The sequence below is a fragment of the Candoia aspera genome, chromosome 1 (genome assembly GCF_035149785.1).
Source record: "Candoia aspera isolate rCanAsp1 chromosome 1, rCanAsp1.hap2, whole genome shotgun sequence".
NCBI classification, from domain to species: Eukaryota; Metazoa; Chordata; class Lepidosauria; order Squamata; family Boidae; genus Candoia; species Candoia aspera.
This window is the reverse complement of record NC_086153.1, coordinates 289,772,633-289,901,543: the sequence shown is the minus strand read 5'-3', so window position 1 is coordinate 289,901,543 and position 128,911 is coordinate 289,772,633. Positions and strand designations below refer to the sequence as shown.

Below are 128,911 nucleotides of genomic sequence, written 5' to 3'. Positions count from 1 at the left end.
CTAGAGGAAATGGGCCCCTTTTAACAAGGGTTCAGGACTGGTTATGTGACAGAAACAGCACTGATCTCTCCAGTCAATGATCATTGTTGGGACCTGGATGGGGCGGGGTGCATCCTCTTGCTCCTTGTGGACATCTTGGTGGCTTTTGATACTATCAATCATGTAAACTTTTGGGTCACCTGCAAAGGATGGAGGCAGGGAGAACATTGCAGGGTACCATACAGCTAAATCCTTTCCCCCATATTAAACATCTGTATGAAGCTGTTGGAAGGAGTTGGTTGGGAGTGAAATTTCATCAACATGCTGATGATACCAAGCTGTACATTCCAAGTTGAGCTGGAGGTGACGTAGCTGTCCTGAAATGTTGTCTGGAGACTATCATGTTCTGGATGGATAGAATAAAGCTCAATTTAAGGGAAGGCAGAATTGTACATTTGTAAACACCAGAGCCATCAGTTAACAACTGCCCCTGCAGGATCAGAAACTGTGGTCAGAGGTCCTTTGCCCACCTTCAGCTGGTGTGCCAGTTGCCACCCTACTGGGACTATGATATTCTAGCAATAGTAATTTATGTGCTGGAGTGACTACTGTGACTATTGCAGTCTATGCCTTAGGGGGACTGTTGGATAATTGCAGTATGTGCTACGTGGGGCTGCCTTTGAAGGGAACTGCAACTGGAACAGATTGTAATGGCCAGACTACTAGTCAGGGAGACCTACTATTGTAGAATAAAATCTATTTTGCAGCAATTGCAATGGTTGCCACTAAGCTTCTGGGCCTAATTCAAAGTGCTGGTTATTACCTATAAAGCCCTATATAGCTTTATATTTATATATAATTTATATTTATATAAATAATAGGGGCCACCTTGACAAATACGATACCACTATCTGGTCTGGACTTCGAGGGAGGACCTGCTGTGTGTTCCACACTTACAGGTAATCAAGGAGTATGGACTAGAACAGTGTTTCTCAACATTGGCAATTTTAAGCTGTCTGGACTTCAACTCCCAGAATTCCCCAACCAGCCTGCTGGCTGGGGAATTCTGGGAGTTGAAGTCCAGACAGCTTAAGGTTGCTAAGCTTGAGAAATACTGGACTAGGAGAGAGGCTTTTTCAACAGCAGCCTTCACGTTAGGGAATATGCTCCTACCTCGTTATGTCTGCAAAGGTCCTCCACGCCATTCTGTTCCAGCAGGCCTTTGGGCCCTGGAGTGATATGTGGCGCTTATCTGGTTTGGTTCTTTCCTTTGCTTTCTTTTGGTTTGTCCTTTGGTTATTAGCATGAGTATGGTAACAGATTTACTGTTTGGGTTATCTGCTTTTTATGTTGCTCATAAATGCTGTAAAAGAAAAAAGCAAGCAAATAATTATGCAACAAGCATTGTTAATGAAATCTTTTTCCAGTCATTTTTCTGGGCTGGAAAAACAAGGAGATAATTTTAGACTTAAAAAGTTTCAGGCAGTATAAAGGATAGCAGAAACACATTGTATGGAACAATACCAAGTAATTCTTCAGGAGAAAGAACAGTATTTGGTTATTTCCATGCAGTCATTCGTTTCCTGAAATCAGGGACTGAGGGTTTTTTTGGCAGCTTCTATGCCAAACCATAAGACGCCCTTCTAAAATATTCAGAATAAAAAACCAACTTATTCTGTTGGAACAGCCCAAATTACCTAATTCTTAGATTTGAAGGGAAATGAAAAACAAATGGCAATATACAACAAGATGCTTTGAGGCAAACAAACTTTGGCCTTGAAAGCCAAATCTATCTTGGTGAGGCCAAAATCCTTTGATATATTTGATATATTTAAAAGACATGATGGTTCTCAGGCTATTGTTACTGAGTAAATGGAAAGAGGAGTAAAAATTCCTCAACCTGATAAATGAGGAATGGCAGCAACAAAACTAGGAGGAGAAAAAGGAAGATGTAACCATCTTATTCAAATTTCTAGCTTTCTATGCGATCTAGAACATATCCCATATACAGCATAACTCAGATATTCAGATTTAATTTTTATCATCCCTAATTGTACACAGTGCAGAGGGATGAGTCCACCATCTGGTAACTTCTTGAACATCAGCAAATAAAAGAAACAAAATTTTATTCTTTAAAAGCCTTCTCTGTTTGCCAGGGGCATGGAGCCATGCTTGACCATCAGGCTACATGGTCTCCAGGGAAAAGATGCCATGCGATGCATAGCAACTGTGGATAGGACAGTTCTCCAGACATACATACACTTGTACACATGAACATGAACACACACACACATAGTTACATCAATTTCTATTTTTGCACTGTTATAAAACTAAAGAGAATAATGAACTGATTCTTCAAAATGGTGTTGTCATGTTCACCGTTCCAATGTTACCGTTACATCGTAACATTTCGCATGTCATTTGGCTGATGCGTGTTTCGTCTGGGAGGGGATGAGGATTCCATCTCGTGGGATTGTTATGTGTTAGCAGCTGGATTGGAATGTGTTTGGGTTATCTCGTGTGTTCAAGGTTCCTTTCCCAGGACATCAGCGGAAACGGTTACCAGCACTGGGGGGGGGGGGGAGTTTGCAATGGCAGGGCGAGGGGAGGGATTACGTTTGAGCCAAGGATTTTTAGTTTGTATTTGGCGCGCTTTTGCTCATTCTCAGCTTTCTCTGTATTTGCATACTCTTCTTTAATAAATCAGATATCATTAAGTTCCTGCTTGTGAGTCTGAGTCTATTAGGGTAGGCAATCCTTACATAAAGCTGAGAATCTCAAAAAAAATTCCGTTAGCCCCTTTCCAGATTTATTTTGTGAGGGAGAAGTGCTAGTGATGTGCAAACCAAATCCCCAAACCACAGAAAGTGAGGAATTGAGCGAGGGGGAACCCGACTCCACGGTGATAAGAACAGAGAGGGTCCCTACTCGGGAGCTCTCAGAAATTTGGGAGGTGTCGAGCTCCAGCCTGGGAGAAGAGGAGGTTGGAGGTGAAAGAGCCCCTGAACCGACCGGCGAGTCACCAGGCGAACTGGTCACCTGGGATGAAACACAGGGACCCCTACCAGGGACGTCCAAAATGTCTTGGAAACAGCGGTACCCGAGTTCCCCAACTGTGGTGAGGCAGGAGGGAAAGGAGGATTCCCAAACTCCTGACCATATAAGACTGGTGGAGGCCAAATTGGAGTCACTAGAATTTATGTTTCAGAAAATGTCAATGGACTGGGGTCCCCGGGAGAGGAGGAGAGAGGAGTCTAGTAATAGGCATTCGTCTCCTTCTTTGCCCCCACCTTCTTCGGAGGAAAGGAGTAGGACCCGGCGCAGAGAGGAGGCAAGGGCGCCGAGGGTGAGAATTTCAAGGTCCCCTCCTCGAGAGCGGAGATCCCTGGGAGCTAAAAGAAAGTCTGACCGCCCAGCTGTGGCGAAGGGACCACCCGGAGTGGGGGTTAAGGACTTTACAGTTAAATTTGATGGAGATCCAACTAAGCTATCGTTCTTCCTTACCAATGCAAGGAGTTATATGGATGAATGGGAACCGTATTTTCGTTCAGAAAGAGCCAAGATTAATGCCATTGCCACTAAGCTCAAGGGGCGGGCTGCTGATTGGTATGTGCAGTTATGTCAATTGGATGCCCCTGAGCTGGAGGAGTTCGAATAATTCCTGTGGGTGTTGAAGCTACACTTTGAAGACCCGTTAGCTAAAGAAAGGGCAAAACAGGCGCTGAGGGAGCTTAGCCAGGGGCCACGATCGGTAGCAGACTATGCTCTGGAATTTAAGGCTCTGGCTGGGAAGGTTGAGGATTGGTCCCAATCTACCTTAATAGAACTTTTTAAGGACGGTCTGAACACGGAGGTCCTGAGGTGGTCGCTCGGTAGGGACGACCCAGATACCCTGTATGAATGGATACAGTTGGCAGGGAAGGCTGAGCATGCCCATGAAACCTTCGCTCACAGGAAGGTGATGAGATATTCTGGGCTCAGCAAGGGTTCCCGCCCTGCTGCACCTACTGGAAAGTCCAGTCAACGTGCCTGGGAGGAGGAGAGGGAGCGCCACTATGCAAAAGGGCAGTGCCTCCGATGTGGAAAGGAAGGTCACCGAGCGGCAGCATGCCCGAAGGGCAAGACCGATGATCGTTCAGGGAAGCCGATGGGGAAATCTCCCTCCCTACCCAGGAAAATGAAGGCAGCCATGGCTGAAACTGAAGTGGAGGAGGTTCCTTACTTCGGGGGCGAGGGGGAGCCCGATCTACACCAGCCAGCGGGAAACGCCAGCCACCTGCTCTAAGGAGCGCCTGTGGGCAGGTGGTGGAGGATGGGTGTGAACATGTTTCGGTGAGTGCCAACTATCCCAATCTGAACGTGAAAGTGAAGTTAGGCTCCCGCACAAGAACCGTTGAAGTTTGGGCATTGATCGATTCGGGGTGTTCGGTTTGCTTGATGCACCCTGACATGGTGGCTGCTTTGGAGTTACCCAGCTTTCCACTGCAACGTCCCATGATTTTCACCCAGCTGGATGGTTCTATGGCAGGGGGGAAACCGGTCACCCATTACACGGGCATGGTGGCGTTGCAAATGGGCAGCCACTGTGAGGGGCTGCCATTTGTGGTGGCGCCTGTGAGGCATCCCTTAGTCATTCTGGGGATTCCTTGGTTGGTCCAACAAAACCCCTATATAAATTGGGTACATAGGACTTTGACTTTTGGGGATGGTTTCTATCAAGCCCCTGGGGAGGATGATGCTCCGGAGGCTGCAGTGGGGAGGGCGGCGGCAGCAACCCCGCATTTCGCTGTCACACCACTGGAGGGCTTGCTGGGGCAATACCAAGGCTTTGCGGATGTGTTTGGTGAGAATGAAGTGGACCAACTCCCACCCCATCGAAAAACTGACTGTGTGATAGAGTTGGTCCCCGACGCTCAACTGCCCAAACCAAAAATTTATGCCATGACTCAAAAGGAACTGGCGGCGTTGAGGGAGTTTGTGGACAAAAACTTGGCCAGCGGTTTTATTGAACCAGCAAATTCACCAGTGGGTGCCCCCGTCTTGTTTTGAGCGAAGAAGGATGGGACATTGAGACTTTGTACAGATTACCGTGGATTAAATGTGGTCTCGATATTAAACAAATATCCTCTGCTGTTAATAAAAGACATGTTAGCACATCTGGCTAAAGGGAGAATCTTCTCTAAGCTGGATTTGCGGGAAGCCTATTTCCACATCCGCATACGGGAGGGGGATGAATGGAAGACTGCTTTCAATTGTCCACTGGGTTCTTTTCAGTATAAAATTTTGCCTTTTGGGTTGGTGGGGGCACCAGGGGTGTTCATGCAATTGATCAATGAAGTGTTACATGAACATTTGTTCAAGGGTGTACTGGTCTATTTGGATGATGTTTTGATTTATACTGAAACGGAAGAGGAACATGAGTGCTTGGTGAAACAGGTGCTTAGCAAACTGAGAAAGGCTGAGCTCTATGCTAAGCTTTCTAAGTGTGAATTTCATCAGACTCAGCTTGACTACCTGGGGTACAGGATCTCTGACAAAGGCATTGAGATGGATCCTGCGAAGATTCAAGCTATTTTGGGGTGGGAGCACCCGCGCACCCGCAGGCAGCTCCAGAGTTTTCTTGAGTTTTCCAACTATTACCGCCAATTCATCCAGGGGTTCGCCGAAATTGTGTTGCCTCTCACTGACTTGTTACGTATGAAGGGGTTGGGGGACACACGCAAGGTAAAGAACCTGGGGGCATTGCTCAATTGGACACCTGACTGCCAGTTGGCTTTTGACAAACTCAAAAGCCTGTTCACTGCTGAACCCATTCTTCAACACCCTGATCCCACTAAACCCTTTGTGGTTCAAGTGGATGCTTCCGATTTCTCAATTGGAGCGCTCTTGCTGCAAGCGGATGCTGACAACCACCTGAAGCCGTGTGCGTATCTGTCCTGGAAATTTTCCGAGATGGAAAGGCGGTGGCATGTTTGGGAAAAGGAAGCTTTTGCTGTCAAGGCGGCTTTGGAGGCATGGCACCACCTTTTAGAGGGGGCTAAATGTCCTTTTGAGGTTTGGACTGACCATAAAAATTTGGAAGCGCTCAGCGCACCCCGGAAGCTTAGTCCTAAACAGATCCGCTGGGCTCAATTTTTTAGTCGCTTTGACTTTAAATTGAAATTCATTCCAGGCAAGAAAAACTTCCTGGCTGATGCGCTTTCCCGCCTACCCTAGGATGCGGTCCAGGTATCTGACATTGTGGGTACAGTGTGGACAGAACCCCAATTGGGTTTGCAGGCTGTCACATGCAGTCAAACTCGTGCGCAGCTGCCTCCTGCTTCAGTTTCACCGGCTGGGGGGAGGACTCCAGTGCCCTCTCAATTGCAACAACAGTTTCTGCAAGAGGTGAAATCTGATACTTGGTTGTAGGCGAATAGAGACGTTACATGATGACAAAGGGTTAGCTTGGAAGCAAAACTGCCTCTATGTGCCTGACACTTTGCAAAGGGAAATTTTAAATAGATCTCATGATGATAAGGTGGCTGGTCATTTCGGGTTTGTCAAAACGTTGCACCTGGTATGGTGCCAGTTTTGGTGGCCCACCTTACAACGTGATGTAAAAAGTTATTGCTTCTTGTCCTGTCTGTGCCATGTCAAAACGGAAGGGGGGGAAGCCGCATGGGCTGCTGCAGCCGGTTGCCAGCCCCTCCCGGCCTTGGGAGGAGGTTTCTATGGACTTCATTGTGGATTTGCCTCCTAGTCAGAGAAAGACTGTGATTTGGGTGGTAAAGGACTACTTTTCCAAGCAAGCCCATTTCATTCCATGTGCTTCTATTCTGTCTGCTCAGCAATTGGCCCGCCTTTTTCTAATCCACATCTACCAGATTCACGGTAGCCCCTCCCGCTTGGTCACGGACCGCAGGACACAGTTCACTTCCCACTTTTGGAAGGCATTTTTGAAGCTGGTGGGCACCAAGCAGGCGTTGTCCACTGCATCGCATCCAGAGACTGACGGATCTACGGAGGTTCTTAATTCCACCCTGGAACAATTTTTGAGGGCATTTGTCAACTATTAGCAGGATAATTGGGTTGATCTGCTACCTTTTGCTGAGGTGGCTTATAACAACGCCGTCCATCAGAGCACAGGGCACACCCCTTTCCATATTGTTTTTGGATGGGATTTTGTTCCCATTCCTGAGTTGCCTCAACCCCCCGCGCAGCCCTGCGCTGCTTCTGATTGGGCTGCTCAACTGGCTGATTCGTGGCCAGTGATTCAGCAGGCGTTGGCTGATGCCCAATCTGCCTATAAACTGCACGCCGATAAGCGACGAGCCCTTCAACCTGCTTTTAAAGTTGGTGATAAGGTCTACCTTTCCACCAAGTTCATTAAATCCCCTCAGCCCTCAAAGAAGTTGGCTCCTAAGTTTGTTGGTCCTTTTCCCATTGTGGGAGTTGTGAAGCCTGTCACATTTAAACTGGATTTGCCACACAATCTGAAACATTTACATCTTTTTCACTGCAGTTTGCTCAAGCCTGTCAACCACTCCCACCATTGGCATCCGCAACCCCCACCTCCTGCTCCGATCATGATTGACGGACAGCAACATTTTGAGGTAAAGGAGGTCGATTCTCGCCGACTTTGTGGCACCCTGCAGTACCTCATTCGGTGGAAACACTTTCCCCACCCTGAGTGGGTGTCTGCCCATGATGTTCACTCTCCTGTTTTAGTTAGACGCTTTCATCTAGCTTATCCTGAAACCTGCTCCTTATTGTTTTTGGGGGGGCGGTATGTCACGTTCACCATTCCAATGTTACCATTACATCGTAACATTTCGCATGTCATTTGGCTGATGCGTGTTTCGCCTGGGAGGGGAGGAGAATTCCATCTCGTGGGATTGTTATATGTTAGCAGCTGGATTGGAATGTGTTTGGGTTATCTCGTGTGTTCAAGGTTCCTTTCCCAGGACATCAGCAGAAACGGTTACCAGCACCTGGGGGGGGGGGGGGGTTTTGCAACGGCAGGGTGAGGGGAGGGATTACGTTTGAGCCGAGGGTTTTTAGTTTGTATTTGGCGCACTTTTGCTCATTCTCAGCTTTCTCTGTATTTGCATACTCTTCTTTAATAAATCAGATATCATTAAGTTCCTGCTTGTGAGTCTGAGTCTATTAGGGTAGGCAATCCTTACAGCTGTAGTTTTTGGTGCTCTTGCAGTTCTTGACAGCTGGTTTTGCTCACCATTCACATTTTCCCATGGATGCCCTTACAAGTGCACAGACTTTAGAAGTGTATGTTCATACACCGTGTGTATCCTTTCCTGTGTGCTCTACAGTGAACCTAGCACTATGTGGCTTGACTCTATGATCCAGATATTAGACAAATGCATACTTACCATATCTTTGCTGCACTTTGGAGCACGTATTACACAATCTCAGTCTGCTTTGGCTTTATTGAACAACTATTAACTCCTTGTGCTACATGGTTTTAAAGTTTATTTCTGGCTTTTTATTGCAATGCTTAATTTGAAAAGCATGAAAAATAATAAGTTTTAAAAATAAAATTATTGGGAAAATAAAATTATTGGCCAAATGGAAATCACAAGAAACCTGCTGCCCTCGCCTACTCTCCTACCTTCCCTCTCTTGCCCTCTTAGCCTGGAGACAAAATTGGCTGAAATGGCACTATAGAAAAGGACTTTGTTTCCCTGCAGCACAAGTTTGCCAGATTCCTATGTTATGTGCTGGAAGAAGGGCAAGCTAACTCTGATACATGGAGAGCACTGTATCTTCCTAATCATCACCTTGCAACTCAAAGAGAAATAATGAAGTGTATGACTAGATGAGAGAAGTGGCTGTAAGGACTGGTGGACAGGACCCAACCCCTTGGTCATGAGTTCATTACTTCAAGATTAAATGAATGAATGCAATCCAAAAGAATTGAAATATTATGTTACCATGGACAATTTCTACTTGGAGACAGTTTTTGAAGGGCAGACCATTTATATAATATGCACCCCAACATGATTAGCTGTGCTGCTAATCATTAGGCATACAATTTCCTGCATTGCAAGATCAAAAGAAAAGATGACAACATAGATAAATTTGTATTATATAATATTGATAGCTAGTCAGATCAGTCACAATCTCATTCAGTTAAGAAGTCTATTTGCCAGTTCCACAACAGTGAGATAAAATGACCTGCCAATATCAAAAGCTTGTGAGAATATAAGTGGAATATGAACCAAAAAACACTTTGAATATAACAAGTGAAAAGTGAATAAAGTTGGGTGGCCTCTAAACTGCATAAACAAACAAAGAAATAAAATCTTTGCCCCAATTACTGGATCCCTTTAGCTAGTAGAAACTTGGCTAAGATAAAATTATTTGTGGGTGTATGTGCTCTCTGTTAATGTAAATAAGTTAAATTAAATATATATATTTAAATATATTTAGTGCATTTATGCACAAGTCTAAAGTCAGAAAGGCTCTATAGTAGTTTAGAGAAAAAATAATCACATCCTCAGGATATCAAGTTACATTCCAAATGCAACAGCATACAAATGAACATAAGAAACAGACATGAACTATTACAGCAAGCACAACTCTAGTTTTGTAATTTATTTGAAGTATATGTTTTGCACATGGAATGCATTATATATAAGTACAGAGTATTATTTCATAAAAATTATGAATAAATGAGTTGAAATGTAAGTATATGCACAGGTGAAGATGTTATCGGCTACCATGATCTCTTCTTCGAACTTTGTCAAAATGCTATTTTTCTGTCCTATTTCTGTCCAAGTTGGGAAAGCTAAATATAAAAATATAAGAATAATATTAGTTTGCTGATTATTTTCTAATGTACATTTGACTACACCCCAGTGATTGATTATTACCAAAAAGGAACACACAGAAACTATTAAAATTTAAGACAACTGATTTTCTCAAGCAGTAAATATCCTTCTCCATGGGAGAAAAGAGCATGAGGAAAGATACTGACACAAAACTTAACAGCTTCCACTTTATCCATTTACTCAGTGTGCACCTAGGGAGCAAAATCTGTTCTACAGTTTCCTGCAGTAGTCCAATCTGACAATTTCTATTTCTTCCACCTGGTCAAACTACCTGGGACACACCTTCCATTTCCTGGACTAACCAGGCATACTGCATTCATGGCATACCCCCTGTGATAAATAGGATTCTGTCAAATCCTATGGGATGCCTCTTTACATATACGTAAAACCACACAGAAAAGGACCTACCCCCCCAACAATTAAATAGAATATGTAAGAATTATACCACATATTCATGTGTTTGCAAAATAATTATTGAATCTACATATAAACGAATCACTGTGCTATGATACTACTGTACACAGATTTAATGTACATCAGAAATAATAGGTTCAAAATATTAAGCAAGTTGAGCAGCTCAGCATTCTGGGCAACAGGAAAAGAAATTATTCTACTGCTGCTACTAATTTATATGTACTACCGGTGATGGTAAGGTCACTTTGACAACTTCATCAGAATTAGATTTAGATATACTAAGATGTTCCACTTTGTCAAGGGCCTTCCCTATTGCACTGAATGCTGTAATGAAAGCAAACAGAAGCAGTATGAGTGAAAGGAAGCCTCAGAGACTTCTGTGCTGAATGACCAGTTTCCTGAATAGAAACTGACAAGGGATTAATTACACATTTAAACACAGTGACACATTGGCCTATATAAAACAGGAACACACCTCCTGTCTCCTTTATATCTGTCAATACTGATCCCCTTGTCAAGTCAATCTTGAATCTTTTAGGAGTGAGGCTAAGATAAAACATATTAAATGCTAGAATACATTGACTAACATGTTTCGCATGACTGCATACCAATGTATTTTAAAATTATGTTCTAATTTAAATCCTTACCTGTTTTAAAAATTGTGCGGCATTAAAGAGTTCACTGCAGCCATATAAGACACGTTTACCTTGTTTGCCCTATGAAAAACATATATTTTCATTAAGATATTGTTAATTGTTTTAAACTCAGAGAGCATGATATACACTATCAATTCAGCAACTTCGGCAAACATGCCATTGGAGAACTGCAGTGTAGAATCAACAGGTCCAGCTTATTGTCAGCAAAATTTAGATACAATCTGTAATCTCACCTGTTTCAGACACAACAAGCAGTAAGGCAGTGTGGGGGGTGAGTTAATGTGCCTATGTAAGAGAAATATGTCTACTCTTTATACAGCATACAGCTCATCACATTATCCACAGTACTGTTGGATAACATATGGATTTCACAAAATTAATGTAAAGCAGAAACAAATGAACACACATACACACACACTTTATAATTCATTGAGCACCTGCGTAAGTGAAGAGGAAAGTTCTAGCAGTGAGAAATAAGTTTTCAGAGGGAAAATAACTAACAGTGGAATGCTTTGGGAATCAGTTTTTGAGCCAATTGCATTTAAGTTTTAATTACAGTTCAATTAAATACTATACAATTCAATGCTACAATTACAGAGGGGCTGAGTACAGATAAAAATAAATTATTTGAACTTTAGGAACAGGAATTAAAAAATGAACACTAATATAATACAACAAAGTGTTTGGCTGTACGTGTTTTGAAAACACCTCCCCTGTACCTGTGGGTTGCCGTATTGGTTTATATTATCAATAGAATTATTGATATTGCATCAATACGATACAATTATTATATATATTATTAAATTATAAGGTGGTTATTACCAACAGTATAACGATAAAAAATACCTTGAACATTAAATTATCTTTAAGTAATGATGAAATCAAACGCAGAACATCAGTTCTGATCATCCATGAAGTATAGAAAGGGGAAAGAAGAACTGAAGTAATTACAAAAAAGCAGAGGTGTCATAAATGTTAAATGCCTGGCTATTTTAGAATAAATAGAGTTTCAATGATATGCAGTATTCTGCAAATTTATAAGGGAAAATAAATGTTAGGCCTAGTATGGAAATATTAAGGAGGCTTGAGGGTAAAAAAACTTGCCATATGTAAAAACAATTTCCTAATTAAATTTATTTTAACTTCACTTGCTTAATATGATCTTATCCTTCAGAAACAGCGAGGGTGGATAAAACAATCAATGATATTTCTATGGGCAGATTTTATTTGCCTATTTGCAGATTACTACTTAATACAGGAAAATATATCAAGTATATTCCAGACCATAGCAAGCCGATAAATGAATGTTTTGATGGAAAAGTTAAAGGATGAGATTAGAAGTCTGAAAACTGTATAACTACTGTACACCATTATTTCTATCTGCATGTATCAATGTGCACATTTAAAATTTTTGTTCAGTTCAATAAAGGGAAAAGCTTTGTACATATTTTTTACATCTTCAGTTGAAAAAAATGGGGCTTCACAGAGCCTACCTACTACTGGAGGCAATGTGTCAAGAAAAAGAAAAACAGATGTAATCATGAGCAACTATTTGGAGAAAAGGCACATACCTTTATGTAATCAACAAGGTTTTGGTATTCAATGTAATTGCCACCTCCAACTACGAATACAATCGCCTAAGATTCAAAGGAAAAAAACCCACTTTCTATAGGTATTAGTACACACAGAGTTTAGAACATATGTAAGATGCAAAATAGTTTATTCTAAACTAATGGAAGAAAGGTTTTTGATACTTGGATAAATTCCAGGCTATTAGAGAACACAAGATTATTTGTTTGGCAGTAACGTTAAGGTAGTTTTTTGTAATGGTACGTGGGGATGACCTTGGGAGACAGGAGGGAGAGCCGCAGAGGGGACAACAAGCATGTAAAAGATGTCTCAGCCCACAGAAGGGGGGATGGCATGGGAAACATTTCAATTTCAGAAGGGTCCCTCCTTAGTTTTCTGGAGAGTAAAAGGAAAGGAGGAAAGAAAGACTCTGTTAATGTAACCTTACAAATAAAGATATAGCTACTACTCCTGGGTGTGCTTCTTGTCTGGAATACCTGACAGGGCTAATACTTTTGGGAGATATCTTTTAACTATATCTCAAAAGTTTTCTGCCAACATTAATTATTACAATGTACTTCATTGAGATACAAAACTCCTTGATGAATAGCAGACAATGAAAAAAATGTTTTGGTATTTTTGGCTTCCTATCTTCAACCTCTGGTAACTTCGTGATTAATATTATCTACACATGGGCATTATATTAGAACTGAGTTGAAGTTAGGAGAAATGTATAAACTTGCAGTTTGAATATTTTAAGGGGTCACCTACTTGTCTGGAAAGTAATGGTGAAAACTTTGGTAGTTATTATTTATATTACTCATTAGGCATATTTGTTCAGAATCACATTTCTGAAGAATAAGTGAGTCTTAAGTAAATAAATTTAAGAACAGGGTGTTATGTTAAGACTTTGTCATGAAGTCCTTACGTTTTATCAAAGGGTATTGAAAAGGGTTAAGGCATACTTATTCAACTCTTTGAAGTTGAAAGGTTTACACATTCTTAGGTATCTAAGAAAACTGTAATCAAATTAATTATTTCAAATAATGGGGTCTGATTTTCTCTTAAAAATAACTATCATTTATTATATTTAAAAGCAATTTTTTGTCACCGATCATGTGAAAACGTATGAGCAAGTCTTACCTCCTGAAATGGATTTTTGTTTCTTGGAACTGAACTGTGATTTAAAACCAAATTAAATAAAGCATTTATAAACAACAACAGAAAAAACATAAATCACATCAAGCATACAAAGTCCATGTGACCCAAGACTCCTCCCTTGGTGCCCTTCAAGGCTATCTGCCCAACTTAAAAAAAAAATCATTGTAATAATTAAATAAATAAGTAGGAAGCTGAAATTCTGCAAAGCAAACTACCAGCATTCAGTGTCATGTGAACATCACACTGCAACGTCAGAGAACATCCTAGGAGTTAGTTTGTCTTTTGGTAAATGTGAATTTGCTGACCAGGCATGTCTTAACATGCACACAGCATTCCAAATGTGCTCGCCACCCAAGTATGTACGTTATTTACCCGTTTTACCAGGTAAATTCTGTATCTATCTGTACACGTTCATCTTCTTTCTGTTTCTTCCTTTACGTCCCTTTCTAAACATATACTAAGTTTAAATTAACTGCTCTTGGTCAAGTTCTCAAATATTAAAACTACGTAATTTTTAAAATTACTTTTTTTGGGGGGGTTGCCTTTGTGTCCAATTTCTCCTGGTCACTGCCTCAACAAGTCCATGCAGGTTTCTTGGCAGTATTTTTGGATGTGGTTTGCCACGGCTTCTCCCTATGGCTGAGCGAGAATGACTGACCCAAGGTCACCCAGCTGGCTTCATGCATGTGGCAGAACTAGATCTCTCACGGCCTTCTGGTTTCTAGCCTAGTGCCTTTACTGCTACACCAAACTGGCTCTCAAATTACTTGAGATAAAATTACTTTTCATATTAGAACACCATAAGGTGGTTGAACTAACGCACCACTTCACCTGTTTTATACTCTGATGCCCTGGAATCTACATGTAAAAACTGCATAAGCTAATTAGTAGGACCCAGAATTATCATAGTACATTCAGTAGCCAATTATTTTCGATATTTAGCACTGTTCAACAAGGGCAGCAACAAAAAGAACAAATAAGTAAACTAGGTAAAATATACCTAAAGAACTGACATTCAAATATTTAAACTGTGAAAGGGAACATCACATCTTTATGTTATTACATATTTTTTACACTAATTAGTGCCTGCACATTACCATTTTTCAAACTGCAAATAATTTAATAGCAAACTCACCTGTCACTACCTCGCAACATTTTAGGGTCAAAATACCTATAGTCATCTGTCTCCTATTAAAAGAGAAAATTGGTTGGAACACATTTTCATTATCTTATTTTCATTTCCCAAAATATTTACATTTCACTGAAATACTTTGGAAATATTTATTCAGTCAAAGAACTAAAATATCTATTCTACCTGCCACTGAAGGTGAGACATGACATTTCTAGTTGCTAAATCTTTCAGAGTATACTATTCATATATTTATTTGAAGGAATATAAAAACAAAAATGGTCTTAGTTTTAAAGCTTCACATTACTGGGCTCTGCCCAAAATATATTTTGTAGTCATAATCTATTCCATTTGAAGAACATATTCATAGCTAATGCTCAAATGATACAGCAATCAAAATCTTTCTTATTTCATTTGGTGTTTAAAACAAAATGAAGCTTGTTTATAAGATGTAAGATACTGTATTACTATATTAGGACACTTTTAAATTTAACATTGTTATGTGGAAAATATTTCCCTTTTTTAAAAATATCAGTTCAATATTATCACTGACAAATACAATCAGTTTTTCTGCTTCTTTTCTTAGTATATTATAAAGCAAGATAAAAAAGAAATAGATCCATTTTGTCTGTGGCCTTTTAAGAATAAAAAATTAATTTTACTGCATTCCATATTTTTTAAAAAATATTTATCATGTGCATAAAAAGCTAAACGATCTTTTCGGGATTCATCTTTGATTTCAAATCCTCTATCAAATGCATGTGGGCATTACTAAACATTATGAACCCCTATTTGGTATCTAAATAATTCAACCATCTTGGATGGATATTGGTATTTTTAAAGTCCGAACACGTAAACCAAGAAGGGAATTCAAATTGTTTTGGAGAGCAATGGATTGCTGAAGGTTACCAATTATTTATCATTTTGCATCTGTTACTCTGTGACAGTCTGAAGTGGTTCATATAGGAACTTCCATAATTTTTTTTCTATTGTATTACATGGATAGTATTTGAAAAAGCACCATAATTTTGTGGAATATTTCAGTTCAATCTATTGTTATTTGTTCATTACTTATACTTACAGGATTTGACTTCATCTCCATAAGGTTATCTAAAATGCGGGTAGCTGGAAGATTCTATAGAAAAGATACCTCAATTTAAGTGAATTGAAAAAGCTGTAGTTTAGAACAGAAATACATACTCAGATCATTGTTCAGCTCTATAATCATTACATAATTGTTCCTGAATCATTACATGTGGTTTGGATGCAATTCCCTCATGCTTGCTCCCGAGGAAAGAGGCGGGAGAGCATTTGACCACTTCAGACATTGTGATGGAACAAATATAAAAGATAATAGAGATGTACTCTTATGTACAGTATACTGTAAAAAGGACATTGCTTTTTAAAATTATACCTAGTGGATAATATTGAAATTAAGAATTGTATGAAATTATGCAACATCTTGGGTTACTAATGAAGCAGAATATGAGAGATATAGGACAAATAAAAGGAAGTACTTTTTTATAGAGTGCATAATTCAAGTATGCTATTTACCACCAAAATAGCCACAAATTTCTAATCTTTCTTTATGGATACAGCCATCTGTGCTTCAACAAATGCAGCTTCAGGTAGTCCAAACTTCATGATTGCTGCTTTAGCCTCTTGTGCAGTCACTGGTGCTCATGAAACCAAAGCGTATCCTGTAATCTATAGAAACTATTTGCTGTTCCATAGATAAAATATGTATAATCTTTAAGTGATATTCTGCTTCTAATTCGAAGATAGGATAACACTCCTTTGCTTCTCTTTTTCCCCACATCTTGTTGTAAAATATGACCATGCATTAGCTTTAATGAAGAAAATTTCTGGAATGATGCGAAATCTGCCCTGTTACTCTGCTTTGATATTCTGCATGCTTTCAGAGCAGCAGCAAAATGAAAAAGTGGAAATCATGAGTTACATAATTTGGATAACATTTCTTGATGGAAAAATTATTTCCCTTTTTATTTTCTTATTAACATAATTACAACCTGCCTATTTTAATCAAGTCTCCCAGGCATTTTGTGATAATACAAAAATATATTTTAAGAAACTCTTTTACATATTAGTAGCAATATCAACTGGAGAAGCAGAAATATGAAAAAAGAGAAAATCAGGGCAATCCAAAAGTGGAACTGCCTGCTTGAATGAAGAAGCAGCAAACCAAACTTCTCTAGAAAAACTAGTTGGAGTTTCTGAAAGCATGCAATGAATCTATCATACATTAACATCCATATTATGTCGGAAAGCCAGGGAAAGCCACGCAAAGCATAGAGCTGAGATGGAACCTTTTTGGCACAGTGGTAGTTCAGTTCAGTTCCGTTCTCATCGCTTTGTTAAGCAAGCTAGGAAGCACAGACCAACTGGGTCACATGCAAATTATGAAATGCTGAAGTGGTTATTCCTCAGTCTGAGAAGATTGCAGTCTTAGGTATAAGCTTCTTCAAAAATAATGAATATGCTTAACGTAAAAACACACCTGCTGCTTTAGTACCAAATTTTTGACTCCTTCCATCACAAACTGGGATCCAGTATTCATAACACGTGAGAAAAGGCTGAAACAAAATGCACACCATAAAGATTTTGTGTCCACATATTTATGTAACAAACCTTGAGCACTGAATCTGCATGTCAAAATATAAAGAATTCTTGTCTATACATTGCTTTCAATGTGTTATTTTTTGATTGATTTGACAATATTTGTAAACTACCCCAGTCAACTAAGACTCTGGACAGTTAACAGATAAGAATAAAACAATAGGTCAGTAACAAAATAATGAAAAATAGTAGCATCAATGCATATCCAAGGTGAACACCCATCATCAATTTGGGGCAAAGGCACAGTGAAAAAAGACCTCTTTTCACCAAGTTACAAAATTCTCATAGGGAAGGGACCAAACATACTTCAGAGGAAAGAGTGTTTCAAAACAAAGGGCTGCTACAGAGAAGCTGTGTTGGATAGCTCACCCCCAAGAACATACCAGAGGGGGTTCTCAGCAGACCCTCTTAAGACGTTTAGATTGGATGGGCTAATTTAATGTTGGCAAGGTGGTATCTAATATATCCCAGTGCTATACCATGTAGGAGTTTATAGGAGGCAACCAGCTCTTTGAATTGGGCCTGGAAACCTATTGGTAACCAGTGCAGTGACTCTAGGTTTTATTTTGCAGTGAAAGGACTGTCCTGCTGGGAACCTGGCTGTGCATTCTAGACCATTTGCAGCACCCACATTGTCTCCAAAGGCAGCCCCATGTAGAATGTGTTGCAGCAGTCCATTTGTGTGGCCATCATGTTAATAGTTTATAAAAAATTATCATAATGTTCTATTAACCAAGCATGTACATAATCGGAATATCAGTCAGCTTCCTTTTATTGTTTTATTGCATTTTCTTCCTATTTCACCTGTGTAGAGAACTTTTTAGATTGAAACCACAGCACAGGATGCCAATAGCGACAAAATATATTTGGAACTCACCCCAATGACTTTGCTGCACTATTTCCATACATAGCTGGACCTGAAGCCATCTTGGCAAAAGCTCTGTAAAATGTAAAAAAATAATATTTATATACTTAATTCATTTTCAGAGATAAAACAGCAAATTATCTCATACCATGAATAAATCGCTCAGTAACAAAACACTTCCTAGTCATTTGAGGATGAAAATTGCTTTTTTTTAACATACAGGACAATACTACCATCAATTAATAATCACACAGACATACTATAAAACTATAGTATATATTATTGAAATAATAAAGGGAGAGTTATGTTCTAAGTTTATTTGTATAAGTAACTCTAATTTCTATAGAGAGGTGCCAAATGGCATAGGCAGAACATCTTTGCCACATTTGAGACAATATTTAGCAATGAGGTTAGAGGTGAAAGATTAAAGAGGTAAAAGAATAGCAGAACACTGTTCTTGTTAAGTAATAATACATTGGGCAGATGAGTTTATTACACAGAACAGAGTTTCCCTGTTCCAGGTAAAGATAAAGGTAAAGGTAAAGGTTTCCCTTGACGTAAAGTCCAGTCGTGTCCGACTCTAGGGGGCGGTGCTCATCTCCGTTTCTAAGCCTTGGAACCGGCGTTGTCCGTAAGGACCCGTCCGTGGTCATGTGGCCAGCATGACGACACGGAATGCCGTTACCTTCCCGCCGAAGCGGTACCTATTGATCTACTCACATTTGCATGTTTTCGAACTGCTAGGTGAGCAGGAGCTGGGACTAGCAACGGGAGCTCACCCCGCTGCGCGGTTTCGAATCGCCGACCTTCCGATCAGCAGCTCAGCGGTTTAACCCGCAGCGCCACCGCGTCCCTACAGGTAAAGATAATGGCAGTCAAAAATACCATCTTTCATCTTTGGTCACATATGACTACGCATTCAATCTGGAGATCACTTGTTAGATCATGGATATATCATTACAGATTTGAAAAAGCCTATTATGATCTTATTTGTGTTTGGGTGAAAATAAGTTCTAATAATTTAGTCATCCAGATCCACACATGCCCCAATAAATGAAGTAGAAACTTCATCCGAAGACAATGAAGGCAAATTTTATTGGCAGTCTGTTGGATGTGAAGGGTGGTGGTGGTAGTGGCTAGCAAGACCCCTGAATATTTAGTAGATACAGTGGTAGATGCTATTGATAAGGAGAGAAATACAAATTGTGATAGAATGTAGGTAGCTGTGGATGAGAAGTACTTACGTTTGTTCAAGAAAGTGTATTACTATTGTTTGTATCTTTCCATGTATAACCACTTGCCCCCCAATATGTTGTTCCACAGAATTGGGGAACACTTTAAACTAGCATGCAACATGATACAGGGAGGAAGGGAAGAACTCTAGCAAGGATAAGAAGTAAAATTTCCCAAATCTTGCAAAAATGAACACAGTTTTAGATCCCAGCCATTTTAAAAACAGTGTGAATGAAGAATTAAAACCATTCATTCATTATACTCTCAGGTTAAGTCTTTTCCTAACAGCTGACAGCAATTAGTGCTCTATTTTATTTTTGATGAACGCATGGCGGTAAATCCACAGATGGCTGTTCTAACAACGATGATGCCAGAATGAAATGTATGTTGTGACATCAAGATGCAAGCTCTGCCCTTGGACTTGTGCTGTGATGTTGCATGAAAGTACAAGAGTGGCAGAGTTTGCATCTGAATATTGCAACCCATGTTTCATCACTTGACCACTCTGTTTTCTCTCCCACAGATACCTTTGAGTAAAACCACCTCTCCTTACAGTACTGGATGGGTTCTGGGTTCAGTCTGAAGCAAAATTCTGCTCTACATTTTAGCAGTATACTACTTTATTATATTAGGGAAGCAAAATTTACTTACTTCCATTGTTTAATGTAGTTTAAAGGGTTAAGGTTACATCCAGCATCTGTCAGTGCTTTTTTGTACTGTTCCAAATCTGCCTGGAATGAAATGGAGATTTGAAATTTGTGACATTTGTATGATAGAAAATAAGCTAATATTCATATTCTAAATAAATATAAACCTAAAACTGATCTACTATACCTAAAGGCAAATGTATTAACCCCCCAACTACTGCTATGAAACTGCTAATCAAGAAAATAAGATCACTGCAGCAAATAATTAAAAGCAGTCAATTTTGTTTCTTTTTGAAGAAGAGTCTGAGAAATCAAAAGGAAGCACTCCTATAAAATGAAATTATTTTATTAAGCATTTTAGTATGAGTGATGGTTCATGACCATCATCATATCAGACTGGTTGCCATGCTGGCTGGGTGTGAAGAAAGTTATAGTCCAAAATATAAGGAGGACATCAGATTGACTATAACATAGATCAACTTTCCCAAGTTCAAATTTTAAGGATTAAGATACATGTACATTTACAGATAAATTATTTGTACCGTTCTCCTTAAATTGCATATCTATTTATAAAACTCCTACATTTGCTTTTATTTATTTATTTAGGGCAGAAAAAAAAATGTTGGAAAAAGCTGCCTGCAAGTAAAAACTAGAGCACGTTGAGGGAAAAGCTAGACCAACGTATTGCTCTTCTTTGAAAAACTGCTTTTTAAACACAGAACAGAATTCAACCCTGGATCACCACACTTATGGCCTGAAATTGCGCATTTTAAAGATTTCAATACACAATTTCTCTACGTGTGAAAATCAGCTCTCAAGAAAAATGAAAAGATTTCATATACAGACCAGGATGCAAAGCCTTCTTGAACATGCAGAATTGCGAAGACCAACAATGGTAATGGATCTGGACTACAGCATCCAGATTTTTGATTCCAATAGGCCAGAGGAATGAATATTAGTCATTTTTCTTTTATAAAGATGTTTATTCATTTTACATACAGGAAGTCCTCCTCCTTCACATTGGGGCTGAAGTAGAGAGAGATGGCAGCTCCAAGAGATGAGGACCCCATCATTTGGCATAACTTATTTTCATTTTTTAAAAATTCTATTTGCAACACTGTAATTAGGTTTTTGCCGTATGTCTAGGAGAATATTGGCAAAAATAGTGGGAAATCCTTTTCTTATTAAAAAAAATCACTAAGGAATGGAATGGAAACTATTACACTATACACAATCCCTAAAAACAGGATTGATATATTAAAGAGAGCTACTGGACTGCCATTTAATTTTTGAAGGAATCATGTTCTAGGAAATGAAAGGTTACATCAGGAAAAACTAAGTGGGTGAGTGCTCCTAGTTGGTTATTTTAGGATTACTCATAGAATGTTATGTATTAAAAATACAGGTTCAGTGTAAGTTCAGGCAAAACTGCGATGATGCTGAATGAGTGGTACTTTTGACTGGTCCTCATACTTATGATGGTCGCAGCTTCCCTGCAGGCACATGATTGTCATTTGTGACCTTCTTTGCCAGATTCCTCCAAGCAAAGTCAATGGGGAAGCTGGCAGGAGGTCGCAAGTGGTGACTACATGACATCCGCACTAGATGACCTGCGGTGATTCACTTAACAACAGCAATCAAAGGGCCAGAATTTCCACTGACAAACAGCACAGTCATGTGACATTGTGCTTTACGGCTGCATCATTTAGTGATGGAAATTCCAGTCTCAATTACCGTTGTTAAATGAGGACTACCTGTCCTAACAGTCAGGAATCATGCTGAGACGAGGGGTAGGTCTCTAGTGTTTATTACTGCTACATAAGACAGAATCCTAACAAACTGAAGAAGCATGGGAAAACACAGGCAGATAAACCCCAAAAGTTAAGGCGGGTCTGATCTGTGTCTTTTTGAATGGCTGCTTAATTCCTCAGCACTACGCATGTGTTTTCACCCCTGGATAGAGGCACCCTCCTGCTCGCCATCAGTACTCATGACACTACCTGTCATATTTTCTGACTTTGTAGTCTATAAATACTATTCTTTGCATTTCCTGGTTACTGAACTTCAATTTTGTATCAAGCAAGTAGTATTTACACTGATTTAGGTACCTAACATTTGAAGACCTGAAAAGCCAGGTTAGGGACAGATTGTCATGGAGAAAACCAATCTATGTAGTTGCTAAGAGTCGACAATGACTTGATCAATCAATCATCTTTAATAAAGCATCTTTAATAAATCAGAATTTTTAGAATTAATAACTCAAACGTGATTATAATGTAAATTATAAACTAAACAATAATAAGCTCTGTTAAGCTCAATGGGATTTATGTTTTATTAAAGATGCTTAGGAAAGCTAACTTTTGTAGTTAACCTGTACAGCTTTTTTGCTGGTATAAAAACTGTTCCTTTGTTCCCTGACATCCACAGGTATTTCTGATCTTTTAAACATGATCACATAATAAATACTAAAATAGTTCACATATTGCTAAATCATGGCTCGGCCTGTTTGGTTATGGCTTAGCACATTATGTGAATTCAAACATAATGGTTAAATAGGGCTAAAGCTAGACCCATATTTTTACTCAATAAATAAAAAAAGTTTAATGCAACATAAATGATCCATTATGTCTGCCTGGATCTATGTGTCTTTATATTGTTCATGGATTTGAAACAAAGTGTCTAGAGTGCAAAAGGAACTCTATGATTTAACATTATTGACAAAAACTAAACTATAAACTCACCTATGTTACTGACAAAAATTAAATTAGGAATCAAACTATGTAGTTGTTTGTTTTAAACATACCTCAGAAGGCAACTGTACAGAACTTATGAAATAGATAAGAAAGAGTCGCATCTTGTCTTCTGCAGTTCCCGCTGGGCAGAGAAAAGGTTTACTTAAAAAAAATAATCTTCTTAACACTATCATAAAATACATTTCACTAAAAATCAACATAATAAAAGTTTACCAGTTAACCTTTGGCATTTACATCAGTAGGAAAAGTGCTGTCAAATCAGCAGCCACCAATGTACAACAAGAATCAGTCTGGTGACTACTAATTCAGCATCTGCTCACCTTGAACCAGCTCCATCTGTGATTCTCCTGAAATACTTGCTTCAGAGTGGAGGTAACCCTATCCCTCAATTTGCATAAATGCTGCATGATGGAGCGTGTGTGTGTGTGTGTGTGTGTGTGTGTGTGTGTGGAGCGACACCAATTGAGAAAAGCCCATTCATATAGCAAAATGGGTAGTAAGAAAAGCAATGGGAAAAAACATTTGGGGATAGGGGATATGCAATGGCATGGCTATTAGACATCACTTATCTCTATTCAGAATATAACTGGCTGTACTTTTGAATGTGGAGGATTTTGACATTTGATATGGGACTGCTGAGGCAAAAATAAATCAATATACAGAACTGGTTTGCTAGAAAGCAACAGACCTCCCCGCAAGAAGTATTGAATTTCTTAAAATAAACTCTTTGTACCAGTTCTAAACGCTGTTTTTTAGCACCAAATTGAGTCCTGTAATCTCTTCGACAAAATTAATGAGATTTCTCTGTTCACAGGGATAGCTGAAAGAGTTATGAAGCAGAAAATTTCTCAATGTAATAGTCAAGGTTGGAAATGCATAGCTTATAAGCATAAAGCTCACAAGCAACAGTCTGTAACACTCACACTCTATAAGCTTACAAATGCAGATGAGAACCTACTTTATATAATACCAGACCTTTGGTTCTTCTAGCTCTGCTATTTTACTCGTGACAACAGTAGTTTTCAGGCATAAGTTCTTGTTGCTTACAAGCAAATTAATTAAGTCAATCTTCAGAAAGGAACATTGCAATAAATCCAAATTATACACTTACCATCAGGATCAGAAATCATATCCAAAAGCGATTTATCCAATGTGGACTTGCTCATAATTTTTTCTTCATATTCAAAATACACATCTAGTTTCCGAGTCTGAATGAAATGAAATTGTCATTGGAAAGTTACAAACACGCACACCCCTTTCCACTAGAAAATAAAAAAGTTTCCATACTTTTCATTCATTTTTCCATTGTAAAAAACTAAAAACAATTATATAGGTTCTATGATAGGTTCTACATAGAATATATGTATTCTAATAATGCATATAATAACATTATTATACTTATGAATAATATATATTCTCATAGAATACATAAACTATCATAGTTTTCTTCCATGATACCTTAAACCCAAAGGGGTTACAGATCTCTCACCTAGGGTTTAATCAGATTCAGAACTGACATTAATGCATGGTTGCTATATCCCTTGCCTTCAAAGCAGCTGTAGCACCCTCACAAAGTCTTCTCTTACTACTGTATTACATACCTTAAAATTATTTAATGAATAATATTGTTTACCGATTGAATTATTAGGTAAAAAAACGCAAAGATTTTAAGCAGAGGATAACTATTTGCCTATCCAGAAATGGTCAATATCAATTAGGTAACAGCTAAATCATTCAAAAATATACTTAAAATGACTTTAAATGATGATATTCAAAGAAACTATAATTAGGCTTTTTTTTCCTGTTCAATCGTGTCCAGTTTTCGGAGACTGTCTGGACAAGTCCCTGCAGTTTCCTTGGCAAGGTTTTTCAGAAGTGGCTTGCCATTGCTTCCTTCCTACGGCTGATAAAGAGTGACTGGCCCAAGGTCACCCAGCTGGCTTTGTGCCTAAGTCGGGACTAGAACTCACGGTCTCCCGGTTTCTAGCCTGATGCCTTAACCACTACACCGAACCGGTTCTTTATAATTAGGCTTAAGTAACCTAAATTAACCCATTTATTCATAAATAATTTTTGGATGTCACTTCTAGAGCTATTTCTACCACTTATAAATTAGCTATATGTGCCTTTCATTGGGACATACTGTATATGATAAAAATTTTAACCAAGATTCATCAGAAGGATATCAAACATCACCAGTATGTTATAGGATGTTAGGTACAAAACAGCTCTTCAAATATTCATTTCAATATGCATATAAAGGAAATTGCATTTAGGACTATGCAAGATTTAAAACAACAAAAAAATTAAGAAGAGCTCAATGTAGCCATATCAAACAAAACAAAGATAATGGGCAGAGAATATGGAAAAGTACTAACTGTTTTGCAAGCATTTCAGGGCAACAGCAAACTAACTTGTTCAATGTGTGTGGTAAAACTATATTATATCCTAAATCAATGATTCTATTGAGTGGGAGGGGGAGGTACATACTTAAGGCCTTTTTTATTTTCTAATGCAATAAAGAAAGTTAGAGAGCTTTCTATAGAATAATCTATAGTATTTTAGTATCTTTACATGATGTTTAAATGCAAAAGTCTAACACGTAGAACTTTTTTCTATTTCTTAAATATAACTTCATAAAATGTAACTTGCAAAATTAAGGCAATAATTTACATTATTGTTACTGGAAATTATTATTAATCCATGAAAAAAAAAATCCAACAAAAACCAGAGACCCATAGAGGAAAAAAGAAACAATCTGAAACTACAATTGCTCTTTTTCTGATGTTTAAGTCATACTGAAACCAATGAAAAGAAAAATGCATAAAGATGTCCAAAATAGCAATATAAAAATGCTTCCAATAAAAGTGGATATTTTCCTTGCATCTATCAAACTCTGGCAACTCTTTCTGAGTTGCCAAAATCTTACTAGGTTAAACAACCTAAAACAAGGTTCCTCTTCTTCTAAGCTTTTCCAATAAATATTTGCTAATCCATCTTGGGAAATGCTGATGTTTCTTTCCAGCTTCTTGCTCAACACTGAAGTATGCCAAAAAACTGCCAGAATTTCTGAAAGGTGATTAATCAGAGTTCCTTTTGCTGTGCCTTCAAAAATAATCTAAGGCAATCTGGAAATCAGCTGCAAAATGAATTACTACAAAAGTATAATTTAAGACTTATTATAGAAAATATAAATTAGCGTATCAGCTACCTTGGTAAATTAAACTGTAATTATACACCCATAAAGTTTTATTAAATTACTCTCAAGTCAAAAGATATATGGTGTGGATAGTTCTCAATTTTTTACCTCCATAAATAGCAAGGTCTAGATTCTGTGATGGGAGGCTTCTTTGGGTAGAAATGGGAGGGGGGCAATTTTCACTTATTTCACCTTTTTTCTGTGCCAGAACAGAAGAAAAGAGAATCTGCAAGAATCACGTTTCACTGTAGAGGTAGCTTGGGTTTTCCACTCATAGGAGACTTCACTGGATCAAACAGTCTTCCAGGGTATAAGGCCATAAAAGGGTACAGCACATCTGAGTCTATATGCAGATGTGTGTATATACACTGACACATCCTCCCATACATGTGTGCATGTACATGAGCATGCATTTTCTTAAATGCAGATTTAGGAGCTGACAGTGTACTCCAAAATAGATTCTTAAAAAAAATAATGGTAAAAGGTTAAAAATAAACCACTATCTATTACTGTAGTACAAATAATGGGGAGATGAGATACTAATTAAGGATCCTTGAAAACTGCTTAGGATGATTCAAACACTCAATAATCAATAATCAGATTGTGATCATGTGCCCCATTCTTTTGCCTCACTGGCATATTTTCCCCCCATTTAGACTTCAACTGAGAAAACTTACAGGAAAGTTAGTAAACTTTTCTCTCCTCTTATTTTTCTCTAAGAAACTTCCTGAAGCAGAAAGGAAGCATGCTAATAATTTATTCCACCTCTGCAATTTCAAAAGCATCTAATTCAGTAAGGCCATCTATTTCTATGCCTTGGGAGGAAAAGACAGTCTGCTATGGAAGTATTTCCAAACCACATCCTGCCTTGGATTTTGACAGAGGTCCAATGTAAAACGCTGAAGAAAAAAAATGTTATTTTCTACATTACTGTCTATGGAAACAGATTGTCAGTGGATTAAGCTTCAGTTATCTAAGAAAATTGTGAAAAATATTTTATGTAAAAAATTGTAGAAAAAAAGGTTACACTTTTAAATGCAGAGGGGGAAACACCCTCAATAACTGGCAAATCTAAAAACACCGATAATTAAAATTCAGTATCATCACATTAAACTCATTAGAATTTCAGCTGTACCTTTTATTTCTGGCCTTTGGCTGTAACAAAGATTCATTCATACTCATTAAAGAAAGCAATGCATAATATTATTTTTAGTTATATAAATTAGACCGTTGGTTTGATCATCAATTTCCAAAATTTATTTCTTATTCAATACTTCTCAATAGACTGTGGCCAGAAAAGCTGTGGAAGAAAAATGACTGGATTGTTTACTTTTCTTTTATGAACTGATTTTTTCACAGCAGCCGGAGATAGTAGCCTGGACTTCTGCCTAAGCCTTTTTTTTTTTTTAACAGATGGAAAATGAGAATCTAATCTGGCAGAACAGCAGCTTGAGGATAAAATCTATGGAATAGATGAAAACTGCAATAGTGTTTCATTCATTTTAAACAATGATCAAAATACAGGACCAGTAAAAAACACCCCTACAATCATTTTATCTGTCACTGTGGACCCCAGAAAAATACATAAATTCTGCATTATATCTATGCTTTGTACTAGGGAGAAGCAGAAATCACTGAATCTGAACTCTGGAAATGGCTTGATCTGATCCAGGTCACTCTAGAGGTAGCTTGGTTTGACTCAGCTTTTTGAAAAACGAAACTGTAAGTATAGCAAAAGTACAAAGGGAAGCAACTTTTTTGTTTTTCTCAGAATGAAATGAAAATTTCAGGCAAGCTAAACTGTTCTGATGGGACAAATTATGCCAAATCACTTCTTAAATTTTTAAAAAAACTATGCTCATTTAAAACCAGTTATCTTATTTGGCCTAGTAATTAACACAATCACAAAACACCACCACTTAATCACACATGACAAGAATAGTTTGATTGCAAGTATCACTCTTGAGTTGAGAGTAACTATATTTGCATAGAATCTAATATTCCACTTATCTAACCCATTATGGTATTCTTTGAATGATGAAAGGGATTTATTTCTTTTTTTGGCATGGCTGACACAAGGTAATATTCTGTAATTTACTGGAGCTCTGAAGAAAGAGGTCAGAATCAGAACTTTCAAGCATGGAGGCTAGAATTCCATATATATGTTGACTGTACTTTAAATCATGTTGTCTACTCTTCACATGGAACTGTTGGCTCCCTCAAGGGACCTGAGACTCTTTCATTTTTAAGTGATTACTTTAGCCTAAAAAAAAAAAAAAGTATCTAAGTCCCATAGAAACTTTTGGGACTCAAAGAATCGTTAAAAGTTCACAAATCAGGGTGAGCAGATTAAAGTCTGAGTAATCAGGAATTGGGACTATTTTACTAAGCATATGATGGAATGTAATTTTTATTTCTATGGATTTAAAAAAACACTATTTTCTCTTCTGCTCTACAAAAGCCCCAAAATGATAAGAAAGTATAAATCAATACTGTCCTAAATGGTAGCCTAACTTCATAGAACAGATCTGGGAGAGGAATGAAAAGGTCTGTGAGAGAAGGCTCAAGAGACTAGTACAGGGAAAATTAGGAACAGCTGAAAATTACAGCCTTTTATTATCTGATTAATGGAAGCTAACTGACAGTGCCGATTATATTTAAACCAATACATATAAGCATAATGCAACCAATTGTTCATTATAACTACTGCTGCATACTCTCTTGCCAAAAAACTGTGCCCTCTCCATTTCCTCTGCACTGATTCAGTCAGAGTTAAAACCTGGAATCAAATCCCATTGTACACAGTATCTCTGTGTTTTTTGTTGTATACTATTTTTAAAACCAATAAAAAATTATAGCTGAGCATTCCTTTTAGTATGCTCAATTAAAAGGACTGATTAGCTATAAATCTGATAAAGCTTTAAAATGTAAATGTTTTATACCTTTATATGTTCCAGAATGGCTGTTGCTACATTTGTATGAAGATCTATGAGTCTTTTCTTTTCTAGAAGCTCTGGAAGAGAGCTGAAAAAGATTTCATACAAACTAACTTGTCTGTTTATTCCATTTTAATTACATAATTAATGTTACAAATACAAACATGCAATTTGGGAATCAATCTCAACTATTACAAACATGCAGATATAGGAGGGAACAGGAGAATCCTTGAAGCCACATCTCAGTACTGAGCCTCAGGAAACTATTAAAAGTCTTCTGAGCTGATACTTAGATCCTGTCTTGTCCTCATTCGCTAGCTATGGAATGCATTTCTCAAGAAGAAAATATGAACCTGGGTCATATACTGTCCAAATATTTATCTATATGCTCTGAAATCTCTGACCTACAGCTGTTTAGGAGACAAGCTATTAAGACGTTTGACCCCCTCTTCTTTAACCAGTATGATTTTGCAGATTTAGGTGGACAGTTCATTGAAAACTAAAGCTAACTGTAGATAACACACCTGGCTAGTTTTCTTGTAAACTAGCTATTCTATCCCACCATGATTCTTTGTTGCCATAATGTACTGTCCAGAGAACAGCTCTTGATTCAAATCCTTCCTAATAACTTGATGCGTCCATGATGGCAGATGAGGCTACAATGCAAGGACCCAAATCAATTCTGCAACACATAATAATCCATAAAGTTGTTTTCAATCATCAAGAATTCCTACTTCTCCTAAAATATGGATTTGACACATACGGTTTTATATTATTATACTACTTTAATATTTCATTAGATATTTAATGAACAGCATTGCACTATTAGTATGAAATACAGAAATACAATAACATCTGAATAAGGAAGAAAGCTGATTAAATGGTGAACTTCTTGCCCATTAAAAGTGTTTCACTGATATACTTACCTAACAGCTGAAGTTAGTTTAGCTGTATTATCAGATAGCATACATATTGCTCCTTCGTCTTCACCTTCCAGCCCCTGGAAAAATTTGTATTTTTATTTATTGTTATTCATATATGTATACTTAAAAACTAAATGAGGTATTTAATTTACACAGAAAGGAACTCTAGTTTTACATAACTTTGAAGAGACAGTTAAAGCTATTCAGAAAATTCATGATGAAGTCTCATTGATTGTATGCTTCCAACATATTTGTAGACCTGATTTGCAGCTTATCAGAAAAATGGTTCTCTAAATAATCTTGTTAGAAATACAATGAGAAATCCATGTCACATGTTATTTGTATATCATAAGAGGCAGGGCAATGGTGGCTTGCAAACAGGACTCTTCTCTTGCTCCACTCTGAAGTTCCTGGTATTTTTAGTAACTCCTAGCCATCACTACAAGTTAAGCTAAGAAAGTGCAGCTAGGGGATTTCTGGTCTCCCCCAGGTCATTTTTGCCATCTAGCACCCACACAGACATGGTTTCTCAAAGCCAGTCACCCAACAGTTAATGCTGCCAACTCCACACACACACAAAAGGCAAAAGGATTTAAAGATTATTAAGCAAACAAATTAGATGCAGATGGAGAATCCCATTTGCATTGGAAGTTTATCTGGAAACAAAAAGAACATCAGGACAACCAGAGGCTTCCTCTTTATATGACATACTAATTGCTCAGGACACAACAGATAATGAACTTTTTGGCACAGGGAAGGAAACTGGAGATAAAGTAGATGGGAAACTAAGTATAGCTTAGATTGGCCCCAACCCTGCTGGACTTCTGGAAGGCCCTCAAAATTTGAATGTGCCATTGGGCTTGGGGATCCCATGTAAGTGTGTAACCCATTAAATGGTTGCACTGTGTATAAGTTTAGACAGCACTCCCCCATGTATTTTTGTCATTGTAGTTGTTAACCATAGTTATTAACTGTTTTTAATTGGTTTTAATGGTTGAATTTTGTGATTGTTGGTTCATGTTTTAATTGTGTACACTGCTCAGAGCCACATGCAAGTGAGATGGGTGGCTGTATAAATTCAATAAATAAATAAATAAATAATAGCTGCAGCATTAAATTGAAATTAAACTGCAACCAAACTGGGGGGAAAAACCCGTTAACCTCATTAAATGTAAATGGATTTAATTTATCTAGCAAAAGAAGGATAATTTTCAACAGGTTCTAATCATATAAAGATGATATTGTTTGATTACAAGATACACACATGAAACAAGACCATGTCAATTTGTTAAAACAGAAAGAGTTAGATATAGCATCTGGAAAAAAAATAGAATAGTAATTTATTTTAAATCAACTTCCTGAGTATAAAAGTAAAAACAGCGAGCAAAAATCTTAACACTGACATCCATTTATGCCCCAACCAAAGAACAATTCTATGAAGAAAGGATTTCATACTCTAATAGAAACTGCAGAGGGAGAAATAATCATTGTAGGAGACATAAATGGAGTGATAGATTCATATTTAGACAAATCAACTGAAAAAAAAAAAAGGAAGAAAGCTTCCAAGAAAGGTTTTCCAGTATATGAATACATTGGCTTTGATGGATGAACCTAAGCAGAGAGCATATATCAATGGCAAACAATGAAGGTTACAGTGAATGGAACACTCTCTGTAGGCTTCTCAATATGTAAAGGTACGAGGCAAGAGTTGTTACAGAATGCTGGGAAAGCCTTTAGCCCAGGAGAGGTCAAAAAAAGTCACACACCAAGCATTTCTATAAAAATAATTTATTTACAGAAAACAAAAACAAAAGCAAAACATTTAAAGGACCTAGCTCCCTTTTTGGAGCAAGCCTTGCTGAGCTACATTTCCAGCAGAGGGAAAAAGAAGTAGTGAAGAACAAGTCCGGGCAGGTCCTCCCCCCAGGCTATTTTGCATGAAGCACGTGAGAGGAGACAATCAAATGCAACCCCTTCACCTGGCCAAATGATTAGGTATAATAGTAGCTTAATCTGTTAGTAGGAAAACCTTAACACTCCCCTTTTTACACTACAGATTAAGATGCAAACCAATCTTCTCTGACTTTATATGTCTTTCCATTCACATTACCATTATCTCCCCTTTGGTTTAACAGAAAGCTACCATTCTTCTTCCTGTGTTTTTCCAAACCTAGGTAATTGGTCACAACTCCAAGGCTTTTTAATATGAAATGGCTTTTCATGCAGGCTTCAAAATCAAGCCTTTGTTTTTCTGTTGATGTGAACAGCAGCAAATCATCAACATAAATGCACAGATACATACAGCCTTGTTTGTCCTTCTTCATATATACACAGGGATCTGCTTTTCCTTTTTCAAAACCAAAATTCTGCAGTTTTTCATCTACTTTTTGGTTCCAGGATCTAGCAGCTTGTTTTAACCCATAGACTGACTTCTGCAGTTCACAGACTAAATTCTCCCCTTTTTCATAGCCAGGGGGTTGCTGCATGTATAATCTGTGGTCTAAATCACCATAGAGAAATGCAGTTTGAATGTCATAGTGGTTAACTGACATTCCCTTGAGTGCAGCAACTTTTAACAGTAATCTAATTGATTCACCTTTAGTAACTGGTGCAAAAGTCTTGTCAAAGTCTAAATCTTTCCTTTGAGTGAACCCTTTTGCAACCAACCTTGCTTTATATTTTTGGATTTTGCCATCAGCATCCCTTTTCAGTTTGAAAACCCACCTACAACCCAGACAGCGTTCATTGGGAGGTAGATTGACCAGTTTCCATGTTTTATTTTCTTTCAAGGATGCTAATTCCTGTTGCATGGCAGAATGCCAATTTTGTGCAATCTCAGGTGGTAAAGCATTCACTTGTTCTAAAGACTCAGGTTCTGTGAATATGTGAAAAGCCTTTACTGTTTCAGCCTGAAAACGTGATGGAGGAACGCCTTTATTACTCCTCTGAGATCTGCGAGGTAATACAGGGCTTAAATTTTGACTCCTATCACTTTCCTGAGAAGCATCTGTCTCATCAGACAGATCTTCAGTTTGCTTTTCTGATTTAATGTCATCAGGCAAAAGATCACCATCAGCAAGTCCTTGCTGTTCTCTTGTGGTGGTCAGTTCAACTGGAGAGCTAGAATTTAATCTCCCCCAGTTTTGTTCAGCAAAAGAAGCGCTTTTGCTAATTATTAATTTCTCTCCCATTATGAACCTGTAGCTCCTCTGGCTTTGTTCATAGCCAACAAAGATGGCTTTCTTTGTTGTGGGGCCTCCTTTCCTTCTCTGTTGTTTTGGAATGTGAACCCATGCAGTGCTACCAAACACTCTAAGATGGCTTACCTTTGGTTTCACACCATAAAACAAATGGAATGGAGTGTCCTGAATCATAGAGTTATACAACCTGTTCTGAACATAACAAGCAGTCGATAAAGCTTCTCCCCAGAACTTAAAACATAATCGTGAATCTTTTAACATGCATTCCATCGCATTTTGCAAGGTTCTGCCCTTTCTTTCAGCAACACCATTTTGCTGAGGGGTGTACGGGTTAGAAAGAATTTGTTCTATCCCTTTTTCCACTAGGAACCTTCTGAATTTGTGAGAAAGGTATTCTCCTCCTCTATCACATTGGAGTGCAGATACAGGCCTAGGGAATTTTCCATTTGCCCATGTCACAAAACTTTTAAATTTCTCAAATGCCTCATCTTTATGTTTTAAGATGTAGATAAATGTGTATCTTGAGAAATCATCAATGATGGTCATTGCATACCTTGCTTGTCCAAGACTTGGAGCAAAAGGACCAATAATATCAGAGTGTACAATTTCCAAAGGTCTAGTTGTAACTCTGTCACTGTGCTTACTCACAGGAGCTTTTAGTGTTTTGCATTCTTTGCAAACTACACAGTCTAAGTACTTATTACAGGGTTTTATCTTTAGGTCAGCACACAGCTGTGGCATTTGTTCTATATACTTGATATTAGCATGACCAAATCTCCTGTGCATCAGGTGTACACATTGGTCATGATATGGAGTGTTACCAACTGCAGCCTTGCAGCTTGGCTTCCTTGCATTTTGCACAATGTACAAGGAGTCTTTTAACATACCAGTAGCACACAATTTCCCATTTTTTCGTATCTCACAACCATTTTTCTTAAATGTTATGATATACCCTGTTGCAGCCAATTGTGCCACAGATAAAAGGTTTGATTGTAAATTTGGCACATACAACACACCTTTTACAGTTTCTCCTAAGCAGGATAAATACAAGTCACCTTGTCCCATAATTTTGGTGACAGACCCATCAGCCAAAGATACACTTTGTCTTTCAGTTTTAGACAGTGACACAAAAGAGCTTTTACAATTACATAAATGACAACTGGCCCCAGAATCTAACACCCATACATCAGAATTACCCTTCTCAGCAACCTGTGCAATTTGGGTTGTCTGAAGAGCCTTCTTCTGTGTTGCCCTTGTGTTCTTCTGCTTTTTCTTTCTACTCTTGGGTCTCATGGCACAGTCTCTTTGCAAATGTCCAGCTGAACCACAAGTGAAGCATCGCTGGCTTGCTAGCGCTGTGGCCTCAGGTTCCTTTCCCTTCTTTTCCCTCATTTTCTGGTCTTGCAGCTTTCCAGAAGAGATGGGGGGGGATCTTTCCTCTCTCTTCTCCCATTCAGCGAGTAAGCGCTGTGTAACATACGATGGGGTGAGGTCTGCTTCAGGCATAGCCTCCAGGGTACAAATCAGCGTGTCCCACGTTTCATTTAGTGAGGACAGGAGGATATAGGATTTTGTGAGAGGTGTAAATTCCATTCCTCTCTCCTGCAACTCAACAAACAGCTGCTGAATATAATGCAGGTGCTCAGGAAGGCTTTCTCCTTCTGCAAGGTAGGCTCTGTACAGCTTTTTCGTCAGAGTAACTTTACTCCCTGCTGTTGCCTTTACATATAAGTCTCTCAAAGCGTCCCAAAGTTGCTTTGCAGACTGCATGCCTCGCACGTGGACTAGCTGATTGTCCTCAACTCCCAAGATAATGGTGGCTCTAGCCCGCTCATCCTGTCTCAGCCATTCAGCATTGGGATTTTGGGGGGTTTGCTCACCAATTGGCAGCCAAAGATTCTCTCTGCGAAGATACATCTCCATCTTCAGGGCCCAATTCAAATAGTTGGTCTCTGATAGGCGCTCCAGAGGCATCGCTGAGGGCTGGGAGGTAGCCATGGCTTCTTCCTTCTTTTGCAAGTCACCTCAGCTAGCTTCTAAGTCCTGCAGACCGGCAGTTGCTGGAAAATCTCCAGGTGGCTCCAAAGAAAATCTTCACAGGTCTTTGCTACCTGCCTTTAAATTGTGCACGAGGTGTGGAGCTGACCTCTCTTTTCTCTCTGGGTTTTACTGCGTTGTTTACTGGGCCCATAACCTGTTACAGAATGCTGGGAAAGCCTTTAGCCCAGGAGAGGTCAAAAAAAGTCACACACCAAGCATTTCTATAAAAATAATTTATTTACAGAAAACAAAAACAAAAGCAAAACATTTAAAGGACCTAGCTCCCTTTTTGGAGCAAGCCTTGCTGAGCTACATTTCCAGCAGAGGGAAAAAGAAGTAGTGAAGAACAAGTCCGGGCAGGTCCTCCCCCCAGGCTATTTTGCATGAAGCACGTGAGAGGAGACAATCAAATGCAACCCCTTCACCTGGCCAAATGATTAGGTATAATAGTAGCTTAATCTGTTAGTAGGAAAACCTTAACAAGAGTGTCCACTTTCTCCTTTACTATTTGTAATCATTTTGGAAGCAAGTAAGATCCAATGAGATGAATAAATAATCTGGATCAAAATTCAAGGAGAAGAATAAAAGATAAAATGCTATGCAGATGATACAGCATTAACTATTATGCATCAACAAAGCTCCATACAACAGTAATAGATTAAAGACTTTGACTACCTTTCTGGATATAAAATCCTCTGAGGAAGAGGATTTTGTCAAGTAACAGATACAACAAAACATTCAGTGAATACCTATGACTCCACTTGACAGGATGTAATAAAAATATATTTCATAACAATTACAACCATTTATGGAAAGAAATAAAACAAGATATTGAAAGGTAGAAAAATTTCCTGGTTAGGACTTATTGTGGTATGCCATCCAAGATTAATTTTCTATTCCAAATGGCATTGAATCCAATTTCAGATAAAAATCTGCAGGTCTGGCAAAGAACAATCAACAGATTTATATGGAACAAGGGAAAACCAAGAGTAAGAATCAAAATTTTGCAAGATTCAAAAGAAAGAGGCGAATTAGCATTTTCCAGCTTAGACTGTATTATCTTAGACTCTGGAATAAGCTCTATCTTTTTGTCTCTGTGGAAGTTCGATGGCCTTTAAAAGGGCTTTAGGTGTAAAATCTGATTGTTTCACCCTAGCAGACAGTTTAGCTGAAAGCTTCATGTTACCTGTTTCAAATTATTATGTATGTAATTACACTTGGTCCTATCCCAGAGTATTGTTTTAAATATACAGGGGTAGGGAGATAAACAAACAAACATTTAAAAACAAACTTCTAAACTTTTCTTCATCCATTCTTTTTCTGTAGCAGTTTGTCATCTCTAGTTTTTCTTTTTACAAGCTGCAAAGATTCAGGTTTGCTCCACTAGAACAGTAAAGACCATTCCTAGCCCTCACATATATTCAAAACAACAGAGCCAATCAGTATCAGAGGGCTCTTTGCCATAAATGTATACAATACAGATTATAAAATTGCATACAAGGTTGTGGAATTGATTTAAAAATCTTTTTTAATTTTAGAATTCTAAAGCAACCAGCATTATACTTCCAGTGTATTTTAAAAATATAAATATATTTAAAGCACTCTATAAAGTCCAAAAAGAGTATTTTTGATTGTATCAATAAATCTTACCATTATACTTTTAAGCCGCTTGACTTCATCTTCTTGAGTTCTGTAGGATTCTAACTCTTGCTGAACAGATTCTGCTACCTCTGGAAAAGGGCTAAATAAATGTTGTGTAAACTATTTTTTAATTTATAATCTGTATTTTAAACATACATTTAAAAAATGTTCCTTGCAGCCCTTTCTTCATACTACATTTTACACTTTCTTTAAATTACAACAGAAAACAGTAATATAAATTGAAGCATAAGTAGTTAACTGGTAATTAGGCTGACCATATTTCCTTGAGAAAAAATGGGACATTGGGATGGCAAAACGGGATGGGGTTAAATTTACATAATTTTCCATATTCATGAAAAAGATGATGAAAAAAGTTATCAACAGTAAGCTGGGAAGGTGCAGGACGGGGAGGTGCAGCAATGGTTGGGTCCAGAGACGCTGGTGCAGGGGTGGCATTGGGTGGAAAGGTTGCAGGAGGGCTAAAGGCGGCGGTGGGCTGAGGGCAGCTGCGAGCTGGGATGGGAGGACAGGAATGAGGCGGCAGGAGGCTGGAGAAGCGGTGGGCTGAGGGCAGCTGCGAGCTGGGACAGGAGGACAGGAACGGAGGAGTCTAGTGAATGGTTGTCCCTGACAACCTGATCCTCTCTGATGAGCCCTTTTATTTTCTTCCTGCTGTTTTGGCCTGAGAGCCAATCTGCTTCTTTTCTGCTGGGTGCGCTTTTTCAACTGTCTTCCACTGCACTGATTGGCAGCAGCGACTCTTCCTCTTGCTCACCGCTGATCAGCTGTTCCTGTGGTTCCGCTCTAGGTTTCCCACCAGACTGAGAACTATTGCCAAGTCAGCCTCCTTTTCAATTTCAATTTTATCCCGCTTTTCCCAATAACGGCTCCGATTTTAAAAATGGCACAAAATTGACATTTATATTAAAATGACGGGATGGTTGGGAAATGTTAAAAACCGGACTGTTCTGTTCAAAACAGGACGTATAGTCAGCCTACTGGTAATATAAAATATTTAACTTACCTTCCTTTGTGTTTTTGCCAAAATTTATCAGCTGCAGTTAAATCATATGATTTTTTATTTTTTTTCTTTGGTCTAGCACCTGCTAGAGAATTTTCTGTTCCTGAAGATTCTTCCAAAACAACTCTGTTCAAATGAAAATCCTATAAAAGATTACCTCAATTAGGTATTGCCTACTATCTAATATTTGAATAGTGTTTTAAATTCAAAATGAGTTAGTAAAAAGACCAGATTGATATGTTACGATTTGCTTTTGTAAATAAAACAAGAGAGTCCTTGTTAAAGATAACATTTGAATTGTTCTGTTAAATTCCTCTATTTTGTATATATTGTATTCAAATAAGAACATATATTATTGTTTTTTTCTGCTGAATATATGCCACAACACATTGTCTCAAAATATTACAGTATTTCTGACTTTCTGTTAGTTTATTTTATAGTCTGGAAAAAAGATTTTTTTAAATTGGTATATTATTACACTAATGTTGACTGCTAAAACTGGTAATTCATATTCAAAAACTGCTGGAAATGCCATAATCAGGTTTGATAGTTTTTTCATACCTAGTAGCAATGTCATAAGGCTCAATAACTCTGGAAGATGATTCACCATAGAATGATACAAATTTAAAATATCAGTTTTAATTCTTACCTACTGTTTTCCTGTTAAGCATTATGAAGCCTTATACTAACGCTGCAAAGTATATGGAGTTGATTTTGTTAATGGTAACAGCTGGTAGAATACCATATGGTTTTTCTTGAAGATTGCACATAATCCCTTTTTTAGAAGAATGGCAGACTATGCTATGGGAATGTGTGTAAATAAAAATAATAACTTCATATTTAAAGTACACATCTGATACTGAATTTAATTTAGCCTCTAAACCATATCTGGAGCATAATTCTGCACATGTATCTGTATCACATCTGAAGTTTGGGTTTCTCTTAACATATGTGTTTAATTAATTTTTCCCAGTTATAATAAGGACAAGCATTCTCAGATTAAATAGAAACTCCTATGAATTGTTTATTCTGATTGATGATTCTTATATATTATATAATATTACATATATAAGCATATATAATTAAATATTGTAATTATATAATATTAGAGGCTCTTATTATATTGAGTCTTTGCTCATTACTGATTGATTTGATTTTGAGAATGGTTTTAAAGTGTTAACTGATATAAAATCACCTTTATATGCAGTATTAATCTAATGCTACTTTGAAAATTCTCAATTTTATACAGCTTATTAATTACTTTCTATTTCTTTTTTGTTCTCTTATTTTTTTGCCCTCTTCATTGCACTTTTAAATATCTGTGAAAATTAAGTTAACTTTAATTAAAACAAAAAACAAAAACAACTAGGAACAGTTAGTTTCCTAGTTAGTTTCCTAACTAGGAAAAGTTAGTTTCCTAGTTAGTTTCCTAACTAGGAAAAGTTAGTTGTGAAAGACCAACTTGTTCCATCAGCTACAATAGGATTTAAGTGTGACTAACATTCTAATATTGGGTCATTTACTTTTGAGCAAGATTAATGAGTTTTTTCTGAAAGAAACCTCCTGGGAGTCAGTGAAACTCATGTAGCATTGGTGTTACAGGGGCATATTGTGGTGCACCCACAATTGCACATATAGTTGCACTCTGGACCAGCTGAAGCTTTCAAATGCTCTTCACAGTCAGTCCTCTGTAAAGTGCATTGCATATTCCAATCAAGAAGTGACTAAGACATGAGTAACTGTGAGTAGTGCCTCCTAATGCAGGAATGGGTGCAACTGGCACACAAGATGTATTTGTATAATCCTGTTTGGAGTAAATAATGGAAAATCACTAGATATGGGGGAGAGGAGCCCTAAAACCCATAGCCACTCAGTCTTGTCAGGGTTGAACTTAAGACAGTTCTTCCCCATCCATGCCTGTATAGCCTCCAGGCACTGGGAAAGTACCTTGGCAGCATTACTTGGATGGTCCAGGGCAGAGATGTATAACTGAACATCATCAGCATAAGGATGATAATTAATCTCTTGCTCTCGGATAACTTCACCCAGCAGTTTCATGTAGATGTTAAACAGGAGTGAGGAGAGAGTACAGCCTTCGGTACTCTGAGATGTAGAGGCCTAGGGCCAGAGCTATCTTCCCCTATCAACAGTGTCTAGAACTGGCCTTAGAGGAAAGTGGTTAAATACTGAAGAAGACTGCCTTCCAGTCCCAACTCCCTCAACTGGCCCAGAAGAGTAACATGACTGATGGTACTGAAAGCCACTGAGAAATCAAGGAAGTGACTTTTGTTGAGACTGACAACACCCACTATGGCAGCTCTTTTGTGACTGGGCTACCTACCACCCCCCTGGCAGCTCTTTTCTTTGAGCACCCAATCATGCTCTGAAAATGTAAGATGTACACACTGACTCAAAAAGATTGGGGATTCCTGTTCTACAGAAATTAATTTTAAATACTGTTTTAAATTTATTTTTATTGTAACAGAAAACTGAAGATTACAAAATAGCATTTTTGTTTAATAATATAAGCTATCTTTTCATGCTTTTAAAAGAAGTGCTTCCTTTACTGTTTAATAAAACATTACAGAAGGTTTGATAATATGTATTCTAGAAAGTTTGGTACTATTGAATAATAAATCTAAAATTTAGGAATCAATTAAAAGATTATTTAATCAATGATGATACTCCTGATTATATAATATGCATTTACTGGACAAATACTTCATCAATTTACTGAAATGAAATAGATTTACAGAATGTTGTAGATGTATGCAGCATTTCCTTATCACTGAGAAATATAAAGCTAACAATAATGAATAAATTAGTCATTCTGCTATGGTTCTCAGAGTATCTTTATATAGTTTTCATTGCAAATCAATACTAGTGTTTTTGGTAACTGCTAATTTTATATGGCTCCTATTTAGGCAGCAGATGGGCCCAGTAGTAAAACAGGAATTATCTAAGTTGGGCCAGAGTTCGGGAAAGTCGCCTTGCACCAAAGGCCTTCTTTATGAACCACTATGTAGCCAACTGCATAGACCACAAAATACATACTTATTTTGATAAGTCAAGTAATTAATACAATGAAATGCTGAGGTTTCATAATCTTTATTGATTATAAATTCAAATTTAATTCAGTTGCTTGTAACAACTTTCTATAAAATTGCACATTTTAGATTTTTTAAATTAGATAACATTCATAACCCCCAAAAACCTGCTTTCTCTTTGAGGTTCTTAATATGTAACACCTACACCATCTTGTGGTGATTAATGATATTTTAATATTTAATGTGTAGTTGTCTGTGAAATAAGTAAACACTGAAGAGGACAAAATATTATTTATGGACACACTTCAACAAAAATCTAAATAACAGTCAAAATTCTTATTACCAAGTAAAATATGTTTTATATTCTGGTAGAAGGACACAATCAAGAAAATCTGTGAAACAGGATTTTAGAAAAATGCCACAGCAATGGATTAGTAATAGTAAAATGTCCCAGACAGGACAGCATCATTTTAAAGAAACATTGTCCATATTGTTTGGGACTGGCAGTAGTTCCACTTTAAGCAATTAAAGGCAAGTACCTTGCAGCCAGTTTATCTTTTCTCTAGACCTTCTACATAATTGATCTTCTAAACTTCTATTTGTGGAGTCCTTGGTGCTCTCTGAGCCTTGTTGTTTTCTTGCAGACATTTCATTGCCAGACTAGGCAACATCTTCAGTGCAAAGAGGGAGTGGGCCTCCATGGACAGACTCAACCATAGTTTCAACTGGGAAACTGTAAGCATCCTAAACCAAGCCAGATCCAAAAATGCCAGAGAATTCCTGGAAGCCTGCCACTCAGACAAAGCAGCCATCAACAGACACATAGAGGTAAACAACATTTACACACCATTCAAAAGAGACAACAGAAAAGCCAAAAGACCAGTACACCTCCTCGCCAGCAGTCAACACCCAGATATGCAAAAATAAAAAAATCAACACTAGGATTCACACCAGATGAACCATCAAACAGCACAATACACCCTAATCAAGGAACTATTAACTCAGTCAATCAACCAAGCAGCTACCAACAGCCCAATGAAAGAATTCCCAAGGAGAGAACAACATCCCTACCAACACAAGCCACGGTGTATAAACTGAGAGCAAGGCCCACTCCCTCTTTGCACTGAAGATGTTGCCTAGTCTGGCAATGAAACATCTGCAAGAAAACAACAAGGCTCAGAGAGCACCAAGGACTCCACAGTTCAATCCTGAGCTACAAATATTTGCTTCGATTGAAACTTCTATTTCCTTTTATTAATTCTAATGTGAAGATACAAAACCATGTCTTCCTTCCAAGAACAACTTTGACCTACATGGATCGCTTTGACATATGAATCCTTTATGTCCTATTTTCAATTCATTTTCCACAATTCTTTCCAACTTCAGAAAGTAACCCTTTACTATACCAACAATATATGAAACAATGGTGACTGTTCTCACATATTACCATTATTCTGCCATATTCTGATGATTAGTACAGTAAACCTCTATCATAGGCCACTGAAAGAATAAGATTTCAAGAAGTTTTGAAAGCAAACAGGGAGACAAAGAATATCCCCCTGGCATCAGACTGCATATACCTTGGATTACTTACATTTCTAAGTCTATAAAGGAAAAGTAAAGCTGGCATTAACTGATAGATTTGCATATCTCTCAGGATATCTGCTATTTGGGAAGAAACTGATTTTTAACTTATCTTTGTCAAGTAAGAATAGTGGGTGAGGTGCATTGCATTAAATTTTGTATTATGGAGCTGGGAGTAAAAAGAAGATTAAAAAAGATAATACACATGGTACTTACCAGTACATCATGCACTAAGGCTTGGTAGGTCCAAGTATGGTGTAGAGGAGTTGCCAAATCTATGTTTCTGTCTACAAGTATTAAAAGAGGTCTCTGAAAACTATAAACAAACATATTTGTTTAGTATCTCCATTACTACCTGCATACTTAGAAAATTTCTAATGAGTACAACTATATTGGACACTGTAAGAGTTATAATGAATATGAAGCATTTTCCCACTGAATGCAAGAGTATTTAATTAAATGAAATGTTTGTCTCAATGTATGAAATTACAAGAAGAACCAACACGTTTCTGTCTAAAACGATCTGGTTAAACCATAAATTTTCTTCTAGAAACATCTTAAAAATGCTACTCTTATATTACCACAACAATAAGTAAGCTGTGGAAAAGCAGTGATATACTTTAATTCTACAAAGTACTAATAAAATCATGTTTTTAAAAAATGTTGCCAAAAATTTAATGAAATGTTACCTGAATTGCCCAGCCCCAAGCGTGTCACCAGTGAAAAGGCTGTTTCTGGCATCTCTAAGATTCTCTCGGAGCTTCTTATCCAATTTCTGTTGAAACAAAGTACAATTTTCATAAACCTATAACACTTGTAAAATATTGGGGGGGGGAATGCACCTGTAGATTTCTTGCAAAACTGGGACAATGACAGAAAAATAATTAGGAAGATGGGTCATGAATTTCTCAATAAGATATACCTCAAACCATCACCTCATTCCTTTTTTTCCTAGATACCACTAATAACAGATACATAATCCTCTCTATGAAAATGCTTTTTTTCCCCTCCAGAGCAATCCTGTATCATATCAGAACCTTTTCTTTGCGACCAACTTCTGGGGAAGAAATGGCAAACTGAAAACAGCTCTGTGAAACGCAGAGCCAACAACTGTGGCAGAATGAAGAGCTGGTGAGTAGACCAGCTCTTCGTAATTCCTCTCCAGACAAGGAAAGGACCTGATATTGCTCACAAGTGCTCCAGACAGTTGCTCCTCACAAGGAGACTGCAAGACAGTGGTTTCTGGTGGGTTTAGAGCTCTGGGAGACAAGGAATAGCCATCTTGCTCAAACCATGGTCAGTGCCATTAAAAGAACACTGGGTTCTTATACTTCCCTTTCTAATCACTTTTGGAAATTATTTGTTAACTGCTTTTCAGCTATTAGGAACCGTTGGATTGACAAGTTTGACAGCACTGGGTGAGTTTCCTTCAATCCTTAGCTAAAGAAGTTTTAAATACAAGCTTAAGGACTTAAAAAAAATTGTTGTGGAAAAAACAGCAAAAGGGTGATTTAAACTTTGACTTTAGAAAGTTACAAACAGAGTAAGGGTCCAGGTAAATTTGAAATAAGATTTTGGAATTAATTTCCAAAATCTTATTTCAAATTTACTTTTTTGGGGGAGGTGGGCGGTGATAGAAATTGGAACAATAAATAAACAAATAAATAAATTATAAGAATCCTTCCTGTGGCAAAATGCTTTTGTTTTGAATTCTTCTAAAAAACAAAACATAGTAAGATAAGACTTTAAAAATTGGACACTAGAGGGAACTAGAAGGAACTAAAGATTACAATTAAAGGAGAAGAACACTTAAATTTGACTTACAAGTTCAGAATGAAGCAAAATATTTTAACACTGAACATACCGAAGGATATTTTTGAACAAAGGACCCAGAAGTTAATTTTAAGACTGTCTACCTCTATAGATATATTGTGTTTAAAAGAAGAGGAACCAATGTACCTGACAAGACTGAGACTAATTTGAAAGTGGATTTAAAAATGACAGGCTACAAAAATGACATGGAAAAAGATGTTACACTGGATATACAAAAGAAACAGGCTGATGTCTTAATAATTAAAAGGGATATACAAATAACAAACCAAGAAAGTGACCTGGATAATTTCCTATATTGGATTTACAAAAGAGGCTTGTTAAAGCTTTGAAGAATTTTGTGAGAAGGAACAAAGAAAAAATGAAAAGAAATGAAGTTCTAGGACATTATTTGAAGGTAGTTAAATATTAAGATTGTTAGAAGTAAAAGGAAGGAATATAAAGTTGGTTTGATCAAGGTTAAAATAGAAATCTTGCTATCTCTGGTAACCTGTAATGATTGCCTATTCTAGAACACCATCAGACTCATGAGCAGGATCACAAAGATATCTGATTTATTAAAGAATAGTATGCAGGATCACAAAGAAAGCTGAGAATGAAAAAAGCGTGCCAAATGCAAACTAAAAATCCTCGGTACAAATGAGATCCCTCCCCCCATAGAATCTTCCCAAGCTCACAATCCTAGGTGCTCCTAACGGCTTCTGATGGTCCGTGGGAAAAGTCCTTGAACAAAGCACATAACCCAAACACATTCCATTGAAATGAACATAGATACAGAGCTTGGCACAAGGTTTCACAGCAGCTCCCTCTCAAACAGAAACGCGCGTCAGTGCCATGGCATATGAAACGTTACAATGTACAGTGCACATTGAAACAGTGAACATGACATACTGCCCCCCACAAAAGAAAGAAAACACTAAGCAGCAGGCTTCAAAGGGTAAGCCAAGTGGAAACGGTTTACTAAATCAGGAGCATTAATGTGGCGAGCAGACACCCATTCAGGATGAGGAAAGTGTTTCCAGCGGATCAGATACTGGAGGGTGCCTTGAAGCTTGCGAGAATCAACAACCTCCTTGACCTCAAAGTGCTGTTGGCTATCAATCATGATCGGAGCAGGAGGAGGAGGTTGGCGATGCCAGCAGGAAGAGTGGTGGACAGGCTTGAGCAGGCTGCAATGGAAAACAGGGTGCAAGCGTTTTAGATTGTGAGGCAGGTCCAACTTAACAGTAACTGGATTGATAAGACCAACAATAGGGAAAGGACCAATGAACTTGGGAGCAAGGTTTTTAGAGGGTTGTGGGGACTTGATGAATTTGGTAGATAGATATACTTGATCCCCAATTTTGAAATTGTGTTGCAAAGAACGACGTTTATCGGCTTGAAACTTGTAAGCAGCCTGGGCATCAGCCAAAGCCTGTTGAATCACCAGCCAGGAATCAGCAAGCTTAACAGCCCAGTCAGAGGCAGAACAGGATTGGGGAGGGGGTTGTGGCAGCTCAGGGATGGGAACAAAGTCGTGACCAGAAACCACACGAAAAGGGGTTTGCCCGGTACTCTGACGGACAGCATTGTTGTAAGCCACTTCAGCAAAAGGCAGCAAGTCCACCCAATTGTCCTGATGGTAGTTAATGTATGCTCTAAGGAACTGTTCAAGGGCGGAGTTCAAAATCTCAGTAGATCCATCAGTCTCAGGATGGGACGACATGGACAGCGCCTGTTTGGTGCCAATCAATTTTAAAAATTATTTCCAAAACTGGGAAGTAAACTGTGTCCCGCGGTCTCTGACCAAACGGGAGGGGCTACCGTGGAGATGGTAGATGTGAATGAGAAATAGGCGGGCCAATTGTGGGGCCGACGGGATGGACACACGTGGAATGAAATGGGCTTGTTTGGAGAAAAAATCTTTTACAACCGAAATGACAGTTTTCTTCTGACTGGGAAGTAGGTCCACAATAAAATCCATAGAAATCTCATCCCAGGGATGGGATGGGCTGGCCACTGGCTGTAGAAGCCCCTGTGGTTTCCCTCCTTTTCACTTTGACATGGCACAAACAGGACAGGAAGCAACATAGTCTTTTACATCACGCCTTAAGGTTGGCCACCAAAATTGACGGTGAACCAAATGCAAAACCAAAGTGTCCAGCAAGTTTATCATCATGGGAACGCTGCAAAACATCAGCTCTTAAAGTTTCAGGCACATAAAGGCGGTGTTCCACCCACGCCAGACCATTTTCAAAAGAAACATTGTCTCTATTAGCTAGCAACCAAGTGTCAGATTTCAGTGCCTGGAGAAAGTCCTTCTGTAACTGTCAAGGAACTTGCACTTTCCGCTTCGCAGACTGGGCTGGGGGCAGGGTTGCCTGCGCATGGGTCTGGCTCCGAGTGACGGCAACCAAGCCCAGTTGTGGTTCAGTGAGAACAGTCCCAACTATATCTGCCATGTGGTCAAGGTCCTGAGGCAAACGTGACAAAGCATCTGCCAGAAAGTTTTTCTTTCCTGGAATAAATTTTAACTGGAAGTTAAAGCTGAAAAATTGAGCCCAGCGAATTTGCTTAGGACTGAGATGCCGGGGGGTGCGGAGGGCTTCCAAATTCCTGTGATCAGTCCAAACCTCGAAAGGGCATTTAGCGCCTTCCAGGAGGTGACGCCAGGCTTCCAAAGTGTCTTTTACAGCAAAATCCTCTTTTTCCCAAACATGCCACCAGCGTTCAGTTTCAGAAAATTTTCTGGACAAATAAGCGCAGGGTTTTAAATGATTTTCAGAATCTCTCTGTAACAATATAGCCCCAACTGAGGAGTCAGAAGCATCAACTTGGACCACAAAGGGGCGTTCAGGATCGGGGTGCTGTAAAATAGGCTCAGCGGTGAAGAGGGTTTTTAACTTCTCGAATGCTGCCTGGCATTCAGGCGTCCAATTCAGCACTGCCCCAGGGTTTTTTACTTTGTGTGTCTCCCCCAAACCCTTGGTACGGAGTAAATCAGTAAGGGGCAAAGCAATCTCAGCGAACCCCTGGATAAATTGGCGATTGTAATTACTGAACCCGAGGAAACTTTGCAATTGCCTCCGGGTGCGGGGACGTTCCCAACTTAAAATCGCCTGAATTTTTGCAGGGTCCATTTCAATGCCCTTGTCAGATACCCTATAGCCTAGATAGTCAAGCTGGGTCTTGTGAAACTCACATTTGGAAAGCTTGGCATAAAGCTTGGCATCTCTAAACTTACTTAACATCTGTTTGAGAAGGCTTTCGTGTTCCTCCTCGGTTTCAGTGTAAATGAGGACATCGTCCAAATAAACCAGGACCCCTTTAAACAAATGATCATGTAATACTTCATTAATCAATTGCATGAAGACTCCGGGTGCCCCTGTTAACCCAAAAGGGAGGACTTTGTACTGAAATGAACCCAGTGGACAATTAAAAGTGGTTTTCCACTCATCTCCAGCTCATATGTGGATGAGGAAATAGGCTTCACGAAGATCGAGCTTGGAGAAAATCTTGCCCTTAGACAAGTGAGCTAACATGTCCTTCATGAGTGGCAGAGGGTATTTGTTGCAAATTGAGACGGAATTTAACCGATAGTCTGTACAGAGTCGAAGCGTGCCATCTTCCTTTTCCCGGAAGAGCACAGGTGCCCCAACTGGGGAATTTGCAGGTTCAATAAACTCCCTTGACAGATTTTTGTCAATAAAGTCCTGTAATGCCTCAAGCTCCTTCTGAGTCATTGGATAAATTTTCGGCTTGGGCAATTGAGCGTTGGGAACCAACTCTATTGCACAATCAGTTTTCCGATGGGGGGGGGGGTAGCTGATCTGCTTCCATTTCCCCGAAGACGTCTGAAAAGTCTTGGTATCGATCGGGCAAGCCTTCTAAACGTGCCAAACTAGGGCGCGGTGTGGCAATTGCAGCCCTTCCAATCCCCGTACTTGAAGCTCTCTCCGCGGTAGGGTCTTGGTAAAACCCATCCTTAAAAGTCAGAGTTCTGTGTTCCCAATTTATATGTGGGCTTCGATAGGTCAACCAGGGAATCTCCAGAATTACCAAGGGGTTGCCAACAGGTGCCACTACAAATTTTAAAGTCTCACGGTGGCTGCCCATTTGCATTGCCACAATTCCAGTGAGATGGGTTGCCGCCCCCCCCCCCCCCCGCCGTTGAACCATCCGTGTGAAGATCAAAGGCTGCTGGAGGGGGAAGCTAGGCAGGTCCAAAGCAGCAACCAGATCAGGGTGAATCAGACACCTGGAACACCCAGAGTCAACTAAAGCCCAGACCTCTGTAGTCTTTGTGTGGGAGCCCAATTTCACTTTTACTGCTAAAGTGGGACAGTCAGCACTCACCATAGCATCCTCGCGCCCATCCTCCTCCACCTGCCCGCAGGTGCTCTTCATGGCAGGTGGCTGGTGTTTCCCGCCGGCTCCTTAGAGTCATCTTCAGCCTCTCCCGAGAAGTAGAATACTTCCTCAGCATAGGCTGCATCCTTGGCTGCTGTCATCCGCCGCGAGGGGGGCGGCGATTTGGCCGGCAGCTTGCCCACTCGATCTCCAGCCTTGGCTTTTGGGCAATCAGCTGCTCGATGCCCTTCCTTTCCGCATCGTAGACACTGACCCCTCGCATAGCGCCGATCTCTCTCCACTTCCCAGGCTCTATAACCTGGCCGGGCAGCAGTTGCAGCACTTCGGAGTCCCCTCATGGTGGCTGGTTGTTTTTCAGGTTGTTTGGTTTGCATGAAGGTATGCTGGGCGTGCTCAGCCTTGCCGGCCAGACAGATCCATTCATACAATGTCTCTGGGTCGTCTTTACACAACGCCCACCGTAGGACGTCCCGGTTGAGTCCCTCTTTAAACCGTTCTATTAAGGTTGACTGAGACCAGTCGGGGATTTTCCCAGCTAAAGCCTTAAACTCCAGGGCGTAATCAGCTACAGACAGTTGGCCCTGGGTAAGATCCTTCAGCGCCTTTTTAGCTCTTGCCTTGGCTAGAGGATCCTCAAAATGCAGCTTTAACGCCCACATGAAGTCCTCAAAATACTCAAGCTCAGGGGAGTCAGCCTCACTTAATTGAACATACCAGTCAGCCGCTCGTCCCTTCAACTTGGTGGCAATGGCAGTTATTTTAGCCTCTTCGGAAGGGAAGTATGGTCCAAACTGCCTCATGTAACTTTTAGCATTAGTGAGAAAGAAAGATAACTTGGTTGGATCCCCATCAAACTTGACAGAAAAGTCTTTCACCTCCACTCCTGTTGGAGCTGAATCAGCGGCTGCTTGAGTGGTTGGGCCCCAGGTTACAGTAGTTCTCCCTCCTTGGGGTGGGGACACTGGTGGTCGAACTCTGCGAGGTGGAGATTCATCCCGGCGCCGTCTCCGGCCCCGCTCCGCCGGCGGTCCGGGTGGGGGGGATGGGGGATGATTGCGTGGAGCTGGAATCTCCTTCGCGCCTCGGCTGCCCCCCCCCCCATGATAGAGACAAGTTTCTTAATATGTACTCCATCGATTCTATTTTGGCCTCCACCACTCTTAGCCTTTCAGGGGTTTGAGATTCCTCCTTCTCTCGCGTGTTAGGCTGTCTCCCTGTTGATACCGTGGTAGATTCTATGTTTGAGGTCAGCGGGAACTGATACTTCCAGGATGCCTGGGACGTCCCTGGCTGGGGTTCTCCCATTTCATCCCAGGTGATCAACTCTGCGGGCGATTCGCTGGGTGCCGGTTGCTCTGGTTCTCTCCCATCGTCAGATTCCTCTACCTCAGGGCTGAAACTCGAATCCTGCCGGAAACCTGAAGGTTCTGGGGTGAGGCTCAGTTCTCCGCTCTTGACCATTGACTCGGGCATCAAGCCAGTCGGTTCCTCAAGTCCCTTGGTTGTGAGCTTGGACTCGCCCATCGTTAACTATTTTCCCTCACAAGAAACTAATCTTGGTAGGAGCCAACGGTACAACTTTGGTGATTCTCAGCTTTATGTAATGATTGCCTATTCTAGAACACCATCAGACCCATGAGCAGGATCACAAAGATATCTGATTTATTAAAGAATAGTATGCAGGATCACAAAGAAAGCTGAGAATGAAAAAAGCGCGCCAAATGCAAACTAAAAACCCTCGGTACAAATGAGATCTCTTCCCCCGTAGAATCTTCCCAAGCTCACAATCCCAGGTGCTCCTAACGGCTTCTGATGGTCCGCGGGAAAAGTCCTTGAACGAAGCACATAACCCAAACACATTCCATTGAAATGAACATAGATACAGAGCTTGGCACAAGGTTTCACAGCAGCTCCCTCCCAAACAGAAACGCATGTCAGTGCCATGGTATGTGAAACATTACGATGTACAGTGCACACTGAAACAGTGAACATGACAGTAACCCTTAATGGACTTTTGCTGACATCAGGATTGAAATGACAAGGTTTTAAGAACTATGTTCCTATAAGAGATGGGATATGGGGAGATCATTTGTGTATTTTAAGAGAAGGTGGTAAGTTACTAAAATTGTTTATACTTGTGATGAAGGGGGAAGTCATTTCTTTATATATATTTTTTTCTTTACTATATGGCTGCATCATGTGTTACAGAATCTTAATGTTGAAACAGGCTATTAAGCCATTAAGTCTAACCCTCTGCTTGGTGCAGGAATCCAAATCCTGTCTAGGCTCTGCATGAGCATATCCAATGTTTAAAGTAGTTCCTTTCTCCTGTGGCCATCCTGTTCCCTCAAAAGCTTGTCAGAAGCACTGGAGGTTTTTCTAAATCACATGGGAGATGCTGCATGGAGAATTAGTTAGAATTACTTCCCTCCTTATTTTTTCAAATAAGAACCTATGTTGATCCCAAGGAGCACTTTCTTTTAGAGGAGGTTCAAATCTGGATATAATTCATTGTCTTAGCATATAAACCAGTGAAATACTGTAGCAAGTTGCTTTGTCACTGAAGCCTAAGCTGAAATGAGATAATTCTAACCATGGGTAAGCAAGTCATGACTTAGCATGATATATGAACCTTATCTTCATGCAGTCCTGAGAGGAGTAGGGTTTGTATAATGTAGATAATATTATTTAGAAAAATAAAGGGAAGGGAGGAAGAGAAATACAGGCTTAAATCAGATATAACAGCAGAGGATATAACCACAAACCTATCTCTTTGCCTTCTCTGAAAAGGCCAAAAAGAACTGGATCATTTTTATCCAATTCCTGTATCTGAATTAGGCATCAGATTTAACTATGAATTATTTGAAGAAGCCAGAATTCTAAATTATCTCCAAGTTGGATGGAAGGATTGACAATTAACTGAAAATGGAAGAAAATCTCATTGCAACTGCACCAGAAGAGATTGGAGAGAGAAGTATATACTCCTAAAACCTATTTATTCTGCAATAAAACATTAGAAAGTTTAAGATTTGATGAAATAAGATGAATTGGGGAAATTGTTCAGATGTGCTTGGTTTGATACATGCATATGAATTTACTATCAAGAAAATGCCAAATCTCTTCTGCAATACAAATATACAAATAAAAACATGTCACTGACCCACTGTAAGACTAGGTAAAAAAGTCCAAGACAAAGTAGTCTGTTAATACTTATGCATTCTGTTATTAGCATTGCGCACACTGCAATGGAACAGTATGCATGGCCAGTAAGCAAGACCTACTGATACTTTTGTTAGTCCAAAAGTTGGTACAAACAGAATCAAAGGTCTGACTGGGTACTTGAAAAAGGATGAAATTTGTTTCTGCGAGCTACAGAAACTCTGCACTGGCTACTGTATAAAATCCATTCCATGTTTTCTATTAAACACCTACCATGTTTATTTCAATAATTAATTCAGTTGTGGTATTTCGTAACTCACCACTGCCACCATTTCTGCTGCTGTTCCTCTTGAACATCTAATTATTGGAATTGCTCCTATAAAAATAATGTTGAATAAATGTCTTTTGATCCAAGTGCAGCATATATTTAAGGTAGATGACATACTGTTCGCGATGCTGCGGGTTGCACTTTTTATTAAAGAAATAGGTGGCTCACAACTTTGATAAAACATAAAAATGTTTTTTTTTTAAAAAGCAGACAAACCCTACAGCACCTTTCAGAAAATGAACAGCAGTTTGATAAAGCAACAAGAAGATTAAATATCCAAGGCTCTGCTAAAAAGGAAGGCCTTCATGAACTTCCAGAATGACCTTAGTAAGTGAGATGGGCCTCCCCTGGAAGAGACTTCCAGAATACTGGCAAAGCCACCCAAAACCCATCCTCCTAGTCCCAGTGAGATGGATCCAAAAGTTTATTATGATGCACAAGACAGCCTTCAAAGTTAATTTTAATCAGGGGGCCAGTATATACCGGAAAAGGAAGTTCTTCAAATATCCTGTTTTTAATCATTCAGGCATTTAAAGGCTAACATTAGGACAGCATCCAGAAATAAACCAGAGGCTAGTGCGGCCTGTTCAATAACTGATCTTAAGCTCACTATATGCAGTCCCTCTTAACATGGGTTTCAAGATTCTGGACCAATTGTATTTCCAATACAGAACACACTGTAATAATCCTGACATGATCTAAAACTTCATATTAATTGTAAAATGATTAAAAAGAAGTAATAATTTCAAATTTCATACACATGAACAATCTCAATTCCACCAAACGTCCCTTTTCAGTCTTTTACAATGTTATACTTACCTCTGTGAAAATAGGAAACATGAGGAATGTTAGAAAAAGTTTGAATTCAGGGTTCAAGCTGATTAGGAATCTTTGGGAAAATGTTACTCTGGATAGGATAAACTGTAACACTACAACACAGCTAATGAGAAAATGAGAAGAGAATATGGAAATGCAGATAGAGGATGGTAAGTCCTGCTTTTCTCATTATTTACTGCATATAGTACACTAAATCTTAAGTAGAAGTAATCATCTTTTCCAATAATAGTACAACAAAGGAAAAAAAAAACCCTTCACACTTACCAAGCGTAACAAAAAAACAGAAAAGGCTGTCAACAATTGTATCCATAATGGTCTCCATTTCTGTATCTGTTACGTCTGGTCTGTTAATGGCTATAATACCAAGAAGGAAGAAAAATCATTAAAGTCATCAACAGAGTGACTATTTCTAGCAAAGAATTCTACATAACAAATCCTACACTAAAAGATAAAACACATACACATGCAATACATACAACTTGAAAAGCACTATTTATTCTTCTTTCCATAATGAACAAGACACATTTAGTATTTTGATACTATTAATATAGACAGCACCAGATAAGGGAAGGCTAGATAAAACTAGTCTACTTGTAGGGAGGCGCGTGGAAGGAGGAAGATTTAATGAAGTTGAAGTTTTTCTTTCTCATTTCCTTGATTTGGATCAGACAATCCCTCCCCCTGCCTCCCAACCTGAGTTTTACTATTATTATTTCTTTTTATCTATTCCACAGGAGAAAAAGTATATATGCCATCTCAAGGGCTGACATATTTTCCCCAATTCTGAGGACGACCCAACCAAGAAATGCTAACATCCTTCTTTTGCCCTTTGAAAGAAAGATCCAAAATACCTAAGATCCTGGGGCACTCTTTCAGAAATTAAAAGACTGCAGGGTTTTTTCTTTTCATCATTTGTCTCATTAAGACCCATTTTCATCTTTATAATAAATGCACATGTTTAATGAATGTAGGTCTTAAAAAAATAAGAGCCTGAGTGTTTAGTGGTAAAACTCTGTATTAGCAATAGAAAATATGCATGCATGCAAAGAATTACAGCATTAAGATCTTATACAGTTTAATAGTACTGTATCCTCAATAATTTAAGATAAAGGGTAAGCTGAAAAAAGTCTAATAAATAAATATTGATTTAAAATACCACAAATTGCATTAAATAAATGTTTTTAGAATAATCACCTACCACGATATGAAACAAGCTCCTTATTCTGATTGCATAATACAAACATGTCATCTTCCAAAGTAATGAAATTTAGGTATTGGTCAAAAACCTATACATCAAGACAAAATGATCATCACTAAAGAAACATCTTCGTACATCTTATAGATAGGTAATGGACTGATTTGAGAAATATCACATGGAATAAGAATAGTGAAATAATAAATTCAGTAGCCAGGCAGTTCCAGGAAAAGATATGTGTTTGGATTAAGGAGTACTAAGGAGGACACAATGACAGGGTAGTAACATATATTTTCCTGGTTACTATGTGAGCTCAGGAAAAAGTATGATTTCTCTAAGGAGCACAGGCACAGTGAGTGCTGGATCCAAAGACTTTACCTCCTTTGCATCCAAATACTGCACACTTCTACAGAAAGCATTCTGTAAAGCAATTTTTTCTCATTTTTACTTTTCTTTAGCAATCTCACAAAAAGATATGATGCAGAGGATTATAGTAGTTAAGAAAGATTCACAAAGATATAGGGGTCTCAATTTGTGCAAAGGATTGCCACTAAAGCAAAACCATCACAGGATATAACTGAATTAATGCCTACATGTATTATTAGAAAATGATAAAATGTGATAGTTACCTCAACTAATCTTGCAATTGGCTATACATCTTTAAAAACACCTAGATAATCTGAGACTCTTTAGTAAACATTTATTTCAGATATACTGCAATATGTATCTTAAACATATGTTCCTATAAAAGTACATGTCTTTATACAAAAATATGACATAGCAAACCAAAGAGATGTAAAAGTAGGAAGCTTGAAGACTATTGCTATAGTAATTTAAAAACAGTCACAAATTATACTGAGAATCGATGCAAAATTATTTAGAACTCTACGCAATCATAGGCCATGTATCTACCTCATTAGAACTGCACAGTGCATCAAAGGGTTTGAACAAGATTTGTTATGAAATCCATAGCATATTATTAATGTGGAATAGGAATCTGATTAATTCAGAACTGCTGAAACTACTTTTTGAATTAAAGCTATACAGTGCCAGTCACTCCACAAGCAATGTATCTTCAAAGATGTGATTTTTAGACTGATCATAGATTTGTGCCAAATACATTCTTTGGAGACAAGCATGTATGTCATGTTCACCTGTATCAATATAAGTCAAATTATACTTTGTACCTTAGCAACTTGTGTAACTGCACTGGCACCCAGAGCAGCATTTGCTATATCTTCCAGTTTACTTCTTGAAATGGCAGAAATAAAATTTAAATAATACGACTCATAAAGTTGATTTCTAAGATCCTGAAAGAAAAAAAGACCAAACCAAATAATGTCAAATAAGTGGACTTTTAGTGAACAAGAATGCTTTAAGATTAAAATATTTAGTAAACAAAAGGATAGTAAAAATGTAATTATTCTATGAGACTCTGCATCATACCTGGACCAATTTACCGTCAAGAACCCTGCCTTATTTAGGAGTACAATTCTAATTTCTCATGTATTTAAACATATACAGATTATCTTTAACATATGCCATGAGAAGTGGAAACTGGATGCATAAAACTGAGCAGCTGGCCAGATGTGGCTGTATGGAGTTCCATAAAAAAGCACCCTGGAGGTAAGCTTAATTTAATTGGGATGTCCTACATCACTGATTGGATGCATATTTCTAGTAGGTTGCTGAGTCATCTGTTAATGTTGATATTTCAGTTGGGATGCAGTATTTTTAGTTACTTATTGGCAAGGATAGCCTGCATTAATATATATTTTAAAAAATGCTTCTAAGTGAAAAAGTGCTTTATCTTAAAAGGAACATCACCTGGTTATAGAAATGTAAGATATGGGACAATCTGTCAAAATTTTGTGAAGTGGATAGTTCTTTAAAACATGGATATACTAAACCACCTCATCTGCTGATTGAGGAATTGGTATCATGACCAGGAAGCAATGTCCCTTTTCTACAGAAGAGATATTCTACAGTGGATATTTCCCTCCCATTTGCTCCAAAGGCAGGTAGAAGATTCAGTCAGTTCCTCAATACAACAGCTCCATCCTCAGTTTCTGAATAAAAAGCTACTTGAAGAGCTCAAAGGAAGCACACCTGAGAAATGTAGAAATCAATAGGATACTTGATAGTGCCTATTTTCTGGGATCTATTCTCCTCCTTCTACAACGTTCAGTTTAAAACTCTACCATTATATTTTCAAAGCATCTTCCAAACACATTCCACCCCGTTCTTATGAGTCCATCTCTTGCGAGGAGCCCCTCATTCTTGGGAATGTGCCCCATTATCAAAGAATGCAAGCTGTTTTTATTGGTACCATACACGTAGCCAGTTGTTTAGTTCCCTCCTTGTCTCCCAACTGAAGATTTGGACAACTTTTGCCCTTCAAAAATTCAGGCTACAAGTTGAATTACATTCAAGTTTATCTTCTTTGAAAACCAAGAATTCAAGCATTGCATGCTCACTTTCTCAGAATATATCCCTTGCAAATAACACTCACTGAGATGAAGTGTCTAGCTCTAATAATTCCTCAGAATACACAGCTCTCACTCCCTTATCTTACTTGTATCCCCTTCCTGTGGAACTCTCTTACTCTTGTTAGCTTTCATTATTAAATCCTCCTCAGAGTCTGGCAGAATTTTTTTAACAAGAATGGAGCTAACTGGTTTCAATAAATAGGAAAGTATTTTGTTAACAATCCTAACTTCTGGAAAAGGTAAGAGGGTTAAAAGAGGTAGAAGATTCCCCTACCCTCTACCATATGAATGTACCTCACAGCTATGTCAACTTTTTCATGGTGGGCCTTCTCCTTCACCTCCAGATGGTACATTACACCTAAAGTAGAAGATATTTCCATTGTATGCATTAGTCATGCAAAGCTGTGTATTTGCACTGACTACATCAGTACCATCTCATATTAGTAGCTAAAGACATTTCCTTTCTGTCCTCCAACTCAACTAGAGGAGAGTGCTGTTAATTCTTTCTAGGAACCTAAAAGAAGATAAACAACTGCTGCTCAAATTGCTCAATAATGAACAATGATGTGGTAGACATATTGCTATATGGTAAGCCATACCGATATACCTATAAGCCAAGCACTATGTGCATCTGGCAGAAAACCATTTGTATAAGCATCTGCATTATAGCGGTCCTGTAATTCTAGGTTACAAGTTGAATTCTGTTACTGTTCACAGAAAACATTGAACAGGTAAAATCTACCTGGCACAGTCTATCGATATTTTCTTCTGTTGGCATTACAAAATATATTGCTGGAACATCAGGAATAGGGTCTCGATCAGAGTGCAGAAGACTGAAAATAAAAGAACCTTATTTAATACTAAACTAAAAAGCAATTTAAAGAACAAAGACATCACTTTAATCCTATGAATTCTTACTTCGGATTAATCGTCACAAAGAACTTAATACTGAGTATTATTTATTAATAATCTACCTCCATCATCATTCCATAAATGATGGTCTATAATTAACTAGAAAAAAATACAAACACAAAAATCTATAATAAAATCTTTTTAAAAAGTTAAACCAACATTGAACACACTAATGCATAAAATCAAACTGATGTGTTTTAACTTCTTCTCAAAAACTCATGAGTAGGGACTAATAAATTAATTAGAAAGCTTTTTCATTTATTCCATGACACAAGCCTCTGTAAGTGATTATATCCTAAAAAGGATTTTTATGGTGTTGGATGACAAATTACGAATGAAATATATTTGTCCTAACAGTCAGGAACCACACTGAGACAAAGAATAGGTCTCTAGTGTTTTATTACTGCTACATTAGACAGAAAATCCTAACAAACTGAAGAAGCGTGGGAAAAACCCAGACAGATAAACCCCAAAAGTTAAGGCGGGTCTGATCTGTGACTCTTTGAATGGCTGCTTAACTCCTCAGTACTACGCATGCGTGTTCCCCCCTGGATAGGGGCCCCCTCCTGCTCTCCATCAGTACTCATGACAATATTTTCTCCTATCAGCAATAGGAGTATTGAGTAATACTTCTAAACTCTACTGAAAGACTGCTTTGAATATGATTAAAATATATATTTTTAGATTTTCTCTTAATGTCCTTCAATACCTTCCAAAATAATAATTCTGTCATCAATCTCATGAATCAAAACTTGTATAGCTTTATACTGACTGGCATGTTAGAGCTTCAAGCCTGCTTGTGACAAGACAGGATATGGCTCTGAAAAAAAGTACAACTTACAGCTTCCTCATCTACTGTCCCACTGGTAGGATATCTGATTTGCAACCTAATCTGATAAATCTTCAATCACACAAAATCTTTCAAATACTATATAATATAATACAACATATGTACAGACACAAACAGACAGAATACATACAGATGCAGAGTAATGCCCATATCTCTTAATTCTTTCACAGAGAGTAATGGAGATATTATGTCCTGGCCAAATCTGTCATAAATAAGAACCTATAAGGCAAACACAAATAATATTAAGACATATACTATAGATGAAATCTTTAAAAACTCTGTGTACGCTGTTTTCCCACTGAGAATTACTATATAATTAATATTAATTCATAGGGCTTGAACAAAGAAGTGGTACAGCACCTCAATTCCCATCGGTTTTGCAATTATTAAATAGATGGAAGATACTATGAGCAGTATTTCAGATACCAAGGAACCAGCATCATGTTTACAAATTCTTCAGTACCTTAAAAATTATTAAAATATACCAGTGATATAGTTAAAAAGGAATTAAAATTAAAATAGGGTACAGAGATATTTATAAATATGGCACTATACAGCTCCCCCATTCAGACGAATGTAAGGACAGTCTCTTATTTTAAAAAAAGGGAGGGATGAAGTTACAGAAAGGATAAAGCAGAATAGTAAGTTAAATATTTTTAGTTGCAATATTAAGAATAGTTTTGCAAATAAATATTTTTAGATGTTTACAATTTTCTTTATATAGCCTTCATCAAAATTTCAAGCCAGGTCATTTTCAACAGTCTGTCAATTTTTCTATTTACTTCTTTGTTTTTCATATATAGCAATTGTTTCCATATGTCAGCTTATTAGCTAGAATTATAAAATGTATCTTTCAAAAATATGGTAAGGAAGTTAATTTAACAATTTAAATTATCTTGGCTAAAAGATTAATCTATAACTTGACTTACTTTCCATACTGGTTCACCTGTACTGTTTTTAACAGGTGGCATGTTAAAATTCAACATGCGCTTCAGAGCCACTGCAAAAAGAATAAAGAGTTCCATTTTATTTGTTAATAATGATAATGATCATAATATTGAATTATTTAGATTTTTTTTTGACACTGCAGAAAATGGGCCTATAGTCTTTTGAATATGCTCTCCATTACACAAACGTTTCTTTTAAACTAAAAGACTAGAGGAATTCTTCTGGTCTGAATGCCAGCATCTCAAACAGAGAACTATAAATGACATGAAAACTGGTGTAAGTCTCTAGGTACCAAGCAAATTTATACAAATCTCTTGCTAAGCCCCTGACATTATCTTCATCAGATGTAGTCCACAAAGTAAATGAAATTGGAAGATGTATTCTATATACAGGTAGCCCTTGCTTAGCAACCACAATTGGTACCAGCAACTCTGTTGCTACGTGACACAAATGCTACGCGCAACATCACATGACTGCGACAGGTTTATGACCTCACTTCTGCCATGGTTGTTAAGCAAATCATGGTGGTCATTAAGTGAGACATCACATTACTGCTACTTGCAATTTTACTGCTGGCTTTTCCATTGACTCTGCTTGTCGGGAGCCAGTTGGGAAGCGTGCAAATGTTGATCATGTGACTGTGGGACACTACGATGGCCATAAATGCCCACCGGCTGCGAAGTGCCTGAATGTCAATCGCATGACTGCAGGGATGCTGCAATGGTTGCAAATGCAAGGACTAGTTGCAAAATTACTTTTTCAGAGCTGTTGCAACTTTGAACGGTTGCTAAACAGGGCCTCATTAAGTGAGGTGTACCTATGCAAGCCTTGACTGTGATACTCTTAAAATCCAGAAAAGATTCTTTATTGTGTTCTAATCACCAATATTGATGCAATTGTGAAAACAATATTAATATATGCAAGACAATTATCTTGTTTAACTGGTCACTACATTTGTCAAGTCTTTCAGATATTTCAATTGAAGAAAAGGCAAAAACCAACTATTCAAAAGAAAATAGGGTTGCTCTTAGTAAAAACCTATTTGGTTGCTAAGAATTAACACCAACTTGATGGCATGTAATCAATACATTACTAAAAATAAATGGTCTTTTATATGTACCACACACTGTATCAAACACAGGCATTTCTATGCCTGAAAACATCATCTTTGTGATGTAACTAAAAATTATTCAGGTTGATCTACACAAAAAAGCTTAAAATCTACAAGGAGAAAAAAGGACCCACCCCATGTACATTATATTCACAGTTCTTCACAGCAGTGGAAAGAGCTGAAGAAAAAAAGGGGGGATTTGATTTTTGCTTGGGGCTGTGATTGTAACTGTATGGAGAGAAAGAACAAGACTGTCTGATGTCTTCCTCTACTGCTCTCCTCATATTGGAGGGGACATCCATAAAAAATTATTTAGACTCTCCTTCTCATTGTAAGCCCTAATCATGCAAAAGGTGCCATTTACAGATCTTTTCCCCAAACAATAGCTGAGGGAGAGCAATAAAAAAGTATGGATCCTTCACATGATTATATAATAAAGGAACTAGGGTGGAATATAGCAAGTTGTTACCAAGAGTGGGACTGGTGAGGAGAAATCTTTAACAGGCCTGTCTTGGTCTCTCCCATTACGGTCCACCCAGGCTCCCAAGGAGTCAATGTATAGTAGCCCTTCCATCTTTAACCAGGCCTTTGAGTGTGTTGTGGTGCTCCCAGGAGATGGTTCGTCAGGTACTCCTAGGATAGGAAGATGGCTTACCCAGCATGTTAAAAGACTTGGAACAGTGATCTCACTGTTTGTAGGTGTGTGGCTGGGTGCTCAGCCTTGGCTCCTGGCAGTGAGTTTTCAATGGGTAAGAAGGAAGACCGACCTGGCACTTCTACATGGAAAAGAGCTGTGGGTAATTGAGGTCTATTTTTAGCATGGCCTCCACCTCTTTCATGCCATCAAGGGATGTTGGTATTACATTCTCTACCTCCCCACCCCCCGCAACTGACATCACCAATTTTTTTTTCTTTCGTGTCTGTATGGTTAATATCTACCTTTATGATGTTTCTCTCTCCCCTCTACCCAATTACTATGGCAAAAAGATTGCCCAAATTTTCCTGATTGTCTTCAGAAAAGCCTGTTTCTGGACAGGTTGTGGCCTTCATTCTTTTCAAGGCTTTTTAATGGTCTTCTTTCAACCTGGCATCTGTTACATTTCTCCCATAGCTACTTGTCATGGCCTTTGGATGCAGTGGCAAAGAATAATGGTAACTGTGATCAGACACACCTAGAAGGTATGAGATTAGAGCAGGGTTTCTCAACCAGGGTTTCCATGAGAGGTCACTGGGGTTCCCTGGGAGATCACAATAATTTTTATTTAAAAAATTATTTCAAATTCAGGCAACTTCATATTAAAGAGGTAAGTTTCATTCTTTATTTTTACTTTAAGAACACTGTTCATGCATATATATACAGGCCTATACATGAAACAAATATAATAATTTTGTAACTTCTGGCCTATATATGAGCCTGAATGTGCAGGGGTTCCCTGAGGCCTGAAGAATATTTCAAGAGTTCCTCCAGGGTCCAAAAGTTGAAAAAGGCTGGATTAGAGGAAGCACTTGTAAGCTGTACTACATAAGAGGAGGCCCCTACACTTCATTTCAAGAACTAATCTATCTAATCAAGGAGGGGTCCATGCCCCATTATTTCTTGGGATAATAGCTGTTTAGTTAATGTTGTTTGTTTGATACCGCCTCTTTTTTTGATGTAGGAAGCTCAAAATATTATTATATTTATTACAAAACAAAGCTTATTTATTAGGCTTGTATCTCACTATTCCTCTATATGCCGAATTTCTTGGCAGATTTCCATGCAGACACAGATCCACATTGGTTCAGTATTTCTAGTTTTGCTTATATTTTATAGCAACTTCTGGAATGAAGGTTTCTAACCAAAATGAATCTGTGGGAATATTGGTGAGTAGTCATAGAAATGGCCAAATTACACCAGTCCCACAGGGATTGCACAGATTGCCAGTTTGGTTTGAAGCATGATTCAAGATTTAGGTGATGTTCTTTAAAGCTTAATTCCATGATACTTTAGGACCTGTCTCCTTCCCTACTGTCATACTTACTCTCTAAGATATGATGAAAAGCCCTTGTCTGTGTCCTAGCTGTGGCAGAGGTACACTTGGTTGGGACAAGAAAAATAACATTTCATGGTCACATCTAAGCTCTGGAATGCTGTCTTGGAAGGCAAGGCTAGCACTCTCTTTGTTGGCATTTCACCAATTGGTCAAAACCTTACCATTTAAGAATATATGATTTCCAGAGGCAACATGAAAAAAAGGGCATTTTTTTGTGTCTGTCTACTTCATAATTTTTACCTTTATATTGGGGGGGGGGAATGGTTGGGTCCCAAATAGCTGCCATAAGTTCATATAAATAAATATTTCAACTTTGTAAATGCCTTTGAAAAGTCCTTATACAAAGGTATAGCAGCCAAGGATTCTCCTACAGATTACTAATTGATTAGAGAGCAAGAAAGTTAGATACTAAAAATAAAAAAACACCATGAAAACCTGCCAAAGGATCTCTTCAAATGGAGCATGTTGAAACAAATTAACAAAAGAAGTTCAATATGTATTAGTGCAAAATGAGACTAAGTGTAAAATAAGATTAGTTTAAAGCTACATGTTAACTTCATATATAATCTAATAGTACTGAACTGGGGGCATTCTTCCTTTCTCTATTGCATAATTTTGATAACTGTCTATTAGTAGAGGTAACAGCAGGTGGATTCTACTTCTAAGGCCAGTCTCTGAAAGCACACCTGACATGAAGTTTATATGAAAAAAATATTTTACCTATGATAATGGGCTATAAGCCAAGCTATAAAATCAAAGTCTCATAATTTAACAGTAGCACCAGAGATGGTATTGTCTACAGTGAAAAAAACTGACTGTAATGCAACTTTCCCCACCCAAGTGATTTCCAGATGGCTTAGATGACAAACCCCATAATCCCAATGAGCATAACCACTGCTGGATGGGAATGATGGATGCAACCATCCAACAAATCTGAGGGCAACAGGTTGGGGAGTGCTCCCTTAAAGTACCTCCCGTTTACAAACTCCAAGCAGACATTTCTTATAAGCGATTCGGTTTTATATTGTCAAATGATGCCTGTGCCGGTTTAATCATTTAAAGTGGCAAAGCAAGCTAGAAATTAATTCAAGGATTCCTTTCTCTCCGAGACAATTCCGTGCAACAATTCCCTCCCCATAAGAAGCCCTTTGCAATGCAGCGCTGGTGGAAGACCGCATTCCTGTTTTACAACATGTCCTTAAACTTTAGCCCACGAAGTCATTCCTAGCCGATAATCGCCAAGGCTAAGGAACCGGGAAAATAAAGGAAGGCCTCCAGAAGCGCTCGAAGTCAGAAGCACAAAGGGCATCCCAGCAGCAGGCATTCCAGCAGTGGGAGCTCGATCAGCCCAGGCGAGGCTGGACAAGCCCGCTCGCTCACGACGAGGCAGAAAAGAAAACAGTTCTCTCATAAAAGACACCGAACTGAGCTAGAGCGACGAAGGGAGGGCCGCAAGCCACACTGGACGGAGACGAAGAAGGCCCTGTCGTTCTCCCTTGAGGCAGTCCCGGCTTCAGGACTGCCGAAGAAGGCAGGGCGGCCAGACCAAGTAATCCTGCGGGGGACCTAACGCCGAGCACTCACCTGTCTGCTTCTCCCGGATGCTAGCCGCCATCTTCCCCTGGCGCTCGGGCCGACTCCGCCCCCTTTACCGCCGCGCCATCACCAGCCGGCAGACGTGGCGCGAGAGGACTACGCGAATTCTTGCGGTGGCGCGGCGGGAGGAGTCTGCTGAGGTCCTGATCAACCCGTCGGCGCTGACGCTGCTGCCCCGGTTGTTCCCTCGGCTCTTTGCCGGAGAAAGGAAGAGAAGCGGCAGTCTAACAGCTGGGCTTTCCCCTCCTGCTTCTTGAGAAACGGGAGTTAGGATTTGGCATTTTCCTACGTATTTTATGTCTGCGACTCGTTCCGGACATAATTCCCCTTGTTGGCGATAGCTGGTCGGATGGCTGGTGATGGACGACTCCTTTGATAGTCCTCGGCACCAATTTATGGGACTTTTTGAGTGTGAAACTAGATTGGCGCATTTAATCTTTCATTCTGTCAGAACCTATCGCTTCCGGCACAAATTGCTTTTAGGGGACTGGATTACTTTGTCTTACATTCTGAAAGTTAAAAGTTGTTATAGTTGTTCTTCTCCAATACAGTCTTACAACTGGAAAGTACGCGTGGGATTGTGGTCTTCAGGCTTGTTGTAACTTAAGCCTCAATTTATTGTACCTTAAAACGGAAGCAAGAAACCTGTAGTTTTCTGAATGGTAGACTAAATCTCCATCCCTCCTGACTTTTCACCATAGCAGCTGAGTGCTACTACATGATTGGAACTGATTTCTAAGTCTGAAGAGCCACAGATTCCCATGCCTACCTTGAAGACAGGCATTAAACGCAATTGCTTCAGGAATAAATGAAAAATAAAAGACTCTACAAGGTTGTATGTCTCCCCCAAATACCAACAATGATTTAGGTTCCACTCTAACTTCTGGCACTGCTTAATTATTCTTGCGCTTCACAGGCAATTTCTGTATCTGAAGCCTAATTTCTGGGCATCAGATTTATGAAGATAAGTAGATTGAGCATTCTTTGTAACAAATCTTGTTTCTATAACAGGATAGTTGGGATCCAGGGGTTATCACACCTATAGCAAAAAAACCTAACAGCTGAGGGTTGATCTCCTTGGAAGCAATTTAAGTTTTAAATAAATGCCTGACATTGATAATAAACCAAAGGAGATCAAATTGAAGGAAGATGGAAAAACAAAACAGGGGAATCGGAATTCTGCCTGTGTTGGATGAGACTCAGATTTATAGTTTTGGTGTAGTCCTGGATCCAGTCTTGAATCCAAGCAGTATTTTGCCAGATCTGGTTGATGTACTAACTGCACCATTCTGGAAGGTGTCATTTTTTGGCAAAAGGAGTTTAGTTGCATTCCATTTTGACAAAATTTTATATAGTGCTGACTCAAAAGCTGTGTTCAGACAATTGCAATAGAAAAGCTTTTATGTGGATCATGTTAACTCCTTTGTTAGAAAATACTTTATTAGCTTCCATTCCAGGCAAAATTAAAACATTGGTTATGACTTCTAAAGCCTTATTAACTGACTCCTAGCTTTTCAAAGTAGTTTTCCTACATATGAACTACATGAGGTTAAAATCTTCAGTAAAGTCTTTGTTAGAATAAAAGCACCTTTTGCAAAAAAAATTGACGGTCTTCTCTGTAGTGGTTCCCATTCTAGAATTCTTTGCTATGGTAGGCATGCTTTCTGTTGTCCTGTCAGTTGGCAATAGCCTTATTTCAGCAGCGTTTGGCTGTTAAGAAGGCTTCTCTACTGAGAAAGATTTATGTAAGTAGATGCTTTGTCTTTTTTTTATTGACTTTTTTATTGTAAGTTGCTACCTTGAGCACCATTCTAGGGTGAAAATATGTAGAAAATTGTTTAAAATTTTCTGTAATTGTCCTTGGGCCTACTTCATAAATTTCTATAATGCTTAATAAAGTTGGGTAATCTCTGAAAACTTCAGCAAAGGATCGTTACCTTGTCGTGGTGCTGGAGCTTGAGCACCTCAATGATGCCATGAGCTAAACCGTGAAGGGCCACCCAAGACGGGAAGGTCATGACAGAGAGGTCAGACTAAATGCGATCCTTGGGGAAGGTAATGGCAACCCACCCCAGTATTCTTGCCGTGAAAACTAAATGGATCAGTACAACCAGAGATATGTCGGTATACCATCGGAAGATGAGACCCACAGGTCAGAAGATGGTCAAAATGCTACTGGGGAGGAACAGAGGATGAGCTCAACTAGCCCCAGACGTGATGACGCAGCTAGCTCAAAGCCGAAAGGACGGCTAGCGGCCGACGGTGCTGGTGGTGAACGGCGAATCCGATGTTCTAAGGATCAACACACCACTGGAACCTGGAATGTAAGATCTATGAGCCAGGGCAAATTGGATGTGGTTATTGGTGAGATGTCAAGATTAAAGATAGACATTCTGGGCGTCAGTGAACTGAAATGGACTGGAATGGGCCACTTCACATCAAAAGACCACCAGATCTACTACTGTGGACAAGAGGACCACAGAAGAAATGGAGTGGCCTTCATAATTAATAGTAAAGTGACTAAAGCAGTGCTTGGATTCAATCCAAAAAATGATAGAATGATCTCAATTTGAATTCAGGGCAAGCCATCTAACATCACAGTGATCCAAATATACGCCCCAACCACAGATGCTGAAGAAGCTGAAGTAGAGCAGTTCTATGCGGATCTGCAGCACCTACTGGACAACACGCCTAAAAGAGATGTTATTTTCATCACAGGAGACTGGAATGCTAAGGTGGGCAGTCAAATGACACCTGGAATTACAGGTAAGCATGGCCTGGGAGAACAAAATGAAGCAGGACATAGGCTGATAGAATTTTGCCAAGACAACTCACTCTGCATAACAAACACTGTCTTCCAGCAACCTAAGAGACGGCTTTATACATGGACTACACCTGATGGACAACACCGAAATCAGATTGACTACATCCTTTGCAGCCAAAGGTGGCGGACATCTATACAGTCGGTAAAAACAAGACCTGGAGCTGACTGTAGTTCAGATCACGAACTTCTTCTTGCACAATTTAGGATCAGACTAAAGAGATTAGGGAAGACCCACAGATCAGCTAGATGTGAGCTCACTAATATTCCCAAGGAATATGCAGTGGAGGTGAAGAATAGATTTAAGGGACTGGACTTAGTAGATAGGGTCCCGGAAGAACTATGGACAGAAGTTCGCAACATTGTTCAGGAGGCGGCAACAAAATACATCCCAAAGAAAGAGAAAACCAAGAAGGCAAAATGGCTGTCTGCTGAGACACTAGAAGTAGCCCAAGAAAGAAGGAAAGCAAAAGGCAACAGGGATAGGGGGAGATATGCCCAATTAAATGCAAAATTCCAGAGGTTAGCCAGAAGAGATAAGGAATTATTTTTAAACTAGCAATGCGCAGAAGTGGAAGAAGACAATTGAATAGGAAGGACAAGAGACCTCTTCCAGAAAATTAGAAATATTGGAGGTAAATTCCAGGCAAAAATGGGTATGATCAAAAACAAAGATGGCAAGGACCTAACAGAAGAAGAGATCAAGAAAAGGTGGCAAGAATATACAGAAGACCTGTATAGGAAGGATAACAATATCGGGGATAGCTTTGATGATGTGGTCAGTGAGCTAGAGCCAGACATCCTGAAGAGTGAGGTTGAATGGGCCTTAAGAAGCATTGCTAATAACAAGGCAGCAGGAGACGACGGCATCCCAGCTGAATTGTTCAAAATCTTGCAAGATGATGCTGTCAAGGTAATGCATGCTGTATGCCAGCAAATTTGGAAAACACAAGAATGGCCATCAGATTGGAAAAAATCAACTTATATCCCCATACCAAAAAAGGGAAACACTAAAGAATGTTCAAACTATCGAACAGTGGCACTCATTTCACATGCCAGTAAGGTAATGCTCAAGATCCTGCAAGGTAGACTTCAGCAATTCATGGAGCGAGAATTGCCAGATGTACAAGCTGGGTTTAGAAAAGGCAGAGGAACTAGGGACCAAATTGCCAATATCTGCTGGATAATGGAAAAAGCCAGGGAGTTTCAGAAACATATCTATTTCTGTTTTATTGACTATTCTAAAGCCTTTGACTGTGTGGACCATAACAAATTGTGGCAAGTTCTTAGTGGTATGGGGATACCAAGTCATCTTGTATGCCTCCTGAAGAATCTGTATAACGACCAAGTAGCAACAGTAAGAACAGACCACGGAACAACGGACTGGTTTAAGATTGGGAAAGGAGCACGACAGGGCTGTATACTCTCACCCTACCTATTCAACTTGTACGCAGAACACATCATGCGACATGCTGGGCTTGAGGAATCCAAGGCTGGGGTTAAAATCGCTGGAAGAAACATTAACAATCTCAGATATGCAGATGATACCACTTTGACGGCTGAAAGCGAAGAGGGACTGAGGAGCCTTATGATGAAGGTGAAAGAAGGAAGTGCAAAAGCTGGCTTGCAGCTAAACCTCAAAAAAACCAAGATTATGGCAACCAGCTTGACTGATAACTGGCAAATAGAGTGAGAAAATGTAGAAGCAGTGAAAGACTTTGTATTTCTCGGTGCGAAGATTACTGCAGATGCTGACTGCAGTCAGGAAATCAGAAGATGCTTAATCCTTGGGAGAAGAGCAATGACAAATCTTGATAAAATAGTTAAGAGCAGAGACATCACACTGACAACAAAGGTCCGCACAGTTAAAGCAATGGTGTTCCCCGTAGTAACATATGGCTGCGAGAGCTGGACCATAAGGAAGGCTGAGAGAAGGAAGATCGATGCTTTTGAACTGTGGTGTTGGAGGAAAATTCTGAGAGTGCCTTGGACTGCAAGAAGATCAAACCAGTCCATCCTCCAGGAAATAAAGCCAGACTGCTCACTTGAGGGAATGATATAAAAGGCAAAACTGAAATACTTTGGCCACATAATGAGAAGACAGGACACCCTGGAGAAGATGCTGATGCTAGGGAGAGTGGAAGGCAAAAGGAAGAGGGGCTGACCAAGGGCAAGATGGATAGATGATATTCTAGAGGTGATGGATTCGTCCCTGGGGGAGCTGGGGGTGTTGACAACCGACAGGAAGCTCTGGCGTGGGCTGGTCCATGAAGTCACGAAGAGTTGGAAGTGACTAAACGAATAAACAACAACAATCTCTGAAAAAGCTTAGCAGAGTCAGACCCGTGGGGTCCTTGGTGCTCTCTGAGCCTTATTGTTTTCTTGCAGATGTTTCATTGCCAGACTAGGCAACATCTTCCATGCGAAAAGGGAGTGGGGTTTGCTCTCTGTTTATATACAGTGGCTTGCCCTGCTTGTGTTGCTGGGGGTGGCTGGTAGTTCCTTGATTAGGCTGTTGTTTGCAGCTTGGTTGATCGACTGAGTTAATAGTTCCTTGATTGGGGTATTGTGTATCGTTTGTTCGTTTGGTGTTAATCCTGGTGTTAATCTTTGCATATCTGGGCATCAATCACTGGCGAGGTGGTGTTCTGGTCTTAAAAGGTGACCTGTGCTAGATCTGTGCTCCTCCCGGCTGGCAAAGGCTGCCTGGGAGAGGATGTGAGATTGGGTTTGGGCGGTGGCCGATTTCTTTTTGAGGGAGGGGGTAGTCCCACTGGCTCTTAAGGAGGCGCTATTTTGCCCCCTCAAGGGGCCATCACTCGACCTAATCTAATATGGAAAATTTTTGTCCAGTCTCCAACCTTCCCTTTTTAAGGAATGTTGTAGAGAAAGCAGTTGCACAGCAGCTTCAAAGGGCTCTGGATAAGGTGCATTATCTGGACCCCTTTCAGCCAAGATTCAGGCCAGGATATGGGACGGAGACGGCATTGATTGCGGTCTTGGATAACCTCTGGTAGGAGCAGGATGTGGGTAGTGCATCCATCCTTGCTCTTTGTGATCTCTCAGCAACCTTTGATACTATCAGTCATGGTATCTTCTAGACTGGCTTTGGGAGTTGGGGGTGGGCAGCACAGTGTTGGCTGGTTCTCCTCTTTCCTTGGGGGTTGGTTCCAGTTGGTGTTGATAGGAGGGGAGAGGTCCAGCCCATGGCTCCTACTTTGTGGGGTGCCACAGGGGTCGGTTCTCTCCCCTCTCCTATTTAACATCTACATGAGGCCATTGGGGGAGGTGATCCGATGGTTTGGGGTGATGTATCAGTATGCTGGTGATATCCAGCTTTGTATCTCCCCACTGGGCTGCCTGAGTGATGCCATGGATGTCCTGTCTCAGCGCCTGGAGGCTGTAAGGGCCTGGATGGGGTGCATTGGGCTTTGGCTCAACCAAAGTAAGACTGAGTGGCTTTGGGTACTTGGGCCTTCTGGTACCAAGGTTTTTCCATCTCTGGTCCTGAATGGAGTGGCACTGCCTCAGATGGACCCAGTGCGCAATTGGGCTCATGGCTTCTGCTGGAAGAGCAGGTGGTAGCTGTGGCTAAGAGGGCCTTTGCACACCTTCAGGTTGTGCACCAGTTGTAGCCATTTGTGGACTGGGAGGCTCTGCTCGCTCTCATTCATGCTCATGACCTCCTGTTTGGACTACTGCAATGTGCTTTACATGGGCTGCCCTTGAAGAGCATTTGGAAGCTTCAGCTGGTACAGAATGCAGCTGCATGGGTTGTAAATGGTGTCGGCTATTTGGCACAAGTAATACCACTGTTTGGGGGGCTGCATTGGCTGCCAGTCTGGGTGCAATTCAAGACGGTCGTCACCTTTAAAGACCTTCATGGCTTGGGATGGGTTACCTGAGGGACCGTCTTCTCCCAGTTGTTTCTACCCATCCAATCTAGCCTGGCAGGATGGGCATGCTCCAGGCCGTCAGCCAAGGAATGTCCAGCTGGTGGAGACCAGGAGATATGCCTTTTCTGCCATAGCGCCTGCCTTCTGGAACATCTTCCCTCCTGAAATTAGGATGGGCCCAACCCTGTTGGCCTTTCAGAAGGCCTTGAAGACCTGGCTATGTGCCTAGGCCTGGGGTCCTGAGTGTGTGAAGGGCCCATTTCCTGGCTATACTGACACCAATTTAATCAAATTGTGATATATACAGTATATAAAAAAATATCTCTTACCCCTATGGGTGGTATGTGTCTTCCTCAACCTCAGGTTCTCTGTCAGAGGCCTGGGAGTTTGAGGGTTCTGTGCAGTATCTTAGCTGTTCCTAGCACTGCACTCTTTTGGACAGAGAGCTCTGATGTTCCTGGGATCTGCTGGAGCCATTCTCCCAGCTTAGTCACAGCCCCAAGCAGTAGTAATAATAGTAAATACATACATATATATAAAATTGACCTTTATGGGTTCATCCCACATTTAATTCTGTCATTAGAATTCACAATGCTTAATTATTCTCTAAATAATTTAGGCCAACAGTATTCAAGGCATATATATTTAATACTGTTAACTAAAAATCCTTGATTTATTGCACTTTATATAGACATAGATATATACACACACAAACACATGACAGTTCTCCCATATATTGCTACAAGTAACTTAAAAGCAAAGTACAACAGACATCGAAAGTTACAAAAGGCTTCTAGAAATAATAGTTTTACACAAAACTTAATTTACAAACTTGTAACTGTACATGCAAAATTTATATTCCGCTTGGTTTTCATAATTCCAGCATCTCATCTTCCAATAGTATGCATTTTCTTTTTCACATGTATTTTTCTAGATTCCTTTGCTAAATAGATTCAAATAATAGTGAACATATGAATCCTGTTTCAAGTACCTGAGCTGTCAAAAGGAATACTGTCGCCTTGGACTGACACACACATATATAAACCTTATTAATTTACAGTGTTTCTTATTTTCTCTGTTATAATCAGTAGATACAGTATTATACAGTCTAGCAAAGTTCAAATTCAAGTACTGTAATCATAATTGGAAGAACATGAGAGCCCCACTCTCTGTACATATAAATTACAATTAAGAGATGATTCATTAACGCTTATCTTATTTCCTTACAGTCCACCCTAATATACTGCTGTAAAATTTTTGTTAGATCATGGAATCACATGGCAAGAGGCAAAGAATGGATAATAGGAGAAACATCCAATCTCAATCATGACACATAATCGCCATCAACACTGGCAGCAGTGGGTATCTTGGTTAATATTTATAGCATGTGACTGTCACAAAAAAAATGGGCTATGTGCTCCAATTTCACTTCAAAATACTTTGTGACTGGTACAATAATAAACTTTGACAAGGTGGACATTCAGTAGCTAATTCTGGTTGTCCTTACCAGGTATGAAAGTCTGGAATAAAAATAGCTTTTCATTACCATACCCATATTTTAGCATTGTTGATAGGTGTGGTTTATACTACCACCTCTTTTCCATTAAGACCAATGAGATATTAGCTAAAATATGGTCCTTATTTAGAAAAAGAACGACCAGGAACGAAACTACTAATTCTGTACATTTATATGATATTTCTCAGGCACATCTTCCTTTGTAACAAAGTAATACTGTACTGAAGAGCACTTTAAAAAACATGTTCTAGTAAGGCATGGGGATTTGTTATTCAAAAAGCTAAAATTTCTCATTAGGCATGCTGAAGCCACTTAACAGGCCTAAAAAGCTAGAGATCTGACCATAAGTTACTCACACCAGATGGCTGTATGTGACAAACTAACTGACCAAAAAAAAAAAAAAAAAGTATAAATCTCATTAAAAAGACTTCATTGTGTACAGCTATAATCTGTAAAACATATATAAAGAGGTGGAATTTGAACATTACAACATTTTCTTCTGAAAATGTTTTTGATAAGCAATTTATTTTTCTATGTAATATACCATACAAGAAATTCCAACAATCAGCCAGAGTTTCCCTTGCTTCAACTGTCATGCACAAACATGGAATTTTATAACTGTTACATTAATTCCGCTGAAAAGCTAAATTAAAATAAGTGATTCTAATTAATTCCAAAATAAGAAACAGTCAAAAGCTCAGTGGGAATTGATAAGCCCCCAAATTGTAAGATATTTAAACTAAACCTGTCAATTTCTGCCAAATGCCAAGATCTCACTTTTTTCCAAATGAAAATACAAAATAACCATATTACCATGAAATATCTCTGAGGCAATGGCATATATCTCTTAGGCAATGGTAATTTAAAAAATTACCTCTAAGGTATTTACACAATCATAGTACATCTGGATTAGTCAAAAGCATGTAGTTTAACTCCAGATTTAAAAAACCAAAATAAATCACAAAAGACTATATAAATCAGTAAACTTGTAATATGGTCTCTGTCATTGGTCCACAAGTTTCGTCTGGTATCCAGAATGCAACTAATTCACACTGAGGAAAGAAGGTGCATCAAATGTTATGTGAATCACACTGAAAACAATGCCCCACCAAACTGCTTGTTTATAGGAGAGGGCTGAAGTTGTGTAACATTGAAATTGGAGCATCTTTAGAACTGAGTACAACTAGATTTTTGAAGCCCAGCAAATTAATGTTCCCTTTCAAGCACATTTTCCATCAATGTAAAAAATTGAAATTTGGGATAATAAACTGTGGGAGTATAAGCATTCCATCAACTCTGCTGAAATATTAACTCCATCATGCCCTTCCTGCCCTGAGCTATTCCTTTACAGGTGACTAAGCATTATTATTTGACAGCTGAAGAATGGGATACAAGTGGTTGAAATAAATATCCTGTGACTGCAAAGATCCTGTACCCACTGTAAATTTTATTTCAAATCACTGATAATACACATGCTTAGCAAGGATGAAATTCCACTAATGAACTGGTTCTCATTTCTGAGTAAATGTGCATAGGATTGTTTTCAACTATTCCATAATATTGTGTGCTTCTCCCCACCGCTTGAAAAATTCAAATTTTTCATCCAGACAATTTAGAACAGATGCACATGGATAAGCTCCAGAAGTTTCTATTCTAATGCAAACACAGATATATGCACATAAACATGCACATTGCAATTTAGCAAGTGAAGACAGAATCATTACTTTTAAATAATGCACTGCTGTGATTTAATCTTTCAGGTTAGCACAACCCATCAAAATAAAAAAACAAAAGGTCCACTAGAAACAGGGAAATGTTGCCCAGGGGAAAACAGGATTTTTTCTTCTAGTAAAAGCAATGTCATGTTGCTTTGGATTAAAGCCATTTAAAGGTGTATCTATACATATGTGTGAAATGTGTGTGTCCATGAAATATTCCATCACCTATTTCATAAGGTTTAATACTCAAAATGGTATATCTATAATGCATCCAACATAACAGATGTATTTTTTAAAAATGAAATCAAGTGCATAATCTTTCTAGTTAAGCATTGAGTAGATAATGACATTTCTAACTTTGGTATTTCTGGGACAAATATAAAGCTAACTCATCTCACCCTTCTAAAGATCTCATTTAAACTAAATGAGGATATTTACTTTACTATGCATAAATGGGAGCGTTATTCTTAAAACATCTACATACATTTGCTATAGTACGTATTTTAATTGGAACTAGCTTTGTGGAAGATACTTTGAGTATGAAACATCCTACTCCAAGTTTGAAATAGCTTCTTTAGTCTAAAACAGGCTGAAGTTTAGACCTCTTCTGGTATAGCCAGAGCAGTGCTAGAACCACTCTGGTAAGGGAGGAACTGTTGTTTCAAGGTCAAAACACTTCTATGTCAAAACATTTTGCACAACACTAATTGAAATCATGAAACTGAGTTAACAAATGCATCTGACTTCAATTATACCTTTTCTGAATACAGAATCCTTACAATGCAGTTTTTTTTTAATCCTTTCACATTTAAAATTATATATATATTTTAAAAAGTTAGAATGATTGCAGAACGGAAACAGAGTTATTGGGTATTTTGGGTATAATACATGTTCTAAGCATTAAAATATTTAGGAAAAGATAAAATGAGGTAATCTTTAGTTTCTTTTTTCATGTTTATAACCAATAACTAGAATACTTTAAAGGAGTTTGTGTGAAATTAACATCTCCCATCTCAGGGATCCACATAAATACACCCACATCTCAAATCTTTATACAAAAACGCAGTATATAAAGTGGATATATTACAAATTGGAAAGGGTCCCTGAATCCATTTGCAGAAGTTTTGATGTGTAATGTTGATAATATAAAATGGAGAGTACACTACAATCATAGACAACCAGTCACTTGCTGGTTGTTTGGCCAAAAAAATAAAAACAAAACTCAGAACAAAAATAATGCAAAATCGATTTAAAAGCTTTGTTTGCTCATCATTTTGAAACAATGTTCAAAATGTAAAGACTGAAACTAAGCATTTCCACGATCAAGTTTTAAACCTGTGAGGATGTGTGTGTGTGTTTTCCAGTAGCAGATAGCAAGCTTCTTATATGCTTCATCAGTTTTCAGTATTCATTTTAGTGACTAATGTACTTCTGACTGTAACAGAGCACGTCTGATGGCAATATCCAGAACTTTTTTAAACTTCTCATAAGATTTTGTTATTGGAAGCTCTAAACAGTTAAGGTCTCTCCTTCCGATGGGGTATTTTATGTGCAGAAACTTAACTGAAGGGTCAGGATCAAAGCCAATGGGTGGAATATTGCGGATGCCAGTTGCAAATACTAAGATGTCCTCTAGAGTTACAGCTGACTCACCACCTACACCAAGAAATATGAAGATTTTTTTTGAAAAAGCCATTGTAGTTAATCAAGATGTCACATTACTTAGGAAGTTACTGATGAAATAGAATAGTAACATACTGACTGCAGGAAATTGTAATTACAAATATAATGTAAAATAAAAAGTGCAAAACAAGCCTGGTTTTGTCCACCAATACAAGCTGATGCTTCTTATCTTACAAGTACAGATCTATTTCAAAAGCCTAGTTCAAAGTCACCGAAGTAGGCAATACCCCATTTTCTTACCTTCTGTCTCCTGTAAGTAACCCATCCAGAAATCAAGACTTCTGGCCTTGTCTGCTCCCGATAAACAGTGAATTGTAAAGAGATCACCAAGAAGTTTTGCTGAAAGTTTCTCAGGTTTGTGACATAATATGCTACAGAATGCATCGGGATTCATTTGTATTTTTTCCAAAACACCAAGTGTTTTCAAACCTTGTCTAAAGCTTTTGGGGAAATAGAGATGCACAGAAAGAAATTTTAAAAAAGTGCTATGAGGCTTTAGTGTTGCTTTTCATAAAAAGAAATATTTCCCTTGTGGATCAAACTTATATCAAACTTATTTTCATATTACAGATTCCCCTTGTTTTTAAAGCAAAAACCTACTGGCTGATGTCTATTTGTCAGAACATTTAAAAGTATTACCTCTATTTATCAGAACATTTAAAATTATGTTTACTAAATGATTCCTGTGATTGCCTGAATTAGAGATACAAGCCTGCAGATTCTTACTCATGGCTTGTATTGATTCCTTATCCTTCTACCCATGGGTTTTCCAAATCTACTAAAATCTCCTGAAATATGTTGGAAAGCTTCAGAGCCCTTTTGCTTGAATAACTTATGATTGTTGAAACAATCCTCAAAGAAACTAACAATTTGTTAAGCATATCTGAGTATTGAGTAAGAGGTTTTTTTTTTACCTACTTTACATTTTAACAAAATAATTCATTAATTTTTCAATACTAATTGATTAAAGAGAAAAAGCAATCTGGTGAAAAATCACTAAAATATGAGCAAACATGTACATTTTAATGTATACATACAGGACATCACATAATATTTTCCTGGGAAACAGCTGAAATGATTCTCAATCATAAAGTTAAAAAGTATAAGAATGATTTCTACAGCAAGCAAACCTTTCAAATGGTAAAAGTGTTCTCTTGATGACATGGTAATTCAGAATCTCATTCACCAACATATTCTTATCCTGTAGTGCTGTTACAGGTTTGAAACATCCAATAGAAGCAAGATACTCAGAGCAATCACTTATTGCTGATTCTAAGCTGCTCAGTGTTGTGGCAGATTTTATCTACAGAAGAAAACCAAGTATAGTTGCAGCATTAATGAACCACTCAAGCTAACACATTTCTTTCTTATTTTGATATTTTGTTGATCGCATTTGTCTAGCGAATATGCTGATACATATATTATTCTGTTTGTTCATTTCTTACAAAAAAGTTCCCTGAAGAGCTATTTTGTGCTTAATATTGTTAACAATAATTACCATTTATTCTAAGATATATCCTACTGTGCTACCCAGCAAGATCTCACCTTCTCTATTGTCTGCAAAACATCTATATCAGCAACATCTTCAGCTGTTGGCTTCACATTTTCTGTGCCACAGGCGAGGCAATGAAACAAGGTTTTAGAGAAGAAGCTAGGAGATGAGCCTCCATGAACCAGAGAAACTGCAATCATTTTTCCTGCTTCATAGTATAAATTATCTTTAAGAGCTGCAAGTACAAATAATATATTATGCTTTTGAATACAACTGGTAGAAACTTGTTTTAATGTGAGGAAAAAAAATCATTATTTTTCCTAAGTCCTTAGCCAGTTACAATTCGAAGCCCATAAAGCCAAGAAAACGGCTCTTTCATTTCTTCTCAGCATTAGAAATAAGATATGATTTGTTTGGGAACATGGAAATTCTGTTTAGCATCTGAGAATGGAACCTGCAAGAATAGTATCAAGTCATTTCTGAAATTTCATTTGTTATCTTTATGATTCAGAAAGAATGGAACCCTTCCTTGTAACAAATTGTATTGTGTGCCCTTTGCTTCTTAAAGTTACAATTTACTATTCACTGTTGATAGAAATTCTGTTCTGAATCCTTCTTAAATTTATTTATTGATTTATTTGATTTCCATAGCTGCCCATATCAGCAAGTGCATTACTATGTTTCATTCAGTAAAATCCATGTTAACCACTTAGGCATTTATAGGATGAAAAAGATACGATCTGTTTGAGCGCTAACACTTCTTTAATTCCTTCTATTACTGCATCCCACAAAACCATTATAAGAAATGGTTTCTTAAAGCCTGGAAACTTTCGCCCTAAAAGATTTCAGTTTGTTTTTCAATTGAATTGTGCAGCTTATATGTTATATTAAAGGTGGAAAATATTCTGAAGTGATTTATCTTGGTCTGATTTTTTTTACATCTCAAAAACCTGGCATTTTAATGGGTGTGTAGACTTTTTATATCCACTGTATATCCCCTCATGCTGTATATTCCAAATATTACATGTCAGGCTTACCTTGAGAATCAAAAGACAAATTCTTTGAGAAGTCCCCTTCAAATAATGATGAATTCTGAAGGTGAAGCATCAGTAATAGAAAAAAATCTTCCTTAGGAGAGCAACAGAGATCCACCTCTTTATTCCTGCAGTTTATATACTTTACTTCAATTGTGTTCGCAGGATTGAAGTTCCGCTTCTGAAATCCTTTTATAGCACTACCCCAAATATTTTGTCTGTTGATATTCAGCCTTGTTGGTTTGGTATTAATTTGTAATCTTAATTCCCTCAGAATATTGGAGACTTCTCTTTTCTGCATTCCAAGTTGCCTATATGATTAACAAAGCATCTATTTAGGAATTTCAGCAATAATTTTGATGAAAAGCAAGTACCACAATCAGGTGCAAATTAATTCATTTTTCCCCAACATGTATAAAATTATTTAATATTTACAATAATGGACTAATTTTAGATGAAAAAGCAAAAGGATTATTCTGCATCATAATTTGATACAAAGTTCAGAGAAAAGGCTCATTGATTATTAAAGATGCATCTAAAATCACATTTCTATTGAAATAGCAAAAGTGAGTTGGGGTCCTGATTGCTAATAGAAATGTCTTGAATGGAATTCTGGTTAACTAATACTAATAGAAGTGTAGCTGTTTATACCTCCTGAAAATGTGCACTGGCGAATAATCTTCCTAGAATAGTGTGGTCACTTCCATGCATATGTGGGAGCGAACTACTTCCTTTCTACAACTGAGATCACTGGAATTACTGTCCCTCAATGGAAGAATTCTGTCTATCTGCATAAGTCCACTTAGATTCAAAGCCAACATCACTAATTTTGAAACAATGGGCAGGATCCTAAGAACTAAAATTGTATTTGTTATTTTACATTTTCCCGTATTACATGGCAAACCGCTTTAAAATACAAACTGGTAGCAAAGCCAGATCAGTCCTGCCAAAATTAATAGCAACGTGTCACAGGAGAGAGTGGTATTCACTGAGTGCTTCCATATACCCACTCAGTTTGCTTGTGCCCAACTCTGAGATGTGGTAGAGGATGCTGTCTCTTAAAAATATTGAAGTTTTCAACTGTCAGCTTGGTTAACCTCTCTGTGAATGAAAGGAATCTTCAGGGGTCAAAGAATTTAAAAGCAATTTGCAATATGATCTAAAAAAAAGTTACGCAAAGTTAAAAACAAACACCCACATCTTGTTTTTTAAACTCAATAATTACATGACAACTATTTATTAACTTACATTTTTCTTAAAGACAAATTCCTTACTGAAGGACTGATGAAGGCAGATGGGGGTAAAAATCTGTTATTAGAAGAGGGAAGATCTGGTTGTGAACACTGAGTAAAACCATTGGAGCATACTATCTTTGGGGACCTGAAGGGAAAAGAACACCCCCAAGAATAACTTTAGTTTCTACTCAGTTACAGATTTGTGTTTACAAATCAAAAGTTGAAAACATATACAAGTACAACCTACTTTGAAGTCAGATTCTTCATAATCCAAATAGTTATATCTATAATATATAACGCAAAAGGAAACCATTTGCAGTGTAATTTCATTTTTAAAAATGAGTACTCTGGGCAAAAGGCATTGCTTCTAGATTTTTTTAAAAAATGACCTTAAATGAATTATGTTTGGGGTTTCTCGCTAAAAGCTAGTATTTTAATAAGCCAGCGTAGAAAGGGTAATTAACACGGCATGAACACTGATTCCTGACACACTGAACAGCACAAAGTTTCTTAGATTCCTTCCTTGGAGAGCAACTTTTCTGATGGTACAAAAAGCTGCTTTAAACAGTTTCTAAGAGATGCATTGAATTCACCATAAAATTCTTGCCTTTTAGCTTAAAACGTAACACTGTGCTAAGCTATAGTTTAGCAAAATACAAACACACAAGAATGTAGCTTGAGCAGAAGAGTTTGGAAGCTTCTGATGCAGCACAGTCTGTGGGGTTGTTCAACTCAAAACTGTGACTAATCTTCTATTATAGTTGTCAATTTCATGAAATATGGTTTGAATTTAACATTATTTAGAATTAGTTTCAGATGTTTACTATAGATTGTCAGTAAGAGTGGCATAACAATATGAACAAAAGAAAGTGTTGTTATTGCTATATAGGAAAAAGAAAAGGAAGGAGATCATATGAGCTTGAACTCACTGTAGCACATTTCAGCTTATTTATATCATGTTAAACTTTGGCCAGCATAAGTGCAACCTATAGATATTATTGTTCTTGTATTCCACCTTCATTTTGCACACCTCAAGGTGGTGTACATGTTTTCACCTCCTATTTTCCCCACAACCACCACCCTATGAGGTGAGGTTGGATTGAGAGAGAGTAACCAGCCCAAGTCACCCAGCTGATTGCTATGCCTGAGAGAGGACTAGAACCTCATCATCTCCCAGTTTTTAGTCCAGCACCTCAACTACTACACCAAACTGGTTCTCTAAACATTTTCACGTGCTTGTGAGAAGATGGAAATCACATGCCTGACATGGAAGCCAAGATGAGATCCTGGAGACTGTCTAGGGCATTTGGGTGATGGATCTTCCATCAAACTATCTCCATCTGTTTTTTCTGGCATACTCAAAGAACGCTTTCGCCATTTCTGAGCACTTCCTGTATAACAAAGTAAACGTGTTTTATTTCATAAATTATTAGCAGCTTTCAGTTAATTCAAGCTTTACAAGCAGTATGTTCATACCATTTGATTCAGCAAGGATAGTCCTACATTCTATGCATTCCCAATTTTGCTCCCAGCTTGTTAGTGAGGAACATGCCAAATGAGTTCCACTAGAACCACAATACTGACAGCGTTTTATTTCCCATTTGCTAAAAAGAAACAAAAATGTATTATAAATTATGACAATAACTTTAATTCAGCAATAGGATTATTTATTTATTTATTATTAGATTTTTCATCCCACCTTTATTATTTTTATAAATAACTCAAGGCGGGGAACATACCTAATTTTTCATTCTTTCTGAAGAGGAATTAGATCATACATTCATTGAGTTGTAACAAAATACAAGAGTACAAGACTAACAGTATTTTAAATTATTTTAGGCTGACTTTCTATCAGAAAATGAATTTACTGATATTTAACATGACTGTTCAACTATATTTTGTTCTACAAACCACTGTTACTGAATAACTGCTAAGAAACAGACTGACGTACACTACAAATCAAAAGAACTAACACAGTCAGAAAAAGCTACAGCAACACACAGACACAAATCCCTTTCAATCTAATTTATGGGCAACTCAGTCCAACAGATAATCTATGTTGTCACCCTTAAAAGCTTTCTGAAAAAGCAAAATTTTCACTATTTGACAGAAAGCAGTTAACAATAAGGCTTCCCTGGGGAGGAGGAGAAAAAGCCCCGACTTACACAGAAATTTATTTACTTATACAAACACACACACACAGTACTGGGCAAAAGTCTTAGGCCACCATTAGATTTGTTGTTTTACCAATGGTATAATGACCATATATAATTATTTCTCAGAGCCCAATGCTATGCATGTCTACTCAGAAGTAAGTCCCATTATACTCAATGGGTAGAGGTGTTTGTTTCTTGTGAGTAGGATAGGATTACACCTGCTTCCTGCAGAATACAATGGTCTTACTTCTGCGTAAGGTAAATAACACCATTTTCAAACACCTCTATCAATGGGGCTTACTCCCAGGTAAGTGTGGATAGGATTGCAGCCTCAGTCTCTTTAGGCTAAGATGTTCTGAAAATTGTGTTTGTTTAAATTTTCACTGAAGGCCACAAGCACTCATTCGTCCATCTCTCTCCAACTCTTCTTCTCACATATTGTCAATGATTGGACCCAAAAATTTCAAACTTGGATTCATCACCCTGTAATACTCTTTTCCACTGATTTTCATTCCAATCTTTGTGAGCTTTAGCATATCTTAGCCTTTTCACCCTGTTCCCCTTCCGCAAAAGTATATATATATACTTATTTATTTCTGTTTTCGAATACTGCATACAAATCTCCTGTATACTGCATACAAATTTCCTGTATTTTCTGGTTGTATTCTACTAAAGAGACTGAGGCTGCAATCCTATCCACACTTACCTGGGAGTAAGCCCCATTGATAGAGGTGTTTGAAAACGGTGTTATTTACCTTTCGCAGAAGTAAGCCCATTGTATTCTGCAGGAAGCAGGTGTAATCCTATCCTATTCACCGGAAACGAACACCTCTACCCATTGAGTATAATGGGACTTACTTCTGAGTAGACATGCGTAGCATTGGGCTCTGAGAAATAATTATATATGGTCATTATACCATTGCTAAAACAACAAATCTAATGGTGGCCTAAGACTTTTGCCCAGTACTGTATATATAAAGTAGCTACAGTCAACTCTCGAGACCGATTACCAAGGCTCAGTGGAGAAGTACCATCAGTAGTATGCTAGAAGATGCCAACAGAGCCCTCGCGACAATCCCTACTAGTACCATAACTCAAACCAATGAACTAGTATATGCTACAGCTGCTGTAATCCTGGAGATGCTTGGCTATATGATCCAGAAGAACAGGAGTACATATCACCCCTGGAAAATGAGGTTGGAGGCTAAGATCAAGGCAACTCGGAGAGAAGTTAGTCAGCTGGTAGAACTACAGAAGGGTGTGGAGATTAAGGATAAGACTTGGCTACTAAAATAATACAAGGGCCTGACTCCATCTGAAGCCCTAGAGACTGCTAAACAAAGGCTCACAGCACTGGCTACCAGACTAAGGAGATACACTAGAGAAGCAGAGGCCAAGAAGATAAATGCCCTGTTCGCCAAAGTACCATCCAAGGTGTACTCGCAACTGCAGTGCAACAACACAGTAACAGCAGAGCCACCAACAGCAGAAACTGAACAGTACTGGAAGAATACATGGGAGAAAGAGAAGACATGTAGCACCAGATCAAAGTGGCTACAGGACCTGAAAGCAGACCACAGAAATCTCCCAGAGCAGGAGTCAGTCACCATCACAGTAGCAGACATCCAACAGCGGGTCAAGAACATGAAGAGCTGGACAGCACCTGGCCCAGACATGATCCACACCTACTGGCTAAAGAAACTGACAGAAGTGCATAAACGTCTAGCAGCACAGATGAACCAACTGCTAGCAGCAGGCTCTCACCCAGACTGGCTAACACAATCAACCAGACATTGTGGTAATAGACAAGGACAAGACGACAGCGGTGGTGATAGATGTAGCGGTGCCAAGGGACAGCAACATCAGGAAGGAGGAGTATGAGAAGCTGGAGAAGTACCAGGGCCTGAAGGAAGAACTAGAGAGGATGTGGAAAGTGAAGGCCAAAGTGGTCCCAGTGGTGGTAGGGGCACTTGGGGCTGTGACCCCCAAGCTGGGAGAGTGGTTCCAACAGATCTCAGGAACAACATCAGAGCTCTCTGTCCAGAAGAGTGCAGTGCTAGGAACAGCTAACATACTGCGCAGAACCCTCAAACTCCCAGGCCTCAGGTAGAGGACCTGAGGTTGAAGAAGACACATACCACCCATAGGGGCGAGAAAGAAAAATATATATATATATATATATATATAAAAATTTAATTTATTCACCGCCCATCGCACTCAGAGGGTAGCATATGGATGAAGATCGTTAATCTGATTGCAGATAGGCATATACTTATTTCTTTTAAAACATTAATTTTGATAACTATTGTAATAAAAATAGGATTTAGCATTTCAAATAAACAATGTATTTGTTATATACAATAAATGACTAAGATAATTATGAATAGAAAAGAAAGCCTTATCTTCCAATTAAAGTAAATGGTCAACAATTTCTTTGACTTAATTATAAATCATTTGATTTTTTAATTTCAATTTTGTATTTGCTACGTTTGAAAAACTACTAGACATTATTGTTGACAAAGAAAGTATATATTAATACCTATCAGGCTCATTGAAGTCTCTTCCATTTTTGCAAAGGCATCTTTTAATATCACAGTGTTGATAACGCTGAAGAAGTTCTTGATAGGCATTCTCTTCCAGTTCCCAAGAAGCATCTCTGGAATCATTCAAACATTTGTTAGAAGACCTTAATCCTGCACTTTAGCTTTTCTTGTTAAACTAGTCAACAGCAAAATACAGCCTAAGAATGCAATCACAAAATATAATAAGATAATAAAAAATAATTTAAATGACTTACTTTTCTGGAATATGGATTCCCATTCTTAACATTTCATTCTGAAATTTTTCTTTATTATTACACACAGGACATCTAAAGAAAAATATTCCTGCACTGAGAGCTTGACACTGAATCCAAGAGAGAAAAATAAAGAATGATCAATAAAGGTTATTTACTTTACAGAGACCACTTAATGCCTTTGAAAATTAAGGCATAATATCTGTAGTAACAAATGATTCAGCTTGAGACAAATTTTCCATTTAATTTAAATTTTGCAAATGCTAACTACAAAGGTTGAATGAAAAGTAATGCCTTCAAAGTCACCAACAGATGACACTACTAATGCACTAAAAGCTCTGACATAATCTTTAGCATCTGTTATTTCATTTCACTGGTAGAAGATTGCTATGAGAAAAGATTGTGTTGCTATTGTTCATCGTTTGAAATGGAAGCTTAGAATGAATATTCTTCAGTGTGCTTTAAGCAATGCTCCATGTTGAATTTTTGATTGAAGGAATCCCTCCAATTGAAATTGTTGAATGTAGGTTGCTTATGGTGATGACTGTATTGCAATGAGTACTGTGTGCTGCTGGGTCAAAAAATATAAAGATGGTGAATAGGGAAGACCTACTTTGTGTGATCAAGAATGAAGTGGACATCTATGATAGCAACGAAGTTTCACATCAGAAAGGCTGATGAACCGATTAAGGACAATTGGCAGATCATTCAAAGGGACATTACTGTCAGGCTTAGCATTTAGCTTAGCAGGAACATGTGAGTCACATGTCCTTCAATATCAGAAGGTTGTGCAAGATGGGTTCCTTGCACACTGGGCAAGGTTCAAGAGTTGAAATTTGCCAGTAAGTGTTGCCATGCTAAGAGAATGAAGGTGAGGAATTTTTTTGTAGCTTCATGACAGCCAATGAAACATGAACTTATTCTCATGATCCAGAAATGAAGCATCAGTTCATGGAATATCACCACTAAGCTTTACCTGTAGAAAAAAAAATATTCAAAACCCCGGCTTTGGCAGGAAAACGCATGGTTACAGTTTTGGGACACAGATTTTTCATGTGGATTTACTTTTAAGTTAGCACCACTATCAACTCAGAGCACTGCATTGCAACACTCAAAACTTTGAAACAACAATTAAGCAGAGTTTGGAAGTGCAAGAAGGAAATTTTGTTGCAGCATGTCAATGGTAGGCCTCACACCTCACAAGCCACCCAAGAGGCAATTGTGAAGTTGGATCTCACCACCTTACCCCATTCGCCATACAGTCCAGACTTGGCATCATGCGACTTCCACCTTTTCCCCAAATTGAAGGAATACCTTTGTGGGCATCTGTTTGAGTCAAATGAAGAAGTGGAAAGGACTGTCAGGACCTGGTTGAAGAGACAAAGTATGGAGTTCTTTCGTGACAGCTTTCAGAAGCTTGTCCATCATTGGCAGAAGCTTATAGTGAATGGTGGTGATTATGTGGATAAGTAAATATAGGTAACAAAGGAACTCATTTCAAGGATTATTTCCCTAGTTCATTTATTAAAATATCCTTATATAAACTAAAGTTATGGAGATGGAGGCATTACTTTTCATTCAAACCTTGTAGTTCCAGTTTATAAGGGTTCCCTGGACCATCTCATCCACATACTTGTTTCACTTCCAACCTACTCTGAATACAGATCTACATTTTAACAATGACAATTTATAGCTTGTTTCTTTTTTGGAGTAATAAAGGGACTTCCACTATAATAGCAATCCAGACATACCTGCAAACATTCCCTATGAAACCAAGCATTTTTACAGCATGGACTTGTCAAAATGTTGTATGCAGGTGCGTGTTCAACCAACTCCAAGCATATTGTACATTGTGATGATCCTTTACAATTAGAAGGACGTTTTTGAGTGGGTCGGTGTTTCCAACAATATGACCTTAAATTAGACAGGCAGAATTGCATAGAATCACATAGCTTAAAAAACAGAACTGCTACTCAGGTAAATCAAGTCCTTTGGAAAAACATTTTCTCAGATATAGCAGCAAGGACCAATTTTACTTTCATATTAACTGAAGTTAATCTGGTGTTACTAAGTGTATTAGCAGGAACTTTAATACTTGCAATTTTAGAAAACAAATTATTTCCAATAAACTTGAAATACCGAAGCAAAACATACTTACGGAAAAGTTTCTCTGAATTGGAAAAGGCATCCTCTTTCTATCCCACAAGGAAAGTGGTAGCTTCGTTTGCATCTGGATGCTATACAACCAACTGAACCACCTTTTTTCTTACAGATAGTACATTTCTAAAAAATACCATATTAAATAGTCTTAAATAAGGAGAATTTATCACAATACTTAGGAATCTAGCCCATAATAGATTTAAATACTTTAAGCACTATACTTTTATCAGCATTTATTGAAAAACAGTTATTTTTCATCAAAGTTTATACAAGAAAAAACACACTGGTGCCATAGTGAAATAATTAATCACTGATGCCCAAATTGTAACCAGGCTTTTTTGCTAATATTTGGTGAAGAAAATTTTTAATAAGTTATTAAATTTATAAATTTAACATACCTGTATACATTACAAACTTAATATAAATTAAATAGTTTAATAAATTATTATCATCCCCTATAGGTTTCAAGCATTAACATTTCAAATGAAACACAAATTTTCCTTTCCTTTCATTACCTACAGACAATAATCCTACAGACTGCACTGCATAGCCCATCCAGGATACAACTGTTTAGTGTTTTCAAGAATGTAATCACACAAAGTAATAGTATCTTCTCTTTTATGTTAACCTTAAGCCAGTCATTCCCTCTCAGCCCTAATCAGCATCAGGCTTTGCAACAAGCCAGCTGATAAACTCCCAATGCACCACAAATTGATAACCTTGTTGTAATAGATGAACCCAATCACAAAACAAGCAGACCCTGCGACTGAGCAGAACACTATTATTGTACTTATTCTGAGCATCTCCTATTTTAAAAATTAGATTTTATGAAACTTAGCAACAATACTAAAGTTAAATTAAATACTTAATGGTTGTTATTCTATCTAAAGGATAGAACTTAACCTCATCTCATTTTGCTGCTCCCTCTTCAAATGTGTTCCAAAAGGTATGGAGGCTCTGTGTACTACAGCAAGCATTCACATAGGAAGAAAGAGCAACAGACCTCCATTTGAATCTTATTCCAAACCAGCCTTTCTCAACCTTTTTACCTTGGAGGAACCCTTGAAACAATTTACAGGTCTCAGAGAACTTCTGCACAACATTTGCAAAAAATATAAAAATTTCACAATACAATTCATTTCTAATCTACACAATCTACATTTCACCATTTTTTATAATAGCAAAGCAGAGGCTGGCAGCTGAGTCACAGCGTGTAAAAATCCCCACTGCATTGTGTGGTGTGCAAAGTTTAAAAAAAAGTTTATTTTTTTGATCACAGTCTCTCATGGGGTTTCACGGAACCCCAGTTGAGAAAGGCTGCTCTAAACGTTTGCTATCCATCTTTAGTACTTTTATCCTTTGTGATGACAGTTCATTTTGAAGGAAGCTATAAACATGCTTTTGACATATTTGAGGTGTTGTTTGTTTAGTCGCTTCCGACTCTTCGTGACTTCATGGACCAGCCCACGCCAGAGCTTCCTGTCAGTCGTCGACACCCCCAACTCCCCCAGGGACAAGTCCGTCACCTCTAGAATATCATCCATCCATCTTGCCCTTGGTCGGCCCCTCTTCCTTTTGCCTTCCACTCTCCCTAGCATCAGCATCTTCTCCAGGGTGTCCTGTCTTCTCATTATGTGAGGTAAAGACCTGATTAATTCAGCTGGTCAAGACTAACATAAATCTAGTTCCACAGACCAGTTGAGAACAAAAGTTTACTTTTTTCTTTTTCAACCAAAACAGCTTAATTTATTACATCTAAGAAGTTACTGCCAATGTAAGTTTAGCATACATTTAAATTTATAAATATTTATAACTCCTTGGAACAGATTCATTATTCAAAATCTCTTACCAGTCTTGCAGCTCGATTAATTTCTTTTTGGATATCTTCAGGTAAAAAACCATAAAAGCCTTCTTCATCTTCACCTCTCTGCCAAATCCCACTTGACATTAACTATGATAAAAATAACGATGAATGAAATCAAATGACAATCCAGACATATCTGCATTAACCTTTCACCATAAGAAAGCATATAATTTAATCATTACTGAGGTTTACCTGCATTATAATTATATGTGATTTTCAGTAAACTATTGAGTCATGTTTACAATATATTTGCCTCAGAATTAATGTTGCCATCTATTCAGTACAGGTAGTCTTTACTTACCGATCGCAGTTGGGAGTGGCAACTCTGTCACTAAGCAACACGGTTGTAAAGTGAAGTCACATGACTGTGCATGGCTTACAATGTCAGTTCTGGCTGCAGTCTCTAACTGAATCATTGGGGGTCATTAAGCATGTCACGTGACTGCGACTTTCTGCTGGCTTCCCCATTGACTTTGTCAGAAATTAGTTGTGAAGGTCGCAAATGGCAATCATGTGACCACGGGACACTGTGACCATCATAAATGTGTGCCGGTTGCCAAGTGCCTGAATTGTGATCACATGACCATGGGGACACTGACAGCCTAAGCTTTGAGGATTGGTAGTAAATCTCCTTGTTCAATGCTGTCGTAACTTTGAACGGTCGCTGAATGAGTGGTCAGTAAGTGAGGACTACCAGTACATGTTTTTGCATTTGGTCCACATCTCCCAGCCAACCAAGAAATATGAAGGCCAAGGACAAGTTCAGATAGTTCTATATGGCAACACTTGCTTTTTAGGAAATACAGACATGATTTGATGACAATTCCCATTGTTTTCAAAGTGGTACACTATCAGCTGTGAAGTTACTTTGCAGCTTTATTGTACAAAATGATACCCAAATTTATTGCCACTTTCTAGTCGCGATTTTTCACCCTAAAATAAGTTTTCTCCGCTTCAGCATAGTATTTGCATGCTTCTATTCTGACTCTCATTCTCAATGAATTCAGGATAAACCTGCACCCTTTTGACTTCTACGTGGCACATTTCTGCATGGAGCTTTGGCATTATTCCTGCAATGGGGTTACATCCCTTTGTTCCCATGCTGACATCACCCTTGAACAGCGAAATGGATTTTCTTCCATTTGATTATCCAAAATTTTAATTCACAAAACTTTCATTTGAGCTTTAAAGGTATTTCCACTGCACAGCTTTCCCACTGGTTAGCAATAGATAATGTTCTCTTTAGTGGGTATTCTTGCTAATGTCAGTTTTTCAGGTCTGTGACTTCTCCTTTCCTTTGGTTACAGTACTTCTTGACTGCCACCAAATCTTTGCACTAAGACCTGCAGCTTTTTGCAGCCATGCTGGTACTATTTCCCCCTCTTCATCTTAAAATAAAGTGGTAAGGCAAGGAGGAAGAGTGACCAAACACTACTTTTTGTGCTGCTTATTAGTCATCTGCAAGAACTGCAAATTGGCTCTGACTTTTAATTATGAACCATTGCAAAAAACATGGAAGGTTAGTGATGAGATCTGTTGATTGTTTCTGATTTCTCAACTGCTTTTGATACCAACAATCACAGTATTCTCCTAGATTGCCATAAGATTTAGAAATAGGAAGCACTGCCAGAGATACCAAAATCAGTTTCTCTGTCACTTCTTCTCCTGGCTCTTCTGCACTGAGTGAATTAACTAGCAACTCAAGTTATAAATCCATCAAGCAAGGTCATAGATCTAAATTACTGTCCAAATTTAAAAGGAGGGAAAAATCTCACCATTAGTAAAAATCCAAAACTAACAGTTGACATTGTTGGGGTCAGGTGAAAGTCAAAGACTTCTGAGGAGGCTGAAGTTAGAAGCTGGACATAAATTATGCAAATTTTGGTTGCAACAAAACATTAGTCCTGGCCTATTCCATATCCAGACAATTCCTTGCGTACAGGAAGTTTTCATAATCTACCTAGGCACTAACTAGTTCTGATTTCCAGAACTACACCTTATTAGATGTGTTGTGCCAGATTCTTCTTAGTACATGCCCTCCTCCAACTTTGTTGCAATAGCACTCCTATGGGCTGGGAGGATGGGATTCCAGTTTATGGTCTGAGTCAGCTGGGACAGGATCAGTAGAAACTGATGCTACCCCTTTGCTGTGCTTGAGGCAGAGCTTTCAGTGTTGTTCCCTGACTGCTTCTTCAGGGTACCTTTCCTCATCTGAGGATGTCTCTTCAGTCAGGGACAAATGTATCTTCAGGTAATGATATGGATTGTTGAATACTTGTTTATGGTCAACAATTGGCTGAATGAGGAAAATAACCTGAAATTGAATTCAGAAAAGACAGGGGTGCCTATTGTGAAGATTCTCAACAGAAGTGGCAGATCTTCCCTATTTTTAATGGTGTTATATTGTCTCAGAAGGAGCATACAGTTTGAGAATATTTCAAGATTCACATTTCTCTTTCATTTCCTAGACTGAAACAATGACCAACAAAACCTTTTATCACAATTCTTTGGGTGGAGCAAGAAGTACTTACCACACAATAATAATGAACAGTGAGATTATAGTCCTCATAAGTCCTCTTTTCCCCATATTTTTCAGGACAGTCATCAGCCCGTTGACAGAATTCACAGGCTAAAAGTTAAGAAGAATATCATATGGATGCTATGAAGTTCTACTGGTTATTGGATATATATCAGGGTAACCAGAACAGCATGCAATTGTTTAGTACAAATATCTTATAAACCTTTCTGAACTATTAAGAGAAGCAAAATTATTGTAGCAGCAATTACAATCCCAGAAATTACTACTGGTTGCATTCATATAAAAAAGGTCCTTGGCAATTTATTTAGCAAATTTATATGGCTGCACATCGTAACCAATTAACACTAGGTAGCCAACAAAAACATAAATAATGAAATAAAAAACGCAGTAAGCATCATCTACCAAATAAAATAGTTGAGACTCCTTACAGATTCTCTGTAAGGAATCACAAGCGTTCTATGATAGTATAAAACAAGACACACATACTAGGCTCTACTAGCATCTTTGCTCATTGCCTGAGGGAAAAGCCAGGTCTTCAAAAAAAGGCATGCTTCCTGAGACCCACTGTGGCACTGTGTCACAGAAGGGAACTGGTGCATGCCCACCCTGCCAGATCTGCTGGGATGGGCTGAAACCATTGGGGACAGGCAGTCCCTCAAATATCCTGGCCCTATACCATGTACGACTTAGAAGGTGACAACCAGCATCTTGAATTACACTTAGAAGTGTACCAGGAGCCAATGCACCTCACATAGCAGTGGTGTCATGTGGGCATTCTCCACTGCTACCAAATGCATTTCAAAGACAGCCCCATATAGAATGGATTGCAATAATCCTCCAGGAAATGGCTAAGGCATAAATGAGTGTGAGCAGTGCCTCCAGATCTAGGAATGGATGCAACTAGTGTACAGAATGGATTTGTGCAAGGGACCTCCTTGCACAGCTACCCCCTGCTCCTCAAACAGAAGCTGTGGCTCCAGCAGGACTCTCAGACTGCACACCAATTCTGTCTGAAGACATGCTACAACATCCAGGGTTAACAATGGAAGATGTCCAGCTGTGGGGAGCCATTTGGTCTTACAAGGACTGAGTTAAAGCCTCTTCTTCCCTATCCAGCCTTTGACTTAAGGTTTAATTAATGGTAAGAGATTATATTGGTATAATATGCTTTTATATCTGTGTTGGAGAAAGTCGGAAGTCACTTCCTTTCTATATGTTCTGTTTTGGCACTTTTATAGTTTCTCTTTTTTTTTAGTTCTGTATTCTATCTTTTGTATTTTAACTATACTTTGAAAATTAATAAAGTTTAAAAAAAGCCTCTTCTTCCCTATCCAGACCTTCACAGCTTCCAAGCATTGTGAAAGACCCTTGGCAGCATCACTTGGGCAGGAATGCCTAACTAAGTATCATCAAACATTCTGATGATACTTAATCCTGTGCCAATGGACGGCCTCACCCAGTGGCTTCATGTACATGTAAACGGGAGTGGGTAAAGAGCCTAGGGCTAGATCTCCCCCCCCCACCGCAATGCAGACTGGAATTCACCTTGGAGAAAGGAGGAAAACCACCATAAGACCATGCCCACCCCCTTCCCAACTCTCTCAGATGGTCCAGAAGGATATCATGATCAACGGTAGTTAAAGCCACTAAAGGAACAAGGAAGGCTAGGATGGATACGACACTCCGTCAAGAGCCTGCCATAAGTTATCCACAAGCACAATTAATGCCTTCCTAGTGCAGTAACCTGACCTGAAACCCAACTGAAACAGATCTAGATAATTCATTTCCTCCAGGGACCTTGGAACCTGCAAGTCTACCACCTTCTTAACAGCCTCAAGAAAGGAAAGGTAGGAGACCTACCATGACCATGTCTTTGATCAAGAACATGATACAGCTGATGATTTGGAGAACATGGCATTAAACTTTATTAATTCAATTAGAATTCAAAACATTAACATTGTGAAGTAGAAATAGTGTTTGTATAGTCACTAAAAAATTGCAATGTTGATTAGTAATAATTACCATTGTGCCTAACCGTAAAAACATCCCAAAGCATATGTTTAAATTAATATCAGTTCCTTTGTCACCAAGGTTACTAAGTACAGGAAAGGACAGAAATAGTTTAGTGTTCTCCAACCTGGGAACCATGCAATTTCCATAAATCCCAACCAGAATCGCTATTGCAGACCCAATACATCTTGAAGGCACCCAGGCTAGAGGCTACATTAATTGAATCAAACAGAGATAGTAACACACACTTACGCAGGTTCTGGAGGCATCCAATAAAGTTCTTACTCATTCTAGTGTTCTCCATTCAGCTAAGTAACATGAGAAAAAAATCAGTTGCTACGTTATATTAAACTTTTTAGTCTGTGAAATTATCTTAACCCTCTACAGTTCCAATTAAAAATGAACTACATAAGAAAAATAAAGTACTAACTACTCATTATATACCTCTCAACTGAAACTTGAAACCTGGTCTCAGGTTTACCTCAGATCAGTAATTTATAGAACCTTTTCATTATCTCTAAATAACTGCAACTAATAATTTATAAAAACAAGTAACAATACAATTTAGCATAAACCTGAACATCAGAAATGCAAATACATTATCTATTTGATTGTACAAAATTACCTGGAAAAAAAAAAGGTATCCTTTGCTAGTATCCTTTGCTGTTCTTTTGTCTCCGCAAATTTGCTGAGAGTCCTGCATTCAGTCTTCATCCAGATAAGAAAGATGATGAGGAGCAAAAGAAGAAAAAGAGCAAACAAGAAAGGGAAGGAGGGGTAGGGGAGGGGATGAGAGGAGAGTTAAGTGTTTTATATCAAATGAACAAGCAAGGAGGCAGATGAGACAATAGATCATAAAGACTACTACTCTGACACAATTAGGTCACAAAGGTGTTGCTCTGAGGCAACGTATTTGTCATCAAAGCACCCAAGTCAGGGATCTCATATATCAGTATCAGTATATAAGACAGAGTAGCAAAACCTATTAGAATGTAGTGCTAAATGTTAAACCAAAGCTACATTTTTAAAGGAGCCAAAGAAATGGAAGATAAGTGAACAAAGGAAAATTACTATTCTACAATACTATTCTGCTTAATATTTTTCTCCCAGAGATGTTAACTTACGCTACAGTTACGTTAGGGGATAAAGATTTATTTCAATATTTGTACACGGAATACATGTAGGGTTCTTCTTTTGCTTAAAACTGGTAAATGGGATGGAATTCTGTATTCTTTCTGCAAACAGAGGAATGCAGAGGGTAGTACAGAAGTGGGCAAAAGCCATACCTTAGCATTTCCTTATTTATTTATTTATTATTAATTTTTCAAGATACAATTAAGACACATACTGCAGAGTATGAGACCGATAGAATACAAGTCTAAAAGAGAAGCAGGAAAGGCTAAAACGGTGCAGGGATAAACAAAAAAGCATATCAGACCAGTGGCTTCTGACCTTTTCCAGCATTGGCACAAATGGCTAAACTGACAGCATTGGTAAGAGAAAACACTGTAACTAGACTTGTTTCCATCTGGAAGCCACTCTTGGAACTATTTGCTTGTAACGCAAAAGAATCAAGTATCTTAGTATTTCCAAGCACTTCCAGTTCCACATTTGAGGCCTGTTCCCCAACTCCCCAGAGCAACTTTTCTAGAAACTCAAAGACACAATCAGAAAAAATCACATCCCTTCACTTTTTCAAAAGAAGTGTTCTGTTAGCAGTGTTCCACTTGTAAAAAACATTATTTACAAGAAATTGATGTTTCAGAAATGTGGTAAACCACTGCTTTTTCCATGATTATTTTGAATACAGTACTAATACACTATAGATGATCATGCAATTTGTATTTAGTCTGTAAATCTTTCAGAGAAATGAAGAGGTTTTAGCAAGGTAGTAAGTGGGTCAACAAAAATATGTTAATGAGCGAGCAAGGAGGAACAAATTTTAAAAGCTTACACATGTACATACACATATGAATTCTGGGACTTTTCTTTCTTTCTTGTTTACTCACAGGCAGATATAGCCTGGCCTGCTTTTTTGCATACATTAGAGAAAAGGATACAGATTTTATTTATGATCTCTAAAACAAACCTTTAGTGCAACCGTAACTAAATGTGACTTTTTCAAAGTACTCACAGAACTTAAAGCTGTTTTCCTATAAGCTTGTCTAAATGAGAGAGGGTCTCGTATCCTCCACCTTGATTTTGATCAACAATCTCACTCCATCTGCATACTTTAAAGATTAGAAAAACACAATGAGTTATTTCTATCTGAAAAGCAGAACTATTCTTTATTGGTAGTTAAAATATTACAAAGTGAAATGTTAGTTCTCTTAACCATAAGAAACTGATTTTATGTCAGCCTTCCACAATCTGAGCATTCTCCAGATGTTTGGACTTCAACTCTTACCATTCTTAGCAGTTACCATGCTGGCTGGGAATTTTAGAAGTCCATACATCTAGGAAGCACCCAAATAGGAAAAGGCTGTTGTAAGACACTGATGTCAGAAGATAGTATTTTAATTTTGGAATGCTAGTTTAAATGTTCTTTGGTTAATATGTCAATCTTCACATGAAATGTTAAGCCTAATGCCTGGTTTGTTAATGGTTAAGTATGATAGGTAAACCCAAATGGTTTTAATGGTTAATTTTGAAGTGGCTGGCTAGAAACTGCAAACATTAGTTACTGGCTCCCATACTCAAAAACGAGGCTTAGCATTGTGCCCAATGTGAACATGCAGCATGTCGATGATTAACACTACTGAACTTGCTGTTACTTTAAGCTCTTCACTTTTTCAAAATTGCTGCAAAAAATGGCAGGGGGGAGCAGTTAGGTACAGTATGCCCAATCCAGTTCAAGGCAATGTTTGCTTAGATTAAGAAATGTAAAACAGGAAGTGCTTGAGGATATATATCCAGGTAGTAAATTTTGAAATTGGCTAGACCGATGTAAAATGCCTGGAAGGACAGCTAATCACAGTTAAATAATGCCACTAGTTTGTACACAAAGAGGGACAGGATATGAGGTATTGGGAGAAAAAAAAAGTGTAGCATTAAATTATTGAAGAATTGGGCACTTGTCTCCAGATAGTCTTTGGTTCAGCAGTATATGATTAAGGACAAGCAGAGTTACCATGTCATGTGAATGCGCACACAATGTCAGTATCATACTTGAAAAAATGCTCTCAAAAGTAGATCTTAGAAATAAATCTTATGAAACCAAATGTCTCTCCAAATGTTTGGTAACCCAGTGAGACCAAAAAAAAAAAAAAACCCTTGGGGATTAGTAATTAGGTAAAATGGATTTATCACCAAGAATCCATCACTACATCCAGAATTTATCATAATTCATCTACGGACCAGTGCCTGGATAAATCCATTTAAATTATTTGAGGGACCCGCCTCTCCGATATTATGTCTACCCATCCTATCAGGTCCTGCACAAAAGGCATGCTCCAGGTCCTATCTATTAGGGAATGTCATCTGGAGGGACCCAGGAAGAGAGTCTTCACTGTCATGGCACCCACCCTTTGGAACATCACCCCCTTGGACATTAGACTGGCCCAGACCCTGCTGACCTTTTGCAAGGCCTTAGCCATGGTTTTGTCACGAAGCTTGGGGATCTGGATGTGTGGCAGAGCCCATGGGAAGATTATGTTGATTTGCTGTTGGCTGCTTTTATTTTTTTAAAAAAAGCCTCAGTTGCCAATTACCTATGTATTATTTTACTGTTAATGGTTATTGTATGGTGTTTTTAACTGCTGTTAGTTGCCCAGCCCCCCCAAGTCCTACTATGCCTCATCATGGATGTTCCTGGGAGGGATGTGCAAAGAACATAAGGAGTGTATGCCAAGAGTATATACTCCAAGCAGGATCGCCCAAGGTATGAAGGTCATCCTAGCTGCCCAGCAAAAGCAAATACGCACCTATACTAAGCGGCAGCAATATAGGAAGATGTTAGATGCAGATGATCGCTTTAGTGACAATGGCAAAGGCATCAATTCATACTGCATGGGCAAAGGCAATGGTATACCATTCCTGTATTTTTACTAAGAAAACCACATGGATAGAAAATACAAAGTGATTGACGATTCATGGGGAAAATCTATCTATGTGGTTGCTAGGAGTCAACAACAACTTGATGGCATATATTCAATCAGTTCCCAAAGTCACACATTTGAGATGGGCAGCCATATAAATTGAAATATAAACAAATAAATTTGCTTGCTTCATTACATCAAACGGGAGCTGCTCTTATATGTGTTAAGACTAATTCGACATATTTATTTTATTACATTAAATACATTTTATTATACTGTTGGGGAAAAGGTTTGGACAACCCTTTCTGAAGAAATAAGGAATTCTCCAGTGAAATATGCTTCACCACAACTACTCCAGCTTCAGATTAGAAAAAGAATTTCACACTAATCGCACATAAATGGAGCATTAATACAGGTCTGGGTAATTCAGTTAATTAGCTATTTCTTCTTTGCTGAATGATATCAAATTACAATTTAAGTAACCTTACTTCTCCTGGTGCCTTTAAAGAGAGATTCTTTTCCAAGTAAGGTCCTCTGGTATTCAGGGTCCACAAGTTCCAAGTACTTCAACAGTGATATCATCTGTACAGATAGAATTTTCTGGACAAATAATCAAGGAATGTAGAATTTTAACTCATTTGGTAATATTTTTGTGAGTGTAGAAATCTCACCCTCAATTATCTTACACCCTCAATTATCTTTAATAACCTCCCTCACAGAAGAAATTTATAAGATACTGTTACATTATAATCCTCCACATTTCTGAGCAGAGATGTGGAGACCTAAACTCAATGGGATAAATACTCTCTAGTAAATATGATCTCTGTATTATGGCTGTACAAAGCATGCAAAAGAGCGATTCAGCAAGATCAAAACAAGTTCAAAATGTTAAAGTGGCCCCATCCCTTGCAAGGCTCATGTGCCTGTTTCAAAAGCTGACCTTGGTTGCTTTCATGTACCATATGCATGCACACAGAGACCATCAGATACAGATTACCGAGGACACCTTACAAAGCATGCTGCTTTGTTCATGCTAATGTGCCTTGTAAAGCATCTCTCTTGAACATTTTGCATATATAATGCAAGTTCAGTTTACCTGACCTCAATGCAATGGAAAATGTTCCACAAAGATTAACATCATTTGTACCATGACGTGACTAAGCAAATGATATAATTTACAAAAATCTAACATTTTGCAAATGAAACAAATCATTGCAGGTAACATACTTTTTGATTAATGGATATCTGCAAATCACGAATATCCCAATTAGTTTACTAAAATGAAGTTTGGGACTTAGGTGAATGGAAGTTTGAATTTGGCTAACTAAGAAAAATGAATATTTCCAGATTTAATAAATCAGACAGCAATTTTTGAAAGGTGGATTTCCTTATTTTTTACTTTGCATATTAAACAGCTTTTAATATATACCTATCTTCTCAATTCATGCTTTAATTATAACATTCTAAATGAAATATTGTCATAGCATCAGATAAAGCACTTCAATATCTGTTCACTGCAGCTGTAACTATCAAGAAAATAAAGCTGTACATTATAATCACAAAAATCAAAAAGACAATGTATCTAGGATAGGGAACACAAGCTGCTTTAAAAATCAAGTTTACACTGCCATGAACATTTTCAAGTTAGTCAGTTTTACATTTTGTTTCTTAACATACACAACAAGAGGAGACAGAATTTCAGATGCATGTTTTCTATTCTATCTAGGAGCAACAAAGGCAGTGTATGCTTCAGGGGCTTTCACAAATGCCATCTCAGTTCACAGTACGTGCTTTGAATTTAAATAAGAAAGGGTCTTAAGTTCACATTGTAGCTTCTGACAGCCTAATGTTAGCTCTTTAAAGGAAACCACTGGGCTATTCCTTTAGCAAATCATACACAGCTTTCAGCAAAAAGCTTCACTGAGATGAACAGCAGTGTCCAACAACAACAAATTATCTGGAGTATACAGTATTACGTTCTGCAAGTTAGAAAATATCTAATTCTTGAACTTAGAAAGGACCAAAATATTTCAGCCTGATGTTCAACTTGTTCATTCAGAATTAAGTCCCACTTAGACTGGATTATTTCCTAACAATCATAATTTGGATTCACAGTTCTGGCTTAGAGAGTGTTTTAACTGTGACTAAAAACAGCAACTGAACTCCAGCTATCAAGAAAAAATATTTCATTTTAAGATATTTTGATGTATTTAGAAACAAGTCTGGGTTTTTTTTTTTTAAATTGTATGGCATAGCAGCTTGGTGTTCAGGCTGCTTTTTCTTGCTGGGAAATCCTTGTGAGCTCCAGCAGCCAGATGTGTAGACTATTTAGTTGTGACAAGTCATGTTGCTGGGGGGGGGGGGGACCATGAGGCAGCTAGTCTACATTGCACAGAGTTGGGCTGAGAGATAGTGACTGCCTCAAGGTCACCCAGCCAGCTTTCATGCCTAAAGTGGGACTAGAACTCACAGACTCCTGGTTTCTAGCCTGGTGCCTTAACCACTGGACCAAACTGGCTCTCATAAACAAATCTCTTAAACACAAGCACAGGCACATGTGCATTATATTTTTGTTGTTTATTTGTTCAGTCGCTTCTGACTCTTTGTGACTTCATGGACCAGCCCACGCCAGTGTTTCCTGTCGGTCGTCGCCAACCCCAGCTCCCCCAAGGTCGAGTCCGTCACCTCTAGAATATCATCCATCCATCTTGCCCTTGGTTGGCCCCTCTTCCTTTTGCCTTCCACTCTCCCTAGCATCAGCATCTTCTCCAGGCTGTCCTGTCTTCTCATTATGTGGCCAAAGTATTTTAGTTTTGCCTTTAATATCATTCCTCAAGTGAGCAGTCTGGCTCTATTTTCTGGAGTATGGACTGGTTTGATCTTCTTGCAGTCCAAGGCACTCTCAGAATTTTCCTCCAACACTACAGTTCAAAAGCGTCTATCTTCTTTCGCTCAGCCTTCCCTACAGTCCAGCTCTCGCAGCCATATGTTACTACGGGGAACACCATTGCTTTAACTGTGCGGACCTTTGTTGTCAGTGTGATGTCTCTGCTCTTAACTATTTTATCGAGATTGGTCATTGCTCTTCTCCCAAGGATTAAGCGTCTTCTGATTTCCTGACTGCAGTCAGCATCTGCAGTAATCTTCGCACCTAGGAATACAAAGTCTTTCACTGCTTCTACATTTTCTCACTCTATTTGCCAGTTATCAGTCAAGCTGGTTGCCATAATCTTGGTTTTTTTGAGGTTTAGCTGCAAGCCAGCTTTTGCACTTCCTTCTTTCACCTTCATCATAAGGCTCCTCAGTTCCTCCTCACTTTCAGCCATCAAAGCGGTATCATCTGCATATCTGAGATTGTTAATGTTTCTTCCAGCGATTTTAACTCCAGCCTTGGATTCCTCAAGCCCACAAGCTGAATAGGCAGGGTGAGAGTATACAACCCTGCCGTACTCCTTTCCCAATCTTAAACCAGTCTGTTGTTCCATGGTCTGTTCTTAGCGTTGCTACTTGGTCGTTATACAGATTCCTCAGGAGGCAGACAAGATGACTTGGTATCCCCATACCACAATTTGTTATGGTCCACACAGTCAAAGGCTTTAGAATAGTCAAGAAAACAGAAATAGATGTTTTTCTGAAACTCCCTGGCTTTTTCCATTATCCATCGGATATTGGCAATTTGGTCCCTAGTTCCTCTGCCTTTTCTAAACCCAGCTTGTACATCTGGCAATTCTCGCTCCATGAATTGCTGGAGTCTACCTTGCAGGATCTTGAGCATTACCTTACTGGCATGTGAAATGAGTGCCACTGTTCGATAGTTTGAACATTCTTTAGTGTTTCCCTTTTTTGGTATGGGGATACAAATAGATTTTTTCCAATCTGATGGCCATTGTTGTGTTTTCCAAATTTGCTGGCATATGGCATGCATCACTTTGACAGCATCATCTTGCAAGGTTTTGAACAGTTCAGCTGGGATACCGTCGTCTCCTGCTGCCTTGTTATTAGCAATGCTTAAGGCCCATTCAACCTCACTCTTCAGGATGTCTGGCTCTAACTCACTGATCACACCGTCAAAGCTATCCCTGATATTGTTATCCTTCTTATACAGGTCTTCTGTATATTCTTGCCACCTTTTCTTGATCTCTTCTTCTTCTGTTAGGTCCTTGCCATCTTTGTTTTTGATCATACCCATTTTGGCCTGGAATTTACCTCCAATGTTTCTAATTTTCTGGAAGAGGTCTCTTGTCCTTCCTATTCAAATTGTCTTCTTCCACTTCCGCGCATTGCTTGTTTAAAAATAATTCCTTATCTCTTCTGGCTAACCTCTGGAATTTTGCATTTAATTGGGCATATCTCCCCCTATCGCTGTTGCCTTTTGCTTTCCTTCTTTCTTGGGCTACTTCTAGTGTCTCAGCAAACAGCCATTTTGCCTTCTTGGTTTTCTCTTTCTTTGGGATGTATTTTGTTGCCGCCTCCTGAACAATGTTGCAAACTTCTGTCCATAGTTCTTCCGGGACCCTATCTACTAAGTCCAGTCCCTTAAATCTATTCTTCACCTCCACTGCATATTCCTTAGGAATATTAGTGAGCTCATATCTAGCTGATCTGTGGGTCTTCCCTAGTTTCTTTAGTCTGGTCCTAAATTGTGCAATAAGAAGTTTGTGATCTGAAGTACAGTCAGCTCCAGGTCTTGTTTTTACTGCCTGTACACGTGTCCGCCACCTTCCGCTGCAAAGGATGTAGTCATTATATATAAATACATTATATATCAATACAGAATTGAACTGATTAGTTTTTATAAGCCGTGGATTGCTCCAATATCTAAATGAGAAACATAGTTACTACTGCAGCAGTGAATCAATTTGCTTGCCTTTAAGGACACAACACTAGATATCTTGAAGAAAATTTTAAAAGATTCAGCTGATATTTTATTTTGGCAAGGAATACTGTACTGTACTCAAGTATGCCATTCTGACAAACAGGAACAATGAAGTACTTAGTTTGAAATAAATCATTCCTAGAGGCTAAAAATATTTTTAACTGACCAAATGAACATAGATTGATATAAGTATAAGCATAAAACCAAACAGGATGGCCATAAAAAAAATGCACAGCAACATTTAGAATGGGGACACCATAAAATAATCTTCTAGCATTAGATTGAAAAAAATAAATCAAGCTGGGAGCGTTGGAACACCTCATTCTTAATCACTGTCATAGATATGGACATGAAACTTGTTAAAATACGGAGAACATAAGCTATCTCTGACTGTGAATTTTATATGAAGGTTATATTGGGGACAGTGCTGTGCTAGGAATCAAAGGGCATAACGTAAAAAGATAAAAACTAGCACAGGATTTCTATAGGTAACAATACCAAGCTCCAAAATTATTAACAGTAGAGACCGCAAATGGATGAAAAAGCTCATAATAATATTGCTATTTATTTATTTGTATATATAATCTATTCCAATTGCAAAGGAATTTGGGCCATGTACAATAAAAAACCAAACAAAAGAAAACAATAACACAACAGCAAAATCCACATGGAGAAATAAATCAGGTATTTATCCAAAGGAGAAAGTGTTCAAATAACAGATGACTTGAGTTGCTCTCCAATAGCCTATTCCAATGCATATTCTATTAATGACAAATGGTAACATTTTTAGTTATCTACAACAAATGTCACCTGGAACAGCTGGATCTGGAATCAACTAGAGTAGGGATGGACAATCTTGTATTGCAAAAGAATCACACCAACTTACAAGGCAAATATAGATCAATATGGGCAAATAAGAGGTGATACATGTATGGACAAAAATCCTCACTAATGTGGAGTGGGTTCCCATAGGTTAAACATAATTTGTTTAAACATGTTTTGGTGAATAAACTGGAAGGGTAAACCATAAACCATGATTTGCAAATCACAGTTGCTAAGTTCACATAACACACTGAATTAAAACCAAAGTTCATGCTGGTTATCACATGTAAATCCAATCTCAGGCTGATGGGAGTCTGCGCTGGTACTGACTGCCATGAACATGGTTTTGGGGGTACAGCGGATATTTTCAACAAGCTATGGCCCTTGTGTATGATTGCCATAAAAAAACAAATTCCATGTTACAGGTATTTAGGAGAACTAAAACAAGATTACGAATACACTGTAACTATGGGGTAAAACCTATACCTGGAATACTGTGCACTGATAACTGCACATCAAAGTCTATTGTAGAGCTGAAAAAAGCTGTTGCCCTTTTTTTTTTTTTTTAACAGAAAAAAGCAACCAAAATGAAAGAATCTGGGGCAATTTCTAGAGAGTAATTACATCTTGGGGCATTATAGTGTAGAAAAAGTAGGCAAAACAAGTTAAAACCTTTGATTATGCATGATATAGAGAAAATAACGTTTTTCTCAGCTCCTGATATAGAATTCAGATCATTCAGTACTAAACCATGGAATATGTTAAAACAAGTAGTAGTGATATCCACCAACGTTAAAAATTCAGAATCATGATGTCTACAAATTACCTCTATGACCTGAAGCAATGCCTCACAACATATACTGAGGAACAGAGTATCAGTGTGTTTATGCTCTACATATGTGTTCCCCCTAAATATATAGTGTTGACCGCTATAGGAACAGAATGCTATATTAGAGAAAACATTCTGCTGCTTTATCACAGCATTTATATTCTTATATAAGGAGATTGAAAAATGTTAGCAAACAGTTGAAATGTCACCTTTCTGTATACATGGAATGGCATGAAAAGAAGATTATGCTATACCCAGAATGGCTTCTTTCCTGGATAGGATTGTATTTTTATTTCTGGCAGGGATCTTTAATTAAATTTATTTTCTATCCCACCTTTATTATTTTTATACACAACTCAAGGCAGGGAACATACCTAATATTCCTTCCTCCTCCTATTTTCCCCACAACAACCACCCTGTGAGGTGAGTTGGGCTGTGTGTGTGTGACTGGCCCAAGGTCACCCAGCCGGCTTTCATGCCTAAGGAGGGACTAGAACTCACAGTCTCCTGGTTTCTAGCCAGGTGCCTTAACCAAATGCAAAGTAAGAACACTGGAGCAGCTGAGCTGGATCAGATTACAGACCTATTAAATAGCAACCTGTTTCCTATACAGCAAGATTAGATGCCCAGAAGTTCACAAGTAGAATACTCTCTAAATAGTCCAAAACACTATCAGCTCTCAGAACCCCAAGATTCAATCCAATTCAATTGTCAGTCCCCCTAAAATGCCAATCTGCTTTTAAATGTGATTTTTGTCCCACATTTCCATTTGACAAAGACATTCAAGACACCTATCAAATAAAACACAAATTCTTACATTTACAAAAATAATTCTAAAAATGTAACTGAAACAATTCAAATGGCAATCGCTACAGAGATCTATCTTGAAGCTCTTTCAAGAAATCCAAAGAACTGTTTTAATAGATTGGAAGAATCTGGGATCCTCCATCTACCAAGTAGCAGATGCCTCCACAAAAAGTCTACCACCATAGATCCTAACATTTAGACAAATGCATGAGAAGATCAGCATCACTTCAGATAATACGCTGATTAATTTTTACTGTTTAAACCAGGTAAGTGCAAAATATGTAGTGCATGAACTTGTCCTGAGCATGGAACAGATTTTCAAGTTTCCATGCCTGAACCAAAACTCCACAGTGGAGTTTTGCTCCATGCACAAAATGAAAAGGGACTGTTTTACTCTGTGGGGAGAGGTTGGGAGGGAGAACGGTGGGAGGTACTGGGAAAATTGGGGGTGGGGTGGGCAAGTGAAGATGTGCTGTGCTGGAATATTAGCAACAGCTGTGTAGAGAGAAGGAAGGTACTGAGAAAACAGGCAGGTGGATAGGATATACACTTCTGGGAGCTGCAAAGAGAAAAGGTGCATGATTCCAGCAATAAGTTGTTGATTTTGTACCAATTGCAGCTCACAGACACTTTTTAAGATCAGTCCAATATTTAGGCATGAATAACTATTTTAGGTCTAACTGGCTCAGCTACCATAGGGCACTACAGCTGGTGCCCTAAAATGGAGTATGTGAATTCCCTCTGGGCCAATACAATTACCTAGAGATCTAAAAGTACCAAGGAGTATCAACTTTCCCAAGCCTACATGGCTACTCTGAGGCCCATGAAAGGGCCACAACTTCTTTAAGGAGCAGCCAACAGAAGATGTTCATGCTGGATGCCAGCCAATTTGCTTGCTTCAGATCCAAATACCATATATCACTAATTCCAGTCCAGATCTTATATTGACCAAAAGTACTGCTATCTGGCTTTAATTTCAGCTTCTCCATTCTCATCTTGCATATTATTTAACATAATATTCAAAACTATCAATCACTTTCTTGGATTTCAGTGACTCAGACAAGGTATTTATTTATATAGCTGTCCATCTCCCTTGCACATGACTCCGGGTGGATACACAATTAAAACACAAGCTAAACAATCCCACAATTCAACCATTAAACCAATTAAAAACAGTTAAAAAACTAAAATAACACCTCACTCCAAAACTGGAGCAAGGCCCAAGCCCACCAGATAATCTAGAATACCATGGCTGATAGTAACAAAAACTTCCCACTAGTGCAGATAACATATTAAAATATTTTCTTTTAAATAGGTTGTTAAAAGGCAGGGAAAGAAATATGTCACAAAAGAAAAATTAAGTGGAAATTTGGAACAATTACCTTAATAAAGTATGCAAAGTTATTAACCTGAATAGAAGATCTTTTAAAGCCTTGTCCCATACATATCTTTTCACAAATAAATCCAATTTAACGCAACGTCTTCCTTACAAGAAGAACTGAAAGAAGCAGGGCCTATTTCTGCAACCCTCACTAAGTTTCCTTGGGAGTAGGCCCGATCTGAACGCACCAAGACGAACTCACGCGTAAACAAACGCCAAGTGGGGGGGGAGTGTCGCTTATCCATAAAACCTTATTCCTTGCCTTAGCGGCAACGAAACAGCAAACCTACTGTCCGGGAATCCTCCTTTTAAGCCGACTCAGGCAACCGCAGCCCTTTCTTGTTCATCTCGCACGGCCGTTTTATCCTAGTGTTTACCTTTCCTGGAGTACGTCTCGCCGAGTATGACGGGCTTACCCCACAGAGCGCAGCTCCCTAGTGTAGCATAATCAGGGAAAGGAGAAAGGAGTCGCGCACAGCAGCCCCACAAAAGCCACGATGGATGGTCCGGAGTCCAAAGAGGCGCCGTATAAAAAATCCCCACGCGGAAAAACCCTTTCCTTCACCCGCTCCGCCCTAGTACTCCACTGCCTCGCCGCCGCTCGCACATCCCTCTTCCACCGCGCAGACTGAGCTACAAGCCTCACCTCCAAGATGCATAAAACGCCCACGTCCACCCGAAAATAACCGCCGCACTATTCAAACTCCGACATCCGCTTACGTCACGAAAGGAGCCCTGCCCCTTTTCTCCGTTGCAGGCTATATCCATTGACCTGACTTTCTACTGCGCTAGTCTGAATAGAATTCTTGGATCGGGGTGTGTGGACTCCTTTGATTGGACGTTTGGCTGCTATTGCCTGCAGCTGCTCTGACCACGCGGGGAGGGGAGAAGAGGCTGGGCTAATTTTTCACCCGATCTTTAAGTGTTCGGCGAGGGGTGGTAATTTTCAACAACGGGAAGTTGTCAGTCGGGAGATCGAGCGCGCGCGGTGGGTTGCAGTTTGAGGTTTGCTTGCACAGGCATAGTTTGCAGTATTTCAAGTTGGCAAAATGCATCCGTGATACAAATTTTCATCGCTCCAGGACTGGAAGTAATCCCTTCAATAAGCAACCCTCAACAAGCTTTACTTGGGGAGGACGCCTCCTTGTATGAACAAAGCCACTGTTTCTGGGAAGACGTGCATAGGTTGTAAGCGCTTATTCAGCGAGATTTTGTCTACCTACCCGGTCGTAAACCCATTGATTTTAGTGAGGCTTATTTTAAATAGCAAAGAATTGCATTATAATCCTAAATTCTTATGAGAGTTGTTAAAAATAATTAGCTAAATTTAATGGGTGTTACTCTAATAAACGATTGCAGCAAGGAATTCTCCATGTAACTAGGTTTCCCTTATGCTAACTTTATTTGCTATAATGCTGCAAATCCCATTTATCCATTCTACCATATGTGATTCTCGGAGACTGCCTGGACAAGTCCCAGCAATTTTCTTGGCAAGGTTTTTCAGAAGTGGTTTGCCATGGCCCTCTTCCTAGGGCTGAGAGACAGTGACTGGACCTTGGGCTTTGTGCCTAAGGTAGGACTAGAACTCACCATCTCCTGGTTTCTAGCCCAGTGCCTCAATCACTACACCAAACTGGCTCTCTAAAAATATATTAATATGGATTAAATGTTTACTTCCTTGAACTATTCTTTCCTAACTTACCTTTGATTTACCATTTTTTCTTAACTGTGGCAGTATCCTCTGGCTGTGAGCCTTATTCTACTCAGTGGAACTAAAGGATGCAGGGCTGGGTTTGAATAAGTAGCAGCTAGAGACCATTTGTTCCTTAACATTTTTTGGAGATGAAAAGTAATAAATGTACCCTTGTACAAGGTATCTTTAAAAAAAAAAAGAGCAACTTGGGAAATCACTCTGTGTTCCTTAGGAAGTCTAGACAATAGAGTGCATTGAAAATGCAGTTCATCTATACACATACAATCCATGGTTGCTCAGGTGAGATCATTTTTTTCAAAACTTTGTTCTTCTAAATGATATTGATAAACTGGAGCGTGTCTGAAGAAAGGCTACCAAGGTGATAAAAGGACTGAAAATTTAAGTCCTGTGAGGAATGGTTGAAAGATCTAGGTAAGTTTAGCTTGCAGGTTGAGAGGGGACATGATAGCTATCTTCAAGTTTCTGAAGAGCTGTCACACTGTAGAGGGTTTGGACTTATTCTCACTGCTCCAGAGGGTAAGACTATAATTAATGGAATGAAACTTCAAGGATGTAGATACAGATTGGACATTAGGGAGAACTTCTTGACAATAAGAGCTGTCAGTCGTGGAATAGGTTACCACCTGGGGTGGTTTCTTACCCTTCACTGAAGGTTTTCAAACAGACTGAACAAGTATGATGTTTTTGACTCATTTGTTTAATTGGGTTCTCTTTATCTAGTGTTAAGATTTGTGTGGAGAACAGATCACGTTTTAGGTCACATTTATGCAGAAATATTGAAAATTCAAAAGGGTTCACAAACGTTTAAGTACCATTGTATATGTAAACTTACCCAACAAATTCTGATTAAATAACCCATAACTTGGTGTGGTGTGTGAATTCACCTTGCATCTTTTTTCTTCCAGGGGCAGTCAAGATGTATTAGTTGTTTATTTTGGGACCATAGTTGCTATTCTACTTCTAATTTGCTGGTTGTCACAGAGGACCATAAGTATTGGTAGAGAATGAAAAAAGTAGGATGTTATGTTGCTCTTGTGGATTGTGGAATGGAGCTTATCAGTCCACTCAGTGCTTCAGTTCATACAAGCTGAACCACCATTTGCTTAATGATGGTTTATTGTATAAACCATAAGTGTCTAGATTTGCAAAATATGGTAACCCAAAATCGTGTTATGATGTAGCATGAGATATGTCTAAAGTATTCATGCTTGCTTAGCAAAGAGCTCTTGATGGACAGAAGTTCCTTAAAACAAGGTCATACTAAAACTACAATCACAAATAGTTGCAATGAAGAGGAAAAAATGGAAGACAGCAGAAAAACCCCATACCCTGTACAAAAAGCTTAGTGAAGTTCTGGAAACAAAGGACACCCATAGGAGGGAGAAAGAAATCGTCCAGGAAAAGTACCCAGTGGTAGTCCAGAATTGTATAGATGGTGTCAGAAAGACTTAACTTTAAGATGAGCTGAGATTGATGAGGAATACTAAAAACAAGAAAAACAAATTAGACAAAAGAATTTAGACAAAACCCAACAAAAATCATTCAAATAAAAACCTTTCAGAAAGGAAGATCAACAATTCAGTATGCCACTTGCTCATTAAAGATGACAAAACAGCAAATAAAGAAAAATGGCATTTATATTATAGCTCAGCCTTCTCTGAGTCAAGGATACCATGTTCCACCAGGGAATTGTGAAGAGCAGGATAAAGAGATAGGTTTGAAGCTTCAGAGTGACAGAAATATGATAAAGGAATAGCTATTTTAAACAAGTGAATTCCAGGAGTAGATAAATTGCATTTTAAAGTACTTTAGAAACTTGCTGATGCTTTGGCTTATGGTGCCTATTTTGTGGATTGTAGACAGCTAACTGGGTAACCATAAAGTCATAAGCTCCCTTCCCTCTACCAAAACAACCCCCACAATCTATGTACATGTAACTCTACTCCCCAAGTACTTGTCTTCAATTAGATGATATCCTATGCTTTGAAGACTTGTTGGTAAAAAGACACTTTCACCACCTTCCAAAATATCAACAGGAAGGAGCCAATTCTAATCTCATGGAATTATCTTTGAGAAATTTATTTATTTAATTACTGCATTTTTATGTTGCCATACTCCACAATGATTTCTGGCAGTTTACAGCAAGTTTGGGACTATCCGAATCAGATGTCTGAGAGGAAAAGATATTTTGGTTTTCTTCTGCCAAATATTATCTATTTATGGGAAAACTGTCTACCTAAGAGAAAGAAGACATTTCTTTCAGCTGCATAATCCTTTTCTTCTTTCTCTTAGCTAGACAGTTTTCCCATAAATAGATAATATTTGGCAGAAGAAAACCAAAATATCTTTTCCTCTCAGACATCTGGATAGGGATTCTGTCACAATACAATATTGAAGACCCAAGAGAATACAAATTTGTTTAAAAAAGAGGCAACAGCAATGAAATATTTCAGTTACAGGATGTACACATTCTTCTAAGCTGTTCTTCAGAGCTAAAGGCTTCATTTTGTTGGCTCACTACTAAGCGATTTTCACCTTAGGTTCACACACTATGATAAACAATGATTTGCTTAACCATGGACTACTGAACAAATAAATGGCTGGGTTTACATAATATACTGAGCAATAAACTATGGTTCACAAATTCTAATGTGTGCATTCATACAATACACTGCCTAAAGCAAATCATGTTATGGCAATGTTTGCATGCCACACTCAGTTAACAAACTATGTCTTCCACCATCTTACTCCTCATTTTGTGCTGCATTTTAACCAATAATTGAGATGTACTATGTTGTACATAGGATGTTTGGGGAATAGATGATGTTTGTTCTTTTGCCTGCAGTCCCATCACATTACTTCAAGCATCGTATGATCAGAAGGCCTTGTTATTCTTGCCTTTGGGTGTCTTTGCATATCAACCTTTCTGCTCTACTTTGCACATCACTTACGGCTGTCTACCAAAAATTGCTTTTCTTGCCTTCCTCTCCTTGTCAGGATGTGTCTCTCCAACAGGCATTCGAGGCGCTCAAACAAATCTTCACTACCGAACCCATTTTGCAGCATCCAGACCCCACCAAGCCTTTCGTAGTACAGGTGGATGCCTCCGATTTCTCCGTCGGGGCGCTACTGCTCCAGTCAGACCAGTCTGACACCTTAAAACCCTGTGCTTACCTCTCTCGCAAGTTCACCGAAACAGAGAGACGGTGGCATGTTTGGGAAAAGGAGGCTTTTGCTGTAAAAACCGCTTTAGAAACTTGGCGCCACTTATTGGAAGGGGCTTCAAACCCTTTTGAAGTCTGGACTGACCATAAGAACCTCGAAGCATTAAGCACCAGTCGAAAACTCAGCCCCAAACAACTTCGCTGGGCTGAATTTTTCAGCCGTTTTGATTTCACCCTCAAATTCATACCAGGCAAGAAAAACTTTTTAGCTGATGCGCTATCACGCAGACCCCAAGATGCTGGCCCAGGGCCAACGGTTCAGGGTACTGTCTGGACGGAAAAACAACTGAGTCTGGCAGCGGTGACACGCAGCCAAGCGCGAGCGCAACAAACTCAGCCTCAAGCCGCTCCGCCTCCCTCCCGGTCACCGCGCTTGCCAATTCCATCAGCTTTGCAACAACAGTTGCTACTCCACCTTAAAAATGATACTTGGTTGCAAGCCAACCTACACACTGTAACTTTCACTGACGATTTTGCCTAGCGCAACGATCGTCTCTATGTGCCTGACGCTTTGCGGAAAACGATCCTCCAGCATTGCCACGACGACAAGTTAGCTGGGCATTTTGGATATCTAAAAACACTTCACCTAGTTCGGCGCCAATTCTGGTGGCCAACTTTGCTAAAGGACCTTAAAGCATATGTCACTGCATGCCTTGTCTGCGCGGCTACAAAGCGCAAGACAGGCAAGCCTCAAGGTCTCCTCCAACCGGTTGCCACTCCGTCCTTCCCATGGCAGGACATATCCATGGACTTTATTGTCGACCTACCCCCCGGTCAACGAAAAACTGTCATTTGGGTGGTAAAGGATTTTTTTTCTAAACAAGCGCATTTCATCCCATGCGCCTCTATCCCCACCGCGCAACAGCTGGCACGCCTCTTCCTCGTTCACGTGTACCGCCTTCACGGTATCCCCGCCCATTTGGTGAGTGACAGAGGCACACAATTTACGTCACAGTTTTGGCGGGCATTTTTAAAACTACTTGGCACCAAACAAGCCCTATCCACCGCTTGGCATCCGGAAACGGATGGATCTACGGAGGCAGTTAATTCTACTCTTGAGCAATACCTTCGGGCTTTTGTCAATTACCAACAGGACAACTGGGTGGACTTACTCCCATTTGCTGAAGTCGCTTATAACAACGCCGTGCATCAAAGCACTGGTCAAGTTCCCTTTAAGGCTGTCTTCGGGCGGGAGTTCGTCCCTATCCCTGAACTCCCGCACCCGCAGCCCCTCCCAGCCTCTCTCACTGACTGGGCTGACACTCTCAAAGACTCGTGGCTAAACATTCAACGAGCTCTGCACCATGCCCAAACCACCTACAAACGCCATGCCGATGCTAAACGCTCCCGCGAACCTACTTTTGCTGTGGGGGATAAAGTCTACTTATCCACAAAATTCATCACGTCACCACAACCCTCAAAGAAACTTGGCCCTAAATTTGTGGGTCCTTTTCCCATTGTTGCACAAATTAACCCGGTTACTTTTAAACTAGATTTACCCCATAACCTCAAGCGTTTACATCCTGTTTTCCATTGCAGCTTGCTCAAGCCCTATCTACACTCAGACCGCTGGCATCCCCATCTGGCCCCACCACCTCCGATCATGATTGACGACCAACAGCACTTCGAGGTCACTGAAATCCTTGACTCCCGCCGCCTGCGTTCCACTTTGCAGTACCTCGTTCGCTGGAAACACTTCCCCCATCCTGAATGGGTTTCTGCCCCCGATGTTCACTCACCCCGCCTGGTTGCTCGTTTTCACTCTACCTACCCCAACAAACCCGCTCCTTAGCACTGTTCTCGGGGGGGGGGTGATATGTCATGTTCCCCATTTCAATGTTCTGTTAACATCGTAACGTTTCAGACGTGTATGCCCGTCTTGCTCATGGCTGGGTTTTTCCATTCCTCCGCTCTGTTTTGTTTTGGAACTTTGGAATGTATGTTTGGGTTTGTGCTTCTGTTCAAGGTTACTTTCCCAGGCGCGTGTAACGGTTCCTAGCACCTGGGAGGGGGTGTGTGCTGCCGGGTGCTTGGGGCAGGACTGGATTGAAGGCAAGGCTTTTAAGTTTGTATTTGGCGCGCTTTTGCTCATTCTCAGCTTTCTCTGTATTTGCATACTATTCCTTTAATAAATCAGTTATCTTTAAGCCCGAGCTTGTGAGACTGAGTATTTGGAATTAGGCAACCATTACAATAGCCATTAAAACAAGTACCATAAAACATGGTTAACAATAATTACACAATGATGCTAAAGACCCAAATCTGCTGGAATGAATGCGTAGCCATAGTTCAGTAAATAAAACATCTTTGCTTAGGCTTTACAAAAATTAATTTGTAGTGACTGGTGTTTTCATCTGGGTTCTGTTTGAGCCTGTGGATTGCAAAGAAGTGGATAGAGACCTCTCTAGAATGAGTTTTGCCGCTTGAGGGCTGCCTTTAACTGCCTTTAAGAAAGCAATGCTGAAGAAGCCATCTCTCAGTCTAACTATATTAGACAACAACTGCCTAGTCATCAACATTTTCTTTTGGGAAAAGTGACCTATAAGTTGCAGAGTATCCTAGATGAAATATATTATTTGGACCTCTTTCTGCTGGGATTCTGTTCCTGAGCATGGGGCAGAAATCACACTGGTTTCTCTGATGGACAACTTACATTGGGGTCTGGATGTGGGTGGTGAGACAGTTTTGCAGTGGTTCTATCTCCCTCTTGATTACCAAACAGTCATACTATAGGAAAAGTAGTCAAAACACTGCCCAACAACTATATGAAACAACTGGAGAAGTTTTTCCGAAGGTCTGAGGTGAGGTATTGCCAATATATTAATAATAGCTGGTTCTACATTTGTACTCTGGGCCAAGCTGGAGATGTGATAGAGCTCCCTAATTGGTGCCTGGAGGCTGTAGGGGACTGGATGGGAAGAAACAAACTAAAACGGTCACTCATGCCCTTGTTATCTCCCATACTGATTACTGCAATGTGCTCTACATGGGGCTACCCTTGAAGGGTATCCGGAAGCTTCAGCTGGCCCAAAATGCAGCCGCGTGGGCTATTTGTGGCGCCCCTAGAAGGGCGCATATAACACCTTTGCTACGCGAGCTGCACTGGGTACCAGTTTGCTTCCGGGTCCAATTCAAGGTGTTGGTTATCACCTTTAAAGCCCTACATGGCATGGGGCCAGGCTACCTGAGGGACCGCCTCTTCCCCCTTACATCTACCCGCCCCACCCAATCTTGCAGAGAGGGCATGCTGAGGACCCCGTCGGTAAGAGAATTCCATCTGGCGGGGTCCAGGAGGTGGGCCTTCTCTGCAGTAGCACCCGCCCTTTGTAACATCTTGCCCCTGGAGGTGAGGCTAGCCCCATCGCTCCTGGCCTTTCAGAGAAACTTGAAGACCTGGCTCTGCCAGCTGGCCTGGGGCGGGTCGAGAGGAGTCGTACCTGGGGTTGGCTAGTGCCTTGAAGCACCCCTTCCACGTGAAGACTGAATGAGATATAGCCATTTGGACTTTATTGTTATCTATATTATTAATAATATGTAATTTTATATTGTGTTTTATATATTTATTGTTTTATTGAGGATTTTGTTGTAAACCGCCCAGAGTCCCTCCAGTGGGAAGAGACGGGTGGTGACAAATGTGATAGATAGATAGATAGATAGATAGATAGATAGATAGATAGATAGATAGATAGATACAATCCCTGCAAGGTATAAGGGTATGTTGGCAAGGTATGTTGCAGGTCCCTTCAGTTAGGGAAGTACATCTAGTGGGGCTGAGGAAAAGGGCCTTCTCTGTGGTGGCTCCCTCCCTTTGGAACATCATTCCCCCAGAGATAAGATTGGCCCACTCCTTGCTCCTTTTCTGGAAGGCCCTGAAGACGTGGTTTTGACAGCAGGTCTGGGGACCCCAGGTCTCTTTGGAGCCAATCAAGTGGCTCAAATGAATGTGTTTGCTGCTGCCATGGAGTGTGTATTGTGTTTTTATGGTTTTTAATTCTGTAAGCTGCCCAGAGTCACCGTGTGTGAGTTGGATGGCTTTATAAATGTGTTAAATAAATAAATAAATAAGCAAGCAAGCAAGCAAGCACTGCTTGTCCAAAATCCATCTGGCTTCCTGGCTTCTGTGTTAGCTTTCTATAGGGCTGCATTACCCCTGAAGTGAAGACTAGATCCACAACTTGGGAGTGGGAGAAGTTACTCTGAACTCATGGCTACTGCTTTAGCAGCATGTCTGTATCCAGGGAAGCCTTTGCCTATCTTTGGCTGCTATGCCAGTTGCAGCATTCTTTGAAATAGGAGAACTTGGCGACAGTAACTCATGCCCTCACCCCCTTGAGACTGGATTAATGCAACACACTTTTCATGGGGTTGCCTTTGATGACTGCAAAACTGATGCAGAATACAGTGGCTTGCCTGCTGATGAGAAAGAACTCTTTCAGCCTTGTTACATCTGTTTTGCAGGCACTGCATTGCCTAATATGAGAGTTTGTTCTTACAGAGTCAGAGGAAAGCAATATGCTAGCTAATCTGACCATTGGAAAAAGAGGTTGCAGTTGGAAACTGGGCCTTCTGCCCAAGAGCTGGGTTGATCAGCCCACTATATAGGGGTGGGAAAAAGAGATGCAAAAGAGTTTGAATGTTGATTCTATAAATAGGACTAGGTCTTGGAGCATAGCAGTCCCTGGAATTCTTTTGTTATAGCTTCCTAATTTTTCTTCAATAAATACCACTTATCAGGAGTTCTTGGATTCTTTTGAGCTTGACTAATTGGTTTCAGTCATGCCTGCTGGTTGAAGCCTGACAACTAAGTTCCTGAGTATGGTTCAAAATGTTGGCTTTAACTGTTAAGCCCTACATGGCTTGGTTATGAGGTACTTGCAGCACCGCCTCCTTCAAATCGAATCTGCATATCCAAATGCACTCAGTCTGGAGTGGGCTTCAGTTTCCCCCTTCAAGAGGAATGTGTGTGGCTGTCTGGAAATACTCTTTCTTGGTGGCTGCCCTATCCCTTCAGAATACTCTTCCATCAGAAGTCAGACTACCCCCCATTTTCTGTTTTTCAGAAAAGCATCGAGAACTGTGTTGATTAATAAGGCCTTTGGTGTTTAACGGATTGCTCGCATTGCCTCGATGGGGAGAATATAGAAGGTTTGTGTTACATTATATTACTCTTTGATCTTATTTTTATTTATTTTATGGAATTGTTCTTCAGATGTTACTGCTTCTGTTCTTATTGTAAGTTTTATTATTGTAAGCTGCCTAGAGTCATATGGAAGGGGGAGGTATATATGAATCTATCTCATCCTACCATTTGTGGCTGTTAACTTTCACAGTTCCTAATTTCCAACCCAGCATTTCTTAGGTGTATCATTTTGGTTTTTTTCATCACTTTTGAAAATTTCTCTATTATAGTTTTCCATTCTTATGTGAGTGTTTTGATCCAGAAATAACCTCTGGCTGTGTTTGGGTGCCTTTTAAGTTCAAACATGCCACCCTTTTAGCAGCATTTTTTTTTTCACAAAATAGCAATTTCAAGTCTCTTGTTACAGGTTGCCTGGTTAATAAGTAGCTACACGAGCAGGGGTGCCTGGGAATGGTATTTCCCCCTGCTGTGTGACCATACAGCTTCCCAGGGAGAGCTCAGGTGTTACCTTCAGGTTTCCATTCCTTGGCTCTGTGTAATGTATTTATATGAATGCAACATCATCATGCCACATTCCTTGGCCTTTGAAACATAGGCTAAACATAGCTTAGGCTCCAATTATTCTTCATTTCCTTTTCACACTTCTATGGTGCATCTGAATATGAGTTTAGTTTCCAGTCGATCAGGAGCCTGATGAAATGTGGATCAACTGAACCAAGTTAAAATCTGGGTACTACTGTCTCTTGTAAAAGACATATTTCTTGCACTCATACTTTTTAGTTTACTTATCTAACCAGTATTAATTGTAAGGTGAAATAGAAAAGTATAATAATAGATGTGTATGCTGATAGTGATGATTAACTTCTGCCTGAGTTGCCTTAAGAAACAACAACTGGATGGTCTTTTGGCTTTGGATGATTTTACTTATTGTTAATGATTGGGATTAAGGTTATTAAGGTTTTTTAAAAAAATAATATTAATTCATGTTTCTTGTATTATAACGGCAGACAATTTACATGCTTTTTAATTTTTTATCTTTATTACAGTAGACAGGAATGTATAGAATAGTAGTAGGAAGGGAATAATTAAGTAATTGTTATTTTGGGGTAGAGTTGATTAGGTAATTTATACTTTTCTTTTAATATAAGGGGACGCGGTGGTGCAGTGGCTTAATGACACTGGAGTCTGCTGGCCAGTAATGGTTGACGCTTCAACAGTCTGAGCCCAGCTCCACATGACGGAAGTGAGCTCCCGTCATTTCGTCCCTAGCTCCTTCCCATCTAGCAGTTCGAAAGCATACCACCTGCAAGTAGATAAATAGGTACCCCCATTTCAGTGGGGGGAAATGCTGGTGGTGCTCTGTGCAGGGAGCAGGAACCAGCACTGGATCTACCTGGATGTGACTGGCGGAAGATCGATGGAGAAAAGCTGCGGATGAGCCAACTTCCCTAAGGAACGCTGCTGGCCAGGTGGTGCGAAGCTAGCTCACCCTCTTGTGGTGCACCAGTGCAAGAAAGAACTAGCAACTGCCGGCACCAGAACATCTACCATGTGTAAAAACATTGTAGACTGCCTGGCATTGTATGCCATACGCTAAATAAAATAAATATAAGGGGAGGGAGCAATGGTATTTAGTGATTTTTATAATGTGCTAATGTGCTGACTTATAGAAATACAGTAGACTCTCAGTTAACTGGCACCCATGGGGTTTGGTAGATGCTGGATAAATGTAGTTTCTGATTGCTTGAGAGTTACTATTAAACCCTAATACCACTAGGTGGCAGCAGAGAGATACAGATTTTTTTGCCGGTTGCTTGAGTTCCAGTTAACTGAGAGTCTACTGTAATGTGATTTTGGTTTAATATAGAGTAAGGGATTGATTATGGAAAATTGCTGTATATCCTTGATGCTTAAAGTTGGAAGTCACTTCTTTTTGTAATCTATTTAAAATTTTTCTCTTGTGTTTTCACACTTTTCATTTTTTTCATTTTTTTGTAGTTTTTTGTTTATCTTTTTCTGAAATTTAATAAAATTCTTTAAAAAAAAGAAACAACTTTCATATGTAGTACCAAATGTATTGGATAAAACAACTGCTAAGTCTTGGCCCACATTCATACTTCATTCCATAATAGATTTATTTATTTATTTAAACACTTATTTATTTAATTTATAGAGCTGCCCATCTTACTAAAGTGACTCTAGGCAGATTACATGGTTAAAATAAAAAATAAAACACTTTATGAAACAAAGTATACAAATCTATAATATATCAACTGTCTGGGGTCAAAAAAATCATGTCACTGAAAGAGTAACTAAACAGCCAGCTAATGGGATTCCCTTAAGCTCCTGACCTAAATGCCTATGGAGACATGCAGATCATTAATGCCTTGCTAAAGACCAACTGGGTCAGGGCCACCAGATCCCCAGGGAAATGCTGTTCTATATGCTGTCCTGCTTTCAAACATATTTTACTTAGCACAGCAATATGTGCTGCATTCCTTCACTTAGAATATAACACGTTTAGTCAGAAATTAATGAACGGAATTTATTCTTACATGAGACTGTAGATTTAATCCTCTCTACCATACATAAAGTATATACCTTTACATTTCTTTTTCTTAAACAAAATTTCCTAGGCAGCTTCTTTTTAACTTTCATTTGTTCTATGAAGGATCTTCATCTTAAACATGAACAACAAGGCAGAAAAAGCACATAGAGCTTTGTTCCAATTCCTTTACCAGCTGTGGCCATAGAAAGCATCTGTATTTTCTTCTGTTTAATGAAGTCATGTGTTTTAGCCATGTGTGCTTTCTGCTGTTTATAAGTGTTTTTGTGCATGCGTCCATCGGGAAGCATGGGGTGGGCTGTATATACTTCGTACTCGGTTATGTAGCTTAGAGAGAGGGGGTCTTAGTATGGAGAATTCTGTACATTGCAATGTCACAATGCAAGCCCTGCTCTTTTTGTACTTGCATTGTGTGTAAAAGCAGATCTGTAAATGCAGAGCTTGTTTTGTTATATCATTTGATTAAATGTTGACTTTGTGAGAATGCTCCTGGCTATGAGCCCATGACATTGCTTTCACCTCATCTCCAACCCTTGAGTGAAAATGCCTTAGGCTGCCCTAAGCTTTATTGACGTTAATATAGTATTTTCCTTCTTATTCCAGCACCTTTCAAGAGCAGCGTCAAGTGATTTGAAACAGAGGCAAGATAGTGATCAGGAAGAGAGACAGCACATTTCATGCCTGTATTATTTTTTTTGCAAAGCCAAGGATAGGTGAGTAGAACTCAGCAGTAGAGAAAGGTCCTGTGGATTAGTTGGTGTATACAATATGGACTTTTTCCCAGCATCGCTTCTCACTTACATTCATATTATTCTCACTGGTGAGACATACAGTATAATTATTTTCCAGTACAAATAGAACAAGTATTTGTTCATTATAGTTGAACTAACGTATGATATAATGCACCTGTAATTTAGAATTGATTTATTAACATTACACATTATGTGTCAATAGAATTATATTGAAATTTTCAGAAAAGAATTACATGCTATATATAATCAGTCACCACTAGGAGGAATCAAACAATCTCTTAGTTATCCTACCTGAAGAGTTGCCAATTTTAAAAAAAATATTTTTAAAATTTTGTAATATTTTGTTTGATGTGATAATCTAAGCAGAGACAATTCTTCAAGCCATCATTCAAGCATGCAGATATTCCTCTCTATATTTTCAAAATCTGTCCTGCTGGGTAATTCCTTTGAAGAATTTCTATGCTGCAATTTTTATACCTTTTATTTTCTGATCTATCTTCTATTTTATCTCATGCTATATCAGTGGATTTACAGTGCTTGGAGCTTCAGCTAGTTTTTCTAAAAAACTATTTTAATTCTATTGTGTGTGTGTGTCTGTCTGTCTATCTATCTATCTACAGTCCTTTGCATATTTACATGGAAGTAAGCTGCACTGAATATAGTGATTCTGACTTCTGAATGTATGTAATGTAATGTAATGTAATGTAATGTAATGTAATGTAATGTATGTATGTAATTGATCTTGAAAGACATACTGTTTTTAGATACTGTTTTCTAATTCAAATTACCTAGATGCAGTGATTTAACTCAGTGCAAATTACTTCCACAAAGGCATGTATAAGGTGGTTCTTAAGTAGCTGTGTTAATACTAACACTTTCTAATTGCATGAATGAATGAATTAATGAATCAAGTACTTAGAAATGTAATGTCTTTTGTCTAGATGTTGAAAATGGTCACTCTCTCAAGAAAATCTGGCACCTCGATATTTGGTGCTAAGACCGCTGTTTTCAGTCTCTAGAGCAGTGTTTCTCAACCTTGGTAACTTTCAGATGTGTGGACTTCAACTTCTAGAATTCTGGCTGGCTGGGGAATTCTGGGAGTTGAAGTCCACACATCTAAAAGTTGCCAAGGTTGAGAAACACTGCTCTAGACTACTATATATTATGATAGCGCCATGTTTACTAGAGCCATTTTTACTGTTTCACCTAATTTAAATGATTGAGAAACAGCCTTCAAGCTGAAGTTTGGTCTAGTGCTAAGTGTCAAGTTTGGTCTAGTGGTTAAGGCACCAGGCTAGAAACCAGGAGACTGTGAGTTCTAGTCCCACCTTAGGCATGAAAGCCGGCTGGGTGACCTTGGGCCAATCACTCTCTCTCAGCCCAACTCACCTCACAGGGTTATTGTTGTGGGGAAAATAGGAGGAGGAAGGAGTACAAGGTATGTTCCCTGCCTCGAGTTACTTATAAAAATAATAAAGGCGGGATAAAAAAAATCTAAAACAACAGCAACTGAAAGCTGTATAACAGAATTTGTTCTCCTCAACTTGAACTTGTACTATGAGGCTTATTTCCAAGTGTGTCTAGGACTACAACCTAAATGTCTAATCTGCTCACTAACATTTCTTACTGCCACGTCTGACTATAAATACAATGTTCTATTTATAGTGCAAGAATGGCTAAGCTACTTAGTGATTTTACCTCTTGGGGGTGAACTTGCAAAGGAAATTGACTTTGGGGATTATTTTGCAGTGAAAAGGGTTATTTTGCCACGAAAAAAGAAACAACCTTTAAAGTAAATGGATCTATTTATAATATGCTTCCTGATGAACTGTTTTTTTTTAAAAATAGACAAATGAAAACATTTACAAGATAATGGGTTTGTTAGGAATAAGTAGAAAGTTAATCAGCCCATTCTTTAGGAATGGATATAATGCTAAACAAAAACATTAAAAACTCACTATGGACCATGATGTAATTTCAAAAAAATATAGAATTAAAATAGATACAGTATCTCATGGATCACAGAATGAATAAACAAGTGTGTATAACTATATGTTTTCTGTCTGACAGACCTTGTAGTCAATAACTAGAATTGGAATCTGAGCAAGGGATAACACAGATCAGGGATTTGAGTATGAGACATCAGCTTTTTAAACTGTTTCTTTATACCAAACCTGGGCAGACTGGTAACTGATTAAGAGATAACTATTCAACCTTTTCATTCCTTTGTACCCCTGACAGTCTGAGCACACACAGCTCAAGTCTGGGTTTCAGTCTTGGACCCCAAATATCTCCTGGCATTTTCTTAGCAACTATAAAACAGCCTTTATACCTGTGACATTTTCTTTGCTCGGAATCCTGTATTGCTTCCTGCTACTTTCCTTCTCATAGAGAAAAGCTTGAGGAGGAAGATTTTGAGAGTACAAATAGCAAAGTCAATGTGCAGTTCTTTGACCAGGATCACAACTAAAATAATTCCTCCCCACAGAGATCTTTAGTTTAAACTGACAACCTGCTTGGCTGCGTTTTGATTATTAAAATTAAGCTATGGGAAGACTGTTCACATGTTTCTGGTAATTCAGAAATTTAAGAAATGAATCCCTGCCTCAGCTTTGGGTTTTCTGATACCTCATTATGTTCTTGTGGGGAGAAATGTGGTGGACACACCTACTATATATGTACCAGCCCTTCTACTTCTATTTGGGGCTTCCTCATTCTGACAATCTTAAACTCCTTCCTGCCTTTCTTAGAACCAAATGATGTCAGGGCTACACTAGCAAAAAGATAAGGCACAAACTGCACACATATATAATGGAGCCATCATAGCTGAACTTCTCTGCAACCAATCTCTTTAAAATTAAAACAAAACAAAACTAACCTGATAGAGGTGAGGAGGTTACTCCCATTTCCACTGCCAGCATGCAGACTAGTGGTTGATTAGTGGATTAGAAAACAAATCAATAAAAACTAGCAGGCTAGTAATTTGTATACACTTATTTTTCAAAGGACATTACAGGTTGCCTACCATGAATAATGTGGTAGGAAGATCTCCTATAAAGCGACATGTTCACAAGTTTACTTTCAGGCAACTGTGTGCTTGCCATGGTTTTCTTTACCCATTCATTTCAATAATGGTGCCACATGGCAATGACATGTTCGCTTTTATGTAATGGCTCCCCAAGAAAGTACCTTTCTCCTTTTGTGAAGCCCAAAGTATGTGGGGAGTTCTCTTGCCAGTCTAGATGATTCACAAGGCAGAGTAGGCTGTGTGCCCTATATCAATTCAATTACATAATCAGTACCTGTAACTTAAATCATTCTTCACTCCCACTGGTGAAAAATATGACAATAAATCTATTCTTACTATGATTTTGCTCTATTGAAAATAATTATATATAACAAGAAACTATAGCTTCAAGTATTACCTTCACCCCATATATAAAACTTTTTGTTCTCCTTAGGCAGTTTGTTGAAAAAAGAATAAGCCCATTTCTGAACAGCAAAGTATATAATTTTTTTCACAGCAATATAATACGGCCAAAAAGGGAGTCAAGACATGATTTGATTAGTTAATTGAAGGTCCTGTAAATGTCAGCAGTGAGTTTCTACAAACCTGCTCTTTGATTCGGGGACCACTTTCAAAATGAAGCATAGTTAAGCAATATATGTACATGCACACAGGGTTACACACACACACACACATTCAATTTTCAAACAAAAATCCATCTATGTACTGCTAAAACTCCTGTGTCTGTTTGATACTTTGTAACCTTTAACTGGGGGAAATGGTACATCGTAGGACAAACTTTTGAACCAAGGTGGCTAACTTACAGAATGTGTCCAAAATCTGGGACCCATGACTCCTGTGGAATAGAAATTTGGCCAATTTTATAAAACATCTTATGGCATAAAAATTATCATAAAACATGTTATAACACAAAATGTCTTTAGGCTAAGATGTTCTGAAAATTGGGTTCAATCTACTCAGTCTCTTTAGGCTAAGATGTTCTGAAAATTGGGTTTGTTTAAATTTTCACTGAAGGCCGCAAGCACGCATTGGTCCATCTCTCTCCAACTCTTCTTCTCACATATTGTCGATGATTGGACCCCAAAATTTCAAACTTGGATTCATCACTCCATAATACTCTTTTCCACTGATTTTCATTCCAATCTTTGTGAGCTTTAGCATATCTTAGCCTTTTCACCCTGTTCCCCTTCCGCAAAAGTATATATATATACTTATTTATTTCTGTTTTCGAATACTGCATACAAATCTCCTGTATACTGCATACAAATTTCCTGTATTTTCTGGTTGTATTCTACTAAAGAGACTGAGGCTGCAATCCTATCCACACTTACCTGGGAGTAAGCCCCATTGATAGAGGTGTTTGAAAACGGTGTTATTTACCTTCCGCAGAAGTAAGCCCATTGTATTCTGCAGGAAGCAGGTGTAATCCTATCCTATTCACCGGAAACGAACACCTCTACCCATTGAGTATAATGGGACTTACTTCTGAGTAGACATGCGTAGCATTGGGCTCTGAGAAATAATTATATATGGTCATTATACCATTGCTAAAACAACAAATCTAATGGTGGCCTAAGACTTTTGCCCAGTACTGTATGTATGTATGTATGTATATACTGTACATATACATACACACACACACACACACACACATATATTTGCATCAGATAAATATATAGAATTGTAATTGTTTATTGTTGTAATGACATATTTTATATTTTTATTTTATTTCTTTCTGTTATATTCTCCTTATTTTTTAAAGCATCTGTTATGTATTTTTTATAACATATGTATCTTTGTATATATTTTTTATTTTTTCCCCCTCTTTCTGTCATTATTTTAAAAAGTAATTAAAAAAAACAAAACCCAGGAGCAAACTGGAGTTCTCTGGGCCTTTCAGATGCTCCCCCCTCCCCCCAAAGATTAGACAGTTAAAAATCTACCGGCTATTTTCAGAAGAAGCAGTCCTGTTCTGGGACCTGGGACTGACACATCCAGGCTGCTATAGGGGAAGAATGGCAGCAGGAACAACTCTTGGAGGCAGAATGGCATTAATGGCACCCAGGTTGGTCCAGTATTAGTGATCCCAGATCTGGGCTGCAAATTCTGAATGCCACTAGATGGCAAAAAGGAGAGTGTTGTGCATCTCTTTGCTACCATCCAGTGGCCATTCTAGTCAGTACACCCTGAGGCTGGTGGCCACACTCGCCTGCTGCTACTTTTGCCTGCCCCTCTGCTGCCCTCACATATGTGTCATTTCCTCTCTGGGCAGGTGCTCTGCAGTTTGGTTTTTGAAAGACTGAAGCCCTGTCTGGGCCCCACTGTGCTGGTGGCCCCAAGGTGGCTGCCACCCTGCCTTGACTTTATTTACACCGCTGACAAGTAATATTTATGAATGTATAGTAGGTACGGATAAAGAATATGTTTATGAACAGTGGCATTTATTGAAGAATGGGATGTAGGTTGTCATGGAGATTAAATGCTTTGAAGTGCTTTTCTTTGGTGCTAGTTCTGGTGGCTGGGCACAAGGATATTAGTTCTGGCACCCTGAATCCTGTATTGTTGTAAAAATAATTGCACTTTTATCTGCACTGCAAGAGTTATTGCAGTAGGATAAATACATGTCGACACACGGACACATCTAAGTTTAAGGATAAACAGGCTGGCCTTCTGACCCATCTCTGGTCAAAATGAGGTGTCTGCAGTTTCCAGAAACCTCTAAAATGCTTGTTTTCTGTCAAATGGCCATTCAGGCTGTTTACAAGATGTCATTAGAAGCCATACAGAATCTGTGCTTGCTTCAAAAGGGAAAAAGCATTGTGGAGTATCGATAGCCTTTGAGTTGCAAGTAAATAGATGGGGTTTCTTTAGAAAGGAGGTATTGTGTTTTGTAAGTAGAACCCAGGGTACAGGGTCTGTGTAACAACTCTAAGCTCATGTACAGTTTGGTATGAAAAGCAGACCAACTTCTTGAACAATTAGGGGAAAGGGGTTATTGACAAGTTTACTTCTATGAAAGACTCAACCCCTTCTCTAGAAGACCCCTGTGGTGTGGCAGAACTGCTTTGGGTAACATCTTAACCAATAAATCAATGCCAAGTGCTGCAGTCTAAGCAGCATGTGGCCTCCAGCACAAAACAGACATCAAGTGAGTTTTCAAAACTGACTAAAAGTGACGGTGATTAACTAGAATTATAGATATTTATATTTAAACTGACACCATGGAATACTTTTGAATCTTGACAGATACGTGGAATATTTAAATGCAGTAATTGCAGTTACAGGACCTCCTGGGATCAACCTGCTAGAAAGGAAGTGACATATCATATTACAGGTTGGGGAAGAAAATATTTTTTAAAATGGAACAGAATAAAAATTATATTAGTTCATGCATGTACAAGTATGTGGTATTATTAATATTCTGTCCTAGTCTATTTCATTTAAAATGACATAATGGTTTAGAAGAAATTTAATTCATTTTGTTATACCACAGTTCTGTGTAGATTTACTCAGGCATAAACACACTGAATATGTGCAATGAAGCTTACTCCTAAATAGGTATGTATAGGGTAAAGTATTCTGATTGCAAATTCTGATGTTTAAATGGTAAGACAAAGAAACACATTTCATATATAAAAATTGTATTTTCATTCTTTGATCCAAGTAACTACACAGTTTATAATAAATATCACTGTTTATATCAGAGAGCAATATTTATTTCTTTAATATTTTTGATATAGACTGAGCATCACTTTGTGATATCCAGAAGTGGAAACTGGAAGCAGGTGTGATATTTTCAGATTCTGTACTTTCAGCTCTTGTGTGAATGAGGTTAGCTGCCCTTTTCATAATTTGATGAGGACTACTCCTGATATGGATACATTAAAGTAAAGATAAAGTCTTCTTTGAGCCAAGTTTGATGTCTGGTGTCTTCATGCCAAGTTCAGAACTCAATGAGATCCAGAAGCATGAATAGATAATGTGATGAATAGATAATGTAATGAATAGATAATGTGCATGTCATCGTATACTGGCTGTCACTATTTCTGGATATTTTATTTATTTATTTATTTATTTATAGATTTTTATCACTGCCCATCTCCCCCCCCCCCCACAGGAGGTACTCTGGGCAGTTTACAATAAAAACAAGTTAAAATTCAAAACAATTATAAATACAAAATGTTGGAATTATCAGGCAACAACTCAGCATTGTCTCATAAGCATAAGGTGGTCTTTCTAGTAAATGCATCTGTATTGTGCTTGTGGGATGTCACTTGGGTCACCTGATTTCCACTTCCTCCTCTTCTTGGGTTTGGGGATTAACAATCTCCATTACCTCTTGGGCACACCTGCAAGCAGGAGGGGCTGCAAAATCTTCCAGAAAGGGTTATAACAATAGTGGTGAGCAATGCCCTTTGGGCATGGTGGCGCAGAAGGCAGGCTGATAAATGGTAGGCAGAACCAAATGCTTTTGATTTTATCTCCATCTTCCTCTCTGGCAAAGCATTAAGCTGTATGCTACAGTCACCTATTTTCTAATTCAATGTTAAGTTAGTTGAGAAGTTTGCAGGCTGGGAGAAAAGGACTATGGCCTCCATCACTTCAATTCTCCAGTTGCCTCCCACTTTCATTTTTAGTATAGGAAGTTGGCCAAAAGTGCTTTCTGTCTGGCAAATAGTGCAAGGATTTTGTGATTTAGTAAATAGCATTACCAAGGCATTGAGCCTGTCTTCTGACTTGATGTTCTGCAGAAAACTTGTACTTTTTAGAACTGAGAATGTTTGCTGTGCTTTCACTGTTGACATAGGAGGGGTATTATGTCTCTTAGTAAAGTCATTATTTGCTCCTAAGTTGTCTCCAGCGTAGTGGATAACTTATGTCTGTTACACTGTACAAGCTGGAAAGCTTTGTTCTTAATCTAGTTTTCTGCTGAAATGAGTAGGCTTCCACTGCTTACTTAAGTAATGTAGGGAGCCACAGAGATAATCTTTTGGAAAACATTCAGAAGTACAGTAGTTACAACAAAAAATGCAGAAGCATGCCTTGAGCCCTGAGAAAGGAGAAAGTATTAAAAAGAGGCTGGCTCTTCTCTGACTTCCTGGGGTATAAGAGGGAGGGAAAGGAAAACTCGTCAGATCTGCAAGATTCTGTTAATATAGCCTATCTCAATAAAGCATAGTTACAATCTTGTGGAATTTGTTTCCTGATTTGGACAACCTCAAAGGATTGACAAGTATATTTTGTTGGAAACTCTGATTACATAAGAACACAAACTACTGGTAGAAAGTTGCACTTGCTAAATAACCGTAAATAGAAAATGTTCTGTTTCATGAGCAATGCTGATGTCTTGAATTTTGATTGCAACTGTTGGAAGGAAATCTTACCAGGGGTTCGTCCCGAGCTGGGAATGAAGAGACGCAGGCAATTATTGAACAGAAGTGAAAGTTTATTCGGTCTGAGAGCATGAAATACAGGATAAAGTTGTTGTTGGAGGTGGCCACGTGTGTATTTCCCCACCAGCCCCTTATATAGAGACACAGGTCTAGAGCGTGAGAGACGGTGTTTGTTTTAGCAGGGTTCACACCTTGTCAGTTTCAGGGACACTTTCTAAGAGTTCTGAATGAGTGTTAATTGAACAAAGGCCAGAGTCATTCCTGTGGTCGCACCCCCTATTGTTTTGTAATTTCTAGTTCCTTTGACCAATTAAGCCCTCTGCCGGGCTGTGGGGCTGTGGATTCTGTCTCTCGGGTTTAGATTGTTTGATATTCTAAGGGGAAGCCCTTCTCTTTACTTATGCTAAGATGTTGCCTCTCTGCTCTTTGTTTTCTCAGTTCCCTGACCTGGGCTCATGGAGAGTCTGATTAGGTTACCAGACAGCGCCGATTGGCTTTTGAATCTGATTGGATTATCGGAAGCTTCCTCCATGGCTCATGCTCCTATTATTTTATTGTTATCTACTCTTAGTCTTTTTCTCCTGGGTTTCCTGGCTTCTTACCCAGTTTGGGGGAAGTGTTTGGTGGGAAGTGTCTGTCAGGGAAGACGTGGTTTAGAAAAAGGGAGAAATGGTGGTTTGCTTAAGGGAAACGAGAGAATGGGGGTGGGTGGGTTTGCTTAAGTCCTTCTAATATAACATAATCCACATTCTCCCTAGATATGTTGTTCTTCACATATTTCTTTTAATTATAAGACACATATAGTTTGGTTGGCCAGGCCATAGGAGCTGACATTCTACAGCTATCACTTGCTCTGAAATTTCTCAATATGCTGTTGTATACCTTATTTCAGCCTTTCTCAACTTTTTGACCCTGAAGGAACCCTTGAAATATTTTTAAGGCCTCGGAGAACCCCTGCACATTCCGACTCAAATATAGACCAGAAGTTACAAAATTATTATATTCATTTCACGTGTAGGCCTGTATATATGTATTAACAGTGTACTTAAGCTGAAAATAAAGAATGAAATGTACCTCTTTAATATGAAGTTGCCTGAATTTGAAATAATTTTTAAAATAAATCATGATATCTCAGGGAGCCCCTACTGACCTCTTGTGGAACCCTAGGGTTCCACGGAACCCTGGTTGAGAAACCCCCTGGAACTGATTGGGTTGAAGTAAAGGGCCTCAGATCACTCAGATCACCCCTTCCTTTAATTCATGCTTTGGGGTCATGCACACATCTGCTTTCCTCCCATCCCTGAGAATTACTCCATATT

General features: G+C 38.7%; 2 protein-coding genes across 2 annotated transcripts; both read right to left on the bottom strand.

The window, feature by feature from the left end:
* Window positions 1-9,561: 9,561 nt before the first annotated feature.
* SCFD1 (sec1 family domain containing 1) lies at window positions 9,562-64,207 on the bottom strand. The gene is made up of 25 exons (XM_063290009.1): window positions 64,094-64,207; window positions 59,347-59,417; window positions 58,548-58,636; window positions 57,398-57,488; window positions 55,354-55,476; window positions 54,170-54,257; window positions 53,236-53,325; window positions 52,127-52,182; window positions 43,157-43,242; window positions 42,684-42,783; window positions 37,840-37,979; window positions 36,825-36,915; window positions 29,938-30,011; window positions 29,018-29,099; window positions 23,988-24,084; window positions 22,927-22,997; window positions 20,128-20,207; window positions 18,256-18,318; window positions 17,260-17,335; window positions 15,823-15,876; window positions 14,748-14,800; window positions 13,595-13,628; window positions 12,454-12,519; window positions 10,874-10,942; window positions 9,562-9,769 (listed from the first exon to the last, which is right to left on the bottom strand). The coding sequence occupies exons 1-25, from the start codon at window positions 64,122-64,124 to the stop codon at window positions 9,746-9,748; spliced, it is 1,899 nt and encodes a 632-aa protein (XP_063146079.1). The 5' UTR covers window positions 64,125-64,207; the 3' UTR covers window positions 9,562-9,745.
* Window positions 64,208-74,902: 10,695 nt separating this feature from the next.
* Window positions 74,903-95,244, bottom strand: G2E3 (G2/M-phase specific E3 ubiquitin protein ligase). The gene is made up of 16 exons (XM_063290008.1): window positions 95,158-95,244; window positions 93,276-93,331; window positions 91,006-91,103; window positions 88,460-88,561; window positions 86,609-86,733; window positions 86,202-86,364; window positions 84,454-84,560; window positions 84,196-84,312; window positions 80,977-81,104; window positions 80,762-80,891; window positions 79,514-79,645; window positions 78,269-78,576; window positions 77,285-77,466; window positions 76,870-77,042; window positions 75,980-76,179; window positions 74,903-75,712 (listed from the first exon to the last, which is right to left on the bottom strand). The coding sequence occupies exons 2-16, from the start codon at window positions 93,325-93,327 to the stop codon at window positions 75,477-75,479; spliced, it is 2,253 nt and encodes a 750-aa protein (XP_063146078.1). The 5' UTR covers window positions 93,328-93,331; window positions 95,158-95,244; the 3' UTR covers window positions 74,903-75,476.
* Window positions 95,245-128,911: the final 33,667 nt, after the last annotated feature.

Excerpts from the sequence above, each read along its gene's own strand:
- SCFD1 (XM_063290009.1), bottom strand. The coding sequence starts at position 64,124 with ATGGCGGCTAGCATCCGGGAGAAGCAGACAG. Across the intron at positions 55,477-57,397 it reads ATATCGATAGACTGTGCCAG|GATCTTAGAAATCAACTTTA; the intron begins GTAGATTTTACC and ends TTTTTCTTTCAG. Across the intron at positions 18,319-20,127 it reads AACTACATTAAACAATGGAA|AGCTTTTGCCAAGATGGCTT; the intron begins GTAAGTAAATTT and ends TACATTTTACAG.
- G2E3 (XM_063290008.1), bottom strand. The coding sequence starts at position 93,327 with ATGGAGAACACTAGAATGAGTAAGAACTTTATTGGATGCCTCCAGAAC. Across the intron at positions 80,892-80,976 it reads TATCCTTGCTGAATCAAATG|GAAGTGCTCAGAAATGGCGA; the intron begins GTATGAACATAC and ends TTTGTTATACAG. Across the intron at positions 79,646-80,761 it reads CATCTTGGCTTCCATGTCAG|GTCCCCAAAGATAGTATGCT; the intron begins GCATGTGATTTC and ends TTTTCCCTTCAG.